At 47.1% G+C, this 104505-nt stretch overlaps 1 protein-coding gene across 4 annotated transcripts; it reads right to left on the reverse strand.

Annotated features, from left to right (window-relative positions):
* Window positions 1-1091: 1091 nt before the first annotated feature.
* On the reverse strand, window positions 1092-75979 carry PPP1R9B (protein phosphatase 1 regulatory subunit 9B). 4 transcript variants are annotated; one of them, XR_014540998.1, is made up of 12 exons: window positions 75804-75914; window positions 73718-75675; window positions 39659-39791; window positions 36729-36849; window positions 29096-29200; window positions 23649-23784; window positions 20359-20511; window positions 14710-14763; window positions 10438-10667; window positions 8531-8627; window positions 3771-5583; window positions 1092-3734 (listed from the first exon to the last, which is right to left on the reverse strand). XR_014540998.1 is itself a non-coding variant. In XM_083582736.1 (11 exons), exons 2-11 carry the CDS (start codon window positions 75173-75175, stop codon window positions 5530-5532), a joined length of 2541 nt encoding a protein of 846 aa, XP_083438862.1. In that variant the 5' UTR covers window positions 75176-75675; window positions 75961-75979; the 3' UTR covers window positions 1092-5529. The 4 variants fall into 4 exon arrangements, 3 of the variants coding, with proteins under 3 accessions (XP_083438862.1, XP_083438860.1, XP_083438861.1); XM_083582736.1 differs by lacking the exon at window positions 75804-75914 and adding an exon at window positions 75961-75979 and having other exon boundaries at window positions 1092-5583; XM_083582734.1 differs by having other exon boundaries at window positions 1092-5583.
* Between the last annotated feature and the right edge of the window lie 28526 nt (window positions 75980-104505).

The raw sequence follows: 104505 nt of genomic DNA on the forward strand, positions 1-104505 counted from the left end.
TGATGCACTTCCACCATGAGGGTTCTTCTCGCCTGACAGCCCTGCTAGTGTTGGAATGAAGGTGATGTGAGGGAACTTGACCGGAGTCCAGTGCCAGAGAAAACTACCCTTAGCACTGCCTCCTGGACTATGGCCAAAATGGTCTTCATAGGAGGCTCTGTCCCTATTTTAGCCCAAGCATTTTGGTCTGCTGTTATGCCTAGGTTGTACTCCTATGCCTGGCTCTCTCTATTTGCATTTCCCATCCTACAGTCAATCAGCAATCTATAAATAAAAGAATAACTCTTCAATTATGAAGCAGATTGGATCGAACGATGTTCAAAAGCCATCGTGCGGCACAGACTAGTCCCTTCCATGAATAAGCTTTTAAGGAATGTCGTAATCTGTAGCAGCTGAAACCAGGAGAAAGTGGAGCTTGTCACATAAGGCATTGGCTTTATGGGTCTCCCTCTAGTCATAAAGTTTCTGATTCTGTATAACCCTTCTGTATAACACCCCACCCTCTCTCTTTTTTAAAAGGCAACCAGCTTAACATGGTTATCCTGCAACTGGGTTTTTGGTTATGGGGCAATAGTGGCTAGCTGTGCCATGCCCTGTATTTTGAGAACATTCCCTTCCATAGCCAACGGTGCAATGTGTTATACTAGAAGACATTTCTCAAGATCAAGAGCCACCTGTGCAGCAGGAGCTCTCCATGATGGTTTGGTTGCACTTATTCCTAAAGAAATTGGACGTACCTGGTGTAGTAGCTGGGAGATATATCGCTATATGGTCCAAAACTGCTTTGAAGTCCATATCGTAATATTGGTTTCATAATTTCCGACCTGGCAATATATTATGAATCATGGTGTGTGTGTGTGTGTGTGTGCTATGCAAGAAAACCACAACGTGTTTAGCTGGTGATATATCACAATGTTGAAAACCAGATATTGCCCAGCCCTACTGTTCACCTCAAAAGCATTTACATACATACATACATACCTATATATATGGAAGGGCTGCCTTGAAGATCTCTAGAAATTCCAGCAGTGGGTACCCATAGCTCTGCCTTCCCCAAGAGCACATAGTGGCGTTTGAAAAACCGAACAGAGTGGAAACAAAGACCTGCAGTTTATCTGATATGACCGGATGATAGGACAATTGGAATACAAAACCAGGAACAATACGTACATACATACATACATATATATATTATATATATACATACACATTTATACCTGTGTAAAGGAGATTAAATTAAAATTTAAGATGATCTTTTAAAAAACTCATTTGTTTTTCAGAACATTACATCTCATTCCCCTGCACGTCATTCTCCACCCCCCATGCTCTGATCCTGCACCCATTTACTGTTTACAGTACACTGTACACCTCTTGAACCGACTTTTTTTTGGGGGGGGTGCAAAATCTGTTCCATCCTCTATGTAACCCAGGATGGCAGTGGCGTGGAGACACCTTGTCACCTAGAGAATCAGTCCTTGCAGCCCTCGCAGGGTAAAGGGATGGGAGGAGAATTCACTGGTAGCTAGCCAGTTTTGCCTGCCTCTGTGGTCACCACCACTAACAGTCTGGAAGCTCTGCGTTTGGCAGGTGTAATGGCAGCGTGTTGCAGTGAGCAAATGGCGAGCTGGAGACCCGTGCCCGTTTCAGATGACGTCACTGCGTCACGAAATGGCCAAGCCTTTTGTGGACTCTGCCAACGTGGAACACAAGAATTCACATTCCGTAAAGGGTGTGTGTGTGCATGTGTGAATGAGAGAGCTGCTTACCTCCAGAAGTAGGGCTGCGTTTCAGGGCGTACACACACAATTTGACCACTGAGGTTTAAAGGAGATGGGGGGAAGCAGTCAAACCCCCTGAAACACATTGCCCAGCTCTGGAATAAAGGACACATGTCACCTTTTAATGTTGGATTGTTGGATCCAGGATATTTGCCATGCCCAGGTTGTCTGCTCCCAGATCATGATATGTGGATTAGGATCCCCATTCCAGCCCACAGAAACATAGCCTGGAAAACCGACCCACCATTTTATCACAGTATTTAATACTCTGGGGGAGTACAAATGGATTGTGAAAGCGCATGAAGGCAAATCTACCCACATTACGTTGTCTTGAGTGGGACACATTCTGCACATCATGGCCATGAACTGTTTTCGTCCCGTGATAAGACAAAACAGGGAACTCTGAATTCAAAGTTATGAAGGAAACACGGGAGACGTCTATCCTGAAGTTATCCTCATTATGGGATCCGGACATTTCTGGGCTAGGTCCATTGAAATTGGAGGAAAGACTGGTTCGAAGTTCAAAATGAACCCCTTCGGTGCTTCTTTCCCGAATCAAAGCTATCATGCAGACTGCTGAAATTCACACTGAGTTTCCGTCTGAATTGCAGCAAGATACACCGGGATGAGCAAAGGATGTCTTTCTTCCAAAGCAGGCACTATTAAAGCCCACAAGAAGTAAACAATAAAAGGGGTGGGTACCTCTTGAGGCAACAGGAGGAACACACCCTGTTGTTCTTTCCCCCTCTTTCCTTCAAAGTGGAAACCTTGTGGAGGGGACAAGACAACAGCATTTTCCACTCCCTTCACAAATTCCAGTTTAGAGGTGAAAACCCAAAGGCATAGCCTTTCCTGGCATAATAGTGCTTTAAACCAAACAAAACATACAGGCTTTTGTATCAGCATTATTTTGGCTCTTTTTGAGGGGGCAGGGGGAAGCAACTTTTCCCAACAACCGCTTTACAAAACGTACGTCCAGTTCCACTTTACATAGACGCTCCACAGCAGCCTTAGCTAATGGCCATGTCGGAAAAATAATACTGTCAAAAGGTCTGTAGATGATGCAGTAGGTGGAGTCCTGCTTGAGTGGGTAGAGGAAACATCACCCGATTTGCATCTTTTTTTAAATATAAAACTGAATCTAGGTTAATAAATATATCTCTCAAACATCTGAAAGAGGACCAGTGAATGTCTATGTGACGCATCTCCAACCATCTCAGTTTATAACAGCCTTCCCCAAGCAGGTGCAATCCAGGTATTTTGGACAACGCTCAGGATCCCTGACCATTGGCCATGTTGGCTGGGGATGATGGAAGCTATAGTCCAAACATCAGGAAGGCACCAGGTTGGGAGAGGCCCCCAATGGGACCCGATTGTGTTATTTCCAAGTTGGGTTGAGCGATGTGGTACTCTTGGCCAAGCTCCAGGGCATGAATGAATCATGGTGGCCAAAAACCATGCCCAAGGACAGGGATAGGGACAGGTCAGAGAAGCCAAAATGCAAAGGAGGCAAAGGAAGTCTCCAAATGTGTTCACACAAAGCTTCACCTGGCCATATTTAAGGTAAGATGTTTTCTGACTTTTCCCCCTTAAGAAGCTGATTCCAACATTACACACAACAGACAGATGTTGCCGTCAGGCCAAACTGCATCCTTCTGGTGCCATGGATGCTGATACAGAAAGAAACTCCCTATAAGCTTGGTGCCATACAGAGAGCGCCTTTCCAACATCTTGGCCCTCTGGGCAAAGTGCAGCTCTACGGAAGTGTTGTTTTGGTGCCTCTGTGTATGTCAGCTTGGCCCCTGATGCCTGGGTTAGGGTGTAAAAGCATGGGCAGTGCGGGAGCTGCAGTCAGTGACTTCTGCTCTTGTCAGATTAAACGGATGAGGAAGAAAGAAGCTGCAAAACCCTCTGGCACCTTAGAGATGAACAGCTTTTGTAACTTGCTGCCGGCACCTGTTATGAAGGCTCGTGCTGTAAGATATCCCCCACCTGTCCAGTTTACCACTAAGGTGACCAGCGCTTTCTGGCTACTAATAACGATCTCAACTATTTCTCTAGAAAGGGGTGTAAAATGCGGAAGGCAAGGCGCTGACTGGCTGGCCACTGCAGCAACAGTTATGACGCCGTTGTGTTGCTTCAGAGAGGAATTCCCTGCGAGCTAGAGATGCCATGTAAAAAACCCCAAACTAAATGCACCCATGCAGCTCAATCACTGGAAATGGGGGCGATGTGAAACAAAGGGACATCTACGATGGTCCAGTGTTTTGTCCTGGGACAAAGGTTGACCTCATAAAATAAGGAACAAAGAAGGAACCAGGCAATACCTCTTACAATCTAATGATCTTAGAGACTGGGTCCTCATTACCTGTGCGTCTAAGGCACTCGTGCCTCTGTTTTTATCTTTTGCTGTCCCCCGGCTGTAAGCACACCCACTTCCACAACAAACCCTGGTATTGACAGCAGCAAAGCAGAACCCTGTCAAGGTGTTGGGCTTCCGAAAAGGTGCTGCCCTTCATAGCTTTCTTCCAGTCAAATGCAGAATGGCTGGTGCAGAACCATGAAACTGAAGACTTGCTCAAGAGCGGGACCAATTATTTCTTCCCTGCTCAGTTCCATGTTTTTTCTCTCCAAAGTCTCTAGCTTCAGCTCCTGGCTCGATACCTTTGATGCGTTTGCTCCCGGCTCTTAGGTTTTAATACTCAGCTCCCTTGGGAGGGTCCAGTTCATAAACCTCCTGGGCGTTGATTCCCAGAAATTCTCCAAGACAAATGTGAATAAAAATGCAGTGAGGAGGGGAAAGAAACAAGGCGAATGCTCTTTTCCTGGTTGTAAAAAGTCAGCCGTAGCGTCTATTCAGATGCCGACAGGGGTTCCGGAGGCCGGAGCCTCTCCTCAGTCGCAAAGGCGGCGACTGGCAAAATCGCCTGCGGAAACCCTCCTTAAAAAACACAGACATATTTCCCACCATCGCACGAAACATAGAGAATAATGGATTCCATATTGTCCAAAAGGATGGAAAATTAAAGGCAAGATCATCCAACCCTCCCCACCCTCACCAAATCCCAACAATAAGACGACCCCCCCCCACTCCCAACCCCGTAACCCCTCGCTCAAAAGTTTAAGATTCAGGAAAGAAAACAAAAAGAGATAGAGAGAGCGCTGGTCTCGCTTCTTGCCAGCAGAGTCCTGCTGCGTTCCAGTTTTGTCCCCTGCTCCACGTGAAGACAGTCTCGATCCCAATCTGCAATGGCTGGCGCAAGGTTCTCATCAGGCAGAGAGGACAGGGGACACAAATGGCTGGACACACGGGACCACCGCCTCCCCACCCTCCATGGTTTGTCGATCCAGTTGACACAAGACGCACACCGGACATGGAAAACTGACAAGTGATTCACCACCCTTGTCAAGGTGTCTGGGTTTCGCCTCTGCAGCCCACTTTGACTTTCGCCATCCTGCCTGACCCGTCCCGGCCTTTTGTCTCTCCCTCACCCTCAAGAGAAGGCAAGGCCGTTGGCTACTCTCGCTTGCCGTAGTTCTTCTGACTGTGTCAGGGTCTTAACACTTCCCTGCTGGGAAAACCGGGCAGGGGATGAGGGAAGAATAAAAGAGTGGAGAACGGGCAGGAGGCGTTTCTAAACAGGTCCCTTGCAAATGATAGTAGTAGTAGTAGTAGTTAATAGTAATGAGAAGAATTAATTGCTCTGGTTGGTTTATATGTGGGTTTTTTTCCTGCTCTCTCTCTCTTTTTTTAAGTCGGGTTGGAATTTTTCAAAGTCTGCAGCTTCGCCTCCAGTTCAGAGATCTGAAAAACACACAACAGAAAGGGGGTGAAGAGGAGATTTCCAGGTAGAGAAATAGCGGGGGGGGGGGGGGGAGAGATGGGAAGACACGAGGGAAGGAGACATGGTGGAAACTGGCTGGCTGGCTCGGCGCCATTAACAGCAACGGGAATAGGCTGTGAAAAAGGGGGATGAAGGGGCACGCCAAAGGAGAATTGTATGGATACAAATGACGTGGGGGGGGGGGGAGCTCATTAACACGGCTTCTGAACGTTTAGGCTTGCAGTCTGCTCCACGTCCGTTTTGAGACAGGTTTCTCTGCTCTGAGCTCGGCAAAAGGCCGCACAGCGTAAACTATGCAGATCCAGTTAAAAGTTGCATATGCCAGATAAGCTTTGTATAATCAGCTCTGCTTCTGGGAACCGAACGTTGAAGCACTTTCTGTATTGTAAGCTGCATGGGTATAATAATAATAATAATAATAATAATAATAATAATAATAATAATAATAATAATAATAAATTATTTATACCCCGCCCATCTGGCTGAGTTTCCCCAGCCACTCTGGGTGGCTTCCAATCGAGTGTTAAAAACAATACAGCATTAAATATTAAAAACTTCCCTAAACAGGGCTGCCTTCAGATGTCTTTTAAAGATTTATTTCCTTCACATCTGAAGGGAGGGCGTTCCACAGGGCAGGCACCACTACCGAGAAGGCCCTCTGTCTGGTTCCCTGTAACTTGGCTTCTCGCAATGAGGGAACCGCCAGAAGGCCCTCGGTGCTGGACCTCAGTGTCCAGGCAGAACGATATGGGTGGAGGTGCTCCTTCAGGTATACTGGGCCAAGGCCATTAGGGCTTTAAAGGTATATGTAATGAAACACATGAATAATGGTTAGTTAAAACTAAATAAGGGAATGAAATGACTGTAGGCTCAAAGGGCAAATCAGAGGTGGGAAGTTGGCCAGGAGCAGTTCCAGGAGAAATCAGTGGGGTGATGGGGTGAAGTCATGGTTGGGGAATGAGAGCCGATGGACATGGTTGAGAAAATAAGCATGGCAGAAGCCTTCGGTCTGATGCTTGGGTCAAATCAAAGGTATAGCACATTCGGAGATGGGAGCAGTGTCCTGATGTGGGCCGGCTGCTGTTTGGCAGACTAATTCACCATATTTTTATTCATTAGAGAGCAGTCAGCCCAGGACGAATTCAGACCCAGTCAGCAGAAAGCATTCTAAGAAAATAGGGAGATCACAATTAAGGTGAAGGGGAGGTGATGGCTTGATAGGAGGCTATATCCTTATTATTATCCTATTATGTTTTTACTGTGATTTTATTTTATTTGTGTTAGCCGCCCTGAGCCTGGCTCTGGCCGGGGAGGGCGGAGTATAAATAAAATGTATTATTATTATTATTATTATTATTATTATTATTATTATTATTATATTCTTATTATTATTCGGATTGTATTACATCAGACAATGTGGGAGGCTGCCAATGCTGAATGTTACCTTATGCTAAAAACTCACAAATAGAACGTTTCTGCTTGCTGTTCTAGTTTTCTGTTTGCAGGGAGAGGTTGGTGGTTACCCCCCACCCCGTCCCAAATGTCTCATGGCCTTGCTTTTTCCATCCACTGCAGTCATGGCAATTGCTGCCTAGTGTTCTAGCCATGTAGAATGTGGTTTGTGCTGCCTGTTCTCCGTTGAGTGGCAGGCCACAGCAACGTAGGAGTGAAATGACTGTGCAAAGCACAATGCGGTCCTGGCAAAATGTGCACCTCTGCTTATTCTGGGCCCTGTGCAGGTGATCCTCACCCTTTCCTTAAGAGCTTGGCACTTTGTAAATGCTGAAGAGCAGCAGTGGTGGCAGTGCTCAAATGCACGTGCTAGCCTGGTCGACCTCAATGGAGATGAATGGCGCAGGGGTGTGTGTGAGTTGCGTTCAGTGTTCTGTGCAAAGAAGAGGAACACACTGAGACCTGCCGCTGTGATTTGGGTTTTGGAGGGGGCTTCTAGGAGCTGCAGTACAAGTGATGTCCTCCAGAGGGAGCATGGGGAATCTCCTGGATGTTGGAAGAGAGCGATTCTACGTTGCTCTCCGATCAGTGTAGCCGCAGTACAGAAACCCAGGTGCATTCACACACACACACACACACAGAATGCACACATTTAACACACAGAGGCATCATGAGATCAACCTGACGAGTCTGACATGATCCACTGCCTGATGTAGGAACCAGGGTGTGGCAGGGATCTGCAACTGGCCCAGCGAGGAGAGATATAGATTTGACACTTGCAGGATCAAGTGAAGGGCCAATGCCCATGTATAGGTGGTGGAGAGACAGCGTTCGATCTAGGATCAAGTGTCCGCAAACTAAACAGAACACTGCACAACCTTAAGAGATCCCTGTAGATCTGGGATGTGGAATCCCAGTGTGTTTCTCACATTACAGGATCTGGGGAAGGTGGGTGAGAGTGGGCTTGGAAAGATCCACTTTGTCCTGGTGGAAGTTTCAATGAGACTCTGTAGAAAGGACACCTCAGCCACCAGCGCCCCAATAAATCTGAAGGCGATATAGGTGTGGGATGTATTCTCAATGTGGAATTCAAAAAGATCAGCGTCTTCCCGTCCCCTGCCTTTGAGCAGCAGGATCTGCTTAATGAGTGACCCAGCACTTGACACAAGGTCCTACAAGACTCAAGCATTGATGCCCAACTCTAAAGGAGTTCAGAAAGATGGATGTGTCCCTCTCCCCCCAACCCTTCCTCTACCCACGTCAATCACCAGGCCCCTTCCAAGTGCACACATCTCACATGTATCCCTGAGCTGAACTGAACCAAGGCCTCTCCAGTCACAGCAAAGCCCTTTCTTTCTTTCTTTCTTTCTTTCTTTCTTTCTTTCTTTCTTTCTTTCTTTCTTTCTTTTCCTCAGGGGCTCAAGGCAAACCCCCAGTGCTGTCCTTGATGCCCACCTTCTCCTGCAACTTGTCCACTTCCTCCTTGTGGGCCAGCTCAGATTCCTCCTGGATGCGGCGCTGAGCTGTCTCCTTCTTCAGGAACTCGATCTCTCTGTAAGAGGGGAAAGAGCCAGAGTCAGAAGCACTTAATAATAATAATAATAATAATAATAATAATAATAATAATGAGAGCCAGTGTGGTGTAGTAGTTAAGAGTGGTGGACTCATAATCTGGTGAACCTGGTTCGCTTCCCCGCTCCTCCACGTGCAGCTGCTGGGTGACCTTGGGCTAGTCATACTTCTCTGAAGTCTCTCAGCCCCACTCACCTCACAGAGTGTTTGTTGTGGGGGAGGAAGGGAAAGGAGAATGTTAGCCGCTTTGAGACTCCTTAAAGGGAGTGAAAGGTGGAATATCAAATCCAAATTCTTCTTCTTCTAATAATAATAATAAATTTTATTTATACCCCCGACCTCCCCAGCCAGAGCTAACAACAATAAAATCACAGTAAAAACATAATAGGGGGGGGGGGGAGAGAGGGGGGGAACCAATTTAAAATACAGGTTAAAGTGCAATTTAAAATGCAGCCTCATTTTAAAGTAGCCAATAAATCAAGACCATAAGGGGAGGGAAACATAACGGTCAGACTGACTCCAAACCAAAGGCCAGGTGGAACAGCTCTGTCTTGCAGGCCCTGCAGAAAGATGTCAAGTCCCGCAGGGCCCTGGTCTCTTGTGACAGAGCGTTCCACCACGTCGGGGCCAGTGCTGAAAAGGCCCTGGCCCTAGTTGAAACCAATCTAACCTCCTTGAGGCTCCGGACCTCCAAAGTGTTGTTATTTGTGGACCTTAAGGTCCTCCGCGGGGCATACCAGGAGAGGCGGTCCCGTAGGTCCTTAAAGCAAGGTTGGGCAACTGGTGGCCTCCGTACATGTTGGGACTCCAAATCCCACCAGCCACAGTCAGTATGGACCAGGGATGGTCAGGGATGAGGTGAGCTGCAGTACAGCAACATCTAGCTATCCTAGAGGCTCCCCCATTCCTGCCTCCAGAGGGAGCTGGTTAAGAGGCAAACATGGGGAGTCTCCTGGATGTTGGGAAATGGTCTAACCTTAGGGCCATCAGAAGAGTTCAGAAGAAGAAGAAGAGTTTGGATTTGACATCCCGCTTTATCACTACCCGAAGGAGTCTCAAAGCGGCTAACATTCTCCTTTCCCTTCCTCCCCCACAACAAACACTCTGTGAGGTGAGTGGGGCTGAGAGACTTCAGAGAAGGGTGACTAGCCCAAGGTGGATTCTTTGCCTCAGGCATCATCTGAACCAAGTCTGGGGCCTGATCCTGAAGAGTCCCAGTCTGCACAGGTTCCCCTGCAACAAACACCAGCTGGGCCAAGTCAGGGGCCTGAGCCTGCCCTGGCTCCAGATGCAGGGATTACCTCATTGCCTTCAGCTGGGCCATCACAGCTGCCACTACCGGTTTGGTCAGGGGAGGCTGAGGCGGCCCCTGGGTCTAGTAACCGACCGACGTCTCCCGAGCTGCAGAGACTGAGGTCTGAGAGAAGGAGAGACCTGAGTACTCGCAGGAGGAGTGCTCGCCTTCAGGCGAAACAGGGAGGTGAGTCGCCGGGGGATCAGGACCGGCCGCTACCCCAACAAGGATAAAAGGCTGTCAGACCCAGCCCCAGGTTGCAGGAGCAACGTTGCTGTATGCTAGATCCTGCAACTGTCCTTGCCTGGTTCCCTGCCTCGTGTCCTGTCTTGGCCCTGTCGGACTGACTCCCAGTGGAACCTTTGGATTCTGGACCGGACCTGGACCGCATTTCACGGGTTACCCCCGGGCCCAGCACACTATGGTTCCATGATTCTTAGCAGACATGCATATCATTGGGCTTTACAGGACAGGGCTGTGGAAAGCGAGTCCTTACTTCTGCTGATACTCCTTGATGAGCCTCTTGGCTTTGCTGTACTTCCTCTCCAGAGTCTGGTACTGGGCTTGGGTCTCTTTCAAGTGCTCGTCCACAGCCTGGCACAAGTTCTGGGCTTCCATCCAGTACCCCTCCAGCTTCTCCATCCGCTCCTTGTTCTCCTCCACGCTCTGTTCTAGCTGGGCTTTCTCGAGGCGCCAGCGGGATTTCTCTTGCTCGATGGACTGCAGCTGAGGGAAGACAGCGCGAGGGAGAGGCTTACTCATTTTCTCAGAAGCTGACTAAATCGGCGCACTGCTTTGAGCCATAATTAAAACAAAACGGACGGTGAACATAAAGATTTGACTGACTATGAAAGAATCTAAGGGAGGGAAATGATTGAAGAACAGATGTAAAGGCGAGCAAGATACCGTATTTTTTGCTCTATAAGACTCACTTTTCCCCTCCTAAAAGGTAAGGGGAAATGTGTGTGCGTCTTATGTAGCGAATGCAGGCTGCGCAGCTATCACAGAAGCCAGAACAGCAAGAGGGATTGCTGCTTTCGCTGCGCAGCGATCCCTCTTGCTGTTCTGGCTTCTGAGATTCAGAATATTTTTTTTCTTGTTTTCCTCCTCCAAAAACTAGGTGCGTCTTGTGGTCTGGTGCGTCTTATAGAGCGAAAAATACGGTAACTAAGAGACATGCGGTGAATGCAGTGAAAGCCTTTTATAATATTTTAACTAAGATTTATATATTGTAATGTTTGAAGCACGAATTTGGTAATATTATTGGTTATGAAAAGTATTTTTTTTCTTTTTCTTTTAGTTTGTATTTTGGAAAATATGTATATAAATGTGTTTATAGTGTTATGTGTTGTTCTTTGTTTATCTTTCTTTTTCTTTTTTTGCAAAATTCAATAATTTTTTTAAAAAATAAAATAAAAAAACAAAATGGACGGCAGCGACGTAACTGAGAGCCATCTCGGTGAAAGGCAGAAATCAACACAAAAAGCAGCAGCAAACGTATAAGGAGTAGAAATTGCAGGAAGGTGCTCAGCCGAGCAACTGGGGTAGCAACTGAGGAGGCCCTGTTCCCTGCAGAGGTCAGTCAAGCCTCCCTCCAATCAGGCTGGATTTGATTTAAATCAAATCAATCTAAATCACGATTTAAATCAGTACTCAGTAAGACTTGATTTAAATCGTGTGTTTTTTTTCACAGAAAAACATTCTTGCTGGTATAATCTTAATACAACCAGACGAAGGTTTCATTTTTGGAATAATACATTTTCAGAGTAGTTTTTACAGTTATATCAAAAATTACTGATTTGGTTATACTCTTAGAAATACATAGACAGATAATTATGAAATGATTGTGAGCTTTAATAAGTTAACTGTTTATATTTGGGGAACTTTTCTGCTGTACTTTATTGGAAGGAGAAAACAATCATTTCCTTAATAAGAATTTAAACAATTTATTTAAGTAAAACAATAACATTATAACATATGTACCCGTGTTTGTTAACTGATGTGCTTAAACATAAACAAAAAACAAAACAAAAAAAACCCTTAGACTGAGTTTTAGCATACATGAAAAGCTTAAAACAAATCCTTATTTCCTGATAGCCTTTGGACTATGATGTAACCTAAATAGAAAACTATCTTTAGAAACATTTTTCCTCCAAAAGCATTTCATTTGAAAATCCAATTTAAATAATAAAAAAGCCAATTTAAATTTTAAAAAGCCAATTTAAATTTAAATTTATTTATTTTTTAAAAAATTGATTTTTATCCACCCTGCCTCCGATGCTCCTTGCGGTCTCCTTTTCTTGGCAGAAACAGGTATATCTAACAGTGCTTTTGGCAAGCAAGGATGGGAGGTGAGGTGAGATAAGACAGGCAGTTTTGCTAGGCTGGGCAGCATTCCCGGAAAGGTAGATGCCAGGAAGCTACCTTGTGGGTGGCCCCTGGCATATTTAAGTCTCCAGACCTAAACAGCTCAGGGCAAGGGATGGGATTTTTCAAAAACCTTTGCTTCTGCACACATTTCTCCCTAAGGACATCTACACACCATGCAGTTAAAGCACATGGCTTTCCCCAAAGAATCCTGGGAACCGTAGTTGACTGCTACACTTCCCAGCACCCTTAGCACCCTACAGTTCCCAATATTCCTCGTTTGCTTTAAATGCATGGCTGTTTGCCTTCTTGCTCCTTGAGCTTGTCAAGAAGCAAGCTACTGCCCCCCCCCACGAGAAACACAAACAATTCTCGCACATTATATAAGCCTTTTGTGAAGGTAAAGGGACCCCTGACCATTAGGTCCAGTCGTGACCGACTCTGGGGTTGCGGCGCTCATCTCACTTTATTGGCCGAGGGAGCCAGCATGCAGCTTCCGGGCGTCATGTGGCCAGCATGACTAAGCCGCTTCTGGCGAACCAGAGCAGCACATGGAAACGCCGTTTACCTTCCCGCTGGAGAAGTACCTATTTATCTACTTGCACTTTGACGTGCTTTTGAACTGCTAGGTTGGCAGGAGCAGGGACCGAGCAACAGGAGCTCACCCTGTCACGGGGATTTGAACTGCCAACCTTCTGATTGGCAAGTCCTAGGCTCTGTGGTTTAACCCACAGCGCCACCCGCATCCCTATATATACCTTTACTATAGGCATAATATACCCATATTAAACGCAGACGCATTCCAGGTTTCCCAAAGTTAAACGGCACATAAAAATGTGAAGGCAACTTTATAAAAACTCACTTAAGTATTCATGCTTAGAAAATTATGCTATGGAAATGTAGTGCCGCCTGGAGTTTCCCATACCTATTATACCTATAATATTCTTATTTTGTGTGTGTATCGTTTTCCATCTAATTAGCTGTTTAAGCACACACACAACAGCGCACAAGTGGTTGGAAAATAAGCAGGTACTTGATGTTCTGATGTGGTCAGAGCTGCCAAAATCTCTGCATTACCATATTTCTCGTGTATACCACACTCCTGTGTATAAGACACTCCCTATTTTTGGGGACTCCAAATTAAGAAAATGGGGGGGGGGAGATTGCCCAGAGTTATTGAGCTTTTTTGGAGGGGAGGATTGCCCATAGCTGTTGAGCTCTTTTGTGGGGTGGCCCAGAATTGTTCAGCTTTTTTTTTAGGGTGGATTTCCAAAAGTTGCTTACCCTCCAGCTTTCGTCTGTTTTTGCGCCGGCGGAAGCTGCCAATTACCCGCCCTATTTCCGCAGCGACAGCCAATCAACACCAGCCCTTGCTAAAGCCACCAATAACATGCCGCTGACAATCTCCGGCTCACGGAAGCAACCAATCACAGGTCCCCCCTATGCACCATGTATAAGATGTATTATCCATGTATAAGATGACCCCCAATTTTTATCATACAGTGGTACCTCGGGTTAAGTACTTAATTTGTTCCGGAGGTCCGTTCTTAACCTGGAACTGTTCTTAACCTGAAGCACCACTTTAGCTAATGGGGCCTCCTGCTGCTGCCGCGCCGCCGGAACACGATTTCTGTTCTCATCCTGAAGCAAAGTTCTTAACCCGAGGTAATATTTCTGGGTTAGCGGAGTCTGCAACCTGAAGTGTATGTAACCTGAAGCGTATGTAACCTGAGGTACCACTGTACTTTTTAAATTTTAAAAAAAACCCTCAACTATTACAGTGGTACCTCTGGTTGCGAACGGGATCTGTTCCGGAGGCCCATTCGCAACATGAATAGAACGCTACCCGCAGTGGCGCGAATGTGCGGGTCATGATTCGCTGCTTCTGCACATGCGTGTGATGTCATTGTGCACGTCTGCGCATGCGTGAGCGGCGGAACTCGGAAGTAACCCTTTCCAGTACTTCCGGGTCACCGCGGGACGCAACCTGAAAAACCGTATCCTGAAGCAAACGTAACATGAGGTATGACTGGACACGGAAAAGTACGGTAACTCCATTTGATAAGGTTTCCTCCACCATCCCTAGTAAGGACAGTCAAACCAACTGGCAAAATATTAGATGCATTCATGCATTTTATTTCAGGCACAGATGTATCACTTTGGTCTCATCCTTCCTCCAAGAAGCTCAGGGTGGCTTTTATGGGGCTGTTTCTATTTTATCTTTGCAAGAGAAGAATCTTGGGATCGTGACCATGAGGGTAGGGCAGGGCCGCCCCGCTCCAAACCCTACGAAAACAGATTAAAAATAGCCCCGCTATTAAAAGAAGAAGCTTTGGAAAACACTCTCAGCCGTGGATTTGGGCAAGTCTCCAAGGGGAGGGAAAGGGATCTCATAGCTTACCTTTCTTTTCAGCTGCTGTATTTCAGCCTCGGTCACGGCATGCTTGATCTGGAGCTGCCAAAAGAGAAGAACAGAGAGTTCAGGGCAGGGAAACCTTTTCCAGGCTGAGGGCCACATTCCCAGCTGCACAGCCTTCCGGGGGCCACTGTGGTGGGCGAGGCCAGAGGTGAAAGCAGAACACGGAAGCAAATGTAAATCCTGCCTCTGTTCCTTACATTCCATTCCCTTTATCCAATAGCTGCCGCTTTATCAATTCCTGCCCATACATTTGTTGTATACCTCTAAAGTACAAAAGAGGTTACACACACCCGCACCACCTGTCTGTTTTAAATCATTACTTAGTATTTTTATATTAATTTCCCTTTCTTGTCATCTTGCACGTGTAACTTTTCTTTCTCCCCCTCCAAATAATTTTTATTTGATTTTACAAACAGGAATTTATAACCATACCAAATACACATCCATCTAATGAGATCTTTCTGTATCTTGAGACTTCCTCTCCGGTAGGGACTCTTTCTTCTTTCCATTTTTGGACTGCATGTGTAACTTTTCAAAAACAAAAAAACCCTACTCTCCATCCTAGAGAGATCCCTATTTTCCACCCTTTGGTTTTGTCCGATTCCTATTTCCCAACAACTATCACTTTATCAATACAAAAAACAAAAGAAATTATCTATTTCAGATCACTTATTATTTCTATCTTATTTTCCCCTTCATTTCTTCTTGCGTGTGCAGCTGTCTGTATCCTCTTTCCTCATTCATTAGTTGAGATCACCTTCTGAGGCCCTCCTTCGTGTGCCTCCTTCCTTGAGAGGTCCGGAGGGTGGCAACACGAGAACGGGGCCTTCTCTGGAGTGGCTCCCTGTCTATGGAATGCTTTCCCCAGGAAAGTTTGCCTGGTGCCTTCATTATACACCTTTAGGCGCCAGGCAAAAACATTCCTTTTTAACCAGGCCTTTGGTTGACCTGATCAATATTCAAACCCCTTTAAAATGTGGCTCTTGGGGGGGGGGGCGTGTTATTAGGTTATGGATTTTATTTTGATTTGATTTTATATGTTGTGATCTTTTTGTAAACCGCCCTGAGACCTCTGGGTATAGGGTGGTTGTTGTTGTTTAGTCGTTTAGTTGGGTGGTTGTGAATAGGTATGTGCACATCACCAGTTTTTTTTGGGGGGGGGGCCAAAAGGCCATACCCGGACCTATGCCATCTTACTATCTCCCCCAAAGCTGCTATTATTTTCCTACACTCCTAAATCCTTTGATTCTGCTCCAGCCAACTTTCTTCATCTTCTTGCCCCATGCTATCTACCTATAACTCCGAGAATTTTCTTTATTTCTTTTGTTCCTCCACTTCCCCCGGGAAAACCCGCTCTTTACCACTGAATCGGAACGAACGTCCGCACAAACCCCGGCTGACTTTGTTACTATTCAGCGGCTTTTCCTGGGGGGAAATCGGGGCGAAAGAAAAGCCTCTTGGACCCACACCTAGAAAAAGTATGGGGCAAGGGGGGGAAAGTGTGGATGAGCGAAAAACCAACAGGATTTCAAGCTTACCAGGAGATGCTGGGGACTGAAACCCAGGTCCTTTTGCTTGCAAGGCACATAGTCTGCCAGTGAGCTATGGCCCTTCTGTGTCTGTCTGTCTGTCTGTCCGTCTGTCTGTCTGTCTGTGTGTCTCTTGAAATCCAGCACAGCGTGTCAGCAAGCCAGCACTGGGGCTGGCTTGATTCTAGGTGCCTAAATGGAAGCTTGCTGACACACATTCCAGGGTCAACTAGAGGCCACTACCCACATTACAGAAGAAGCAGAGACATTAAAATTTAGCGCCTCCCAGGCTGCCTTTCTCTCGTCTTTAATTGCCACTTACACACTGCAGAAGACGGCGAGGGAGAGTTAGAGCTGCCTGCGGCTGTTCATTACACTTGGCCCCATATATTTATGGGGGGTGGGTTGAGGGAGGAAAGGGGTAACTTCCTCACATGCCGCTGGGCAGAAGCAGACGTACGGAAAACGCCAAGAAGGTACCAACACTGGAAGAATGGCAGATGAAGATGATGGATTTTTCGGAGCTAGCCGACCTGACTGGAAGAGTCCATGACCAGGAGGAGGAGGAGTACCAGGAAGAATGGATGAAATTAAATGACTATTTAGTTAAATATGTTAAGTTAAATTAATTGGGAAAAGCTTGCAAATACCGGATAGGCTTAGGATTCAAATGTGTAATGTGATCAACTAATATGTTTAATACCAAATTAGGAAGAAAGAAAGATGTTAAGTGACCAGGTTAATTTTATAAGAATATTGATTTGGAAAACCGTTAAAATGATATACAGTGGTACCTCGGGTTAAGTACTTAATTCGTTCTAGAGGTCTGTACTTAACCTGAAACTGTTCTTAACCTGAAGCACCACTTTAGCTAATGGGGCCTCCTGCTGCTGCCGCGCCGCCGGAGCACAATTTCTGTTCTCATCCTGAAGCAAAGTTCTTAACCTGAAGCACTATTTCTGGGTTAGCGGAGTCTGTAACCTGAAGCGTATGTAACCCGAGGTACCACTGTACGCTGAAATCCAACCAGGGGGATATGAGGAAGTCACTTCACAATGTTAATTGGATTAGTTTTACTAAAGTTATGATTTATGTGTGTTTGTTTATTTGTTTGTGTGTTTAGATTTTTGTGAAAGTCAATAAAAAAATTGGAAAACAAAGAAGCAGATGTACGAAGCTTAACGTTTGCTAGCTTCCACAACAGCTACGTACAAAGCAGCCTCCAGCGAGGCGCCTGAAAGGGATTCCTCCCCATGGCAAGGATGTGGAGGGCGCTGCCATTTTAGGAGGCTTGAATCACACACGCAGCATCTGTGTGGCATCGCGGTTTCTGTGCAGCTGAGCTAAAAGCGGAGGGGACATGCCCAAGGATTAAGACTTTCTGGGAGATGATCTATAATGAAATGAAAAAGGTATTTAAATATACCTTCCTGAAGAAACCAGAGGCCTTTCTCCTGGGCATAGTCGGCCAATTGGTGCCAAAGAAGGATAGAACTTTCTTTATGTACGCAACAACAGCAGCAAGAATACTTATTGCAAAGTACTGGAAGACACAAGAGTTACCCACCCTGGAAGAGTGGCAGATGAAGGTGACGGATTATATGGAATTGGCGGAAATGACTGGCAGAACCCGAGACCTGGGAGAAGAGTTGGTGGAAGAAGACTGGAAGAAATTTAAAGACTATCTTCAGAAATACTGTAAAATTAATGAATGTTAAAATGATGTTGGATTGAAAATAAGTGGCATTAGCAACAAAGTTAATAAGAATATGCAAAAATGAATTGATAATGGATGAAAATATAGAGTTATAATATGTTAAGATACAGAGTTAAGATAAACGAAAGAGGGTAAGGATTTGCTGATTTGATTATTTAAATGGGAATACAAAAAGGGGAGGTGTGAGGAGGCCAAGGAAATAAGCTAATGAGTTCAAAGTTACAAAAAACGGATTTGTTTTTAATTCTTTTTTAGCTATTTGTCTTTTGTCTTTTGTATTTTTATTCTTCTTTTTTCTTTTTCATGTATTTTTCTACGTTCTCTTTTTTGTATCCTTTTCTTTTTATATGACCTTTTTTATTTTGTAAACTTATGTTTTTGTAAAACTTCAATAAATATCTTTAAAAAAAAAAAAAAAATAAAAGCGGAGGGGAGCAGCTCCCATCAAGTGTGATGCTCTATACTTAGAGACAAGAACAGAGGGCTGCGTCGGCCACTAGGGGTCAGCCAAGACGTGCAGCCGTGGGCCAGGGATATGAAAAGCACAGAGGCACAGATTTCTCACAAACCGCACATAAAACACAAGGAGCCTCGTGGCATCTTGGCCGCCGCCACTTCCTTCCTCTCCACGCTCACCGGCCTTGCTTCCTTCCCACCTCACCACCTGAAGGTTTAACTGATTCCCCCTTGCTGGGCTGTGCAGCTCGACAAAACCCATTCTCTTCTTTCCCTGTTTTTCAATGCGACATTTCTATGGTTCTGTGGTTTCAAGGGGTGCCAGAACTGCCACAAGGAGAAGCCCTCCGATGTTCCTCCTTCAGACATAGGTGGCACACATTCCAAGCACGACTTCTCCCAAAGATCTGGGGAACTGTAGTTTACTCCCTCTTGGTGCTACAATTCCCAGCACCCTTAACAAACTGTGGTTCCCAGGATTCTTTGTGGAGAAGTCATGCGCTTTACATGTGTGGGGTGTGTGTCATTTGCAGGTGCATCCTTAAAAAAACACACCATAAAAGAGAGATATGTTTACCAAGACTGGGAAGATACTATGGCCATGTCATGGCACAACCTTGCTTCCAGATTAGACCATTCCCATGGAGAAAATCCCACCCACTCGAAAGGTTAGTATCTTTGGCCAAATCTCTTTGCCCCCATCACAAAAATCTCCAGTGCTGCTTTGCTCCCACTTCCTGAAACCTATGAAAATGAATTGAATTCATGCGACTGTCTCCTAGCTCTCAAGCCACTGTGACTGCGATGTGATCACAAAAGCAAACGGCATTTTTTGAGCCAGTTAGAAAGGTTTTTAATTGTTTAATCTAGCCAGTTAACCGGTTAAAGACTGCACTCTACTCCTCATATCTGCTACCTGGATCCTCTTGGTTCTCTAACCTGAGCTAGGAAGTGGGATCAGCTGGCTGTTATGGCCTGCCACTGTCTTACCTGGTTTTTGCCAATTGTGCCTCATCCCTTACAAAGTCTGGTTTTTCTGGTCTCCCACCCCTCTTGCTTCTGGAGAATGTTTATTTTTAAACCCAGACTCAGCATTCGTGCAGCTGCAGGCAATGTTAAATTTGCATGCGTTTAAAATATATTAGCAGATTCAACTGCCTTTCCCCAACACCACCACTCCCTTCTGAGATGCGAAATGCGCATATGCACAACCCATGTGCTCAAGTGCTTCTGCAGCCACCTCTGCAACTCAGCAAACAGCACTCTTCCCTGTTTGTTTGAGTCAAAGAACAAAGGTTTTCAGTTCCCTAAGCTGCAGTTAAAGGTAAAGGGACCCCTGACCATTAGGTCCAGTCGTGTCCGACTCTGGGGTTGCTGCGCTCATCTCGCTTTATTGGCCGAGGGAGCCGGCGTACAGCTTCCGGGTCATGTGGCCAGCATGACTAAGCCGCTTCTGGCGAACCAGAGCAGCACACGGAAACGCCGTTTACCTTCCCGCCGGAGTGGTACCTATTTATCTACTTGCACTTTGACGTGCTTTCGAACTGCTGGGTTGGCAGGAGCAGGGACCGAACAACAGGAGCTCACCCCGTCATGGGGATTTGAACCGCCAACCTTCTGATCGGCAAGTCCTAGGCTCTGTGGTTTAACCCACAGCGCCACCCACGTCCCTTAAGCTGCAGGGAGCTGGGGCCATTTCTGTGGTGTGCTTAGAAACAAGGAAAGGTTCCACGGATGTTTTCATTAGTCATGTGACACTTCCATCAGCCACGGAAGCCACTGTATCCCTTTTAGGTCCCCTTCTGGAGTTTGTTGGACTTCACTCCCCATCTTCACCGTCCTGCTGGCTGAGACTGATGGGAGCTGGGAGCCCAACAACACTGAAAAGCTTACGGGTTCCTTATCCTTGCTTTTTAGGCCTTTCCTTACCTCCTTAAATTTATGCACCAACTTTTCAGGGTCCATCTCAACTGGAGACAGCATGTCTTCGTTTTCAGCCAGCTCAAAGACCTCAATGGCCATCTCGCTGCTGGGGAACATGGGACTCATCTCCTCGTCTTCGTCTGTGGCGTATTCACCCGTCTGCAAATTGCAAAACAGGCAAGCTTTATGGTTTGGCTTTTAAAGTTAACATCAATGCTGGACAGAACCAAGTGTGTGTTCAGATAGCGCCCTGAGACCCCGGAAGAGGGGAAAACAGCAAAAGGTCTTGTGGAACCTTAAAAACCAAGGTAATCATTATGGCATAAGATTTTGTATTCGCTTTGTTGTTGGTTATAAATCCCACATCAGCAATGCCGTCAAGCCTTGCCACTTCTGATGCCAGATTTGTGCTTACAGGGGTACCTCAGGTTACATATGCTTCAGGTTACATACGTTTCAGGTTACACACTCCGCTAACCCAGAAATAGTGCTTCAGGTTAAGAACTTTGCTTCAGGATAAGAACAGAAATCGGGCTCCGGCGGCTCGGCAGCAGCAGGAGTCCCCATTAGCTAAAGTGGTGCTTCAGGTTAAGAACAGTTTCAGGTTAAGAATGGACCTCCGGAACGAATTAAGTACTTAACCTGAGGTACCACTGTATTCTTCTTTGATTGGACTACAGTGGTACCTCTGGATACGAACGGGATCCGTTCCGGAGCCCCGTTTGCATCCAGAAGCAAACATAACTAGTGACGACACATCTGTGCACGTGCGTGTCGCTTTTTGCCACTTCTGCGCATGCACGTGACGTCATTGAGCGTCTGCGCATGCGCGAGCGGCGAAACCCGGAAGTAACGTGCTCCGTTACTTCCGGGTTGCCGCGGAGCGCAACTCTAACATGCTCAACATGAAGCATATTCAACCCGAGGTATGACTGTACAGTCTATGAAAACTTGTGCCACAATGCAGTAGTTGAGTCTTTAAGGCACCACAAATACGCTTTGCTGTTTTTGCTGCAAAACCGACTTTACACAAGCTACGCATCTGGAAACTTAACAAAGAGAGAGAGATGTAAAAGTGAGTCATGCTTTCAGTTTTCACATGGCTCGAGTAATACTGAAAAGGGATGCGTGGAGGAAATGTACAAGCTAATTCCACACCAGGGGACTTGCACATCTTCCCAAAGCCACTCTCTTTTCAAATGTTACCATGTAAAAACAGCAAGTGGAGCTTGCTTGTACTTCCTCTCTCCCAGCATCGAGAGAATGTCTGAAACCATACACATAAACCTAGCAGTCTTAAAACATTAGTAGCCAGAGGAGGAGACACCAATGGCCCTTCTATGATCTCCAGCACAAATATTCCTTTGGTATTCAATGTCTTGATACAAGAAAGCAGACTGATTGTTCCCCTGCCTCCAACCGTGGCCAGCCAGGGACCTCCAGGAAACTTCCAACAGGCTGGTTCAGTGGAGAAAGCCATTCTCTATATTGTTTGTACCTAGCAGGTATCCTGCTATTGGGAATGGAGGTTCCATTCTTAGCTCTCATGGTCAATAGCCAATGACAGACCTGCTTTCTGTTAGCAGGTACAGTGGTACCTGGGGTTAAGAACCTAATTCGTTCTGAAGGTCCGTTCTTAACCTGAAACTGTTCTTAACCTGAGGTACCACTTTAGCTAATGGGGCCTCCTGCTGCCGCCGCGCGATTTCTGTTCTTAACCCGAGGTACTATTTCTGGGTTAGCAGAGTCTGTAACCTGAAGCGTCTGTAACCTGAGGTACCACTGTATTGTCAAAAGCAGAATGCACTTTGGTTTGCTTACCCCGAGACAGTTAACCTCATGCTGACCTAAGCCTTACAGCAAACAATCTGAACTGTAATGTGCTACAGAATTTTGTGATGACTGGCAGCAAGGCGTCTTATCCATAGGTGCTAGGGGTGCAGGGAACCCGGGCGCCGGGCTTTCAGGGGTGCCAGGCCGAGAGTCCGGGGCCCAAGAGTTGAGACCGGGGAAGAGCCCGCCCATCAGTCGGAGCACCATGGCAGGCTCTTCTGCTGCAGGCAGCTCTGCGCCGCGAGTTTGGGGGCTAGCGAGCCAGCGAGATGCTGAGGTGGCCGGCCGGCTCCGGCCTCCTGTGTGCCTGGGACTGGGCAAGCTGGGGGTGGCGCGCGCCGGGTGGATCTTTGCACCCCGGCACTGCATATGCTTAAGACAACCCTGATTGGCAGAGATGCTTGCGAACCCTTTGGCACCCATTCAGCTAGTACATTGGCCTTTGCTGGAGACAAGAGTAATTCTCAGCTACCACCAAAGCTTACCCATTTAAGGATGGCACATGGGAATCTGAATTATTATCTCCCCTCAAAAGACTGGTTTCGGACATGGGTAGCAAGCATGGCAAGAGGCCTGGGAATATGAGTGGAAGAAGGGACAAAGGGGACTTTTGGCAGTCGGCTTACAAAAAAATTGGGGAGAAGGAGAGACAGAGAGAGGGTGGGAAAGAGGGAAGTGGCTGGAAGAATAGGACAGGGATGGAAGGCTGCTCTTCCAGGCACAAGGAGCAACAGGGCAGAGGGATGGGAAGGGAGAGGCACGGAGGAGGCATGGAAGAGGAGATGAAGGAGGAGACAGCAGACAGCTTTAAAGAAGGACTGGAAACTTAAGAAGGGCTCCAATTGTGTGAAAAGGTAGGCAAGGCTTGATGCTATTGATTTGTTCTGTTTCTTTATTCTTGGGCCCCTCTTGACTGGCATTTTGTGGGTTTTTATTTCTCGTTTCGCAACATGTCCTTGACGCAATAATAGTGCATTAATGGCGGATTTATGCTGGACCATTCACGCACCACCCTGCTTTTTTAGTTGCTCCCCCAGTGCAGCCACATTGCTGCTGTTTGAAGAGGCTACAGAGCGACAGAAGCCGGGACCAGACAAAAAAGCCCCCTCAGAACACCTGTGGTATGGAAAGTGACAGGAAATGCACCGATCAGAAAGGAAGCATCATGACTGTGCCAAAACCTTTGCCAGACACAGAGCAGTATTGAAAGCGGGACTGTGCAGGGCCGCCCCAATAACAGCACAATAAATTGCCGTGAATGCACAATGAAAAGAATTTGTCCGGAGTAGGCCTCAGTTTCAGCCAAAAACGTAGCCATCACAAAGAGTCAGCAAGGGAACCACAACTTCCTCTGGCTCTCCTTTTTGTTCAGAGCGCTGACAAGAGGAATGAGGAGGGGAATCGGGGCGCCGTGTCCTTTTCCTCCTCTCCCCAACAGGCTGAGAGAAACCCGTCCCACTTACTTCTTCGTCCTCCTCCGTGTACTGGGTATACCTCTGCTCCATCATTTCCCGCTGCCATCGTTCCTGCTCCAGCGTCTGTTGGATGAGTTGAGCCACCTCGCTTTGCTCGCCCGGCTTCTCTCTCCCAATCAGGAACCTAAGGAAAACGAAAGAGGTGGGAGAGAGGGGGATAAGAGTACGGATCTCAAAGAAGTGGGTCAACACACCAGGAGTTATGCGGCCAGGCTATATATATATATACACACATATATGCACTGGGCTCAAAAAGATCCCAGTACAATCAGTTTCTGAGCCGTGATACAATTGGAACGGATTTGCTTATTTTGTGCAATCAATTTTTCTTCGGTCATGCAAGGAGGACAAGGAAGTACGTCGAGGACCGAAGTCCCCTCATCTCACTAAGTGGAAGGCCTTCCCCGCCACCATTTTTGAGGGCTATAATAGCTGCGCTGTGGGGGAATCTGTGATTAGATATTTTGGCGTTTTTAAACTTAAAAACAGTTGCCAGAGCTGTGTATCTGAAGAAGTGTGCATGCACACGAAAGCTCATACCAAGAACTAACTTAGTTGGTCTTTAAGGTGCTACTGGAAGAAAAAAAAAATTTTTGTTTTGACTATGGCAGACCAACACGGCTACCTATCTGTAACCAGAGCTCCCTGATTTTGATCAGGAGAGTGTTGCTGATGAGGGAGGGGAGGTTAAACTCTTCCTCGTTTTCCCTCATCTAACTCTCCCACCACCTTAAGTTCCAACAAAGGGGGGGGTGTAGATATTGTATTGTGCCTGTCTTTCTCCCACAACAGGACTAATGGCACCTTTGGGTGTGTGAGATTTTGGTTGAGGAAATCATGCCAAAGGGTTAAAAACCCCTCCAACCAGAGCCACTGATTCACTAACAATTGGGAGTCCCACTGCCACAGTCCTCTAGACTAGGGGTCAGCAAACTTTTTCAGCAGGGGACTGTCCCTCAGACCTTGTGGGGGGCTGGACTATATTTTGAAGGGAAAAAATTCCTATGCCCCACAAATATCCCAGAGAAGCATTTTAAATAAAAGGGCACATTCTACTCAAGTAAAAGCACACTGATTCCTGGACCGTCCACGGGCCAGATTTAGAAGGCAATTGGACCGGATCCAGCCCCCGGGCCTTAGTTTGCCTACCCATGCTCTAGACAGATCTTCTGCTTTGGGGTTTTTTTAAATTAAGAGCAGTATAAAGGTAAAGGGATCCCTGACCATTAGGTCCAGTCATGACCGACTCTGGGGTTGCGACGCTCATCTTGCTCTATAGGCCGAGGGAGCCGGCGTTTGTCCGAAGACAGCTTCAGGGTCATGTGGCCAGCGTGACTAAGCCGCTTCTGGTGAACCAGAGCAGCACACGGAAACGCTGTTTACCTTCCCGCCGGAGTAGTACCTATTTATCTACTTGCACTTTGACGTGCTTTTGAACTGCTAGGTTGGCAGGAGCAGGGACCGAGCAACGGGAGCTCACCCCGTCGCGGGGATTTGAACCGCCGACCTTCTGATCGGCAAGCCCTAGGCTCTGTGGTTTAACCCACAGTGCCACCCGCGTCCCAAGAGCAGTATATAAATAAACAAATCTTTCTTGTTGTATCTACTGGGTCTGCAATATTTGACAAGTTGCTACCCATTGTTCTTAGGCGGGGGCAGGAAAAGAGAGTTGTTGCAATCAACTAACCAAGGAGGCCATGGGTATATGTCCCAGGGATACAGAAACCAGAAAGCCATACAGATTTCAGGAGCCTGGTCTTAGCCTGAGGCCTGCCACAGCCTGTGTCTGCAAGCGATGCTCAACGACAAGGCCCAGAATCTGGTTGTGATGGGGAAAGTATAATGACAAGCACCCCTGAGCATGCGCAGAGTGCGTTTCTTTCCCAAGTGGGCAGCTACTACATCCAGTTGCCCGCTCCCAAATGGGATCAGGGCTAGGGCTTCTAGATGAGAGAAAGTGACTTCCTGACACAACTCGCATCCCACCGGAATGCCCCGGGGGAAAAAGGACATTCTATTCAACATCCATGAGATGGTCTTATTTTCTGGAAGGTTTGCTAACTCTTGTTTCCAGAAAGTGACATTTAGGCATGGGTCTTGTGTTTGTGCAACCTGAGTTCACGTGGCACAGTGTCAAGGGGTGTGTATGTGGTTTTTTTTAGCAGTGATAAAAAAAATATGGGCCGGAGCACTAGTTAAACAGATTACCAAATCCTTTAACTGGTTAACAGGGCCTTTCTATCTGGGAAGGCAGAACGGTGCCTGTGGAGTATGGAGGAAACTAGTTGCCTAGCAACACATTCTCGTAGTTGAGGTTCCCGTCGCTTGGGAACCGATCAGCACTCAAATCTCGGAGGAATGGGTTAGGTTCTAGGTGTAACCCCCCCAAAAAAAACTGCACCGCCCTTTTCGTTGAAGGAACCAGGGAGCTCTCATATGTGCCCCCCCTCTGTGTGTGTGTGTGTGTGTGTGTGTGTGTGTGACAGAGCGAGTGTGAGAGAGGTTTTCTGGCTTGATTTCCATTCTTTCAAAAACCACCGACGCAAGGATCCTGGGATGGGGCCAAACCTCTCATTCTTAACGCTGCCAGGAAAAGTCAGGCCAAATGCCTCTGGTGAGATTTAAAAGAGAGAGAAAGGGGGGGTGGCACAGAGGCAGCCGTATAGATAAAAGGGACAAAAACAGAAGAACCACAGCTGACAGGATAATTCAACAGCCCACAGCCCTATGGTCTCCCTCACGCGCACATATACACATTTCCATTGAACCGAACCCTTGTTTCGTTTCGTAGGAAATAATAAAACGGGCATGACATTGGACACTTTCCCATGGTGCATCGGGGCGCATTCTGGGGAGCAATGGGCACTGCTCCCCAGTTTAAAATGGAACCAGATGCTGACTGGGCAATGCTGCCAGCCGCTGCCCATTTCCTAGGAAGCCAAAGGCCTGTTCGCAGACTCCCTTCCGGTTGCAGTTCTCTGGGCACTGCTGGGCCAGAGCAGTGGAAACAGAGCTATACGAATAACTGGGTGGGGTGAAAAACAGGCCATGCAAGGAGGGTTAGTGGGTCCCTTTCGTTGCTGTGCTAACACAGTGCTAATCTCGCTTTCTTTTCTCTCCCTCCCCTTTTCCTCGCTTGATGGCAGGGTTAGGATTCGGGGATTTCGAAGGCGAAAAGGAACGCCGAGTTGGTGTGAGCGTGAGGGGCAGTTGTTGTTGTTGTTGTTTAGTCATTTAGTCGTGTCCGACTCTTCATGACCCCATGGACCAGAGCCTGCCAGGCACTCCTGTCTTCCACTGCCTCCCGCAGTTTGGTCAAACTCATGCTGGTAGCTTCGAGAACACTGTCCAACCATCTTGTCCTTGTCATCCCCTTCTCCTTGTGCCCTCAATCTTTCCCAACATCAGGGTCTTTTCCAAGGAGTCTTCTCTTCTCATGAGGTGTCCAAAGTATTGGAGCCTCAGCTTCAGGATCTGTCCTTCCAGTGAGCACTCAGGGCTGATTTCCTTCAGAATGGATCGGTTTGATCTTCTTGCAGTCCATGGGACTCTCAAGAGTCTCCTCCAACACCATAATTCAAAAGCATCAATTCTGAGGGGCAGTAGAGAAGTAAAAAAACCTGCCATTTTCATGTCATGGGTTTGCATTTCATGGTTTACTGCAAAAGAGCAGCATGTTAGTTCATTCGATGAACCCAAAGGGGCCAGCTTTGCGTGATGTATGAATGCAGGGTCCTGATCTGTTGGTTCCAAACCAGCCAGACTTTATAGGCTAATTTTAAAACCCCTGTTTTACAATACTGGCTTGTTTGGGGGGTAACAAACTAGGATTGTGGGTTCGCACTAGCCCCGTTTGCGTGAAGGGAGAAGTGAAGTTGAAGCCAATGGCCTGCATGCTTTTTCAGTGAAGTCAGAAATCCCATACCCTCCAACATTTCCCCGGTGAAAATAGGGACTTCCTATTCCGTACCCTCCAACATTTCTCTGATGAAAACAGAGATGTCCCCTTCAATATTTCTCTGATGAAAATAGGGACGTCCTAAGGAAAAGCGGGACATTCTGGGATCAGATCAGAAACTGTGGTGGCTTCTGTAAATCTGAGACTGTCCCTGGAAAATAGGGACACTTGGCGGGTCTGAAATCCTCACTCACTGTAATGTGTGAATCTAGCCAGTATGTGTCCTCTTAACATACAAGAGCTTATAAAGAACAAGTGTTTCAGAGTCTCGGTGCCCCCTGGCTCTTCAAGTAATGCTATCAAATTGGCAGAACGTCAGGCAACATTTAACTTTCTGTTGAGGTTGAGGGAGATTTGCCAGAGAGGCAGGAAAAAGGAGATACGAATTGGGCACTCAGACCTGGAAGGAACAGCAAAAGTGAGGAGAGCCCACTTGACCAGGAAATGAAATGAGGAGTGTTGAACCAGGACTTTAAGAGGCTGAGATGCAGATTTGAAACCTGGCAGAACTGAAGTAGGCTTTTGCATGCAGGTACAAGTACCCGCTGAGAATATGCTTTGAAATATTCATTTAAAAGAAATATACCTTTAAAAGACAGCATAATAAGCAGAAATTCCAAAGGTGCTGGCTGTCTCCCATTATACAGCCGTGATGGGGAAAAGCCAAACCAGTTCAACTTCTGTGTATCACAAACTTAAAGACACAGCTGCCCCTGCCTCTTCCTCTGTTTTTAACCCTGGGCAGCTTGTTCTCTGCTTTCAAAATGCCACAACGAAGAGGGAGCCTTCAAGCTACATTTTAGCGCCTTGAAAACAACAACGAGAACAACAGCAACCAAGTGACAGGTAGCAATTTAACAGGAAAACCCTCCATCTGTTGCCCTTGTGTCTGGCAGAAGGCATTTAGAAACTCGGTAGCCCCTCCAGAGGAAAGAAGAAAAAGAAAAGATGTGAACTCTGCCAGGGGGAAAAAAATGTCATCATCGTCTAGGTTCTTTTATACTCTTTGGCATGATTAGCTGAAAGCACTGCAATGAAAGGAAGCTTCTAACCCCTGCCTGCTTTATACGGTTTTTAAATCCATTCCTATGCATTTCTGTTGGTGTTGCTTCACACACAGAGCATTCTATCAACTTCAATTGGGAGCAAGAAATATCTCCAGAGGACCATTAAGAAGGTAGCCCCTTGATGTAATGAACTCACCAAGGCAATACAGTCCTGCCCAACTCTACATAAGTAAGAGAAGAAGCAGTACCAAGGCTGCTAGGAAAACCTTTCAGCTGCCATCTTACACCCACAACCATTTCACGGCAAACAAAATGACTGCTCCGAGAACATTTTCCCACGATGCATCAGAGAGCTCTCTCTGAGGCAATACTTCCGCTCTTCTCTATATCTGTTTTTTTTCCTCCCCAGACAGACAAGCAAGACAAATTCTGGTCCCATCACAAAACTGGGGTGCACACCGTTCCCCTACCGGACTCTACCCTTGGTATTCCTCAGCACGGAGGCAGCAAAGCTTTGGGTCACACCCACCAGACTGGTGCCATCCACCTCGACGATAAGGTCGTTTACCTGGATCCTGAGGGAGAAAAAGGATGGAGAAAGTTAGAAGGGGAGTGACCATTCAGTTGCAATATATATGTGTGCAAAGCCAAAGGAGAGGCCTTCTGCATTCTTTAGCTATCGGAAAGCACATCTGTGCCAAACTTGCATATACAGCGGCACCTAGGTTTTCGAACGTACAGTGGTACCTCTGGTTACGAACTTAATTTGTTCTGGAGGTCCGTTCTTAACCTGAAACTGTTCTTAACCTGAAGCACCACTCTAGCGAATGGGGCCTCCTGCTGCTGCCACGCCGCCGGAGCACAATTTCTGTTCTCATCCTGAAGCAAAGTTCTTAACCTGAGGTACTATTTCTGGGTTAGTAGAGTCTGTAACCTGAAGTGTCTGTAACCCGAGGTACCACTGTAATCTGTTCTGGAAGACCATTCCGAGTTCCGAAACATTCAAAAACCGAGGCACAAAGTTGGCTGTCTGCAAATTCAATTGAGAAAACTGAAAAACATGCCCAGAAGGTGCGTTCGAAAACGGAAGCATTTACTTCCGTGTTTTCGGCATTCGAAAACCGAAAAGTTTGTCAATGGAGATGGTTTGAAAACCAAGGTACCACTGTATTTTTAAAACCCAGCGAGCATCATGGAAGTTGGCCATGTTCTCATTTGTGGAGAAAATGGAAGACATGGGTTTTTTTAAAAATCAATCTGCAATACTGGGGTTGTTTTTTATCAGTCAGTTCTTTAACACTTTCCCGTATATGAAGGACTTCATACTCTCTTACTTAGTTGCCAGTAAGTTAGAATGCAACATAGCAACATGACTTGCCCAAGGTAATATTTGCTCTCCTCTGTTCAAAACGAACATTTTTTTCACTGTAACACACACCCATACCCCAATCCCCATACACAGCTCTCTCTCTCTGTGACTTTAAGGCACTGATAAGGACATTTCTATCGCTCTTTGCATTCATGCCAGTACAGTTCACAATGCAAAGGCAGAATTGCCACCACCGGGCCACTCTTGTTAGAGGGGGCAGTCTGGATGAGCCTGCATAGGCCTTTCCACGGGAAAACAGAAACACTACTTTTTTCCAAGATTAAACAGAGAAGCAAAAAGAAAAAGCAGATGAGCAGGTGGAAAAGAAAACCCAGGCAGGTCAGTTTTAAAAGAGATTAGGTGCTGTCCACACACTGTTTGACCAGAGGTAAAAAAAAGGAAAAACAAGAACATCTCGAGCATGCGAAAGATCCTTTGCCAGATGCAACTTGGTGAGCGGTTTCTCTAATCTTACCAAGCGTTCTCCCATGAATACCCCCTGTTTATATTTCACTGGTGCCCCTGGAACTGGGCAGGCAGCCATGTTTGTTGCTATGACAGCGAGCGGCAGCCCTGCTGGCATTTCGCACCAGAGTTGCTTCTCCTCTCCCCCACCGCCACCCCTTCATTTCTCTCCCCCCCCCATTTCAATTCTGTGAGAAAACACACAGGGAGCATTAAGGCGTTCAGTTCCAGCAAAGAAACAGTGGTTGCTTCTTGATTTAAATTGGTGGCCTGGGATGGGTACGGGCTGGTTAAGGATCTATTGTAACATTCTGTGTCGTATATATTTATTTCAGCTTCTGCCCCTTCACAAAACTTCATGATGGGGAACGGCACGTTAAAAACGCTAAAATACTGCTTAAAAACTTGGAGCGAGCAATCAATGAAAAGCATGCCAGCCCTGAAGCATTTCGACCTTAGCCCCTAAAAGCCCATTCCAATTAGGTTAACAGCATATAGCAGGATTGGAGAACGTCCAACCCAAATTTGGCCTGTGAAGCTGTTTTCCCCAAACCATGCCCGCCTGACCCATATACAGTGGTACCTTGGGTTAAGAACTTAATTCGTTCAGGAGGTCCGTTCTTAACCTGAAACAGTTCTTAACCTAAGGTACCACTTTAGCTAATGGGGCCTCCCGCTGCCGCCGCACGATTTCTGTTCTCATCCTGAAGCAAAGTTCTTAACGTGAGGTACTATTTCTGGGTTAGCAGAGTCTTTAACCTGAAGCGTCTGTAACCTGAAGCGTCTGTAACCTGAGGTACCACTGTAAACAGCACTGCAGAGCTGGGACCACAACGGTCATCTAGTCCAACCCCTTTCAATGCAGGAATCTTTTGCCCAACGTGGGGCTCAGACTCATTACCCTGAGATTTAGATGTGTCATACGTGATGTCAGGCTTGACTATGCAACCAAGTTCTCCATTGCAAATTTGATCGTGCAGCGAATCCCTGCAGGAAGCAGGTTTTAAATCGCTGCCGGTGGGGATGGTATTTCAAGCCTGCCGGATCGGCTGCAAGTTTGAGTTCCCCACGCGGATTGCACCTGCTGGGCCAAGGACACAAGAAGAAGAGCCCCGCTGGGCCAGACCAAAGTCCAGCATTCTGTTCTCAGAGTGGCCAACCAGATGTCTGTGGTGAAGCCTGCAAGCCGGGACACGGGTGCAACAGCGCTCTCTCTGCAGGACAGAATTGAGAGATCCGGAGCATTGATTTGCCAGTGAAAAAGCCTGACCACCGCTTAAAAGAATCTGAGAGCAAACGATTGAAACGTTTTGCAGGAGGAGGGAATCATTTATTTATCATATACTGGAGCACCGCAGAAAGACACGCCAGAGTGCTCCATCTGCTTTTCGATTGTACTGGGACCTGACAGGGTCTGCTTTGTTTTGAATTCTGCTTAATCAGCCTTGCGTTTAAGCCAATAGCCGCAGGTGACAAGAAATCACATGCAGGCAAGTGAGGAGGATGGTGGAGGAGAATAGATGAAGTGCCCTGTCCATAGCTGTCAACAGATTTGAAAATAAGGGACCAGCAGCCTTGAAAATAAGGGATCGGCAGCCAAAATAAGGGATTTTGCTTAGCTTATGCACGTCGGGGCTGCCATCGTCCTGGCATGAGGAGTTCCATTGTACAAATAATAATTATTATTATTATTATTATTATTATTATTATTATTATTATTATTATTCCATCGGCCCTTCCCCGCCCGAGAGAGAGGGAGGGAGGAAGAGAGACTCTCACCCGTGAGCCCAGCATGAGGCCGATGCGGCGCCGCGGTGGCCGCTGAAGCGCCACCCTTCTGCATCCCTCCCCACCCCCTTCTCTTCCTCCTCCCTCAGGCCGCCTCCGGCTTCCCCTGCAGCGCGGCGGAAGTCTCGCAAGAGAGGGGCTGCCTGCCTGCCCGCCGCCACCCGTTTCCTCACGATGCGCCCCTGAGGGGGAAAAGGGAGAGACGGGGACCTGGCAGCTTGTGCGTGCGCTCTCTTACGGCAGAGGACCCTGAGCCACTGCTTCCCTCCTGAGCCGGGTGAGCATGAAACCCGGGAAATTTAAGGGACATTATCAATCCGGGACAGCAGTGGGACACAGGGCTGGGATAAGGGAGTTTCCCGCCAAATAAGGGACGGTTGACAGCTATGGCCCTGTCCCTATCAGGCTGTCAGAGGAGAGAAGTCCTTCCTCTGAGCCTTGCATAGAAATGCAGTGTGCCACTGCTGGAAGGCCCTGTTCATCTCTGCCCCTTTTGCACCTCTGATTGCCCTTTGCCCCTTCATCACAATTCCTCGTTCTCGTGATCCCTTAGGGTATTTTTTTTTAGCTTATCTATGAAAACAAGCCAAGTTGGGGGGGGGGAAGGGGAGGGTGAAAGGCATGAAGGAAGTTTCCAAAATGATTCTTGCGCAGTTCTAGAACTCAGGGTCACCCAATCCCATCCCTTGGCAGCGGGTCCCGAGTTCAGAACAGAAAGAGGTTCTTCACACAGCTAAGCCTGCGGACCTCTCTGCTACAAGGTGCACAATGACTAATGACTAGATGCGTTCCAGTGGCGAAATCAACAGATATGACAGGAAAATGGACCCCTTGCATTCAGTAATGGTGTTATGCCTCTGATTAACAGCTGATGGGTATAAACAGTGGAAACTGGACGACACTCCTTGACAAAGACTTGGAGCATCTAACAGGCTCCCTTTGGAAGTTTGGGGCTGATTCAGAAAGGCAGCAATAATTTACAACGCTCCTTGTTTATTTCACAGCTGAGGTGATTTTAATCTGTTTTAATATTATAACTTTTATATGTTTTAAAAATATGGTTGTGATTTTTTTCTTGATTTTATTGTTAACCGCTCTGAGGTTCTTTACAATCAAGCAGTGCATAAATTGTATGAAATGAATGAATAAAATGAAAATAAATAAATATCCATGTAACTACCTTTCTATAATATCAAATCCCACACCTTGTGATTACTCAAACACAAAACACATCACAAATGCCATAACTCATTATCTCATTGCTGTCAACCCGTGGGATTCTTTATTCCCTGTACAAGGCCATAGTCTTTAAGGTTTTAATTGCTCTCTTCATACTACAGATCTTCCAGCGGTGATTTCACCTCAAACTATTTTGGGTAGAGAGTGAATCCTGCAATGGCAGGTGTAATCCCAGGAATTAAAAATAGCACAGTAAGGTGTGTACAGTTTGATTTCCTCTAATACGAAAATGTTTTCAGGGTTCAAAGCTAAACCAAATTAGGTTACACTGCTCAGGAGCTGCTACCGATTAATCAGAAACATGCCTTTTTAATTTTCACTGGGTAAACAAAATTATAAATCATAGGACATGATCCAACTGTTATTTCAATAAGTGTTCCCCTAGTTGTGACATACCATATTGAGATCAAGAATCTCTGCTACATTGTGGTCACGTATAACAAAGCCACCCAAATCCATTCTTCTTTCCAAAGCACTTTTGGAAGGGGGAAATTAAAAATGGAGGCAGAGGTGCAGTTTAAGAGAAAAGCAATTGGCAGGTGAAGGGTTATAGATTGCCCATTCCTTGCACCCTCCTTCTTCGGCTCTGATGCACATCACACCTTCCAGAAAACTGTCAACAATGGATAAGGTGCTGCTGCAACAGTGCTTGCTTTCTGCCATCTTAAAAATTTGCTCGGGGAAAAAAGGTTGGCTCTTCATTGCAGAACAGTACGAGAATTGTTGCTTCGACATATCATTGTTTTATGATATGTTCGGGTCTGTTATGAAACCGGGAAAGCAGTTGGTTAAATAACCCTGCCTTCCACAAAAACATTCCATCTCTTTATTTATTTCTTCTGGAAACAAACATGCAGCCCTCAACGCATTTATAAGGGAATCAAGTCAGTAACTCAGTAAACTGCCCTTCAACTCGGTGCTTAGGATCACACTGAAAGACTCTGAGAGCCTGGCCGCAAACTAACACTCGCTGCATGAGAGCATCCCCGCCATGCGAAAGTTTTTGCCTGCTGAGAATTCTGTTTGCTGTCCCATGAACAAGCCAAGAAAGTTGGAGGGAACAGAAAAACCACAGGCATATATATACACACGCACACACACAAGATGGTGAAGGAAGAGACTCACGTCACAGCAAAACACCGCACATTTAAAGCATGTTGCTTTCCCCATAGAATGGGAGAGCTGGGAATTGTAGCTCAGCGAAGGGCCAAATTACAGTTCCCAGGATTCTTGGGGGACGACGACAATGTGCTTTAAAGGTGCTTCGTATGTACAATGTGTGTGTGGCCTCTGGAGGCCTTTCCTCTCCGTTCTTTATCTCTCCTTTGCAGATTGTTGTCCCTGCTGCGTCTGTTCCCAGTTCCTAAGGAAAGTTAGGTATTTTCTGAGCAGAGGAGTAAAGAACGGATGCAGAAAGACAGAAAGAAGCTCCTTCTTCACTCTGTGTATGTGTGACGTTTATCCCCTCCAGCTTTCTCTGCCTGTTGAAGAGGAAGGGGGAAAGTACTTCATAATTTTCAGCAGAATTGTCTGCTCTCGTGCAGTGAGTATAACATGTTTGAACATTGAATATACAGTGGTACCTCAGGTTACATACACTTCAGGTTACATACGCTTCAGGTTACAGACTCCGCTAACCCAGAAATAGTGCTTCAGGTTAAGAACTTTGCCTCAGGTGGAGAACAGAAATCGTGCTCAAGTGGCGCAGCGGCAGCAGGAGGCCCTGTTAGCTAAAGTGATGCTTCATGTTAAGAACAGTTTCAGGTTAAGTACGGACCTCCGGAACGAATTAAGTACTTAACCCAACGTACCACTGTAATCTGAATGCTCCCTCTCCTCCCGTGTTTCACTTCCAAAAACAGATAAGCACTCATCATCCACCTGCGTTCTCCATTTCTTTCCCAATGTCTTTGTTTTCTGTTTTTAGGTGTTCTTATCTGTCAGCCGCCTTGAGTCCCTGTCTGGGAAAAAGGCGGGGTATGTATGATTGCTTGCAAGTATCCCTTCACCCAGAGCTGGTTTTCCCAAACTTGGGTCTCCAGCTGTTTTGGGACTACAATCAGTGCTGGATTTACATATAAGTGAAACAAGCTATAGCTTAGGGCCCCACTTTCTTGGGGGCCCCAAAAAAATTGAAAGGAAGAAAAAATGTATTTCGCTATTAATATACTGCTTAATTGTATTTCAGTTCAACAATTACTTTGATAAAATACATATTCTGTTATGTGCAAATGGCTTTAGATACCTATTAGGTCCATAAATTACCATATAGCATACCGTATTTTTCGCTCCATAAGACACACTTTTTTCCTCCTAAAAAGTAAGGGGAAATGTCTGTGCGTCTTATGGAGCGAATGCGTGGTCCCTGGAGCCGAATTGCCCAGGGGCAAAAAGCAGATTGTGCTTTTTTTTTTTTTTGAAAGAGGGAAGGGGGTGTTGAAACAAAGCCGCTGAGCAGCTGATTGGCAAGTGACTGGGAGGGAGATAAGGGATGCTAGCGATAAAGGAGGCTGCCTGGGAGTGAGTGGGGAGGTATCCTCAGGATTTTTGCATTGGGTCACCCCAAATTCACCATCAGATCACATAGCATGTCTATGGCTACAGCCTGCACCAAAAAAACCCACACATCCACGGTTTCGTGGGACCGCAATGGCACAAAAACATAGCTACAAAGCATGGATCCACATGGATCCTCAGGATTTTTGCATTGGGGTACCCCAAACTCACTGTCAAATCACATATCATTGTGGCCACAGCATGACCCACAAAAATCATACGTCCACTGTTTCGTTCAGAATATTTTTTTCTTGTTTTCCTCCTCTAAAAACTAGGCGCATCTTATGGTCAGGTGCATTTTATGGAGCGAAAAATACGGTATATTCAACACAAAAAACAGTGAGAATCTGTTGTTAACAAAGGACAGCTGGACATATAAAGGGCCCCATTACCTTCAGTAGCTTAGGGCCTCATCAAACCTAAATCCGGCCCTGACTGCAATTCCCATCCCACTGGTCCTGCTAGCTAGGGATGATGGGAGTTGTAGTCCAACAACAGCTGGAGACCCAAGTTTGGGAAGCGGGGACCCAGAGACATGGAATGCTTGCTTATGGTAGCTTTATGAGCGCAGAGAAACACATCACATCACAGCTGGCAGGGTTTTTCTTTCCCCTGCTCCCAGTACCCCCTTCTGTGAGTCAACGTTAGGGCTTTTGCAGTGGGTTCAATGCCAACCAGAGACTGACCTGCCATCTCGGTGAGCTGCTCCTCCTTCTGTCACCGTCTTGACAAAGATGCCAAGTTTTTCTAGGCCCATATCAGCACCGGCTCCCATCCCAATGATGCTGATTCCGAGCCCCTCAGAATCTGCATGAGGGAAAGCAAAAGGTGATTTTCTTAAGAACACGAGGTTCCAGGAGAGTTACCAGAATTAGGTCACAGGGCAAGTTACAGCCCTGGACAGCATACTGCAACAAATACAACAGGTATGCACAAGGATAAGTCAACAAAAAACTCCTTTGAACTACTAAGTCAGACAATCACAATGCTTTTCACATTGTAAATGTAAACTAATAGCAGGGAAAACGGGTAGAAACTTCTCTGCTTGCATTGCGGTGCACCCTGAACACGGACCGGACCACAGGCAAGAAGATCCAAGCATCGCCCATGAAATTAGAAGCAAAGAAGAAGAAGAGGTGGAGGAGGAGGAGGAGGAGGAGGAGGAGGAGGAGGAGGAGGAGGAGGAGGAGGAAGAGGAGTTTGGATTTGATATCCTGCTTTTTCACTACCCGAAGGAGTCTCAAAGCGGCTAACATTCTCCTTTCCCTTTCTCCTCCACAACAAACACTCTGTGAGGTGAGTGAGGCTGAGAGACTTCAGAGAAGTGTGACTAGCCCAAGGTCACCCAGCAGCTGCATGTGGAGGAGCAGGGAAGCGAACCCAGTTCACCAGATTATGAGTCTACCGCTCTTAACCACTACACCACACCAAGAAAACCAGGACATGCAAATTAGGGATGGTTGATGTATCAGTGCTTCAGGTCCTAAGGATTAACATTCTTGGTGGTAGGGTGGAGGAACCATTTCATTAAAGGCCTTTTCCTTATTTGTTGTTTATTTCCCAAGTTGTTTACTTTCCTTGCTTCGACCACATCCCAGTTTCTATGAAAAAGTAGCTGTTAAGGTAAGAAAAAAAACCCAAAAGGATAGGACAAGGTGGGTGTAACAGGTAGCCAGGTTTTATGAACAAACACAAACACATACATGCACACACACACACACACACACACCCATACAAGTGGTAAAGCTTTGCTGCTAACACAGCTGTGGTCATTTCTGCAGAGGAACAGTTTGCCAATATGGTCAAGGTGTTAGTTACCTCAAGAACAGATAACTTCACAACTCCATTACAGTGGTACCTTAGTTCTCAAATGCCTTGGTTCTCAAACAACTCGGAACCCAAACACTGCAAACCCAGAAGTAAGTGTTCCGGTTTGCGAACTTTTTTGGATGCTGAACGTGCTCTGTTTTGAGTGTTATGCTTCCATTTTGAGTGCCACATTTCCGTTTTGAGTGTGACGTTGAGGTCTGTCTGTTTTTGCTATTTATTTTGCGTTTTTGTTGCTCTCTCTTTTTGTTTTGTGTGGAACCCAGTTCAGCTACTGATTGATTGACTGTGAGACTGTAGTACATTGCTTATTGCTTTCATTTTATGGATCCATGGTCTCGTTAGTAAAATTTATGTTATATTGCTGTTCTAGGGGTTGTTTTCAAAAGTCTGGAACGGATTAATCCATTCTGCATTGCTTTCTATGGGAAAGTGCGCCTTGGTTTTGGAACGCTTTGGTTTTGGAATGGACTTCTGGAACGGATTAAGTTTGAGAACGAAGGTACCACTGTAGTCCACAAGCTGCCACTAGGCTGCCCATTATGCCACTGGGCTCAGCTCAAGGTTTTTATTTTAGCATTCAAAGCCCTATACAACTTGGAGCCAATTGTGTTCCTCCGATGGGACCCGGTTTAGAGTCCCATATGCTTAGATATGCTTGACATCAACTAGATACTAGGATTTTAGTTTTGCGGCTCCAGCTCTGTGGAATCAGCTCTTGATCTCCTTTCATTTTTACTCTTAGGCAGCTATCAAATAAGTTTTCTCTCTCTCTCTCTCTCTCTCTCTCTCTCTCTCTCTCTCTCTCTCTTTCTCTCTCTCCAGCGTGGTGTAGTGGTTAAGAGCAGTAGATTCGTAATCTGGGGAACCGGGTTCGCATCTCCACTCCTCCACATGCAGCTGCTGGGTGACCTTGGGCCAGTCACACTTCTCTGAAGTCTCTCAGCCCCACTCACCTCACAGAGTGTTTGTTGTGGGGGAGGAAGGGAAAGGAGATTGTTAGCCGCTTTGAGACTCCTGAAGGGGAGTGAAAGGCGGAATATCAAGTCCAAACTCTTCTTCCTCTTCTTCTTTTTAAACAATGGCTTTCCCTGAAGAGTGACTCAGCCATTTTACATTGTATACCACAGAACACCTGGGTTTTTAAGATCTGCTTTTCAGATGGTTATGCACATTTTTGCTACCTATTTTGTTGCTTTTTAAATATTTCCGTCACACACACACTGCTTCAAAATCACTTTTTGGGGGAGACAGTTTGTAAATCCTTAGACAAACAAATAAATAAATAAAGAAGGGGAGGGAATGTAAAGGCTGGTGTTGATGACAACGGAATGCAAAATACCGTCTGGGACAATTTAATTAGAATGTAAATGTATGCAAAATTACCCTTCTCAGCAGCAGTAGCTGGCGATAACACAGTAATCTCAGCATCCCTGAGTAAATCAGAGCTTAAATGTATGTGGAATGAACACGGCCGTGACACTTCACAGCGGCAGCGGCGGGTGACAACAAAATCATCTGAACATTAGCACTTGCAGTGGGGCTACGAAACCATTGTTGCTATCCAGGCCCAAATGGAAAGAAATGAACTATTGGGTACATTGCAATTCAGTGGCCAGGCCATCCCTCAGCTCAAAATCTCTGACAAAGACCTTCCTGGGTGATGTGTGTGTGAATGTAAAGAAACACCTTACATTCCCCAGCTAGCTGAATCAACAAATAGGCTCCCACCTTCTCCACTCCAGAAAACCCATTTTTACCTCACACCTGTACCAGATTTCTCCATTACCTTTATCTAGTTCCACAGGAAAGAGGTCTAGCCTCTCCACCCGCTTCTCGAGTTCATACTCTGCCGAGGCAGCCATGGGATCGACATCTTCGTTCCGCCGGTCGTATTCCTCGTTGGAATAGGTGCTAAAAACCTGGACAGAGAAAGAAAAGATATGAGCACAATGGCACAATGGAACACCGTAACGGAAGCCAGAGTGCATGGAAATGCTGTTTACCTTCCCGCCGCAGTGGTACCTATTTATCTACTTGCACTGGTGTGCTTTTGAACTGCTAGGTTGGCAGGAGCTGGGACAGAGCAATGGGAGCTCACTCCGTCACCGGGATTCGAACCGCCAACCTTCCGATCAGCAAGCTCAAGAGGCTCAGTGGTTTAGACCACAGTGCCAGCCGTGTCCCTGGACTAGATGGGACACTGGCCTAATCCAGCAACACTCTTCTTATATTCAATTCTCTCTTCTTATGTACACACACACACACACACACACACACACACACATTGTGCGTTAAGAAAAGCACTTCCCTTTGTCAAGTTCTGTGCTGCGACAGGGAAGTCTCTTTCTCCCTGTACAGCGTGGAAAACACAACTTAGGGATTCAGGAAGAGATCACAGGAAGGAAAATTCGAGACACTGAACAATGGAGAAGGGAGGTGATTTTGGTGTACTTTGGATGGGATTTGGAGGGAGACCTTAGTGACAGCTAAAGCAAGGAGCGTTCAAAATCCTACGCCAAATCTTTTCCAGAGTAGATGGGTCACCCGGATATCATTCTCAGTGAGCAAGGCCTCATTGTTACGGCCTTTCAGTAGCCCTCGACAAATGAACAGGGCTTGATTCCTCGTTCCGCCATCTCACATGGCCAAACTGGCTCTCACTTCTTACCTCCTAAGTCAGAATCCATATTTATATATCCTCTCATATTCACACGAAACAGTCCTTATCCCTGGGATGAATTTGTAATGAATCTGTTCAGTATTTAACCTTTCAAACTCCCCACTTCTATCGCTCTAGAATTGATATTTGCTTTTATTGCAAGCTGACTTCTGGGTCTGCCATACCAAAAGTGCTGGTATATGCTTAAATAAAATTTGTAACATGTCCTTAATTTGAGCAATACCGGATAAGTGGTGTTAATTCGGTTTGGCGTGGTACATTGATTTGGTAAAGTGACTAGTTGTTTGAATGCAAGGTGAATTCAGTTTGCAATGCTTTGACTGCTGCAATGCACTCTACGTGGGGCTACCTTTGAAGGCGACTCAGAAACTACAACTAATCCAGAATGCAGCTGCCAGACTGGTGACTGAGTGCGGCCGCTGGGACCATATAACACCGGTTCTGAAAGAGCTCCATCAGTTCCCAGTACGTTTCCAACCACAATTCAAAGTGTTAGAATTTGAGCTGAGGTAGAAAAATGGTGAACTCCTCTCTTTGCTGCTACATTTTTTTTTAGGTAGACACACAAACTTACTAAAACTTGGGACATCTGAATTGTTTTATATGGCGCAGCAATCACTTCTCTAACCAAGGACCAAAATTAAAGGCTTAAAAATGACCCAAGAAGTTTCTTCTCCAGATGACAGGAGTATCATTCTAGTTGCCTTCTCTTCATTTTATTGGCTAGACCCACTTCCCTAAATTACTTCATTCATTGGTTTAAAACATTGAAAGGTTGGGACAGGCTAGTTTCTTACCGAATGAATGAGCAGAATTCACGTTTACACCATTTTGCCTCCTTTCTCTCGTTGCAGAAGGCAAGAGGATTGCAAACAGCGAATCCAGGGATTATGGACCCATGGTTTCACTCATGAGTTTGTTTGTTTTTGTTTGTTTGTTGCAGGGCTCCTTTGCCCTCTGAACAGGCAAAACTTTAGTTACCAAAAAGCCTCATGTAATCATGAATAAGTGATATCTCTTCTCTTGTTTTTCCCCCTCGCATCCATCTGTAATTACAACATGAAATTAACTGATGGCATCACTTCCCCAGCAGCTCTGTGCTCGCCTTGATGTAAGTTGCCAACATCGCAAACAGTTGACACCTGAGCACAGATGCATGGAGGTCACCCCAATCAACCCCTCTGGATGATTACAACCAAGACTTGTCTCCATGGCCAAGGTTTGCTGTTTCACTGCACAATTTAGAAACACAGAGTAAATGAATACCCCATCGGGTACGGTATTTAGACCATTCTGTGTAAGCCACAGGTTGCCAACCCAGTGCCTGCGGGCACCAATATGCCTTTCAGTACCTCTACTGCAGCTCATGAAAGTTCTCCGAAAATATCCTCTCGGAAATCCCCTTTTATGTATTCAGTGGGTTCTGTGTTTGCCTGAGCTTGAGTCTGGACTAAGGATTCTGAGCCCCTGTGTTCTGATTCGATACATGATATCCAATCACAGAACATTTCAGGATTTGGGCCTCTGCCATTGGCCCTTAAACTCTGAGTCATGATTCGCAGCTTGGAAGTTTAGACAGCCAATCACGTTGGGAGTGGGAGTGGCCCGGGCCTTCAGAAATGTATATAAGCTGTTGCTTTGCCCCTGTTGTTCAGTTCTGTTAGTTCAATAAAAGTTCTTGATGTTATCACTGTGTTTTGACTCGAGGGAACCCACCTACACTTCACACTTCACCCACCATGCATGAGACTGCTTGCTCTTTCCGGTCGGCATCTCCTATATTTAACATGCCTTGCTCAACATGTCCACTTGACCTTCTGTTCTGAACAGAGACGCAAAGAGCATGTGGGTGCCTGTTTTCTATTGAGAGCTGCAACAGTTCCGTCCAATGCCCTTTTAAAGTGTCTGTGTGGGAGGGAGCGTTATTGGGTTATTTCTATTTTGATTATGTATTTTGTGTTTTTAGATCGTAATTGTATCCTGTGAACCGCCCTGAGACCTGCGGGTATAGGGCAGGATACAAATTTAATAAATAACAACAACATTTTGTCTTCCTGTCTCTTTTTTTGCTCTTTTAAATGTGGCAGCCATTTTATGTTATGCCGCATCCCCTACGTCAGCCATTTTGTGAATGGTGCCCACGGAACTGCCTCAAAATTTCAAATGTACCCAACTGGCCAAACAAACAAACAAACCTCCTGACCTCTCCAGGCATTGCAAGGAGGAGTTAAATGAGCATGTGGAGGGATGGCAGTGGGAACCAGGACCTCAATCTTTTGCTGTTACTTGAATAGTCCTCATTCCCCTTTCTTCCTTAAATGCTCTCTCTTGGGGCCATTCCAAGGCATTTCGCCATCTAAGGCAAAGCACAAGACCAAGTTCTCCCTGATCCACATACAGAACCTGAGTTGATTCATAGGGCAACCTTAATTGACTTGAACGTTACTTCGACACAGGTAACAAGACAGCACCCTCCACTAGTTTAGGAGATGAAGGGCAAGCCGACTGGCACAACATACACAAAGCAAATGAAATACTGTGAAAATCAGTGAAACAAGGTTTGTAGCCGGCATCGCGTTAAGGCTTTGTTCATTTCTAGGTTTTTCTAATTTTCTCCTTAAACTTTGTGATTTTTGTTATTTAGTTTAATTCTATAAGGTAATTTTTAGTCGATTACTTCTCGTTTCAGGGATTTTCACAGTATTTCATTTGTTTTGTGTAGTTTTCAGTTCTGTGACTGCCTTTTTTCTACTGACTGGCACAACATAGCTCTTTCCTCCAATGCCTCATTGCCACTCCCCAACCCCCAATATTGTACCACCTGAGGCAGCAGCTTCACGCTGCCTAATGGCAAGGCCGGCCCCAAACCTCTCCTACATTTGTTCACCCTTTCCTGCCTTCTTTTCACAGATCAAAGGACGAATTCTTTCCCTTTAGCTTTCTCGCTCTTTCCCCTTGGCTTCGGAAAGCTCACGTCTCCACCCCGCCAAACACACGCTTTGAGCCCTCCGCAGATCCCGATTTAGCTGCCATCCCTGTACGTACGCTTCCCCGCTTAGGAGATTCATCCCCGCCCCTTTGCAACTTCCATCCTCTTCCGCCTCCAATCCTCTCAGGCTCGCTCTATCCTGTAATCAAAGCCGCAAAGGCTGTCACAGCCAGAGACAGAAAGCACGAAAACACCCCGCTCCCAAAACCCACGGCGGCATCAATTAAGCTGCCAGGCTAGCCGTTCGGCCTGCCCCTTCTTTGCCTTTGCACCCACCACCTGCGATGCCTAGTCAAGGACAGGGAGTGGGGAGTCCCCACCCCACTCAGTCCCATCTATGGATGCAAAGGAACACGGAAAATAAAATAGGAGGAAAACACACGCTTTCTGAGCTCGTGTGTGGGAAGAGAATGGAAGTTTGGAATAAATATGAGTCCTGATTCACCCCGTCCCCCCTGTCTCTCAGGGTTTAGTAAAACCCTCGGCAGATCCGTTGGGCTCAGAAAATTATTACTCAAAATAGACCTGTCAGGAGATTAAAACGCAGCTGGGAGAGGGAGCGCAAGTGGTTTAGGCGCATTCATGGAATTCCCCCCTAGATCGCCTGTTTTTGAACTGTACCCATTGTGCAGAAATTGACAACAGGAGAGCGAAAATGGATTCTATGCGCCCTAATGGTGGCCAAGGGACCAATACTGATGAATTGGAAGAATAAAGATATGGTTCCCCTTAATCGATGGTTTGACAATATGACAACTTTGGCAGCATATGAACGGACAGCTTGAATAAATACAACGGAATATATTAGTTTATTGACAATTACATGTGTATTTGGCTAATAAGAATATGCACATCTGTATATTATTGCACAACAGTATTTTTCTTTTTTCCCACTCTCACTCTTTCCTTTTTCCCCCCTCACTCTACCTTTTCATAAATGAAATTCTTCTAATGAAATATCAATAATAAGAAGAAAAATCCTATCTTTTCTTAGGAAACTATGGATTTTCCTTTTTCATCCTTCTAGACTGTCATTTTCCTCTCCACTCCCATGTCAAGGGCACTCTTGCCTATACATATGTGGTCTGGAAGGAATTCCCTCTCTCGTCAGAATGGGCAATAGTCACCTTTATTTCATCATTTCATTCTCTAATAATACATAGGTGGGCTCACTTATGTGAGCCATCTCTTTACACAGTCTGAGGGGATTCCTGATGCAACACCACCTTCTCTGCTCAAGTGATTAACAATATGGCACCCACCAATACATCCTGCTGCGCCCACAACAGGTTTCAGTAAATATCTCCTCAAAAATCCACAACGCATGAGAGATTGTTGGCTCTTGCTGTTCAGTTCGTGTTAGCACTGACTTGGCCTCTCCTACACTCAACACATCCTCTTAAACCTTCACCGGATGCCAGGATTTGCTGCCCACCCTCTCATCTGTTCCAAACACAACATGTACGGCTAATGTATGAGGAGGGGCACATGCAGTGCCAGATTTACATATAGCTAAACAAGCTATAGCTTAGGGCCCCATTCTTTTGGAGGCCCCCAAAAATTTAAAGGGAAACAAAACTGGATGTACATTTCCAAAATATAAGATAAAAATCAAATCAAATCAAACCTACACACAGCAACAGTGTTTTGTTGGCTTCTATGATGTAAGACATGGGCCCCTCCTGCTAGCCTGCTCCCTAAAATATCACTGGTTTGCTCATTTCTATATACTGTACAGTGGTACCTTGGTTCTCAAACTTAATCCATTCCAGAAGTCTGTTCCAAAACCAATTTCACTATTAATATACTGTACTTCTTCTAAATTGTATTTCAGTTCAACAATTACCGGTACTTTGAAAAAATACATATTTTGTTATATGCAAATGGCTTTAGATACCTATTAGGTCCATACATTGCCATATAGCATATATTCAACAACAAAAAACAGCGACCATTTGTTGCTGACAAAGGACAGCTGGACATATAAGGGCCCCGTTACCTTCAGTAGCTTAGGGCCTCATCAAACCTAAATCTGGCCCTGTGTGCATGCAGGTCTCTTTTCTGCTCTTTCAGAGGTGGCATCTTGCGTTATTCCATGCCCTCATGGCAGCCATTTTCTGTTACGCCAACTTTTGTGAAGAAACCAGAAGCTTTTCTATTAGGAACCAACATCCCAAAGGATCAGAAAAGACTTTTTATGTGTGGAACAACAGCCGTCCGGATGCTACTAGCCTGAGCTGGAAAGAAGACAAAGTCTCTACCAGAGGACAATGGCAAACCAAGCTGATGGACTATGCTGAGATAGCAAAGCTGACTGGAAAATTCAGAAACCAAGAGAAGAAAAACTTTATAAAAGAATGGGGGAAAATTATAAGTTACCTAGGAGACCACTGTAAGCAGATGGAAACAAGAGCAGGATTTTGACTCACTAGTAGTGAAAAAAATACTATGGATAATATGGTTTGATATAAGAATTGGAGTATGCATGAATATGCAGTTGCAGATGCTTAAAATAAGACTCCAAGGAAGGGATGGGGGGAAGTCTTGAGATTCAGAGAATCTCTTGATACAGATATGTTTTTACTAGTTTGTGTTTATTTGTACTTTGTAATTGTAAAACCAATAAAAAGGAATTGGTATGTATATATATATATATATATATATATATATATATATCCCACAATGCCCTTGTGCATTGTGCAGGGCATCGTGGGAAATCACCATGGCTCATGGCTACATTTAGGGCTGACCTGCACATTCTCTGCGCTCACTTGAAGTTCACGTTTGTCGGCTCATATATACGCTGCCTGCTCGCTGTGCAACGGATGAAAAGAGAAATCATGCAGTACCAACACTTCTGTGAACGGGGCATGTCTGTGTCTTGTTTCCTTGTTCTGTGTCAGGGTGGGAGGAGACCAAGGGGCACGTTCCCATCTGGGCAGCCTCCCAGGAGCTGGTATGCCATGTGAATTTTGCTTCTGTACCCTAGGCTGATTTCTTCACAAACAAACAAACAAACACATAATCTGTCAAGTTGTGGGTGAATATATCAGACGACACAGCGATTCTTCAAACAGCTCTTGTTTATTCACAGGCCAGAAGAGAACTGAACTGAAGGGTTCAGCCAGCCTGCTTATATAGAGCTCCACTACAATGCAACAGTAACCACTTTCTGTAACTATCCAATCACTGAACGTCACTTTCAATTCCTTATTTGCATAAGTCAACCTGAGTGAAAACTATCTACAGTATCCCCCTGCTGGCCCAGGGTGAGAACTTCAGTACATAACAGAATCCTTCATCCAGGCAAGCAAGAAGCATTCTCAGAGTTCAGGGACACATTCCAGCCTGGATAAAACACACACCCCTGCTCTGTTGCCGCATAATGTGATCTGCTTTACTGAGTCCAGTCCTTCCTTGTAAAGGTAAAAAGGTCAAGGACCCCTGGATGGTTAAGTCCAGTCAAAGGCGACTATGGGGTTGCAGCGCTCATCTCACTTTCAGGCCGAGGGAGCCGGCGTTTCTCTGCAGACAACTTTCCAGGTCATGTGGCCAGCATGACTAAACCGCTTCTGGCACAATGCAACACTGTGACAGAAACCAGAGAGCAAGGAAATGCTGTTTACCTTCCCGCCGCAGCGGTACCTATTTACAGCAGTACCTCTGGTTACAAACTTAATTAGTTCGGGCAGTCCGTTCTTAACCTGAAACCGTTCTTAACCTGAGGTACCACTTTAGCTAATGAGGCCTTCCGCTGCCACGCCATTTCTGTTCTCATCCTGAGGTAAAGTTCTTAACCCGAGGTACTACTTCCGGGTTAGCGGAGTCTGTAACCCAAAGTGTTTGTAACCCAAAGTGCTTGTAACCCGAGGTACCACTGTATCTACTTGCACTGGTGTGCTTTCAAACTGCTAGGTATGGCAGGAGCTGGGGCAGAGCAACGGGAGCTCATCCTGTCGCGGGGATTCGACTGCTCACACAAGCAGCTCTTAAATACACACAGCACCAGTTCAATTCACGGAGCACAGGTACACTAATGGCTACTGCCTCCGATGGACAAATGGAGCCTCTGTATTCAGAGGTAATCTACCTCCGAGGACCAGGCGCCGGGCAGAAGCAGCAACTCGAAGGTGGCGACCTTCTTTGGGCCTTGCTTGGAAGCTTCCCAGAGGCTGGTTGCTATTGGAAACCGAACGCTGAGCGAGATGGATCTGTTGCTAATCCAGCAAGGCAATTACAGAGTTCTTAACATTTATTGCATAGCTCAGCCCCCTAGACATAGCGGGGAAGTAAGTGTCTGGCAAAGCAGGAACCCAGACCAGACCAAGCAATTGGACATCACTGCAGAAAGCTACTTTCGGCTTTTATGTGCTCTGCGTAGTCATGATATGGGTGGATTTTCACACTCGCTGCTTGCTCCATAATGACGGACCTTCCCTTGCCAAGGAGGTATCCCAAAGCCCGAGAATCTTGCAGAAACAGACTGGTTAGGATTATAGATTCAGAAGCTGCACCCACCCATTCCCTCTCTGGCACACTCCCTCCAAATTATCAATAGGCAGCTTCCTTTGTTGTGTTGTTTTCAGCACCTGCTAAAAAAACTTCTTTGTTTAGGCAAGGCTACCCAGAAATACAGTGGTACCTCGGGTTAAGAACTTAATTCGTTCCGGAGGTCCGTTCTTAACCTGAAACGGTTCTTAACACGAGGTACCACTTTAGCTAATGGGGCCTCCTGCTCCCAGCGCACGATTTCTGTTCTCATCCTGAAGCAAAGTTCTTAACCCGAGATACTATTTCTGGGTTAGCGGAGTCTGTAACCTGAAGCGTCTGTAACCCGAGGTACCACTGTATAATGTTAATACATAATTTTAACATGTCATTTTATTGTGTCTATTTTATTTAAAACTCCTGGTTTCACATTGCAAATCTTGTGCAACTTTCGATTTTATTGGTACGTTTTAATGGATGTTTAAAATGTCACGTGCCCTGCTTGAGAGGTTTTGGATACAAATCTTGTTAACTAAAAATAAATGAAAGAAAAAATCTTACCCATCACAGACCAGCCCCTCCCTTCTGCATTTTATCCTTTAAAATTCCCCATGATGGTGTACAGTTGTACCTTGGAAGTCAAATGCCTTGTGAGATTAACATTTTGGTTCCCGAACGCTGCAAACCTGGAAGTGACTCTTCTGCTTTGTGAACATTCTTTGGAACCCAATTGTCCGTCGCACCTTCCAATTGTCTGCAGGAGCTTCCTGCAGCCAATCGCAAGCTGCGTCTTGGTTTCTGAACATTTTGGAAGTCGAACAGACTTCCGGAATGGATTCCGTTCGACTTCCGAGGTACGACTGTACTATGAACAGAGAGAATTGGGCAAGGAGCTTGCAGAGCCAGTGGCAAAAAGTATAAAAACAGATGGGCTGACAATTCAACTCTGGCTATCTAAAGACATGAACGTAAGAAGAGAGTGCTGGATCAGGCCAAGGCCCATCTAGTCCAACAATCTGTTCTCCTGGTGGCCTATGGGGAGCCTGCAAGCAGAATCTGAATGCAACAGCACAGTCCCTGCAGGGGATTCCCAGCAACTGTCATTCAGAGGCATACTGCCTCAAACTGGGGGGGGCAGAATATAGCCACTCTGGTAATAATAATAATAATAATAATTTATATGCCATTCATCTAACTGGATTACCCTAGCCACTCTGGACAGCTCCCACCAAATTAAAACACAATAAAACATCAAACATTAAAAACTTCCCTATACAGGGCTGCCTTCAGATGTCTTCTGAAAGTCAGATAGTTGTTTATTTCCTTGACATCTGGATGGACGCCACTACCAAGAAGGCCCTCTGCCTGGTTCCCTGTAACTTTGCTTCTTGCAATGAGAGAACCACCAGAAGTGTCCAGGCTGAATGTGTCTGGATCTCAGCGCCTGGGCTGAATGATGGGGTTAGAGACGCTCCTTCAGGTATGCAGGGTCAAAGCTGCTTAGGGCTTCAAATTAGGTCAGCACCAACACTTTGAATTGTGCTTGGAAATGCACTGGGACCCAACGTAGATCCTTTGAGATCCTTAGTAGCCTTAGTGGCTGGGGAAACCCAGCTAGATGGGCGGGATATAAATAATAAAATTATTGTTGCTGTTGTTGTTGTTATTGTTGTTTCTGCCTAATTCTCCGTGAATTTGTCTGATCCTCTTTTAAAGCCATCCGAAGTGGTGGCCATGGCCCATGACAGGCCTCAGGGAAAAGGGGGAGGGGGGAGATGTAATTTTAAACTGATAATATTCTTCATAAACAAATGACTTCCCGTCTCTTCCATTTTGTACCAATAAACTTACTGCCTATATTCATCGTCTTTTTATTTATGTTTTCTTATATATCAATTTTCCTTTTAGAATTGTTATCCACAGAAACTACTAAAAATCCTTCTTTTTTCCCTCCCCCCCCCTTTTCCCCCTTTCTTCTTCTTCCTTGTGTACAGCAATGTTTGCCGATCTATGATAATAACAATCATGAACCTACTTTGAAAATAAGAATATGTATAATTGTAAGATGTAAAGTTATGATGTAAAGATATACTTGTGAGTATTAAAGGAAGACTAATAATAATAATAATAATAATAATAATAATAATAATAATAATAGACAGGCCTCAGGGAAAATCTCGACATCTCAAAGGTGGAAGCGAAAGTAGCCAGATGTCTCTCCAAACCCCCTTGGGGTGGAAGAGGCCTGGTCTTTGCTGCATCCGGTCAGTCTGGAATGGCCTCGTGCTCCATCTCTTGTCCTCCACCCCCATCCTGACAGATGACTCCTCTCGCCTTTCCCTGGAACAGCAAAGAACTGAGCCGAGCTGTACCAAAAAACTCTGCCCACTCACAAGCTGCCAAGCCCTGGGAAGGAGTGTGCCAACCTGCCAAGCAGTGCCATGACTCAGCGGGCACACATATGGTGGAAGTCACGCCTGCGAGCTAATGGAGGCCAGGACATCTTCAGGAATCCAGACCAGGATTCCTACCCAACGGCACTGAGGTGGCAAAACAAGAAGCTTAGCACCCACAATGTGGGGTTCTGATGTGACTTCCAATTTCTACTGGAAGTTGGGTCAGGGCTCAGACCTCCCAGATGACGTCAGAGGTCCTGCCAGGCCTCCAAACGCGATTTCCGGTAGAAACAGGAAGTTGGGCAGGAGGTCTCATGAGGCCTCAGACTTAATAATACAGCTATACCTTGGGTTGAAGTAGCTTCGGGATAAGTATTTTCGGGTTGCATGCTGCGGCGACCTGGAAGTAACGGAGTGCGTTGCTTCTGGGTTTCGCCGCTCACACATGTGCAGACGGTCAAAATGACGTCACACGCATGCATGGAAGCTGCGAATCACGACCCGCGCACGTGCTGATGCGTAGAGCGTTCACTTCTGGATGCGAACGGGGCTCTGGAACAGATCCCGTTCGCATCCAGAGGTACCACTGTAATAATAATAATAATAATAATAATAATAATAATAATAATAATAATAATAATTTATTTATACCCTGCCCATCTGGCTGGGGTTCCCCAGCCACTCTGGGCGGTTTCCAACAAAATATTAAAATACAGTAATGCATCAAACATTAAAAGCTTCCCTAAACAGGGCTGCCTTCAGATGTCTTCTAAAAGCCTGGTAGTTGTTGTTCTCTTTGACATCTGGTGGGAGGGCGTTCCACAGGGCAGGCGCCACTACCGAGAAGGCCCTCTGCCTGGTTCCCTGTAACTTGGCTTCTCGTAGTGAGGGAACCACCAGAAGGCCCTCGGCACTGGACCTCAGTGTCCAGGTAGACCCTAAGAGGCCTCAGAAGGGCCGCTGTGCCACCGACACAACGTGATGTCATGACATCACGTTACATCATGGGCACCATTGGACACCCATAACCTGAGGCTCAAGTCAGCATCCCTGAATGCCATTCATTAGTGATGCCTCTGCAACTGGGTGCAAAATGCATGGAATTAAAGAACAGGGCACCTCTGAGCGCCTGTTGAGCCGAGTAATCCGTTTGCAGATCTGAAAAAGAGTTCTCCGCCCTTTTACGTGAAAGTCTGTTCTCCACATTCTGACATCAGTTTGCAACTATTAAACAACAGAAATCTGCACTAAAATACTGCACTCATGAAGACATGTCAGTATTTTATTGCAAATTTCTCCTAAGAGACAAATTTGCCAAATATATGCATTTCTGCGAGCAGTTTACCCTACTATGCAATGCATCTTTGTTATTTTTACTAGCAGATTCCTTTCTATGCATGCTTTACTTAGTAGATGCATTTCTGTACGCATTATTTAGGTTTACGCCTTAGCCTTTTCTTCTCCTGAAGATATTCAGCTAAGCAGCAGAGGTTTAGGATCAGAGTTTTCCTTCTCCTAGACTCCATCTGCCCCTCACTTCTTCCTACAACTTGTGAAGAAGATGCCTTCTCGACTGTTGGACCCACTATTGGTCTCGTCCACTCAATCCGCCTGAGCCTGTCCTTGAATGCAGAGGAATATATATATATAAAGTACCCACATATAAACAGATGCTGAAGCAACCATTTGTTCAACTTTGGTATAATCAGATGCTACAGGAAGCCCTGGTACAGCCTTACTCATTGCATTTTCATGGCTGATAAACATTTTTGCAACGCAGCACTCAGACAAAACGGGAAGCAGTGGCAGGTGTGAGGGCGGAAGTTGCTTGCTTACTTACTTACTTAGAAACTTACTCTGCTTTTCCAACATTTGCTTCTCGGTCAACACAATGACCCGCCTGTGCTGCTAACAACAACAACACGGCTTTGATGATCCAGCCACCCAAACTTTGGTGCTTCACTGGATGTCCAAGAGTTACGAGGGAGAAAACAACATTTCTCTCTTCACCTTCTCCACCAGAGTCCCCGCACCGGTGCAAACTCAGATGCCCATGCCCGTCCCGAACCTCATCCCCAAGCATGCACTTTGCATGTGACTGTGGCATCCCTTATCCTGCAATGTAAGAGGCAGAATGGGACGCGGGTGGCGCTGTGGGTTAAACCACAGGGCCTAGGACTTGCCGATCAGAAGGTCGGCTGTTCGAATCCCCACGACGGGGTGAGCTCCCGTTGTTCTGTCCCTGCTCCTGCCCACCTAGCAGTTTGAAAGCACGTCAAAGTGCAAGTAGATAAATAGGTACCGCTTCGGCGGGAAGGTAAACGGCTTTTCCGTGCACTGCTCTGGTTCGCCAGAAGCGGCTTAGTCATGCCGGCCACATGACCCGGAAGGTGTATGCTGGCTTCCTCGGCCAGTAAAGCGAGATGAGCGCCGCAACCCCAGAGTCGGCCATGACTGGACCTAATGGTCAGGGGTCCCTTTACCTTTAAGAGGCAGAACGCCTTGAATGGCACCTGCCAAGGAACCAGAGGAAATTGCTTTTCCTTGCAAGATGTAGCGTGTCTTATCAAGGGTTAGTGAGATACTGAAAACAAAATAGAAAAGGGAGGTGTACCACGCACAGCTCACGCCAGCAGCACTACTGGCCTTGCACTATGACAGTTGAAAAGTTATTTTATATCCCGTGTGGGTGACCTTTCAGGACCTTCATCCTCCAGCAGCAGTAGCAGAACCCCCATTCCTGGTTTCCTTTTGCACACCAGCTTTGCTTTTGGGAGAGACAATATCCCTAAATGAAGCAGCTGAGCCTGAACCGGACATGTGTACTCGAATGATGAAGCAGCACAGGAGTGGGTGGGCAAAGTGAGGCAGGATTTTACTTGTGCATAACCTAGACAAAAGGATGGAGGAGGGAGTATCGATCTCAGCCAGCTGTCCATGCGTAGATGCTCCAATAATACTGCTAATTCCCCTGACCCCGCCCCCCACTTGCTGCCCTGCACACCATCTCTTGTAAACAAGCCATGGTCAGTTTCAATTCGAATCACCAGAAAGGCGTCCTTTCGCCATTTCCCGTGGACGCGGTTTGCAAAGACACCAGCCATAATCTCCTACACAGGAAAAGCGGCCCTGTTGCATTGCCCCGAATGTCCCATTTGCATGGGAAATGGGGAGAACAAAATATACCATCCAGCCCAGATACTGAGGTCCAGCTCTGAGGACCTTCTAGAGCAGGGGTCAGCAAACTTTTTCAGCAGGGGGCCAGTTCACTGTCCCTCAGACCTTGTGGGGGGGGGCAGATTATATGGGGGAGGAGAATGAATTCCTATGCCCCACAAATAACCCAGAGATGCATTTTAAATAAAAACACACATTCTACTCATGTAAAAACACCAGACAGGCCCCACAAATAACCGAGAGATGCATTTTAAATAAAAGGACACATTCTACTCATGTAAAAACATGCTGATTCCTGGACCGTCCGCGGGCCGGATTTAGAAGGCGATTGGGCCGGATCTGGCCCCTGGGCCTTAGTTTGCCTACCCATGTTCTAGCGATTCCCTTACTTTGAGACATGAAGCTACAGGGAACCAGGCAGAGGGCCTTTTCAGTAGTGGCACCCGCCCTGTGGAACACCCTTCTACCAGATACCAAACAGATAACAACTATCAAACTTTCAGAAGACATCTGAAGGCAGCCCTGTTCAGGAAAGTTTTTAACAGTTGATGTTTTACTGTGTTTTTAATATTTTGTTGGGAGCTGCCCAGAGTGGCTCGGCAACCCAGTCAGATAGGCAGCATATGAATAACAAAATTATAATTGTATCTGGTGGCTCTGATCAGGAATCCACTTAACTATCACAGCTCATCAAGCTGCACCTAGCCTTATTATGGACTATTAAGTCTGCTTTGAATGCTAGGGTTGTCCCAGGGACAACTGAGGTAACTATCAAGGAGACAGTGCTTCTGAGCATGAGAGGAGTGCCCCGTAGATATCCACAGACAAGCTGTAACAGCATGGACAGAGATGGATTTAGGGCAGCATGACCGGTTCCCTCGCACTGGGCGCCAAGCCAAAGCGGGCACCACAGGGCGTCACAACCATGACATACTGCATGCGCAGAAGAGAAGGCAAGAGGAGGCGGGTGGCAAATTTTGGCCTTGCACAGGGCACCACTGAAATTTGAAAGACTGAAGTCCACCCCTGCCATGGACTTGGGGGGTGAGACTTTAAGATCAGAGGGTTTGTGATTTGCAGGCAAGTCTGATCCGGGCACCTCCTGTTTCCAACAAATCAATCGCTTTACCCAAATGGAGAATTTGTTGTTAAATGCCAAGGCTAAGCTTTGAAATGGGAGGTCACAATCAACAGACTGCCTCTGGGCGTAGACAGAGTTTGCTTTCAAAACACACACACACACACACAAGCCCACCTCTGCACCCTGGGAGGAAGTGAGCTGTGTGAAGAGGATGTGACTTCTTTCTTTAGAGGCCTGAGCCCCCACCCTGCAGCACCATAGCTCAATGGCAGAGCAACTGCCTTGCATACAGAAGGTCGCAGGTTCAAGCCCTGGCATCTCCAGGTATGGCAGGGAGAGAGCTTGGTCTGAAACCCTGGAGAGCTATTGCCAATCTGAGTAATAATAATAATAATTTATTATTTATACCCTGCCCATCTGGCTGGGTTTCCCCAGCCACTCTGGGTGGCTTCCAGCAGAATGTTAAAAACACTATAAAACATCAAACATTAAAAACTTCCCTAAACAAGGCTGCCTTCAGATGTCTTCTAAAAGTCAGGTAGTTGTTCATTTCCTTTACATCTGGTGGGAGGGAGTTCCACAGGGCAAGCGCCACTACTGAGAAGGCCCTCTGTCTGGTTCTCTGCAACCTCACTTCTCACAGGGAGGCAACTGCCAGAAGGCCCTTGGAGCTGGACCTCAGTGTCCGGGCAGAACGATGGGGGTGGAGACGCTTCTTCAGCTATACTGGACCGAGGCTGTTTAGGGCCTTAAAGGTCAGCACCAACACTTTGAATTGTGCTCAGAAACGTACTGGGAGCCAATGTAGGTCTTTCAGGACTGGTGTTATGTGAACTCGGCGGCCGCTCCCAGTCACCAGTCTCACTGCCGCATTCTGGATTAGTTGTAGCTTCCAGGTCACCTTCAAAGGTAGCCCCACGTAGAGTGCATTGCAGGAGACAATTCTAAGCTATGGTGTGGCTCAATATAAGGCAAGTATGAATCACAATGGACCCTCATGCACAAAGTAGGGAGAGAGTCAAAAGGACTAGTACCACGTTTCGTGGTGTTTGTGTGTCCCAACACCACCACCTTCTCTTTGTACATCCAGCAAAACCATGGCACATCGTTACAGATAGCATGCATAGTTTGGAAACAGAAAACAAGGTTCTCCTTTCACAGCGATCTCCCGCTCCTCCTCCACCCCGTTACCCCTTCTTATCTGCCTTCCCTGCTCTTGAGAATTCCTATTGTTGCCATTTCCCTCTGCACAAAATGAACTTCATGGCACTTCTTCGCGTACAGCACCTGCCCCCTCTGCTTTGGGAGGCGAAAGAGAAACGGCTTCATCCATCTCTCAACAGCCCCCTCCCCCCATTGTACCACGTCCCTACTCCCCACCTGATCTCCATGGGCCCCTCTATCTGAGCACCCCCCACCTCATCCATCTTGAGCTACAACAAATGCCACAGACATGGGAGCAGTGAGCAAGGTGGAGAAGGCGGAGAGAGGGTCAGCTGCAAGGTCACAATTATACCAGCAACCTGAATGGTTCAGCTATTGGTCTTGTCTCTATGCTTCAAGTCTGCTTAAAACAAAATAAAAAAGTGTAAAGTAGCATAGGTATCTGTATAAACTCATTCTTCACCTTTTCACACACACAGTATTATGGGCATGTTAACAACCTCTGTAAAACTGCTCCAGGGAGTTGGTGATGTCACAGATGCTGGCCAATAAGTAGCTTTGATGGCGGTCTGTTCCTCCCCTTATAAACGTACAGTGCATTGTTTTACTGCAAGGGTGAATGACGTAGGAAAGGGGTCTTGGCACTGCACAAAATGTTTTCAAACTGTATCCCCTGCTCTTCAAATGCTGCATTTGGCCTTCACTATTCTGCTGATCAGTCTATGCTTTAGTCAAGCACGGCAGAGAAATCTCTTCTCCTAAGCATCATGGATGGGACAATGAAGCTGATTAATGGGTAATTAGTTGCAACAAGATGCCATTTGGCAGGCCAAACATACCTGGGAATCTCCCTGCTTTATAAGGGTGGCAGCTGAAGACAGTCTCCAGGTTTACATTTGTAAGAAGAGTTTTGGTTTGCTATGTGCGGAGCTGATCAAAATTTCAGTGACCTGAACAAAATCCATATTACGGGGTCACAAGGTGTTTGCTGCTAGACAGATCATGACCCAGTTCACATGAGCCTATCTTGGCTTACATTAGGTTCGTGCAGCACCCCCTCCTTCCTCCCTTTTCTCAATACACCAGAAATAAACCCAGGGCTCTTTAAGTAACCATAGTTTCATTTTACATCCAAACCAGGACTCTATGGTTATAAGCCTCGGAAGAAGCCAGAATCTCAAAGGATCTTCAAACTGTGTGTGTGTGTGTGTTATTATCGTGGCTTGTTTTGAGGCTGATAACCACAGTTTCCCAGTTCAGATGAAACAGGAAACTATGGTTAATTGAAGGCTGCACCAAGGCACACCAAGAAGAGAGGAGGGAAGGGGTGGCATATGGAGCCAGAATCGTTGTTTACATCTTGGCTTATTAAGCCGAGATATAATAATCCGAACTGGGCAAATAACTGAGCAGACCGCAGATTTATAAAGAGAGGTCACATCCAAAGGACTGAATGACCAGTTTCATCATCTGGCCAGGTTCTGGATTTGTGAAACAACAGTGCCTTCCTCCCCAAGCTAAACTACTTTTGAAACTCAGGTGAGTCTGCATCTAGGATATGGTGGGAGTCTGTTATTTTAAAAAGAAAGGCTCCCTCCGGCTTCTGCTTGAAGTAGCTGCCTGGATCTCAGTCAACAAGATTATTTCAAGGACACCACAAGCTACTAGGGAAGGGAGCTGACCAGATGCTAGAGCATATGCCTTGCTTGTAAAAGGTCCTCAGTTATACCCCCAGTATCTCCAAGCCTGGCTGCGAAAGACTCTCCTGCGTGGAAACCTGGAAACTTTCTGCCGGCCAGGATCAACAATGCTGAGTTAGATGGACCAAATCGTCTGTGACTTGGTAGAAAGCAGCTTCCTGGCATAGGGGCCAACTCTATGGGGCCCAGACCCCTTCAGCATCCCCCCCCAAAAAAATTGCTCCCCCAACTGACGGTGCTGAAAGCTCTCTCAAAGGTGCGTGCGTTCAGAAAAAAGCATATTCTATTTTCCCTCCCCATCAAGGTCCTTTGCCGCCGCCACTTTGTGACAGAGCAAGTAAGACACCCGATTGCCCACTCGCCCCCCCCCTCTCCAGGGGTGAACTCCTTCCTATCCTCCGACAGCCTGGCATGGACCTAATGCCCCGCGAGCCCCCCGCCACAGAGGGGACTTGTCTGCCGCTTGGTGGCATCTAGGCAGGGAGACGAAGGTGCAGTGTGAGGGCTGTTCCTGCCATTGTCCCCCGGCAAGTCCCCTGGCTCAGCTTCTCAGCGCCAGACCCAGCCCAGACAGCAATGCCTCTCATGCCCAGAGCCTGACTGCCTGGGCCTTGAAGACCAGAAGAGAGAGGAGGGCAGCACAGCCTCACACTCGGCTGTGCTCGCTTGGCTCCAGCCTCCCTCGCTCCCTCCGTCCTTCTAGTGAACTTGCAGCAGGGAACAGCCCCCCGCCCCACTATTCTAGTCAAGTTGCCACCACAACATCCTGGGTTCCTGTGACCCAGAGATTACCACAGAGCGCACAAGACACATGACATCTGGTACACAGGATGAGACCCTACCTGCCCCCAAGACTGTCTTGCCAGAGTGGGGTATGCTCTGGTCATCTCCTACTTGGACTACTGCAATGCACTCTACGTGGGGCTACCTTTGAAGGTGATTTGGAAACTACAACTAATCCAGAATGCGGCAGTGAGACTGGTGACTGGGAGCGGCTACCAAGACCATAGAACACCAGTCCTGAAAGACCTACATTGGCTCTCAATACGTTTCTGAGCACAATTCAAAGTGTTGGTGCTGACCTTTAAAACCCTAAACGCCCTCGGTCCAGTATACCTGAAGGAGCGTCTCCACTCCCATCGTTCAACCCAGACACTGAGGTCCAGCTCTAAGGGCCTTCTGGCAGTTCCCTCACTGTGAGAAGTGAGGTTGCAGGGAACCAGACAGAGGGCCTTCTCAGTAGTGGCGTCCGCCCTGTGGAACGCCCTCCCATCAGATGTCAAGGAAATAAACAACTCTCTGACTTTTAGAAGACATCTGAAGGTAGCCCTGTTTAGGGAAGTTTTTAATGTTTGATCTTTTATCATGTCTTTAATATTCTGTTGGGAGCTGCTCAGAGTGGCTGGGGAAACCCAGCCAGGTTTGCTGGGTATAAATTAATTATTATTATTATTATTATTATTATTATTATTATTATTATTACTCCTGAACTGTGGTGCCTCCACACCTTGGTGACGACTGATCAAGTGGTCAAAAGCAATGTGGCAGGAGGTGGCAGGTGCCTAGGAGAAACAGCGAAAGGATTAACCCCCGCAAACATCTGCTGTTTCAAGCCTTCAGATGCCCTCCCAAGGGGGGCTCTGCAACAAAAATGTCATTCTGACCTAAGTCTCCGCATAGCAACTAAAAAGCAGCATCTTTTCTCCACAACACTAACTCAGAAATACAATTATTTAAAGAAAGAAAACTTGCCCTTTGTCTTTCTGAAAGCTCTTTCAAAGCTGTGCGTGTTCAGAAAAAAGCATATTCTATTTTCCCTCCCCTTCACAGTCTGTGGCAGCATCAGGGCAGGATTTTTTGGGGGAAAGACTGGAACCCCACGAAGCAAAACGAGCAGGAGCCCCAACCCAAACAACAACAACCACACAGTAGGGCTGGCTCAGCACATGTTGAAGTCAATGAAATAATGCACAGATGGGGTCCATTCACACATCACCCCCTTTTTGCATAAGAACTCAATGCACCAATTTATATATACAGTAGCAAATATGGGGACTGTGTGTAGAGTTGAGATACGATACATCTGACTGTAGTGGAGAAGAGGGCAAGTATGGCCTGCATCCCTGCTCATTCTGCGCTCCTAACTGTTGATGGGAAAATCCAAGATCCCTGGCAGTTCTCCCTTCTCATTGTCCTTCCAGCCAGACTTAGACAGGGCAGTTCTTCCAACAGAGGACTGTCCTCTGTAGGGTAGGGCATCTTCAAAGGGGACGGGGAGGGCATTCGAGTGCAGAGTCTAAAATTACCTAACCGCAGTGCTGTTCACAATCACCAAAGGCACGCTGTCCCTTTCCGCAGGGTTGGATAGATGGCTGCCAGCTCCCTTTCGGACCGCTGACCTTCCTGAAACCAAGGTGTGTTGTGTGTGTGTTTTTTAACTCCTTTCACGACTGAGGAAGCCGAAAGGCCGGCATGGTTCTTGTCCAGACAGAGAGCAAGCAGTGGTGAACTGGGGAGCCTGTTGGACCAGGAAACCTGGGAGAGCAGGATTTGAATCCCCACTTGGCTGGGTGACCTTGGGCTGATCGCTGCCTTTCAGTCTAACCCATGGGTAAGCAAACTAAGGCTCAGGGGCCGGATCTGGCCCAATCGCCTTCTAAATCCGGCCCACGGACAGTCCGGGAATCAGCATGTTTTTACATGAGTAGAATGTGTCCTTTTATTTAAAATGCATCTCTGGGTTATTTGTGGGGCATAGGAATTCATTCATATATTTTTTTTCAAAATATAGTCTGGCCCCCCACAAGGTCTGAGGGACAGTGGACTGTCCATGCTGTACCATCTGAGCAGTGTAATAACAAAACAAAAATACCCCAAACATCGCCATGAAATTCGCTCCTCAAAAAGCTATGGGTAGGCTGTGTGTGTGTTGGTGCTCCTACTTGTCTGATGGTGCTGAGAGCCGCTTTGCCGTTTGTTACAGGAACCGAAACTGAAATGCAAGTCAGAAAACAGGAAGCCGTTGTCACCCGCCTAGGCCTTCTGTGGAAATTTTCATCTCCAGAGCTGCCCTGTGACATTTTGCAGCCTGACGCAGAAACTCCGGGCAGCATGCCACCCAAGGTTACTGCTGGTAGCTGTTGATAGGATAGCAACGCTCACCTGACCTCCTAGCACTGGTGTCACTGTGACTTACTGGGAGGGAGAGGGGGCAAGGCGGTGGTGAGGCTGACATGGTGCAAATGCATTGGTGGAGCCAACCCGAAGTTCCAGTATAGTGTGTTTGCACCATACTGGCCTCGCTGCTATCGTGTTCCTCTCCCTCTTGGTAAACTGCAGCAGGGCTGCTGCTGGGAGGTCAGGTGAATGAAGGAACCCTGTGTCATGGCTGGGTGCAAAGGAATGGTGGGAGGAAGCAGCTGGGGAACCCCCAAGGGAAGAAGGCTCAGAGCCCAGGGAGTAGGGGTGGGACGACAACAACAACGATATTTATACCCAGCCCATCTGGCTGGGCTTCCCCAGCCACTCTGGGCGGCTTGCAGCACATGTCAGAACATACTAAAACATCAAACATTAAAAAACTTCCTTATACAGGGCTGCCTTCAGACATCTTCTAAAAGTCTGATAGCTGTTTACTTCCTTGACATCTGAAGAGAGGGTGTTCCACAGGGAGGGCACCACTACCGAGAAGGCCATGTTCAGAGGGAGCAGAATGGGAGGAGGTGTCAGAAGTTGAAGAGGTAACAGGGTTTTGTGAGCAGGAAGGGGCTGTGGCAGAGGGCAGTTCAGAATCAGAGGCAGGAGCAGAGGCTGGAGAGGAGGGGGGGCAAGAGGCAGAGATCTGGCCGGCTGCTGAAGAAGCCAGGGGGTCTCCCCCTCCTGCTGTGACCAGCTCCCCTCCGCCTGGTCTTCCCAGAACCCAAAGAGGTATGAAGAGGGCAGAGCAAATAGAGATAAGACAAAGGAGTCTCAGCTTGCTTGGGAAGGAACTGGGGGAGGAGGCGACTCAAAGAGCTTTGGGGAGGCAAGAGCAACAAGTGAGTTGCTGTGCTGACTAGGCCTGGTCTCCAGAGCTGTTTGTGTCTTTGAATAAAGAGTTAACTTCACTGACGCTGTGTGTGACTTCTTACTGGCCTGCTCCTGGCTCCCACCCACTTGACACCCCGCCGGTCACTGCTGTCTGCTGCACGTGTCTGCTGTCTGTTAATTTACACAAAGCACAACTCATTGAGAAGTGCTCTGGTGAAAGTTCGGTTGAAATGAGCAGGGGCCCATTGCCAGCTGACCCTTCCTTGATCCTTGATGGGTTGTGCAAATTGGGACATCTGAGCAGATGGGGTCAAACTGAGCCTGCCTCACTCATGCTTCTGCCCTTAACATCACCTCAAAGTCCCAAGTCGAAACATCCCGAGGAAGATGATGATGATGAAGAAGAAGAAGAGCTGCATAAAGGTGAAGGAAAGGACAACCAAATTTGATCAGGGAGGGAGCTGGGGCAATTCCCTGAGAAGGAAAAGTTATAACGGTTGGGTCTTTTTAGTTTAGGGGAAAGACAGTGAAAGGGGGGGAACGGGAGAGATAGTGCATAAAAATTATGCACAGTATTGAGCAAATGAGGGGAGGGAGGGAGGGGAGGAGAAAGAGGGAGAGAGAGAAAGAGAGAGAGAGAGATGGAAGTCCTCAGCCCCCCCCCACCTGCTCTCATAATGCTACGACTTGTGGTTACCCGATGAAATTGATCGACGGGAAGTTCAGGACAGGCAAAAGGAAGCACTTCTTTGCACAGCATGCAATTAATTTGTCGAATTCATTGCCGCACAATACGGTGCCAGCCAACATCTCGGATGGCTTTAAAACGGAAGTGGGGATGCTGAGGCCCTGGGGACGTTGTCAAACTCCAACTCCCATCAGCCCCAGCCAGTAGTCGAACAACATTTGGATGTCTGCAAGGTCCATCCGTCCCCCTGTCCCCCCCGATCTATGCGTTCTGCCTGGATTACTTTGTTTTCTATCTTCTCTAGAGCGGTCCTCCAAGACCTAGCAGCCCGTCCTCGCAAGCATTGTGGACCCTTGCAGTCCATCCTTCTTGGGGGCAGAGGTACCACTCCCCTGCTGCCAGGCCTTGTGGACACCTGTCGGGCTGCCTGCTTTATAGGCGAACAGCACACCCTCTTCCCCATCAGCCCCTCTGATCTTGAATTCTTGTTAGGCCGTTTGTCACAGGACACGGGTCTCTCCGCCTTCCAGACTTATATACCCTTCCCTTGACCATCCAGATCGAGGGGAGTGGAGAGCAACTAAAGCTGGCCAGCAGGAACGGGAAAAGGGGCTATTGTCTAATAATTTGCGCTGTTTGGCTTATCCCCAGTGCACAAAGAGTCCACCTGATGCTACGTTGCAAGGCTGAGCAGATGGCCCATCAGCCTGAAAATGGGGGCCACCTAGGAAGAGGATAACCCAGCATCCTCTCCTGGGGTGGGGGGCGTGGGAGGATTATAGCAGCAGGGGGTTAACGACAGCAGACAATAACACCACTCCAAGGAACCTTGTGGGCCAACATAGCTTGTGAGAGAGAGCACTGCTGCAGGACATGCGGCTCAGTTCCAATTTCCTTACACGAACGTGATAGGGCCGGACCAATTTTGCTCCTGAAAACTATCCTCAAAAGAACAGTAGCGGGTGGCTTTGTGGAGGCTGCCCTACCGAAACAAGGAGGCGGCAGGGAGGGTGGCACAGTGCGGTCCCGGCAGCAGGAACTCCGGATTGGCTCTGCTGATGCGTCTGTGCTGCACCCATCTTGCCGCCACCATGTCCCTCCCAATAAGCAGCCATGATCTACCCAAATGCAATTCTGTTTTTAAACACAGGATAAGGAATCTCTATAGAACTATATTGTATTTTAAAATGGGGTTTCAGAGGTTTTAGGGGTTTTAGCTAGATTTTTCAATTTCATTGTTCTGCATGGGACAATGACAATAAAGATATCGTATTGTATCGATCCGCCTGCCAGGACAGGTAAGTGCCTTCTCCCCACCTGGCTGTCCGCTATCGCTCGCAATTCTCATTTGCTAATTCTGCCAAGCCTGTAAACGGCTGCATGTTTGCCAGCTGTCGTCAACACCCCACCCTATCTGATTTCCTTGTTTTGGTATCTTGCAGGTTGATATTTGACAGTGATCCGTCGCTGACGTGCAGCGGTATTTAGCATCTCACCCTGCTGATAGCTGGTACGTATATGAAGGCGGATGCTGAACTGTCTTCGGCAAAGGCTTTCTACTTTGGTTTACCTTCCAAGGAACCCTGGCCCCCGTTACCAGACTCAGAATAAGCACCCAGCACCCTTGGGCAGCTGCCATGACCCTGGCAGCTTGACAGGACCCAACCACACACATCTAGGATTGGTGATGTGCCATTTTAAATATTCCACAAAATGGGCTGCCTCTTTATCCTTTGCATCAACCAACTTGGATGGCTTTGAAAACATGTTGGACAGATTCACAGAGGCTAGCGCTATCATTGGCTACTAGCTATGACAACAATATTTGCTCCACTATGAGACTCATGTTCTGCTAGTAGATAAGCATCTTTTGGGGCACTGAATTAGGTAGACCTTTGGTCTGATCCAGCAAGGCTCTTATGCTCATAACATGAAGGGAATCTTGAGATTTCTGGTTTCATGGAGTGGGAGGGATGGACCGCTGTAATAATAATAATAATAATAATAATAATAATAATAATAATAATAATAATACACCGCCCATCTGACTGAGTGGCCTCAGCCACTCTGTGTAGCTTCCAACCAATTATAAAACCACAGTAAAACACCACACATTAAAAACTTCCCTAAACATCTGAGGGGAGGGCATTCCGCAGGGCAGGTGCCACTACCAAGAAGGCCCTCTGCCTGGTTCCCTGTAACCTCACAGTGAGGGAGCCTCCAGAAGGCTCTCAGAGCTGGACCTCAGTGAATGATGGGGGTGGAGACACTCCTTCAGGTATACAGGGCCGAGGCCATTTAGGGATTTAAATATCAGCATTTAAACTTTGAATTGTGTTTGGAAACGTACTGAGAGCCAATGTAGATCCTTTAGGACCTGTGTTATATGGTCCTGGCAGCCACTCCCAGACACCAGTCTACCTGCCGCATTCTGGATTAGTTGTAATTTCCGAGTCACCTTCAAAGGTAGCCCCAAGTAGAGCTCATTGATGTATTCCAAACAGGGACTGGGAAATCTGGATTTATTTCCCAGATCTACCTTGGAACTGTTATAGGGCCTTGAAATTACTGCAGTTTTTCAACCTCAGTTTCCCCCCTGTAAAATATGGAGTTTTGTATAGGAATATAACGTACCGAAAACGCTCTGAAACTGGAATGTCTTTGCCTCCCCGCACATCAATCGCTGAGCAAATGTGTAATTATGACATGTTCACAAATGTTCTAACTGATCAGGGGGAAGCTGACAGCAATGGAATATTATCCCCATCAGTGCAGGTTCCTGTCAGGAAAGTGAAAAGATAGGCCCGGCTAGTGAGGAAATGTTACACAGCATCTGGGAATTGTTGGGGCTGCGAGTTGTTGGGAGAAGAAAGGGTGTTGACAAAGGAAGAGAAGCTGGAAAAGGTGCAGAATTTGGCACAACTGCTGAAAGCAGAATTTCAAATCAAACTGCCCATCCCTGAAGAGAGCCAAAGTGTGATGTCGTGATCACACCAGGACAGGGAGGCTTGAATCAAATCCCTGCTCAGCTATGACCTTGCCCATTCGCTCTCTCTTTCTCCTCGCCTACCTCACAGGGTTGTTGTGAGGAGAAAGGGGAAGGTGACTATGGAAGCCGCTCATGAACGAGTAAGAGTAATGAATTCATTTTTGACCAGGACTTCATTTGAGCCAAGACTCTGCTTCAGAATCTGAATTCAGCAACAGGAGCTCAACTACAGTGGTACCTCTGGTTAAGAACTTAATTCATTCTGGAGATCCGTTCTTAACCTGAAACCGTTCTTAACCTGAGGTACCACTTTAGCTAATAGGGCCTCTCGCTGCCGCCGCAGCACGATTTCTATTCTCATCCTGAGGTAAAGTTCTTAACCCGAAGTACTACTTCTGGGTTAGCGGAGTCTGTAACCTGAAGTGTCTGTAACCCGAGGTGTCTGTAACCCGAGGTACCACTGTAGTTGCAAAAAAAAAAAAAAAAAAAAACTTCTGAAGCAAGCCAGAGCATCAGTCAGAAGCTTCATGGTAACGTCTGATTATAAGTTAGCATGAGAGGCTGTAATGTTTAATTGCATCCTCTTTCCACTGAAGCTTTCATCAGAGACTAAAACCCACCACCCCGCCCCTGACACTGGGGTTGACTAAAGGACATACCACTGAGTAGATCTCATATGCACACAGGCAAGCTAGCTTCCTCTTTCCCCCTTCTGCAGAAGTCGCAAAACATATTTAAAGATGGCTTTCCCTTTCAGTTTGGACCTTAAAAGAAGCAGGACGTTTCCCTTTCATGGTGATGCATTTTCCACTAGCAAACATGTGCCAACTCATCTCGTATACTTGTCTCAACTTTGAAACCTGCTTTGGCTCTTGTATGCCAGATGAGAAAACACTGCGTTTCCACATGTGAGGAAAAATAAAATCTTAAAGATGAGACTCTTAATCTCAGGGTCGTGGGTTCGAGCCTGACATCAGGCAAACGATTACTGCATTGCCTGGGGTTAGGCTAGATGAACCTTGGGGTGCCTTCAAACTCTTCAATTCTATGATTGATTATATGTTTCGGAAAGTTGTTTCGCCATCCGCTTGGATGCCTCTTATGATATCACAACCAAATTTTGCATGAAAGTTCCAGGGACCAAGGAGCAGGGTTGTTGGTTTTTTTGTCAATGTTTGGAGACAAACGGGCGCCATTTTGAATCAAGATGGCGGACTGAACCTTCCAAAGCTGGTTTGAAACACCGATTTCAAAACTGCGCTGTTTTTGTTGCTTAGTTTTCCTGAGCAAAGCCGGGTATGCGGCTGCTAGTATGAAACAAAGCAAGAACATTCCCTCCTAACCACAGGATCTGAATCTAGTTTATTAAATTAAGCTGTTTTTCACAGGAGTGATTTGCCCCCTGCCATTGCGACCTTCCTTGGTGTAGTGCCACTGCTGGGAATACACTCCCTGAAAGAATGTCTCCTTCCTCCTGGGTGGCACATTTGACTGGCAAGGGTAGCAAAGCATTGTGTGACTCTGGCGGGCAACATGCACCATGCCATCTCGCCCCCTCATTGTGTTTGTTGCTGTTCAAAGAAGAGTTGTTTGGGGCTACACCTAAAGAGCTGCCTTTCCCCATTATGAACCTGCCTGGATGCTGAGAACATCACCTGAGGCTCTTCTGTGAACACCACATCCCAGGGAACTTCAGAAGGTGGTGAGGAGAGACTGGGCCTTCTCTGTAGTGGCCCCCTGTTTCTGGAATGCTCTCCCCCGGAAGGCCTGCCTGGTGCCAACCTTGTCATTGTTTCAGTGCCATGAAAATAACATTTTTATTTTCCCAGGCACTTGGGAAGCACAAATGCTGCTGTAGTGTTAGATCTGTTTTTAATATCCTATCTGATTTTATCATTGGTGATTGTTTTTTACTCGGCTATAAATGACTTTGTGGTATTTTTTAGTGGGAAGCAATATATTGTTGTTGTTGTTATTTAAATTTGCCCTTCATCCACAGCTCTCAGGGCAGTTCACAACATAAAATCACAACATGAAGACACACAACATACATAATAAAAACAAAAACAGACCAATAACCCCAGCCCCATCCCACAACACATTTAAAAGGGCATTGGATGGCAATCAGCCCAAGGCCTGGTTGAAGAGGAACATTTTTGCCTGGTGCCTAATTGTGTATAATGACGGCACCAGCTGAGTCTCCCTGGGGAGAGCATGCCACAAATGGGGAGCCAACACAGAAAAGGCCCAGTTCTTCTCTTTCCACCTCTGGGCAGAGGAGGTATGCGAAGAAGGGCCTCAGATGATGGTTGCAGGGTCTGGGTCAGTTCATATGGAGAAAGCCTGTCCTTGAGGTATGGTGGTCCTGAGCCATTTAAAGCTTGATAGGTCAAAACCAGCACTTTGAACTGCGCCCAAAAAACTAATTGGCAGCCAGTGCAATTGGGCCAGGATCAGTGTAATATGCTCAAACCGCCTTGCCCCAGTGAGCGATGTAATAAACCTGCATCTAAACCATTGGCAATGAAGCTCTCCAAGCTAATATACAGTCAACTGTTGGGAGGGCACAGACTGGAGCAGGAATATGATAAGCTGCTCTTCCTACAGACCACAGTTCATCTGCAGAACTAGCTTGAATAAAAGAAGACAGGGACAGATTTCTCACTGAGAGCAGCAGCATTTCCTTTCAAGGTAGGATTCACCGTTAACCAAATCTCTTCATCCACTAACACAGGCGTAGGGAACCTCGGCCCCAAGGGCCAAAGGCATCCTTCCCATCTCTTTCTGACTCTCTAAACTCTCTCCAGGCCTCACCCCTCGCTGGTCCTGCTTCATAGTGCAAGTGTTTTTGCCTGGCTGGGATGTGTCCTTGAGTGCTGATTGTGCCTTTTGCTGGTCTGCTCGGAGGTTATAGAGGAGCATGTGAGTGTGCAGAAACTAGCCAACTGCACAAAGGTGAAATTCGCATTCATTGTCCCACCAGTTTAATGATGATGATGATGATGACGACGATGATGATGATGATTTATTACTCATACCCCGCCCATCTGGCCGGGCTTCCCCAGCCACTCTAGGCAGCTTCCAACAGAATGTTAAAAACACAACAAAACATCAAACATTAAAAACTTCCCTAAACAGGGCTGCCTTCAGGTGTCTTCAGATAGTTGTTTATTTCCTTCACATCTGATGGGAGGGTGTTCCACAGGGAGGGCGCCACTACCGAGAAGGCCCTCTGCCTGGTTCCCTGTAACTTCACTTCTTGCAGTGAGGGAACCATCAAAAGGCCCTTGGAGCTGGACCTCAGTGGAGGTGGAGACGCTCCTTCAGGTATACTGGCCGAGGCCGTTTAGGGCTTTAAAGGTCAGCACCAACACTTTGAATTGTGTTTGGAAACATACTGGGAGCCAATGTAAGTCTTTCAGGACCGGTGTTATGTGGTCTTGGCGGCCGCTCCCAGTCACCAGTCTAGCTGCCGCATTCTGGATTAGTTGTAGTTTCCAGGTCACCTTCAAAGGTAGCCCCACGTAGAGCGCATTGTAGTCCAAGCGGGAGATAACCAGAGCATGCACCATTCTGGTGAGACAGTCTGCGGACAGGTAGGGTCTCAGCCTGCGTACCAGATGGAGCTGGTAGGTGGCTGCCCTGGATACAGAATTGACCTGCACCTCTGTTCCCACCCGCCACTGGCCCACAGCCCCTGGAAAGCTGGAAATGTGGCCCTTGAGCTAAGAATAGTTCCTTCCCCTCTGCACTAACCTATCAGCAGAGACCCAAAGGGGACGAGGGGCGAATCCAAGCCAAGCCCACCAAGCAGGAGAAACAGGAAAAAGACCAAAGAAGACCCACCCTTCAGGGTCACCGGCAACGGGGGAGGTTTGCTTCCCAGCCACACATGCGGCAAATGTCGTGCCTTCTGTTCGGCACAAGGTTCGCCCACGGAGTCTCCCTAAAAGGAATTTCACGAGCACAAAAGACTTGCCAGGCATCCTGCCGCTTTCCATGGAAGTCCTCACTGCCTAAGACGCCTCGCTGCCCGGGGAGCAACAACAAACGCTGCCCGCAACTCCAGAGAAGGACAAAGTGCACCGTCCCCAAAAGGCTGGCCAGGTTTATATTTTGCTACCTGAGACAGAACATCCCGCAAGCACCTCTCCTAGGGAGCAAAAAAATGCCACAGACGTAACCATGCCTGAGGCATCTGATTCAGTCTGGCCAATGACAGAGCCCGCCTTGCCAATGTCCTAGACTAGGTCAAGGTTACCTGCTTTATCTCCCTGAGGAACTTTGTTGTTTTCTTGTTGTGTTGTCATTTGGCAGATTTAATTGTTCTTTGCGGGGGTCTAACACTCAGCTCTCTTCCATGGTTAAAACACATAAAGCAAGACGGCTCTGTTCACATGTAAATTGCGGTGGCCCCTCTTTTGGAGTTGGTGATCAGGGATCTTAAAACCCCAGGGTCTTAAAATCTGACCCTTGAGCCTATAAGCTAGCACATTCTGTCAGCTCCCAGGGACCTGAACTCTCTTATGGCAGCCTGACTGAAGTAATGCTTCCTCTTCTGCCAGCGACCAATCCCATATGCCATGACCTGGTGCCAGGATGTTGGCTAAGACAGAACAATGCCAGAAGGCCAAAGAACATAAGAAAAGCCTGTTGGATCAGGTCCACGCCAGCATCCTGTTCTCACAGTAGCCACCCAGATGCCTGTGGGGAAACTCGCGAGGCCTGAGCAGAAGATCACTCTCCCTTCCTGTAGTCTCCATCAATTGATACAGTCATACCTCGGGTTACAGACACTTCAGGTTGCGTTTTTTTCGGGTTACAGACCCGCCAAAACCCAGAAGTATCAGAACAGGTTACTTCTGTGTTTCAGTGCTTGCGCATGCACAGAAGCGTGAAATTGCGCTTTGCGCATGCGCAGAAGCACCGAATCACAGCATGCGCATGCGCAGAAGCAGCACTGCAGGTTGCGAACATGCCTCCTGCACGGATCACATTCACAACCCGAGTGTCCACTGTATTCAGAAGTATTACTGCCTCCAAGCATCGAGGGCAGAGCAGAGTCATTGTGGCAAGTAGCTACTGACAGACCTCTCTCCTCCATGATTGTCCAATCTTTTAAATTCACACAAATTGGTGAATTTGAATCCCTCCTGAGGGAGTGAGTTCCACAGAATAACAATGCACTGTGAGAAGCTAACAGCTTTGCTGCATCACATCAAAGGTCTATCTAGGCCAGCATTCTGACCCCATGGCAACCAACTAGATTCCTATGGAAAGAGCACAGTTGCAACATCGCTCTCCCGTTCCTGTTAACTTATTGGAGCAGGGCACCTTCTTCGCAGCGTTAGAAACTCAGGATATATATAAGCTAGGCACCTCATGGCATCTTAAACCTACGTAGATTACAATCACCACAATGGAATGTCTGGGGCTTGACTAGATGGCCCTTGGGTTCCCTTCCAATGCTACAATTCCACGATGCTATGATCTCGACAACATTAATGGGCTGTAGCTTACTCTGGCAACGGTTCACTTGTCCCAGAATGCAAGAAGGAGAATCACACACAGGGGGAACGGAATTGGTATTAACTGTGGACCAAGGCAGAGGTATTCTAAACTGCGGTTGCTAGCCTGGCACCCAGAAAACTCCACATAGTCACAACCGGACCCGCACCTGGTGTTTGGTAAATTTTGAACACTGCTTCTTTGCCCCTGACATCTGCTCGTGGGACATTCACCCATGTTCCTACGTTCTAATCTCTCTCCAGACATATTCCCTTTTTGTCCCAACTACCCAAAGAACTCAAAACGACCTGTGTTTCTCCCCCTTTATCTTCATGACAACCTAGCGAGGTGGGTTAGGCTGAGAGATGGGGGACAGACCCAGGAAGCTTTGCAGCCGAACAGGGATTTCAACCAGGGTCTTGCTGGCCCGGCTGCAACCCACTAACCACTACAACACACCAACCATTAAGTGGAGATATCATGGGCAACCTGAGTTAATGATCCATGTTGAATCCTATCTCAGAACTTGAAAACGTTGGCCTGATTGACCATCTCCTTCTATCCAGGTCTATGACCTCATGGGCACCCGCCAGAGGGCTGTCATGTTCCCCTGTCTCAGGTTCCCAGTGCTGGCCTGAACATGGATCTCATTCGGATGACAAACCTGTCAACCCACTGGAGGGGAGACCCTTCAGCAACAGCCCCTTCTACACTGACCAGGCCTGAAGATGTAGCTCTTGCATATGAAGATGATCCCCATGTAGAATCTTCTGTGACTGAAGAACAGGCTACAGACCCTTTAAATATTGCCAACAGCTCTCTGGGGTTGGGGCAGGGGGGCAGAGCTACTGGAAAGTCAAACCCTGCTGTCCTTTCAAAGGCTTCAGATGACCCTAAGCCGTCTGCTGAGACAACATCTCCCCAAGCTCAGCACGCAGGGCCTAGTCGGAGCTGTCCGTGGTCCTGATTTGCCTCGCCTTACCACACCCCTGGACCAGGCTCTGGTTATTGATTGCCCCTCTGCCTGTGGGCCCCAGTCCCCAGCAGAACAGGAGAGCTGCCATTCATTTCGCTCATCTGGGGAAGACTAGAGAGTCTTCCTGCCTCCAGATTCACCCCTGGCAAAGCTGGCCTTTTGCAGGGGACAAAACCGAGCTAACTGTTTGGGAATGATGGTCAGTACGCCTTTGATCCTTGCAAGGTGTTGAAGAGCGGAAAGGTAGCCAATCGATAGCAACTCCGAGAGGGAATAAGGGGCATTGGGGCAGCAGGAGGGCTAGAAAGGAACAGATGGCGATGAGCCATCTCCCTGAATTTGTGTCGGTGACATCTCTCTCCCCAGCCCACCCCTCCCCTCTCCGTCCTTCTTCCAGAAACATGCAGCCCCCAGCAGAGGTGGGATGGAGTGTGAGAAACGGAGATTTCACATCCAATGTGTTATCCCCTTTACTACCAGCAGCCAGACAGAAACGGGTTCATTAATAATCCCTCCCTCGCCCTGAGCGTTCCATAAAAGCAGTGGTTTTGCAAAAAAAAAGGGGGGGAGGGATGGAGAATGGTTTCTCCCTCTTCCACCCCCAGACTGCTTTGCAATATCAAGTCACCTCAGCAGCATCTCCCTGTCTGCCGAAATCTCAGGCTAGGGAACGGTCTCCTTCAACCCCACCCATTCCCTGATTTTCCACCCTAGACAAATATTCTTTCTCTCTCCCTAGGATTCTACAATGGAAAGGAAAAAAGGGGGGGATTGAGTGAGAGTAGGGGGCGGGGGCACTCCAAAACACTGTGACTATCTGCCATGATACTGTCTGGCCTATTGGTCCTAAAACCACCTTTGCACAGATAGTCTTGAGTCCTGTAGATCTGCCTCAGAGAGAGGCCAGCCCTGTTAAAAGCAGCAACCAGGCCCCTTTTTTCTGCCACTAGCCCTTAGGATGAGAGTTTTGAACAGAACCTTCCCCCCAGTGTTTCCAGAGCTCCTAAAGTTCAAAATAAAAATACATATATGCAAAAGGGGGACACACAACCCCTTTCCTGTCGGTCTGTAGTTCTCAAGTAAACGTTTGCTATAGGCTTTTCGATATCGAGGCCTTCTCATTGGAAATCTTCCTGAGGAGAGGGTTGGTGTGGGGAGAAAGCCCATATTTAGGCCTGGTCCTCCCCAACAGGCCAGTGGGTTGTGGGAGGCTGTGCCATGACTGGGCCAATCCAGATGGCAGGTTAATGCAGCTCCACACAAACAAGCGCATGTCTTTTTACACGCCTTTCCTTTCATGTAGAAATCTAGCTGCTCAGGAAGAAGGTGGAGCTTCATGCCTTCTCCTTAGCATGGCATGCACAGGGAACATATTTATCGCATGCAAGGTAATTTTTGGATGGAGGAGCCACCCCATCAAGCAAGCTCGGCTTGCAGCCTTTGTGGAATTACAATCGAGATACGAGGACTCAGAAAGCCACCTTACACTGGGTGAGACCTCTGGCCATCTTCCTCAGTATTGTCTACACTGACTGGCAGCAGCCCCCCAGGATTTCAGGCAAGGGTCTCTCCTACCTGTCAATGTCAAGGGCTGCACCTGAGACCTCTTGCATGCAAAGCAGATACACTATCCCTGAGCTGTGGCCCTTCCCAACCTCATAAGCTACATGTGAGAACTAGGCCAAACCCAGATAGGCCAAACTGAGGGGTAGCTCAGTTGGTAGAGCATGAGAACTTTGAATCTCAGGGTCGTGGGTTTGAGCCCCACATTGGGCAAAATATTCCTGCACTGCAGGGCATTGGACAAGATCATTCCCATGGTCTCTTCCAACTCTAAAACGATTTGAAGATTCTAGCTCGGAAAACTCACTGACAGTGACCCCCAGCAGGCGACGGACTTCCCGGACCCAAGAACAGCTGAGCCTTGCCAAGCCCAGTCGTACATCCTACCTGCTCAGAACATCTCATGCCTTGGCCTACCTGGATGGGAGCAGTGCTGAAATGGATCTTGCGGTTGGGGGTGGCCTCCTCCTCTTCCGACAGCCCGGCGATCTCCATGCAGCTGGATTCCGGCGCGTACAGTCCGTCGGCGTCTTCGTCTTCATCCAGCCCGCTCCCTCCCGAATCCTCCCCCAGCCCACTGTAGGCACTGATGTCCACCAGGTCAGCCTCGGAGAAGTCCTCTCTCTTCGACTCGTCGCACAAGTCATTCTCCTCCGGCCCTTCCGCCTTGGCCCCTTCCTCGCCGAAAGCATCCGCCAGAGGGTCTGGCGTCTCCAAGTGCCTCTCGCCACCCGGCCGGCCGTTCTCCAAGGCGGCGTGCACCGTGACCTCGGCCTGGATCACCTCTGCCCGGTTCACCTCGCCAAGCCCCTTGGAAGCGGCCTTGCTGCGCTCTTCGGCAATTGCCGCCGCCACTGCCACCTCGGCCGCCTCAAACTCCTGCTCCGAGTCCCCACTCTCCTCCACTTCCACGGGCTTGATCTTGCGTACCTCCTGGACCTTCTGGGGACGCAGACCTCCCGCATTGCCATCCCCCGGCTTCACCGTTGCCCCTCCGCCAGCGGGAAGTTTGGCCTGGCTCTTGTCGGCCTCAGGCAGCCTGCCTCTCGCCTGGAGAGCAGTAGGCCCGTCACTGCTACTACTACTACTACTTCTCCCTTCTGCTTTGGCCCCTTCTGGGGCCTGAAGGAAAACCCTGGGCCTCTTGGGGACGATCTTGGAGTTGAGGGGCCCGACTTTCCCAGGGGCCTTGTGGAGGTTGTTCCTCAAGTCGGCCTTCTCGAAGACGGCGCTGAGCTGGCTGACGGTGGGCGACACGGCCTCAGTGTCCAGCTTGTCCAAGGACTCGGTGCTGCCGTTGAACCTCACCACCACGTCCAGCTTCCTGTCCTGGAACCCGGCCCTCTCCTTCCTCAGCAGAAGCTTGTTGCTGGTCTCCTTCTCCTGCAGGCTCCTCTCAAAGATCTTCCTCGTCTCCTGCAGCTTGGAGAGCGGTTTGTCCGTCTTGGAGTCGAAGCGGCTCACCCTCTCGGACACACTGGTGCCCAGCTTCAGAAGGGCGCTGTGGTCCACGTTTTCGTTCAGGCTGCTGGCCCGGGGCAAGGACAGCCGCACGGGCTTCTCCTTCATCTTGGCCAGGTCCATGGTGCCCTCCCCGGCGGGGCCCGCCGTCCCCATCTGCAGGAACATGTTCTTGATCCGGTGGACGTTGGAGCCATACTTCTTGTTCCGGGCTTTCTTGGCCTCCTCGCTCTCGGCGTTGCCAAGGGCATCCTTGGTGGCTTTCAAGGCCTGGATGCCAGCTTCGTAGGCGTTCCGGTGAGGCGAGGCACTCCGTAGGCTCCCTCCTCCACCGCCGTTGTTGCCGCCGCCGCCACCGCTGCCACTGCTGCTGCTACTGCCACCAGGACTATTCTGGGGCTCAGTCTTCATCATGGTTCAGCGAATCTTCGGGTGTCCTGGACACCACATAGCCCCACGTTTGGTCCTCTTTCCACGCGCCCACCCTTCTTCCGATCCCCCTCCGAACTGCCTCTTCCCAGACGAGCTGCGGCAGCGGATTCACATCGCGAGAAACAAGGGATGGAGGGGAAGGGGGGGAGCTAATGCACGCTTCTCCTTCTTCCTCCTACAACACGGCGTTCATTGTGTCAGGGAAATGTGGTCAGCGGGGGCGGAGGAGAGAACGTTTCCAAAAAGAGAGAGGCTTCTTTTCCTTACCGATGGTTACAGGGAAGCGCGACCCTTCAGGCTCGGATCAGCTCAGGCCCACTGTCGCCGGCTGCTCGGATGCGTTACGCCTCCCCTTCATCCCTTTGCCTCCCTCTCTTCTTCTTCTTCTTCCTCCTCCTCTTGTTTCTGGTTGCTCTCTCAGTCTTTGCAGCCCGATGGTGGTGGAGACCCGGCGCTTCTGCGAACGGCGCAGCCTGTCGCTCCTAAAAAAAATAAATTAAAAATATAATAATGATAAGGTTGGGGGGAAGAGAGGAGGGGAGAGAGAGAAGGGAGGGGGGCAAACCCGAGAGAAAATTCCCGCTGGGTCTTAAAGAGATCAGCTTCTCACCCCTCTCTCGCGCGCCTTGTCCACCCCCCTTTTTTCTGCTGTGGCAGGAAAGGAAGCTAAACGGCAGCCGGCGACGCGCTCTTCTTCCTCCTCCCCCTGCGCGTCCGCGCCGCCCTCCGCCCCCCTCGCTATTGAAAGAGAGAAAAACCCACTGAACTCATCCACCCCGTTGCAACAGGGAGGGAGGCAGGCACGGCCATCCTATCCCTTCCCCGCCCCCTCCCCGGCCGACGGATTATTAAAAGAAATAACAGCAAGCGACGCAATCCAACCCCTTCTTCCGCGCGTTTTTGCGCTAAAATGCGTAAAGCAACGCGCGCCCTGCACTTGCTCCGAAATAGGATCAAGCGCGGCCGGGGAGATTTGCCACCCTGATCCCTAACGCGCAGTTGGGGACATGTAACCCCGGGATCCGGCTGCAGATTGTTGGGGGGGGGGGGGCGGGACAGATCCATCCGAGAGGAGAGCGCGCCCCGGGATCTTTGGTGGTGGTGCAAAAGCCGCAGGAACGGAAAGGGGACCTTTAGGAAGCCGAACTGGAAATGTCACAAAATTAGGAGGAAGCTGGCTCGCTATTGTTTGGTGAATTTTTAGCTGGCCCTAATATAACGGTAGTGCTTCACCATGGGATATTTGGGGGGGGGGGTTAATTCTCATGGGCCAACTCTTCACCCCATTATTGCAAATATGCAACTGCTTAACTAGGTGCTTTAAAAAAAAAAGCAAACAAAAATGTAAATATATAATGTGCCTCAACTAGTGAGAATATAATTTGTACTGAGGACCTCCATTCATAAGACAGCTATTCTAATTAGCATAAATGAAAACTTAGATTCTATACAACGTCTTGAAAGGACCTGAAGCCCAGTTTTGGAAACTCCCGTTTTCTAGGCGCATTTTGCGACAGGGAATTTCATTAGTGCCAGCAGTTTCTGAGCACTGGACGTAGTACCACGCCTAAGATTTCAGATGAAAACTGCAGAGTGGAAGGAAAAGAGGACCTTTTTCTGCCTCCCCACTTCCAGCTACTCTCTGAAGACCAGAGAAGAGACCCTCTTAAGAATATTAGGGGGGTGGGCAGGGGAAGGACCAGACCATATGAAAAATGAACATAACATTTTAGCTGCAGTTCATTCATTTTTCAGCTTTGTGTTCTTATATACGTATAAAAAAAGTGCGCCTAGACATTCCATTGTTGCTCCCATAACCCTAGGCTTAAGGTGCCATTTAGCTCCTAGCTTTCATATCTCAGTTTCTAACACTGCTGAAATCACCACCTCCTCTAACACAGTTTGCAATGTATTGTCCTACTCCAAAACAGGCCAATGTAGCTAGCTTGTTTGGACAGTGGCAAACTGAGCTGATCCCAGTTTTTAACTGCTGTATGTTTATCATGGACAATCCATTATCAAGAGCTTAGAATAGCAGTGCTGATTGACAGCTCACTGTTTCTCAGCCATTTGCTTGTTCATTCTCATAACCCCCCCTGTGAGGTAGGCTGTGGGCAGCTTAGGGCAGCAAGGGGGCTTGGCAGTACAGTTTGTGGGTTTTATTAAGGGACTACTATCCCCTGCAAAGCAGGGACGCGGGTGGCGCTGTGGGTAAAACCTCAGCGCCTAGGACTTGCCGATCGCATGGTTGGCGGTTCGAATCCCCGCGGCGGGGTGAGCTCCCGTCGTTCTGTCCCAGCTCCTGCCCACCTAGCAGTTCGAAAGCACAATTAAGTGCAAGTAGATAAATAGGTACCGCTTTCTAGCGGGAAGGTAAATGGCGTTCCGTGTGCTGCTCTGGTGCCGGTTCGCCGGAGCAGCTTCGTCACACTGGCCACGTGACCCGGAAGTGTCTGTGGACAGCGCTGGCTCCCGGCCTCTAGAGTGAGATGAGCGCACAACCCTAGAGTCGGACACGACTGGCCCATATGGGCAGGGGTACCTTTACCTTTACCTTTATCCCCTACAAAATGGCAAAAAACCAAAACCAAAAAACAAACCACCAAAAAAACAACAACACACAATGGAAAATTGTTTCTGCCACTGTGATTTTGGCTTTTGTGTAGTTTTTAATGTGTATATATATAATTTTTGTCCAATGCTTTGGTAATAAATGTTTTTATGCAATTGCAGCAAAGAAATGTTTTTTTAAAAAATATAAATAAATACGTTGAGCATTGACTGATAAATCTGAAATTGTTCACAGCATGGTGCCATGAAGGCAGCTTCAAGTGGCCTATATATGGCGAGAGTTTCTTTTGAAATAGCCTCTAGTTACCTCATAGACAATTACCTTTTTCAGAAAAACAAACAAATTAAAAGCAAAACCCAATTATTGTATGCATGTGGTCTGGGCTGGATTGCGGTTTGATGAGGTCCTAAGCTACTGAAGGTAATGGGGCCCTTTATATGTCCAGCTGTCCTTTGTTGACAACAAATTGTTGCTGTTTTTTGTGTTGAATATATGCTCTATGGTAATTTATGGACCTCATAGGTATCTAAAGCCATTTGCACACGTTGCCATGCAACTAGTCCATGCAGAATGTAGGCACCCTATATATAGAAAGGAGCAAACCAGTGATATTTTAGGGAGCAGGCTAGCAGGCGGGGCCCATTACTTACATCATAGGAGCCTACGCAACACAAAACACTGTTATTGTATGTAGGTTTTATTTGATTTGTTTTTTATCTTATATTTTAGAAATGTACATCCAGTGCTTTTTCCCCTCTATTTTTTTTGGGGGGGGGCAAGAGAGTACGGCCCTAAGCTACAGCTTGTTTAGCTTATAAGTAAATCTGGCACTGCATGTGGTCACGTAATATAGGATCTCTAGTGCTCACACAGTGTGTTCCAGTTACCTTGAGCAATTCCCGCTTGCCTGGGTGCGAACCACTCACGCCGTGTGCAAGTGTTGTGGCAGCTATCCCAGACTGCTTTGCAACAAGGGCAGCTGTGCGTAAGGTAAACGTAAATGGACCCCTGAGCATTAGGTTCAGTCGTGGCCGACTCTGGGGTTGCGGCACTCATCTCGCTTTACTGGCTGAGGGAGCCGGCGTACAGCTTCCTGGTCATGTGGCCAGCATGACTAAGCCGCTTCTGGCAAACCAGAGCAGTGCACGGAAACGCCGCTTACCTTCCCGCTGGAGCGGTACCTATTTATCTACTTGCACTTTGACATGATTTCGAACTGCTAGGTTAGCAGGAGCAGGGACCAAGCAACAGGAGGTCACCCCGTCATGGGGATTCGAACCACCGACCACCCTAGGCTCTGTGCTTTAACCCATATTGCATCGCTGCCTCAATATTTTGGTCAGGGACATCTCTTCAGCTCCTAGAGAATTGTCCCAGCCTGGGCTGACTTTCACAGAAGCACTGGCAGATCCAGCAGCAACTAGGTTTGGATTTCTATGCTCTGTCTTCCCTGCTGAAGTCTGATCTTCTGTACTGGCATAGATGCTTCCACACTAAACACAGCTCCAATGAACCGATGGCAGCATTTGAAGATGACTTATACTGAGTCAGAATGTTGGTCCATCTAGCTCAGTAGTGGCTGGTAGCAGCCCTCCAGGGTTTCAGGTAGCGCTACCTGGAGATGCCAGGAGTTGAACCTGAGATCTTCTGCGTGCAAATCGGATGCTCAACCACTGAGCTATGACCCCTACAGAGCCGTAGCTGGGTGATCTTGCACCCCTGGCAGAACTGTCCAGATTGCACCCCCTTTTGTTGTTTAGTCGTTTAGTCATGTCCGACTCTTTGTGACCCCATGGACCACAGCATGCCAGGCACTCCTGTCTTCAACTGCCTCCCGCAGTTTGGTCAGACTCATGCTGGTAGCTTCGAGAACACTGCCCAACCATCTCGTCCTCTGCCGTCCCCTTCTCCTTGTGCCCTCCATCTTTCCCAACATCAGGGTCTTTTCCAGGGAGTCTTCTCTTCTCATGAGGTGGCCAAAGTATTGGAGTCTCAGCTTCAGGATCTGTCCTTCCAGTGAGCACTCAGGGCTGATTTCCTTCAGAATGGATAGGTTTGATCTTCTTGCAGTCCATGGGACTCTCAAGAGTCTCCTCCAGCACCAGAATTCAAAAGCATCAATTCTTCGGCGATCAGCCTTCTTTATGGTCCAGCTCTCACTTCCATACATCACTACAGGGAAAATCATAGCTTTAACTATACGGACCTTTGTTGGCAAGGTGATGCCTCTGCTTTTTAACATGCTGTCTAGGTTTGCCATTGTGTTGTCTTTGTCCATGGAGTTTTCTTGGCAGGGATACTGGAGTGGCTTTCCGGTTCCTGCTCCAGGTGGATAACGTTTGGTCAAAACTCTCCACTATGACCTGTCCATCTTGGGTGGCCCTGCACGGCATAGCTCATAGCTTCTCTGAGTTATTCAAGCCCCTTCGCCACAGCAAGGCAGTGATCCATGAAGGGGATTGAGCCCCCTAGCCACAGACAAATCAGCTCTTCTTTCCGCCTCTCCTCCAACCAGCCACCCTCCACCCATTCAATTCACTCTCTGTTTTAAAAATATCATTTTTTATTTATAGACATATTTCTGAACATATTTCAAGCCAATTTTGTGCCCCTTCCTCGCCTGCGCCCCGGCGGGGCCCCACTTCGCCACCTCCTAGCTACGGCCTTGCTTCCCTACATGTGATGCTGAAAGCCTCTATTTTAATCTGAAGTGTGTCCTTTATGAATCACAATGCAGGAGAGAATGGGGAGGGCAGCACTTTTAAATTGAGCGCCTGCTCTGTTTATTTTATTTTTCAGTTTATTAGTCACTTGCCACTTACGGTACTTCCGAGCAACTTACACAAATTTAAGAGCATAAAGCAGGCATAGGCAAACTCGGCCCTCCAAAAGTTTTGGGACTACAACTCCCATCATCCCTAACCACTGTTAGCTAAGGATGATGGGAGTTGTAGTCCCAAAAGATCTGGAGGGCAGAGTTTGCCTATGCCTGGCATAAAGCATAACAAAGGAGCAATACGTTGTGATTTTTAAAAAATCCAATGACCCAGTAAAACAGCAAGAAAAATATGCAATCCATCGACAGCAAAATCAGCATTATCTGTCAAATGTCTGGGAGAATATGCAGCTAGAGGATCCTCGCCAGCGGCCATAGGCTGTACCTATGTTCTGCTTAGAGAAGACCTATTTAAATTAACGGACCTACATTTGTTAGGTCCATTCATTTCAGTGGGTCTCCTCTGAGTATTATTGGATACAACCAATCAGGCATCCTTTCCATTTCACTGCCTTTTCACATATTAAGGAGCAGCAGAGCCAAGTTTCCCACTGAAGGTAGATACATTCATTAGGCTGCGGTTCACCAACAAGTAAATTTGTAAATGTATGTTGCAATCAGTTCCCCTTTAGGAACTTCCAAGGGCAGCTGTTCTGCAACTTCTCTTAACACAACAAACAATACAAGCAACACAGAGACCAGTATACTAGATAGCACTGTAATTCTTATTGCATAATATACATGATTTAGTAACAAAAACAAAATGCGTGCACTTGTAAACTCTCTAATATATTTGAAATAAATTGAACACACATCTGTCAATCTTTGAAAGTCCGCAGAAGTATAATAAGTCTATGATTGAAACAAAGTAATAGATGCTATCCTGTGGGCTAAGCGGTAAAACTTTTTTTAGGCGTTCATGGTGCTGAAGTAGTAGGTGAATAACAACGGACAGTGATGCCGGATAATCTGACTTTCGCTGGAATCTTCTTCAGCACAACCCATAGATTAGAAAAATGCACAAGGAGCAGTGGTCATGTGGATATGTAACCAGTGCTCACAAGGGGCTTGTTGTTCTGTACTGCAACTTCTTAAAAAGCAGAGACATCACCTTGCCAACAAAAGTCCGTATAGTTAAAGCTATGGTTTTCCCAGTAGTGATGTATGGAAGTGAGAGCTTGACCATAAAGAAGGCTGATCGCCGAAGAATTGATGCTTTTGAATTCTGTTGCTGGAGGAGATTCTTGAGAGTCCCATGAACTGCAAGAAGATCAAACCTCTCCATTCTGAAGGAAATCAGCCCTGAGTGCTCACTGGAAGGACAGATCCTGAAGCTGAGGCTCCAATACTTTGGCCACCTCATGAGAAGAGAAGACTCCCTGGAAAAGACCCTGATGTTTGGAAAGATGGAGGGCACAAGGAGAAGGGGAGGACAGAGGACGAGATGGTTGGACAGTGTTCTTGAAGCTACCAGCATGAGTTTGACTAAACTGCGGGAGGCAGTGGAAGACAGGAGTGCCTGGCGTGCTCTGGTCCATGGGTCACGAAGAGTTGGACACGACTAAACAACTAAACAACAACAACAACACTGCAACTTCTCTTGGCAGCTTCTCCTATAACTGCACTGATTTTAGTGACCCCACCTCCCGAGTGTTGAACCTCAGTCGACTTTTCTGTAGTTTATACCCATCGCCCAGTCTTATCCCAACCTGGGTGCCCTCCAAATGCTTTGGAACTACAACTCCCATCAGCCCCTGGGATCAGCATGTGCTGGCTGGGGCTGATGGAGGTTGTAGTCCCAAACAACTGGAGGTTTGGGAAAAGCTGTGATCCTCAAGTGAAAGCCAGCCATGTGTGGAAGCAGGCTGCCATGACAAGCAGAGCAAGTATACTCCATACATTTAAATCAACCTACACAAACCCCTGCGAAGAATCCTGGGAACTTTAGTTTATCCTCACAGAACTACAATTCCCAGCACCCTGAAACTATAGTTCCCATACTTCTTTGGAGGGGGGCTTTAAATATATGGTGTGTACGCAACCCCCAGTGTACAAGAGCCTGTTTATGAAGAGAGGGGAAGGGTTATTAATGGTTTGCTCCTAAGGATCACAGCGCAACCCAAGTTTGCACCGTTTCCCCACGAGCTGAAGAAAACTGATGCGTGCAGCAGCTTCCCTTCAGCTCGTACAGCAAGCTCTGGGGATCTGGGTCGTTGCTTCTTGTTGGGAAAATATCGATCCCCAACAGCACGGGGATTGTGCGACGTGGCCAAAGCAAGCAAGCAAACAAGCAAGCAAGCGAGCCCCCGGTCAGCCACAGAAGCGCCCATCACCCCCGAGGCTATGCAGAGATGATGAGGGCGCAAGGACCCTGCGGGAAATTCCTTAGCAAAGCTTCCCTCCCAGGCTACGCGGTTTCCTGCATCTTTTCCCCGTTTTTTGGCGTGTGCGCAAAGCACTCCTCTTTCCCGTTTCCTCTTTTGCCGTCAGTCGTATCAGCTGCTGCAGATTCTCCAACGAGAGTGGAGGAGGACGCATCTATTTTCTCCATACACACGAGCTGGAGCCAGTTATTTTGGCTGCCTACACCTTTAAAGCACAAAGCACATTCCTCCAACTCTCCCCACCCCGAAAGAATTCTGGGCGCTGTAGTTTGCTAAGGGTCGCTGGGAATGGTAACCCCGTGAAGGGTAAACCACAATTCCCAGAATTCTTTGAAGGAAAGGCTCTGCTTGATTGGGGAGGTGGTTAGGGCTCCTTCTTCTATAGCTCTCAAAGCTCAGAGGGGCATGAATGTTCACCTCCCTCTGTTTCCAGGATGCTTTTGGAAGCGGCTTTTCTCTGCGGCGAAGTGGAAGGCACTCCGCACATGCTCAGAGGCACTCGCTTCTAAATTACTGTTTCATAAGTACCGGGTGCCTTGAGATTGGGGACGAGAGTGATGTGGAAATGGGAAAGGCGCAGAACTTGTAGGTTTGGCCACTTGCGTAATTTCTCCCTCTCTGCCACATGGCCTCTGGTTACAGTTGTACCTCGGTTTACAAACTTAATCCATTCCAGAAGTCTGTTCTTAAACCGAAACCATTCTTAAACCGAGGCGCGCTTTCCCTAATGAGGCCTCCCACTGCCACTGCCCTTCCACCATTCGGATTCCGTTCTTAGACTGAGGTAAAGTTCGCAAACCGGGACACCACTTCCGGTTTTGCGGAGTCTGTAAACCGAATCGTTCGTAAACAGGGCTGTTCTTAAACTGAGGTACCACTGTATATTCCCCTGGTGTGCCTCACATCCCTTTCCGATGGCCGGCCCCTCTCTCCTTCCCGCCATTTCCCATTACTGTATGTTTCTCTTCTTACATAAAGGTCTGCTCAAAATTCTGCAAAAAACCACAAAAGAGTGACAATGCGATTGCTGTGCAAAAAAATCCCCAGGTGGGTGGAACTCATGTATCGCAAGCCCCTGCTGCACACATTGCACAGGAAATGTGAAAGAGGAAATGCAAACCGCAGATGCTTTCACTGGCACTTCCTCCCTCTACTTCTTGAACACCCAAAGCCACAGCAGACACACATGACGGGGAAAGACTCCATGTGACAGAGGGAGAAACTGCCATTTCTCAAAGCTACGGCTGGTGCCTTCCCAATTTCCACCTCACTGAGGACTAGGAGCATAAGTAGAGCCTAGTGGCTCAGATGTGACCGAGGACACAGGCGGGCATGGAATCTGAGTAATATACATGTGCAAATTTAGAAACCATCACAACCATTTTAATAGATATGCAAACAATACACCACGCATACCCCCCAGGCCCCCTGCCAACATTTCTCTGATGAAAATAGGGACGTCTCAATACATAATGATAATTTTACTATTTATACCACACACATCTTACTGGGTTGCCCCAGCCACTCTGGGCAGCTTCAAATACAGTGGTACCTCAGGTTAAGAACTTAATTCGTTCTGGAGGTCTGTTCTTAACCTGAAACTGTTCTTAACATGGAGCACCACTTTAGCTAATGGGGCCACTGCGCCGCTGCACAATTTCTGTTCTCATCCTGAAGCAAAGTTCTTAACCCGAGGTACTATTTCTGGGTTAGCAGACTCTGTAACCTGAAGCGTCTGTAACCTGAAGCATATCTAACCCGAGGTAGCACTGTATAATGTTAATACATAATTTTAACATGTCATTTTATTGTGTCTATTTTATTTAAAACTCCTGGTTTCACATTTCAAATCTTGTGCAAGATATTAAACAACCTTCCCCATACAGGATTGTCTTCAGACAATCGGGGGGGGGAGGGTCAGATAACAACATACCTTCCAACATTTCTCCAATGAAAATAGGGACATCCTAAAGAAAAGTGGGACGCGGGTGGCGCTGTAGGTTAAACCACAGAGCCTAGGACTTGCCGATCAGAAGGTTGGCAGTTCGAATCCCCGCGACGGGGGTGAGCTCCCATTGCTCGGTCCCTGCTCCTGCCAACCTAGCAGCTCGAAAGCACGTCAAAGTGCAAGTAGATAAATAGGTACCACTCCGGCGGGAAGGTAAACGGCATTTCCATGCGCTGCTCTGGTTCGCCAGAATTGGCTTAGTCATGCTGGCCACATGACCCGGAAGCTGTACGCCGGCTCCCTCAGCCAGTAAAAAGAGATGAGCGCCGCAACCCCAGAGTCGTCCGCAACTGGACCTAATGATCAGGAGTCCCTTTACCTTTAAGGAAAAGTGGGACATTCCGGGATCAAATCAGAAACCGGGATGGCTTCTCTAGATCAGAGACATCCCTGGAAAATAGGGACACTTGGAGGGTCTGTACATCTTTCACTAGCAGGGAAGGTTTTGACCATATGACCTCTCTGCTATCTTCTGGATTGTCCTCTGCAAAGTAGGCCACCCAAACTGCATCATGAAAGCAAAGGCTTGCTGGGTAGAAACCACCCTTTAAAGTTTTGCACCCTGCCTGGAGTCCCCTATTGCATCCTGTGCACTCACACGCAACGACGTCTCTGGCGGTGCAGCAGTGTGCAGACAGCGTCCTGCTGCTAAACTTGGGCAGTTCCGTGGCAGCCGACTGTGTTCAACCTCCGCATGAGCTTGTAGGTCATGAGGGGAAATACCTGGGCACAAGGCTCCTAGAATAGCCTTACGTTAGGATTTAGGTACACTAATCCAGGCCTGGAATAGAACGGTGCTGCGTGGAAGGGGACCCGCCCACCTGGGGCTGTTACCTGTAATATACCTGTCTCTGCCATAGGGCTAGCTCGCTATTTGTAGCAGGGCCTTACAGAGGAAATATTGACCCATATTGACTTTCCAGGAAAGCACCGTCTTAATACAGGTAGGTACGTAGGTGCTGGAGGTTTAATGTCAAAAATACCTGATTGAGGCTTATGATGCCAGACATATATTATTTTCGGTCTGAAGTGGTTGTGTCTTGTCGGAATCCTTGATATTTACAGGTGTCTGGGTACAATTATTATTTAATAATAATAATAATAATAATAATAATAATAATAATAATAATAATAATTTATTTATACCCACCCATCTGGGCAGCTCCCAGCATAATACTAAAAACACAATAAAACATCACACATGAAAAACTTCCCTAAACTGGAGAGAGGAGCTGAGGGAAGTCTGGGGGCGGGGCGGGAGGGAGGGGTTTTTTGGGGGATGGGGGAGGGGAAAATGGGGGGGGGGTGAAGATGATATGTTTTTGCTAATTTGTTATGTTGAAATTCTTAATAAAAAATTATTTATAAAAAAAACAACTTCCCTAAACGGGGTTGCCGTCAGATGTCTTCTGAAAGTCAGATAGTTGTTTATTTCCTTGACATATGACAGGAGGGAGTTCCACAGGGCGGGTGCCACTACCAAGAAGGCCCTCTGCCTGGTTCCCTGTAACTTGGCTTCTCGCAGTGAGGGAACCACCAGAAGGCCCTCAGAGCTGGACCTCAGTGTCCGGGCTGAACAATGGGGATGGAGATGTCCTTCAGCTTTACTATATCGCTCTCCTATGAGAACTAATGCAGGGCAACGAAGGTGGGTTGTGCATCTCCTACCATCCCCTTGAGCCTGGAAGAATGAACATCTAAAATGCAATAGTCTGAAGACTTCACTGCCCTTGCTACATCTGAACGTTTCCCCTGTTAATGGCAATCTTCTGTGGACACCTGTTCAGACATCTTGTACTGATTTAAACATTAAAAATGGAAGCATTTACAATTATTCTGTCTTCTTCTTCTTCTTCTTCTTCTTCTTCTTCTTCTTCTTCTTCTTCTTCTTCTTCTTCTTCACATTTGTCTCCCACCTTTCCTCCAAGAAGCTCAAGGTGTCTTACCTAATTCTCTTGCCTTCCCATTTCATTCTCACAACCAGTGCTTTTTTTTCTTTAAGAATGTTGAGGGGTACAGTGCTACCTCTGCTTATGAACTTAATTCGTTCTGGAGGTCCATTCTTAACCTGAAACCATTCTTAACCTGAGGTACCACTTTAGCTAATGGGGCCTCCTGCTGCCACCGCACCACCGCGGCACGATTTCTGTTCTCATCCTGAGGTAAAGTTCTTAACCTGAGGTACTATTTCTCGGTTGTAATCCAAAGTGTTTGTAACCTGAGGTGTTTGTAACCCACAGTACCACTGTACTCTCATTTTGACTCAAGAAAATCACCATTTTGTAGTTCAAATCAGGAAAAATAAATACAGTAAATGGACAAAAGTAAAAAGATCCGCAAAATGTTTAGGGGTATGCGTATCCCTGCGTCCCCCCAGAAAAAAGCACAGCTCACAACAACCAGGTAGGCTAGGTTCGGCTGAGGGGCTGGCTCAAGGTCACTGTTATGTACTGAAGTTCTCACCCTGGGCCAGCAGGTGGATACTGTAGATAGTTTTCACTCAGGTCCACATATGCAAATAAGGAATTGAAAGTGACGTCCAGTGATAGGATAGTTACAGAAAGTGATTACTGTTGCTCTGTAGTTGAGCTCTATATAAGCAGGTTGGCTGAACCCTTCAGCCAAGTTCTGTTCTGGGCCTGTGAATAAACAAGAGCTGTTTGAAGAATCGCTGTGTCGTCTGATATGTTCACCCACAACTTAACAAGTCAGCACCCAGTGAGTTTCATGGTCGAGTGGGGGATTCGAACCCTGATCTCCCAGGTCCTAGTCTGACACCCTAACCCCCACAGCAGTGTTGCTTTCTGTATTGTTTTCCCCTTACTCCAACCCTCTCTTGTTTTTCTTTCTCTTTGTTAGATTCGCTATTAAAAAAGCAATATTAATATTATTATTATTATTTTTTAAAAAAGCAGGAAATACCCTTCAGTGCAGGGCAAGAAGAAAAGCTGGAATCAAAACACTGAGTCAGCAGCGCTGATTCATCTGTCCACCCACCAATGATATGTTGCTGTGAAGAAGAGGAGGGGGGGTGAGGTTTAATGCCAAACTCTTGGCTATTACTGTCTCGTAATAATTGGTTTCCATACAATTTGATAAAGAGCAGGGGTATTCATCCTGTGTTGTCATAGGCAGTCTCCCCTAAAGTCTCTCCTTGACTTTTTAGCAATTCTTCTTTATATTTTTAAATAGAGTTCAGATGAAATTTGGGGGAATACACACACAAATACACACACACACAGAGAGAGAGAGAGAGACAGAGAGACAGAGAGAGAGAACATCAAAAACTAATAGTAGATATTTGGGTTTCAAAATTAAATGCTATACAGTAATGTTTTCTTTAATATGTTAGATTTGCATTCATAAGCTGCTTTTCCACAAAGAGGACTTTAAAGTGACTTAACAGAAGCTAAAGCCCAACTTGCAGCAACTACGGTCTTAAAATATCAAAAATGCAAACTGAGAAACAAAGAGAACTGTAGCATAATTGTCGACGAGACCCCAGAATGCTGCAAGAGAATGGCTTGAGGCCTAAGGCTTAGCAAACTAAGGGCAGGTCCATTGGTTTTTAAGCATTCGAAATGCCACATACACTTGGATAGAGACAAATGTAGTGCAAGCAAATTATCAAGTTTAATAAGATGCATGAATATAGTAAATGTAAAGGGACCCCTGACCATTAGGTCCAGTCGTGGACGACTCTGGGGTTGCGGCGCTCATCTCGCTTTACTGCCCGAGGGAGCCGGCATACAGCTTCCGGGTCATGTGGCAAGCATGACTAAGCTGCTTCTGGCGAACCAGAGCAGCGCACAGAAATGCCGTTTACCTTCCCGCCAGAGCGGTACCTATTTATCTACTTGCACTTTGACGTGCTTTCAAACTGCTAAGTTGGCAGGTGCAGGGACCAAGCAACGGGAGCTCACCCCGTCGCGGGGATTCGAACCGCCGACCTTCTGATCAGCAAGTCCTAGGCTCTGTGGTTTAACCCACAGCGCCACCCGCGTCCCACGGGCCTGAATATAGATTGTGCTTGAAGGCGGGAACATTTCTCAAGATGCAGGCATGGTCCTGAGGCCATGACTACAACCCAGGTGTTTTATTTTGCTTGCAGTGGTGAGAAAATGCTTCTGATAATATTTTACTTTTACATTTTGAAGAGTTTTCTCGTTTCTGCAAGGCATCTGTTTTTGAAAGTAGAAGTTAGCAATTTTGGGAGTGTGTGCAAGTAGTTACAGACCCTCCAAGTGTCCCTATTTTCCAGGGACAATCCTGGATTTACAGAAGCCGCCCTGGTTTCTGATTTGATCCCAGAATGTCCCGCTTTTCCTTAGGACGTCTCTATTTTCATCGGAGAAATGTTGGAGGGTTTGTAGTTAGACTTGCCGAGGCTGCAAAATAGCTTGGCACCAGCACTGGGCGCAAGTTGTAGCCCAACAACATCTGAAATTATAGCCCAACAACAGGCTTCAGACCCCTGTGCACTAAAGGTACAGAAGCCCTGGCAATGATTAATAATAATAATAATAATAATAATAATAATAATAATAATAATAATTTATTTATACCTCGCCCATCTGGCTGAGTTTCCCCAGCCACTCTGGGTGGCTTCCAACAAAATATTAAAATACAATAGTCCATCAAACATTAAAGGTTTCCCTAAACAGGGCTGTCTTCAGATGTCTTCTAAAAGTCTGGTAGTTGTTTTTCTCTTTGACATCTGGTGGGAGGGCGTTCCATAGGGCGGGTGCCACTACCGAGAAGGCCCTCTGCCTGGTAGATGAGAGAGAGAGAGAGAGAGATGAGAGAGATGAGAGATAGATAGATGATAGACAGATAGATAGATAGATGATAGTTAGATGATAGAGATAGATGATAGATAGATAGATAGATAGATAGATAGATAGATAGATAGAGATGTCTTGGGTGTCCATGTTCAGTTGTAGTTCTGGAGGTGTGTAAACAAGACTGAGCCCCAGAATCCATTTTCATTGTCTGGGGGAGAGTCACTGTGGTGTACCTGAGCATGTGCAGAGTGCCTGCAGCCCACACACCCCTGAACTTAGAGATGTGCGGTTTTCAGGTTCTAATACAGGGGTCAGCAACCTTTTTCAGCCGTGGGCCGGTCCACCATCCCTCAGACCATGTGGTGGGCCAGACTATATTTTGGGTGGGGGAAATGAACGAATTCCTATGCCCCACAAATAACCCAGAGATGCATTCTAAATAAAAGCACACATTCTACTCATGTAAAAACATGCTGATTCCCAGATGGTCCGCAGGCTGGATTGAGAAGGTGATTGGGCCCGCGGACCTTAGGTTACCTACCCCTGTTCTAATAGCAGGCTTGAGTACTGTTTGAGGGGGTGCAAAGGACGGCACATGGTCTCGAAACAAATGCAGGACTTAATGCAGCACTGTGGCCCCTGTCAGAAGTCACGCCTTTTAGGTTTGGACAGTTTTAAAAATCGGAGCATGCATCACATCGCATTTCCTCCTAAGACAGCTGTTTTCCCGTTAAAAACTTTGCAGGCAGAAATTCCCCTCGTCCGCGCCAAAGGAATAAGCAACACAGCACCATAATGTAGGTCCTCTAGATCTGCTAGACTAGGTAAAGGTAAAGGTCCAGTCGTAGCCAACTCTGGGGTTGTGGCGCTCATCTCGTTTTATTGGCCGAGGGAGCCGGCGTACAGCTTCCTGGTCATGTGGCCAGCATGACTAAGCCACTTCTGACAAACCAGAACAGCGCACGGAAACGCCGTTTACCTTCCCACCGGAGCGGTACCTATTTATCTACTTGCACTTTGACGTGCTTTCGAACTGCTAGGTTGGCAGGAGCTGGGACTGAGCAACGGGAGCTCACCCCGTTGCAGGGATTCGAACCACCGACCTTCTGATCGGCAAGCCCTAGGCTCTGTGGTTTAACCCACAGCGCCACCTGCATCCCCTGCTAGACTAGAGCTCCCATCAGCTCCCATCAGTCATGACCCTTGGCTATGCTGGTTGGGGCTGATGAGTCCAGCAACGCCCAGAGCGCAACAGGTCTCCCAACGCTGCTACGTAAAACCGACACCCCAAGCTTCAAAGGGAGCTTCCACAGTCCTCATTGTTGGCATCGGCAGCCAACAAAAAAAGGAGGAACATGCCCTCCCAGCATCACCCACCATCCAGGTTCTCCAAGGAAGAGTACACAGTGTTCCCAATCCGTCGCCCAAACCATCTGCGCGGAGGACAGGCATGAAAAAAAAGAAAATCTCCATGGAGTTTTCTGCACAAGCTGTGCCAGGCAAAGTAAAGTAGTGTAATTATTTTAAGAAGCGGAAGAGACACGGGGTTGCTTCTAGGTTCGTTGTGGCAACTGAGATCTCCATGTTGTGAAGGAACCCTGGCACAACAAAACATCCCCTGGCTACAGCGGCCCAAGCGCCAGGTCTGTTGCCTGCCCCTTCTGCCCTTCTCACTTTCTTTTAAAATGTTCTCCCTTTATATTTCTCTGTCTAGTGCCGGCCCACCCATGAGGCAAGATGAGGCAGCCGCCTCGGACAGCAGGATCCACAAAGGCAGCAGACCCCGATGTAGATTTTTATCCCCTCGCCCTTGTTCCTGATGTAGATCTTCACTCACCCCTTCTCCCCTGGCGGGGAGGGAAGAACCATTTTGCAGCTCGCTTCAGGTGCCAAAATATCTTGGGCCAGACCTGCCTATATCTATACCGATAGGCTAGAGAGAAAGATATGGAAATTTGCAAAGAGGATCCTTTGAAATGTGTCCTGAATTTGTATCTGTACATTAATCGTCATCAGCATATGTTAAGCAAGTCGTAAGGATCTAGCAATGTGTGTGGGGAGAGAAAGAATAATTTCTAAACAATGAAACAATGCCACCCCCCCCCCCCCAGGAAAACATTGTGGAGAAGTAAAGAAGAAGCAGAATATCCCACATTTTAAATTTTGTTGGAGGCAACTTACATAAGAGGATGGATTCCTGCTGCTGCACCAGACTGATGACCTATTCAGTCCCACTTCCTGTTTCCCACGGGTGGCACTGTGGTCTAAACCACTGAGATTCTTGGGCTTGCTGATTGGAAGGTCAGCGGTTTGAATCCCTGTGGCAGGCTGAGCTCCCGTTGCTCTTTCCCAGCTTCTGCCAATCTAGGAGTTTGAAAACATGAAAGTGCAAGTAGATAAATAGGTACCACTGCAGCGGGAAGGTAAACAGCATTTCTGTGCACTCTGGTTTCCGTCATGGTGCCTCACTGCACCGGAAGTGGTTTAGTCATGCTGGCCACACGACCCGGAAAGCTGTCTGTGGACAAACACCAGCTTCCTCGGCCTGAACGTGAGATGAGCGCCACAACCCCCTAGTCACCTTTGACTGGACTTAACTGTCCAGGGGTCCTTTACCTTTACCTTTTTTGCCTCTGGGAATCCTACAAGCAGGACAGCAGTGAGGGCCTTTAAGTCTGGAGGCAGAGGACAGCCATCATTTCCAGCAGTCTCTTGTTCTCCATCAACATTGTCTCACATCCTCTTTCAAAGTCATCTAACCCCACATCTTCAAATAAGCAGGCAGAAGATAGGAGGGCTATTTAAATCTCCAAATTATGATTGAGTTATAATGTGAAAAACATCTTTCGGGTCCATCAATGACCATCAACTATAAGGGACCATCAATGAGGGGTGGAATTTAAGAACGATGTGTTTGAAGAGGGCAGAGCTTGCCCCCACCCACCCTGGCACCATCTTTAAAAGGAACGTAAGGTAGGGTTGAGGGATGCGGGTGGCGCTGTGGGTTAAAACACCGAGCCTAGGACTTGCTGATCAGAAGGTCAGTGGTTCGAATCCCTGCGACGGGGTGAGCTCCCGTTGCTCGGTCCCTGCTCCTGCCAACCTAGCACTTCGAAAGCATGTCGAAGTGCAAGTAGATAAATAGGTAACGCTCCGGCGGGTAGGTAAACGGCGTTTCCGTGTGCTGCTCTGGTTCGCCAGAAGCGGCTTAGTCATGCTGGCCACATGACCCGGAAGCTGTACGCCGGCTCCCTCAGCCAATAAAGCGAGATGAGCCCCAGAGTCGGCCACGACTGGACCTAATGGTCAGGGGCCCCTTTACCTTTTAAAGGTAGGGTTGCCATATTTCAAAAAGTAAAAACCAGGAGACCTCAAAATTGTTGAGCTTTACCCATGATTTTTCTATTGGCTTGCCTAAGATCCAGAACAAAGCGTCGTCTTTCAGAACTTTACCTATGTCGCACCTGGTGTCTGAGTTCAACGCTGTTCGCTAGAAAGGTTGGCTTTAAATGTTCAAAGGTGCTAAGATGCTAGGAAATAATTCATAGTGTTAAAAGACATCAGAGCCCCACTAACAAGTTCAGTATCAGAACTAAACATGCACCAATGGAGCAATACTTGCCCCCATTCCCCCTCTTCACTGTCAATTGGAAATTCGAAAAGCATGCAAAAGACAGAAACAAAAATTGAAACGGTGTAAGTCCCCGCTGTCTGCGGTATTAATTCACTGAACTTGTTTCAAACAGTGGGCAAAGCAGAGATGCTCTGACGTTATCGTGCAGATGAAACTTTCGGTCCGGGAGTCTCTGAATTCTCTGAAGGCTACTGTCTCCAGCTGAGTACATTAGGAACAGAACGCACATTATCCTGTGACAATCTCACAGGGTAATAGACCAGACCAGTCTATACTTTGTGCTAAAAGCAACAGTGTGCACCAAGCAAAACCAATCTGGCACCCATTCCCAAATTCGGCATCCAAATGCTACATTCATTTAATGGACTATCTTGTGGGAGTGAAAATATATTTGCTGTGTGGTCTGATGGCAAATGATGTGATGGTTGGGGCCCTTCAATATTCCTCAGCCCGCTGGGCCCTGCCGGGCCTTCCTGCAGCTAGCAGAAGGCTGCACTTACCTGCGGACTTCAGAGCCTGTGAAAGCTGGTGAGCTTCATGGCCGATTGGGGATCTGAACCCTAGCTTCCCAGGTCCTAGTCCAGTACGTACTCTAACCACCACAGCACCTGTGGCTCCTCTGCAAGAAGGTAAAGGTAAAGGACCCCTGGCGGTTAAGTCCAGTCAAAGGCGACTATGGGGTTGCGGCGCTCATCTCGCTTTCAGGCTGAGGGAGCCAGCGTGTGTCCACAGACAGCTTTCCAGGTCGTGTGGCCAGAATGACTAAACCGCTTCTGGTGCAACAGGACACCGTGACGGAAACCAGAGTGCACAGAAACACCGTTTACCTTCCCACCGTATTGGTACCTATTTATCTACTTGCACTGGTGTGCTTCTGAACTGCTAGGTTGGCAGGACTTGGACAGAGTAATGGGAGCTCACCCCATCACAGGGATTCGAACCGCAGACCTTCTGATCGGCAATTCCAAGAGGCTCAGTGGTTTAGGCCACAGCACCACCCGCATCCCTCCGCAGGAATCATGGAGTACACATGGGTAAGGCTAAGGCAGGGGTGTTTTCTCCATATAGACAAAACCCCTTTGTGCAAATTTTCTTGCGAGAAACCCACCAACTTATTTTCACATGCCGATGCAAGCGAAAACAAAACAAAGCAAAAAAACCAAAACTCATGGCAAACCAGGACAGCCTATTCCAAACAAATTTCTGGTTACTCTGTCACCTCACTTCCCCACTTCCCAGGCTGCTTTCTCTTCTTCTGCAAACCAAGACTAGCCAGGAAGACTCCTGCAAGATTTGGGGGAAGCCATGCATCAGTGAAAAACAAACAAGAAAACGAGACTGAACATCCATCAGATGCGAAAAAATCTGTATTGAGACAGTCGGGGGGGGGGGGGATGTAGAGATGAAAGGGCCAAGATAAACGGCGGCGGCCCACAATTAATTATTCATCAAGTTATTAATAGCCGTGATAGTTCCTTTGCCAGGGCGATCCCACCCCCAGGGAGACAGAGAAGCTTCTGTTCAAATAACCGAACCCCTCCCCAAATCAAACTCATTCTGCTCCTAACTCAGCAGGGCTGTGGAAGAAGCAACTCTCTGATACTGATACTTGTGAGTGTTCTGAGGCGTGAAAAACACATGTAGATTATTTGAGCTTTGTTAATTGTAACCAGGGAACAATTGCATCCGCAGCGCCGAGATTAGAACATCCCAAGCTGTGAATTGATTTGGCTCTGAGAGACCCGAACCGAGGCTTTTTTCAGCAATGTCCAGCAAATGCATATGAAATCAGGTTCCTACTTTGTAGATCTCCTGTATGGGCTGCTTGGCTAGAGGCTGCTGGACCAGTGAGGTGTGATGGGATGCTGGGAGGCGAAACTACATCTCGTACTGTAATGAATGCTGAACAAAAACAAAAACCTAAGCAGCTGAGCCACTAGCTTCTAACATCTCCAGAGGTTGTTTTTAGTAAAGGGCATGTTGCTAGACATCAGAATCGAAGTTACAGAGGTCAGTGGCTCATTTCTGACATCACATTATGCCATAATCAAGCCATAATCGTGTTAACGGAGAAATCCGAGGGCTCCCTTGGACAAAAAGCAAGGACACCAACCAGGAAAATTGGAACAAAACAGCAGCCAGGAGGCTTGGTCTTTATTGAAGACTGTCGCGACAGGACTCCCACCTGCCACAAGGTGGAACAAGATGGAAGCCCTGAACAAAAGAGCCCCCAAACTTTTATTAGCTGCTAATCCCCATGTTACACCCCCCAAACTACATCACTAATACATCATGGTTACATCATGAAAGGGGAGGTCTGGTGGCAGTAATCTGAGCATCCTGGACCCTGCCCCATGGTTCTCCTTGCCCTCCACCAAATACCCATCAAGTGTACCAAAAGAGATATTTACATTTCCCTGCTTCCCAGCCAAGTTAATCACACCCTTTTGTCTTCATCTGGGTTTGTTATTTCTGGAATGGCTACCTGTCTGGCACTCAGGTATCAGGATGCCAGGAATTATCACTCAGGCAGAGGGGCTGCTGAGTAGCTGAGCTCACATGTCTATATGAATTTCTGAAGTTTTCCCTGTAAGCCAGTACATAGATACATTTATCAGTGAATTGTTACATTTGGTATCGTGCAGCAAAGGCCCTTTGAACAGATAGGAAGAAACTGTGATGTGGGGACAAATCACAAAAATCACAAAAGTGATTGTGCTGATTTTGGTAGTGGGCTGCATGTGCATGATATCTGCTGGAGAAGCAACCCCCCCCAACCTATACATAAATTCCTGCAACAATCAGAAACCCTGGTTTGAAATGGTTTCTGCTAACTGGGGTTTGGTGAGATGTTTGAATGGACAAGCCATTTGCTACAACTGGCAGAGGCCCCAAGAATGAAGTAAAAAAGGTTTGGAGAGCTGGACTGATAGGATTTGAAGGCAGTGGCGCTGTGGGTTAAACCACTGAGCCTAGGGCTTGCTGATCAGAAGGTCGGCTGTTCGAATCCCCGCAACGGAGCTCCCGTTGCTTTGTCCCTGCTCCTGCCAACCTAGCAGTTCAAAAGCACATCAAAGTGCAAGTAGATAAATAGGTACCACTCCGGTGGGAAGGTAAACGGCGTTTCCGTGTGCTGCTCTGGTTTGCCAGAAGTGGCTTAGTCATGCTGGCCACATGACCCAGAAGCTGTACGCTGGCTCCCTCGGCTAATAAAGCGAGATGAGCGCCGCAACCCCAGAGTCAGTCACAACTGGACCTAATGGTCAGGGGTCCCTTTACCTTTACCTGGATACAGACAACGACCAATTGACGAATGTCCAATTGACGCATGACCATGCACGCACACATCACGGCGACCCAGAAGTGGCCCGAAAAGGGAGAGTAACGAGGGGGGTGCATAACAGGGCATAACCATCACACATGATGACATGGCATGTAACCCCTGTGCAATTCGGGGGTGCCTGTAGCTTGAAACAACAGTATGTTCTGTATGTTCTGAGGTTCAAGTTATCATGTGGTTTGTAAAGTATAGTTAGTGCAAACCATGGTTTGGGGTGGTGTTGGAACTGAATCAACACCTCTGGTTTTCAGGTGCTATTTTGGTACAGGGGCAAAAAACAACAACGTGATTATGTACCGACATCAAATTTTGAGTGATTCAGCCAAGATTGGGCATGGCTTCTGATGGTGGGAGGTGAAGGTCCTTTCCAAGCTTGCTCCTGTCTGAAATCCTATCTAGCTTTTGATGGAAACTGGCTGGACTTACAAAATGTATCCAGCTTGCAGGATCTGGTGTTCCGCTGGCACAGAATTCTCATTGTCTGAGAGATCACGCAGAGCTGCCTGCAACAATTCAAAGGGCAAAAGAAAGCGTGATTTAGAAACTCTTGCAACTCTGAGAACAAAACACTTATTGAGTGCTTGCAATCATTCAGGGGGCTTGAATTTAGTCGCATTCATCAAATTTTGGGTTGGGCGTGCAGAGGGACTGTAATGGCTAGCACGGGGTGGGAGAATGTGAGGAGACAGCCCCCCCCCCAAAGAAGGAGTTCAAGCTCCCTTTTAGTCTTCCTCTGCCTGGGAGCTTGTAATGGTGTCTCACAGTTGCAGAATACAGGAAACAGCCCCCCCTCCATCCTCTTTCTTTGCCTTTTTCGCTTGCGGCTGCCAACGTTTCATGCCCACTCATCAATGAAAATCTCTGCTTCGCCGCGCACACAGAGTCACCCCCCCTCCCACTGCTGTAATTCTAATACCCATTTTTGAAGCGTGCTACCTAAGCGGTTTCCCCTTTAGGCAACACAGCAAGTGTGCTAAGCAGAGAGAGAGAGAGAGAGATTGGTGTGTTGTCTCTGAAGGCTGCTGCACACACAACCCTTTTCAGACATGGGGGTAGTAAAATTCCTGCTACGCAGATGCGCAAGGGTACCCATATGCATATAAAAACACAAAGTGTCCCCACACACACAAACACACACACACACACACACTTATTTAATTATATGTTTTGCAATTTAAAATACTCATTTTACATCCTTAAAATATCAATGACTTCTCTTCTTCCCTTTCCATGCTTCATTTTACATATCATTAACAACAACAACAACAACAACAATAATAACTTATTATTTATACCCCGCCCCTCTGACTGGGTTTTCCCAGTCACTCTGGGCAGCTCCCAACAGAATATTAAAACAGAATAAAACATCAAACATTATAAACTTCCCTAAACAGGGCTGCCTTCAGATGTCTTTTAAAAGTCAGATAGTTGTTTATTTCCTTGACATCTGATAGGAGGGCGTTCCACAGGGCGGGCGCCACCACCGAGAAGGCCCTCTGCCTGGTTCCCTGTCACCTCACTTCTCGCAGTGAGGGAACCACCAGAAGGCCCTTGGCGCTGGACCTTGGTGTCTGGGCTGAACAATGGGGGTGGAGATGCTCCTTCAGGTATACAGGGTCGAGGCTTTAAAGGTCAGCACCAACACTTTGAATTGTGCTCGGAAACATACTGGGAACCAATGTAGGTCTTTCAGGATTGGTGTTAAATGGTCTTGGCGGCCACTCCCAGTCACCGGTCTAGCTGCCGCATTCTGGATTAGTTGTAGTTTCCAGGTCACCTTTAAAAGGTAGCTGCAGGTAGAGAGCATTGCAGTAGTGCAAGCGGGAGATAATCAGAGCGTGCACCACTCTGGCGAGTTTGCGGACAGGTAGGGTCTCAGCCTGCGTACTAGATGGAGCTGGTAAACAGCTGCCCAGGACACAGAATTGACCTGCGTCTCCATGGACAGATGTGAGTCCAAAATGACTCCCAGGCTGCGCACCTGGTCCTTCAAGGGCACAGTTACCGCATTCAGGACCAGGGAGTCCTCCACACCTGCCCACCCCATGTCCCCCAGAAACAGTACTTCTGTCTTCTCAGGATTCAACCTCAATCTGTTAGCTGCCATCCATCCTTCAACCGCCTCCAGGCACTCACACCGGACCTTCATAAATCCCTGCATATTTTACAAAAACTAAACCATTCAGTATTCCATTATTGCACCCATCAAAACTTATTCACACTGTTGAATTTATCTTCATGCTGCCAGCATTTTCAGCTGTACACAATTATTTCCCATATATTCAATAAACGTTTTCCAATCTTCTTTAAACGTATGTTCTTCTTGTTCACTTATTCTATATGTTTAGTCTGCAAGTTTTGCATATTCCATCAACTCAAGTTGCCTTTCTTCTTTGGTTGGGACCTTGCTCGTTTTCCATTTTGAGGCTAATGAAACACGGGGCTCAGTCAGTGGCGTAGCGTGGGGGGTGCAGGGGGGGCCAGCCGCACCGGGCGCAACATCTGGGGTTAGGGCAAATCCATGGGTTAGGGGGCGCAAATCCACGGGTTAGGGGGCGCAAATCCACGGGTTAGGGGGCGCAAATTACTTGCCTTGCCCCGGGTGCTGACAACCCACGCTACGCCACTGGGCTCAGTTGTTGCATACATAAATGCAACACTTATTTACGTAGAGTGTCTATTTTGTTGCATCTTCAAACACATGTCCAGAGATATCTGCCTCAGTTTTCTTTGTTGAAAGTAGGGATATACTGTTCAACAACAACAACAGCAACAACAACAACTTTATTATTTATACCCCACCCATCTGGCTTGCAGTTCATTTTTTTTTAAAGTAATATTTATTAAGAGTTTAAAGATTACAAAGAGAAGAAAAAAAAAGTTAAACAAAGCAAAACAATACAATACATGAAAAACAAAAGAAAAACAAAACATTGCTTATCTTTACAAAACAAAAACAAAAGCAAAAACAGAAACAATTAACAACACATCCAGTATTTCCATGTCTTATCTTTCATTTAATTGTTTCGACGACCTCCTCACACATCCCTTCTTTGTATTCTAGTTCAGTTAGCTATTTCAGCAAATCCTTTCCATCTTTCTCAGTTTTTGTCCTATAATTTATCTTAGCACAATCTAACCTTATTTTTTCCCCTTTGGCCCATTAACAGTCTATTTTTACTTAATTCTTCATAACATTTCTGCTAAAGCCATATAACTTCATTCCAGCATCTTTCTAACATTCATTAATTTTACAGTGTTTCTGTAAATAGTCTTTAAATTTTTTCCAATCTTCTTCCACCGACTCTTCTCCCTGGTCTCGGATTCTGCCTGTCATTTCCGCCAGTTCCATGTAGTCCATCAACTTCATCTGCCATTCTTCCCGGGTCTGACTTGCAGTTCAAAGTGGCATGGTCCAGGAAGAAGTTCCCACCAAAGAAGAATGGATAAGACGGACTATGTGGAATTTGCAAAGTTAACAGCTAAAATAAGAGAACCTAATGATTGTTTTGTGGAGGATTGAAAGCCCCTTCCAGACTATCAAGAGAAATATTATAGCATGATGAATTTGTGATCAGGATTTGAACCAGGAGCAACAGAAGGAATTAGGGATTATTGTATTATTGTTATGGTATATGAGAGAAGCAAGGGGGAGAAATAAAAAAAACACCACAAAAATGGGGTCAGAGGTCAACAAAACAAATGAAAAAATTATTATGTGTTGGAATGTACGGTATATGTGATTTTTTTTTTGAAAATTTGATAAAATACAACGGAAAAAACAAAACAAAATGGTACAGCCCAGATATATCCTCAATTGTGGTTTGCAAGGACTAAAAGATCAAGTCTGTAGTTTCTTGAATTCCTCCAGGAGAAGCAATTGCCTCTGGAATTCTTCATTTCCTGATTTCTGTTTCTCTGGCTGAAACAGAGAATGGGCATGGGGAGAAGAGGGACGGCAATACAAAGCCCTCAAGCGCATTCACTTCATAAGATGCAACCTTAAATTAAAAACAAAGATCAAAAACAAGCCTTGTCCATGTGCAAACCAGGACAGGCCTCGTCTTTCTCTGGACAATGCTAGGCCACCTTCTGCCACTTGATAAACATGAATTTATTATTCTAACCCAAAATCTGGGTTGGGGGGGATGATGTTGTTCTGTTATACCAGGGGCAGGTGTTTGGGAACACTATGACAGAGGGAAGTGGAGGTGAAAGATAGGGAGACATCCCATGATAAACAAGAGAGATACAGTTGCATTTTCTGCTGAATTTGGGGGGAACTGCTGGAAGCATCTGTTGTGTTGAGCTATTTCAATTGCATTTGTTTGATTTGCTCATTGCAAACAGCTGAAAGCCTGTAAATTTTGATAATACAGTGGTACATCGGGTTAAGAACTTAATTCGTTGCGGAGGTCCGTTCTTAACCTGAAACTGTTCTTAACCTGAGGTACCACTTTAGCTAATGGGGCCTCCTGCTGCCTCCGCGCGATTTCTGTTCTCATCCTGAGGTAAAGTTCTTAACCCGAGGTACTATTTCTGGGTTAGCAGAGTCTGTAACCTGAAGCGTCTGTAACCCGAGGTCCCAGTGTAAATCTTTTGCAACTGTAGCAGACAAGAGCACTCGAGACAGGCACAAAGCAAAGTAGGCGAGGGAGGTGGCAAAGGATGGATTTGCGGCATGGTGGAAGTCCCAAGGGCCAGCTGAAGAGATTTGGAGGGCCGCATTCAGGCCAGAGTTTCCACACCCCTGGTTTAGAACATCATTTGCTCAAAGTCAGCAATTTCAACTGATTCCTGAAACAAATAGATAACCCAAGCAATGGCAGGTATTCAGTCTGAAAATTTGGCCCACCAGAACATCATGGCAGCTGCATTTTGTACGAATGGAAGTACCCGGCCTGGTTTTAAAGGCAGACAGACACATGTTGTTGTTGTTGATTAACGATGCTCGGTCCGGTCCCCGTCCCCCCGTCCCTGCATCAAGTGGACCAGATGGTCCGTTGAAAAATAGCTTTCTGAATGGAATGGTTCTGGAATAGTTTGTCTTGTGTCAAACTAAGGCTAGCATATAGCACTCACCTGCTCAGCGCACAGTTTTGAGGAGGGATGGCAACCTCTATAGCTCAACGGTTAGCTGTTAATCTGAAGGTGGGGTTTCTTGTGTGGGAAGGGGGAGATCATCCTTGCAACTTTTCCCACATTGTCCAAGCAGCATTACTAGCAACCAAACGGCTTCCCTGCATTTCCCACCCGGCCCCATTTAATCTGGATTTACCCTTTCCACAGCAAACCCAGTAGATTCCACCCAAATAACCCATTGCCAATTTCCTGCCTGTGATATCTGAGTGACCCGGTTACGATATTAATCCCCTATCAGGAAGCACCCTTAGTTAGCCTTACTTAATACAAGGCAAATTTTAATTTGCAGAGTGCTTTGGGTTGTGTTTTGCACAACGGTAATCTCACTATCTTCCTCCCTACGTTTAATACGGGGGTCAGCAAACTTTTTCAGCAGGGGGCCGGTCCACTGTCCCTCAGACCTTGGGGGGGGCAGACTATATTTTTTGGGGGAAATGAACATATTCCTATTCCCCACAAATAGCCCAGAGATGCATTTTAAATAAAAGCACACATTCGACTCATGTAAAAACACACTGATTCCCGGACTGTCCGCGGGCTGGATTTAGAAGGCGATTGGGCCTAATCTGGCTCCTGGGCCTTAGTTTGCCTACCCATGGCTTAATATTTTCATGCCTCTGCTTTGAGCACTTAATTGGAGGCAGTTTGCAACGTCGGTGTGACTCCAACAATAAAATCACACCGCAGTGGTAAACTCAATAGATTATAAAACAGTTTTAATCATAATGGCTGAGAGATGGCAGGTACAGATCAGAACGTTCCCATCAGTGCCCTTTATTTATTTCAGGTGTGGGGAACCTTTGAAGCAGATGTTGCTGGACTACATCCATCATCCCTGGCCATTGGCCCTGCTGCCTCAAACGCTTATGCCTAACTGGATTTTTGTTGTCGTTCCATTTCTCAGTCTGCAGAAGAGAGAGCAGATGCTTTTAGAATGGCACACAGCCTCACTGGCGAGATCAGCCAGTGGTGATCACTGTCATTCCCCTTAAAAACCAAAAACCCCCAGCAGATCTGTTCTCTTGCTCACACACAGCAGGACAAAACCAGTACTGCTCTCTTCCTGTAAAGGTCGGCTGGCATCTCTGAACGCAGCCTCCCTGCACTGGGACATGTTGACATTCCTCCTTAAGGGAGAAGAGGAAACTTGCTGACCTAAATATCGACAGCTTGCGGGTAATGGAAGGTGCTTTGGGGACTGGGGGGGTCAGAGCTGTGGTCTTTGGTGGGAGAGGTGTGAAGCAGTAGGGCATCAAGATGAGTTTTACATGTGCTCTGTGCTCTAATTGGTTCCAGTGCAACCGCCTCCTCTGTGCATATATGGAAATCCATCTCCTCCTCAAGCTCTTTTTTTAATAAAAAAATTCCTGACTCTTTGTCTTTTTTATCAATCTTTATTATGGTCCAGAGACCCAACAAATCATTACAAAGCAATACACAATTCATACAGCCTACCTCCAGGTTAAACAAGCATTTTGTTCAGAATATTGGGATCACTTGTTCTTGCAACCACCGAGAAAAACTTTGCCACTGCTAATGTTCTAGCGTTTGTCCAGTCTTCCAATAGGAACCTAACATAGTGAGCCTCTGATTTTCCCAGGAAAGGTACCAGCAAGGGTAGTATCAGTTCAGCCCTGGCTTGCTCATATTTTGGACAATGCAACAAAATATGTTTTATGGAATCGATGTCTTGAGCACACAGATTCTTTGTCTTTTCCTGCTTTCAGGTACTATCCTAGAAAGAAACCCGAAGCAGCAAGCACCTGCTCAGATCCCACCAGCAAGATCAGTTCTGTCAAGGCCTGCAGTTAAGACTGAATTAATTTTTTAAAAAATGAAAGAAAGGGCAATGGAACTCAAGTTGTTCCTGGAGCAAGCCACTTCTCCCATTTGGGGGACTCCCCCCTCCTTCCCACATGCTGGAGGGCAAATACTGTGGTTACCCCACGGCGAAGGAAAAACACTTTGTGCATGCTCAGATGTAGGTGAGTGCAGCGGTGGACCTACATTTTGGGAGCCCTGGAGCTTGAACTGTTTTGGGGACCCCTTCACAACCAGCAATGAGGTCTGGGATGAAGGTGGCGCTGTGGTCTAAACCACTGAGCCTCTTGGGCTTGCTGATCAGAAGGTCGGCAGTTCAAATCCCTGTGACAGGGTAAGCTCCTGTTGTTCAGTCCTATCTCCTGCCAACCTAGCAGTTCGAAAGCACGCCAGTGCAAGTAGATAAATAGGTGTCGCTGCAGTGGGAAGCTAAATGGCATTTCCGTGCACTCTGGTTTTCGTCACGGTGTACGTTGCACCAGAAGCAGTTTAGTCCTGCTGGCCACATGACCCGGAAAGCTAGCTGTGGACAAATGCCGGCTCCCTCGGCCTGAAAGCGAGATGAGCGCTGCAACCCCATAGTCGCCTTTGACTGGACTTAGCCGTCCAGGGGTCCTTTACCTTTTTTAAAAAAAAACCACTGTTATCTTCTCCAATGGGGTTGTTCCACAACAGATCACCACACCTTTACAACATCTGTGCTACTGACTCTCAAACTTCAGGATTGTTGAATCAACAAAAAATGAATCAAATTGAGTCGTGCGACTCAAATTGGGTCTACTAGACCCAAAGCTTTTAAGCAATGAAAGTCGCTTCTGGGGCTCATCTGGGATCAGGGACCCTGAAGCTTA

This window comes from Podarcis filfolensis (assembly GCF_964270895.1).
Source record: "Podarcis filfolensis genome assembly, chromosome: 13".
Lineage (NCBI taxonomy): Eukaryota > Metazoa > Chordata > Lepidosauria > Squamata > Lacertidae > Podarcis > Podarcis filfolensis.

What these genes read in the sequence shown, in the direction of transcription:
- PPP1R9B (XM_083582736.1), bottom strand. Translation starts at nt 75,175, where the DNA reads ATGATGAAGACTGAGCCCCAGAATAGTCCTGGTGGCAGTAGCAGCAGC. An exon ending in TCAGCACTGCTCCCATCCAG is followed by an intron (nt 39,792 to 73,717) that starts GTAGGCCAAGGC and finishes TTCTCTGTCCAG; the next exon opens with GTTTTTAGCACCTATTCCAA. An exon ending in AATACCAAGGGTAGAGTCCG is followed by an intron (nt 23,785 to 29,095) that starts GTAGGGGAACGG and finishes CGTTTTCCTTAG; the next exon opens with GTTCCTGATTGGGAGAGAGA.